This window comes from Perognathus longimembris, chromosome 1 (genome assembly GCF_023159225.1).
Source record: "Perognathus longimembris pacificus isolate PPM17 chromosome 1, ASM2315922v1, whole genome shotgun sequence".
Classification (NCBI taxonomy): domain Eukaryota; kingdom Metazoa; phylum Chordata; class Mammalia; order Rodentia; family Heteromyidae; genus Perognathus; species Perognathus longimembris.
In genome coordinates this window covers 159523203-159660593 of record NC_063161.1, presented here as the reverse complement: position 1 = coordinate 159660593, position 137391 = coordinate 159523203, and the positions used below count along the sequence as shown (strand labels likewise).

At 57.8% G+C, this 137391-nt stretch overlaps 4 protein-coding genes across 7 annotated transcripts; 2 read left to right on the top strand and 2 right to left on the bottom strand.

Annotated features, from left to right (window-relative positions):
* Positions 1-54664: 54664 nt before the first annotated feature.
* On the top strand, positions 54665-65032 carry Gbgt1 (globoside alpha-1,3-N-acetylgalactosaminyltransferase 1 (FORS blood group)). Its single transcript, XM_048348750.1, has 6 exons — positions 54665-54735; positions 55266-55331; positions 61695-61745; positions 61824-61859; positions 62741-62875; positions 64348-65032. Exons 1-6 carry the CDS (start codon positions 54665-54667, stop codon positions 65030-65032), a joined length of 1044 nt encoding a protein of 347 aa, XP_048204707.1.
* Positions 65033-68316: 3284 nt separating this feature from the next.
* Ralgds (ral guanine nucleotide dissociation stimulator) lies at positions 68317-110704 on the top strand. 3 transcript variants are annotated; one of them, XM_048345659.1, is made up of 18 exons: positions 68317-68419; positions 98156-98266; positions 99789-99982; positions 100500-100595; positions 101193-101398; positions 101604-101953; positions 102484-102699; positions 102966-103069; positions 103707-103791; positions 105382-105450; positions 105773-105859; positions 106182-106214; positions 106820-106941; positions 107177-107272; positions 107420-107621; positions 107756-107998; positions 108340-108454; positions 109836-110704. In XM_048345659.1, the coding sequence occupies exons 1-18, from the start codon at positions 68402-68404 to the stop codon at positions 110009-110011; spliced, it is 2523 nt and encodes an 840-aa protein (XP_048201616.1). In that variant the 5' UTR covers positions 68317-68401; the 3' UTR covers positions 110012-110704. The 3 variants fall into 3 exon arrangements, with proteins under 3 accessions (XP_048201616.1, XP_048201606.1, XP_048201597.1); XM_048345649.1 differs by lacking the exon at positions 68317-68419 and adding an exon at positions 90534-90726 and having other exon boundaries at positions 100536-100595; XM_048345640.1 differs by lacking the exon at positions 68317-68419 and adding an exon at positions 90534-90726.
* Positions 110705-112626: 1922 nt separating this feature from the next.
* Positions 112627-118474, bottom strand: Cel (carboxyl ester lipase). Its single transcript, XM_048345670.1, has 11 exons — positions 118409-118474; positions 117146-117296; positions 116936-117058; positions 116560-116757; positions 115976-116106; positions 115729-115836; positions 115477-115594; positions 114901-115087; positions 114529-114732; positions 113544-113741; positions 112627-113224 (listed from the first exon to the last, which is right to left on the bottom strand). Exons 1-11 carry the CDS (start codon positions 118472-118474, stop codon positions 112720-112722), a joined length of 1989 nt encoding a protein of 662 aa, XP_048201627.1. The 3' UTR covers positions 112627-112719.
* Positions 118475-120874: 2400 nt separating this feature from the next.
* On the bottom strand, positions 120875-137116 carry Gtf3c5 (general transcription factor IIIC subunit 5). 2 transcript variants are annotated; one of them, XM_048345630.1, is made up of 12 exons: positions 136763-137116; positions 134679-134898; positions 133091-133289; positions 127364-127559; positions 126177-126281; positions 125370-125484; positions 124670-124744; positions 124449-124546; positions 123442-123524; positions 122829-122971; positions 121989-122180; positions 120875-121546 (listed from the first exon to the last, which is right to left on the bottom strand). In XM_048345630.1, the coding sequence occupies exons 1-11, from the start codon at positions 136904-136906 to the stop codon at positions 122017-122019; spliced, it is 1542 nt and encodes a 513-aa protein (XP_048201587.1). In that variant the 5' UTR covers positions 136907-137116; the 3' UTR covers positions 120875-121546; positions 121989-122016. The 2 variants fall into 2 exon arrangements, with proteins under 2 accessions (XP_048201587.1, XP_048201579.1); XM_048345622.1 differs by having other exon boundaries at positions 120875-121535; positions 121991-122180.
* Positions 137117-137391: the final 275 nt, after the last annotated feature.

Sequence of the window (137391 nt, the reverse complement as noted above, 5' to 3'; positions counted from 1 at the left end):
CTGACAGGGCTGAGGTGGCGAGCTGCGCCCCGGGCTTCCCTGGGCGCTTTCCACAGATGTGTCACCCCAAAAGCCCAGGTTGGGGAGACCAGTGTAATGGCAGACAGGGGGTATGAGGGACATCGGGCCTTCGGCCACGACGCCAGGCGGAGGGCATTTATATGAACATGATACCTTAGGTGTCATGGTCAAGCAATAGCTTTCCTTTTATATTCATTTAGGCTCTACATGTATATATTACAACTATAATTTTGTATGTCTTTTCCTTCCCCTACGTGCCAGTTCACCCTTGCCTTGTTTCCTTCCTCCGTTTTCAAATTTATACTCAGGAGTAATCCTTGCAAGAACGTTTAAATTTGCACATAATACTTTTTCTCAACCAAATCAATTATTTTAAGTGAATGACTTTTTAACAAAATAAAGCTTAGGTGTCTTTTGTTTGTTTTTTTTAGACCTCAAACATAGAACTAATTGTGCCAATTCAACTTCTTGTGAAGACTCAGGAAGTAGCCATCTTGAACTGCTTTTCTATGCACCAGTAATTCATGAAAACATATGTGTGAGCAGACCCAAATATATGCATGTGCCTGTGCACATAAGGTCCTGGGCACAGGCAACAAATGAGACCAAGGCCATGTGCATACCAGGAACGGAAACAAGGCTGGAGTTGGTGGTGGGGCTGGTGTGGGAGTCCTGTGTTCAAGGCCCCCGTGACTGTCTTGTACCTGTGCAGACAGGGTCAACACTAACACCTAACTGGCTTCTGGGCAGCACTGATTAATCTGATCTTTAGAGGAGACGGCACCCACAAAGAAAGGAGGCAGGGCCTGGACACGGGGGCCATTCACACCTTTGCAGTGCCGGTTGTGATCAGCAGAGGGAAACCAGGCCTAATAGGAATATAATCCTTCCATACTTCCATCAACCCATCCATCCATCCTCCTATTTTCCCATCCATCCTTCCATATACCCATCCTTCCACTCACCAATCCACCTATCCATACACCTACCCATCTTCCATCTACCCCTCCACCTATTCTATCCATTCATCCTCCCATTGCCCCATCTACCCATCTATACACTCGCCCATCCTTCCATCCACCCATGCTTACATCCATCCATCCACCCACCTGCCGGGATAGATTTACCTCCCCTGGTGCGGAGATGCTCAGCTTACTCCCTTATCAGTGCTCCCCTTTTCACCCTCTCCCCTGGGCGCCCGACCCGCGGGCGGCCAAGGTGGAGCGAAGGGACACGGGCAAGCCTAAAGTTCACGTGGCCGAACGAGATGCCCTTTTCCTCCCTCCTTACCCACCAAGGAAGCCAGGCGCAGACGGATCTCAAAGACACTTCGGAGAGCAATCCGGTTTAATCGGGAGGGGCTTATAGTAATATAATGATGATGCCGAGGATTGAGCAGGAGCTGGCGATAGGCTGGCGAGCTTGTCCGTCCAAGAGCAGCTCCCGAGGACCTCCCTCATGGGCTAACGTCACTTCCCATAGTACCGCCCTCTGGGCAAAGCCCTCGAGAAAAGGGAGCACATGTGCTGGCTGGCGCAAGGTGGGGTGTGGTCTCAAAGCTACCCCTCCTGGTTCCAGACCCAGAAGGAGATAGGTGTGGCTCACTTCCACACTGCCCCAGGGCTGGGGGAAGGGCGGCGTCTCGGGAGCGCCCTCCTCGCCCTTCCCCCCTTAAGGCCAAGATGAATCCCCAACACCCACCCACCCAAAGCTCTGTTCACTCTAGGCCCTCCCTGTCCTCCTATCTCATCCTCCTACACTGAAAGGCTCCATCTGGCCATGCTAGAAACCTCTGAGAAAGTTCTGAGGGGGAACACCATCCAGGAAAGCCCCTGGCCCTGCCTGTCCTGTTCCACCTGCTAATGATGGAGACAGCCTGCCTGTCCTTAGGAGTACGTGTTCCTTACAGGCCTCAGAACCATCCTGCCTATGCAGAGACCGCTTCCTGCCTCTGCTCCCACTCCAGCCTCTCTGCCCTTGCATTCCTGCTGAGGAGTGGCTGCTGCCCCCTCCAGCTGTTAGGAAAGTGGTACAGAAGCCTCTGGGGAGGAAACATGCCCGTTCCTGCAGCGAAGAAGACCAGCCCACCGCCTCCCTTCACATTTGTCAGAAAAGATCTCAGGAAGCTGGAGCTCAGGATGAAAATCGTGCAAATGCCTCGTACACCCTGCCCCCCCCATGAAGGACAGCCCCCCCCGACCCCCCCCCCCCGTGAAGGACAACCCCCCCACCCCACCCCACGCCCATGAAGGACAGCCCTGAGTGTGGTAGCTGTATCAGCCTAAGCAGAGATAGAGAGGGGTCGACTTGTAAGTTCCCCTTCCTCCAAAACCAGCACCCCACTCCCTCCTTGAAGACTGGACTCTACCCCTGCCCCAAAAGAGCCCCTCCCCTGCCCCCAGACCACCTCCATCCCATGCACCCGCAGCTCCTCCAGAGCCCCCTGCCGTCTCCTTGGCCCTGGATGCTCCTTGGCGTATCTGACTTCAGAGGCTGCACCCTGACTGGCAGCACGGACGACTCCTCCAAATCCCGCCCGTGGCACCCTGCACACTGGGAGCGCAGGCCATGGACAGGAAGCACCGCCCTGCCCGTCCCCCCTCTGGCCCCACCCCCCACAGACACTCGCAGTCACACCCCCCCCCGGCACTCTTAGGAATCGGGGGGGAGGGGGTGCAGAGGAATATGTAAGCTCTTGGCTTCTTGTCCTCAGCTCAGATCCTTCCAGAGGATCCCTGAACGCTGCAGGCCACACCCTGGACTGGGCCCCGCGTGGTGTGCTTTGTCCTGCATTGGAATCGGGGTGCTCCAGAAGAGAAGAGAGGCGTGAGATGCAGCCTTGGAGGGGTGACAGGAGCCCGGAAAGTTGGGCCCACACCGAAGGCCCTGAGGCCCAGGTTTACCATTTGAAGATACAGTCACTGGGCAGGTAGTCGATGTTCCTGCTCATGTCTCCGTCTCCATCCTGAACCCACACACAGGTTATTCCTTGAACCTCGTGGACCCAGAGCCTCCCGTGGGGGCTGAGAACGCTTTCCATCCAATTCCTTTCGCCTAAGGAAAAGGAGCCAAACTGTCTTAGCTGGCACCGCAGCGGTGCCTGTGGATGCCCAGTACCTCTCGGAGAGGGGGTCTAACAGCCTACGAGGCCCGCAGGCTCCAAGCCTATGAGAACTGCAGTTTGCAGGATTCTTCCAAAAACATCTCTGGCTCTGGCCCCTCTCGCCCACGGTCACCTGCTCAGCTCAGTGCCGTATCTAATACCCTCACGTGCAGGCCTAGCAGACAGCCCTCCTCCAAAATCAACCCATCCAGGACCCCTGCCCAGGAAGAGACCCCAGGTCCAGCCTCTGGCTAGTGCAGCCCTTCTCTGCCAAGAGCCCAGGGAGCTCCCCACTCTCCGCACAACCCCAGGAAAGCCCAACGCAGCCCACCAAGGGACTGCACAGACAAGCCATCACCCGGGATTGTTGATGCTCTTTATTGAGAGAAAAGGGAGGAGGGTGAGGGCCGAGGGAGCCAGACGATGGAGAAAGCTGGACTTGGGAGGGGGCTAGCTCCAGAGCCTCCGGGCCAGAAGTTCAGGATGCTGCTGCTTCCAAGCCCAAGTGTAGTGACTGGAAGGGAAGGGGTGTCCGTGAGGCCAGGAAGGGAGAGGGGAAGGGGGCTGCAGAAGTAGAGAGGGGCTCTCAGGGGCTCCACCCATGAGATCACAGCACAGGCAGGACAAGCCTTCAGCCAGGCTGCCCACTAAGCTCCGCGTCCACGTGAGAAGAGGGACCGGTGACTTCAGCAAACAGAATGACGGGGACAAGACGGGGATGCATTTGGACCCTTGGTCTGCCGCTACGTGGGCAGGAAACCGCAGGCCAACTCTCCAACATCACACAAGAGACACAGGCATTCTGCAGAGAGTGTGTGTGTGTGTGTGTGTGTGTGTGTGTGTGTGTGTGCACGCGCACGCGCATGCTGGTCCTGGGGCTGGAACTCGGGGGCTGTCACTGAGCTTTTTTGCTCAAAGCTAGCACTCTACCATTTGAGCCACAGCTCCGCGTCTAGCTTTTGGGGTGCTTTATTGGAGATGAGCATCTCATGGTCTTTCCTGCCTAGGCTGGCTTTGAATGTTGGTCCTCGGCTCTCAGCCTCCAGCGTAGCTAGCATTACAGGCGTGAGCCACCAGTGCCTGGATGGCTGTCACCTTTCTTTAAAGCAGCCCAGGGAGGGGTGATTCTACACCTGCCAGGAGCCCCGCCTGATGATGGGGCACGGCTGTGAGTGACCGTGGAAAGGAAGCAGTCTTCATTGCAGAAAGCCAAGACCAGCTGTTCCCCTCAGCTAGGCTGCATACAGAGCCACGCGGGCTCCCTGCCTGCGGAGGACACTGAGGGGCCTGCTCAGAGCAGCCACAGACATGCGCAAGACTCTGGGTTTGTATCCGAGGAGGCCTGGGACCCAGCCCTGCCCACCGGCCTCCGGGGACCCGCCCTGGTGGGCGTCGTGGAGGACTAGCATCCATGGAGCTGGGCTGGGTGCCTCTCCCCCCAGGAGGAGGACTCCTGGCCCACTGTGGCTAATATGTTCAGGTAATTCGGGCCAAAGCTCCACGGTGATTTTAGGGACGAGTGCTTGGAGAGCGCAGTCATGCTACCCGACGTCGACGTGTGAAAACAGAGCTAGGAGAACTGAAGGATCGGTAGGGGTGAGATAGGGAAGAATGACAAGAAGAGGTGACATCAAGCAAGATGCACTGGGCTCATAAACCGACGCCGAAACACAGCTCCTCCAGACCACAACTCTTTAAAGACCATTTTTAAAAATAAATGTTGAAAGATGCCTTGTACTCAAAAGTGGCCCTATTGAGGGCTGGGATATAGCCTAGCGGCAAGAGTGCCTGCCTCGGATACACGAGGCCCTAGGTTCAATTCCCCAGCACCACATATACAGAAAACGGCCAGAAGCGGCGCTGTGGCTCAAGTGGCAGAGTGCTAGCCTTGAGCGGGAAGAAGCCAGGGACAGTGCTCAGGCCCTGAGTCCAAGGCCCAGGACTGGCAAAAAAAAAAAAAAAGTGGCCCTATTGAACTGAAACCCATTTGTGCAACTACTTAAAGATAATTTTTTTTTTAAAGAGAAGAAGAAAGGAAAAGAAAGCCATCAGAATGTAGAAGCCAGGCCGCTGCTGGACCTCGTTCTCTCCACCGTGAGCAATGAGTGGGTAGATTTCAACCTGCCCGGGAGGGAGCCACGGGAGGAGACCTGAGCTCCGCGCTCCTGGGGGAGGAAGGACTCCTTCCTGCAGAAGCAGCGCCCACACCCCCTGGGACAGGTGGGTTCCCCTGCCCAGGCAGAAGCAGGGCTGGGGGAACAGCCTTATCAACAGTGAACACGGCAATGTTGTCAGTGTCCCCTAAAACTGACCTTTATCCTAATCCCTTCCTGAAGAGCAGGCTTCTGTCAGAGAAAGAAAAACAGGATTCAGACCCCAGCAGTTCATTCAGGACCCCAACATTCACTCGGGACCCCAGCTCCTCCGTCACCAGCAACTCCCATGACCCTAAAGGAGCAGTCGGGATGCAAGGCAACCTGTTCCCATTCCATGATGAGGTGACCTTCCCTCCATGGGTCTGGGGTACACTCGCTGGGGGGCTCCTTCCTACCCATTTGCTTGAGGAGGAGGATGTTCTCTGTGTTGAGACCTCTGGCTCCTGCAACCCTCCTTAAATCCTTCAGGGCTTCCTGGCTGAGGTCAGGGTCTCTGCCTGCGGGTGAGGATGGAGGAGACAGGAGTGTGAGCCACAGGCTGGGGAGCTGCAGGCCTCTCACCCCGGCCTGGAGCACCGAGCAGCGCTGGGCTGGGCTGGGGGGGAGGCCTGGGCCCCCCCTGAGGGGCCTGGAGGCCTGGGGCTGGGAGGAGGGCCTGGCTGGGCAAGGACCACAGGGAGCCATGACAGTCCCGCCCTGTGTCCACGGCAGCTGAGCTGGGAGACGGGGGGCCTCTCCCTCCAGCACGCCTGCGCCTCCCCCAGGCAGGAGGGGTGGCCGGACGGATGCTGCCCTGGAGGAGCCAGCGCCTGTCCTGGGCTCGGGGCACCCCGCCTTCCCTCTGCCCCCTGCTCACACGGGCCTGGCCCCCGGGGATGCGGGAGGGCCCTGGGCCTTTCTGTGTGGCCTGGAAGGGCACTGACACCCAGCGGCTGCTCAGAGGTGGACTGTGCACGCAGCCCTCTCTTCCCATTCCTGCCTGGTCCCCTGGCAGGCACCCCTCAGGAAAGGAGCTCGGGGTTTGCTCTGGAGGCCTCTGCCCCTCCTGTCACAGGCGATGTCTGGGGGCCTCTAGATCCCGAGACTCACCCACAAGTTTAGCCGTTCGGATCTGACGCCCGTGCAGGTCAGTCACGTCATAGAGGATGTAGTGGTCCTCCACGCTGGACTTCATGATTTGCACCACATGCTTGCCACCATCTGCGGAGGACAGGGACACGGTCCTGAGTAAGGAGCAGATCCTGCAGTGGCATGGGTGTGTAAGATCACCCAGCACCCAGCACCCTGCATCCAGCACCCAGCACCCAGCACCCTGCATCCAGCACCCAGCTGGGGAAACTCCTCAGCATCCAGACCCTGACAGCCAGCCAGGGGTCTCCCCCCTCAGGTCCCCCCAGACCGATGTCCCAGGCCAGGGTGTCCCCACACACTGAGCCAGCGAGCCCCAGCCGGAAGCCAAGTGCTGCTGATCCTGCTCTGGGCTCAGCCACAGCCACTGGCAAAGCCCGTACACTCCAGCCTGAGCACAGCGTTTGGTGCCGAGTGCGCGGATCTTGAAGGCAAATTGACTAATGGGGCCGAGGGTGTGTGCAACACAGGCGCAGAATGGAGAGAGAGGTTCTCAGACGGAAAGGCCACCCTGAGTGGACACTGGCTGCCTCCCACTGGGACTGGGGAACAGCCATGACTGGCTTTGTGACTCACGGGCTGTGTATTTTCCGGGTACCTCGGTTTCCTCTAGGGTGCTGCTTATCTCCCTGCAGTAACCTGCAATCCTGGAAAACAGAAGGTCCGTGAGCAACTCTGTTCTTCTCAGGGCCTCTCTGGGAGTCCTAAGGAGGCGGGGCGGGGGCGGGGGGAGAGGAGGAGCAGCCTCCACCACATCTCAGGTCCCGGCAGCAGCCAGCCCTCCAGGTCTCCATCCATGTGCGAGCTCCGCTCCTTCCCAGGCCTCCCCCCGCCTGTCTGACCTCCCTCTGCTCTCTCCAGAGAACCCTCTAGGCTGCCTGGTTTGCACACTCATTTGTGGCTGTGAGCCGGCCCTCGAACCCTCACCCTGCCCAGACCCTCTCCCTGCTAGCTACTGGAGGTGAATGTCATGGACCAGCCCCAGTGGATTGTCACCTGTCACCGTGAGGAAGAGCTTAAATGACAGGCCTTGGTGGAGATGAGGTGGAGACCAAACTCCACGGCCATTCCCACAGTCAATGCAGCCTAAGGGCAGGATCTCAGGACCAAATCACAGACACGGCCAGGAGATGTGAACAGAGGCACACAGGAAACAACTGTGCTGGAGGGAGCCTTGGGGGGGAGGGGAGGAGGTGGAGGGGTCACACAGACGAGAGCCACACCGGGGGGAGGACCACAGAGGAACTTCAGAGGTGTCTGCTGCATTGCCTGACAAGCCTGCTGTCCTGTGTTTTGCACGCTCCGTAGGCCATTCCGCAAACCCCACCTGTGAGTCTCCCAAAGAGAAAATCGCTAGAAGGTCTGCCAAGTCCAGGGTTCAGGAGCCCAGTCTGAGAGCTCCGATCCGGTCTGAAAGTAAAACTCCTATCCCCAAAGGGCCTGGGTCGCCAAACAACTGTTCTCGCACCAGGTAGAAACGTGTGTGGCAGCCGACAAGCCCACAACATCTGCTCTAGGGCCCCTAAGAGCCCAGCACCCTTCTAAGGAAGGGGCCCCCGTGGCACAGTTGCCCCTAAACCTCCAGGTGTGGAGAGTCCCAGGAAGTGAAGCATTGTCCACCTGCCCCACCCAGCACCTGTTCCTCCCGGGCAGAGCAAGGAAAAGCCGAAGGGGCTCACGGGCCTCCTGGCCGGCAGACACTCACCTGAGAGTGAACGTGATTTTCAGGTCGCCCCCGTCCAAGACCTCGATGGTCATGGGGGTCACGGACACAGGCCCCAGCTCTCCTCCGGGAACCTCCGTGTCGGATGCCAAGGCCTTCAAATACCACGTCCCGGAGTCCTGGGGGTGGGAGGTGTCTGCCATGACTTGGGCAGACCCCCTGCAGAGGTTCCCTGCCCCCCCCCCCCGGATCTGCAGGACCAGACTGCACCCTGCCTCCTCCCTCTCCTCCCACAAGCGGCTCTTGAGTGTACTCTCTGCATTCCCGTAGGTCAGCCAGGACTGCAAGCTCCCTCCCTCCCGGCCAGGAGGTGGGGAGCCCCGCTGCCTACCACAGCTTCTTTGCACCCAAGCCCCCCTTCATCAGCCTCCCAGGCTCTGTCACACATGCCCTCGGCAGGGCTTCAGGGACTGCCCCTCAAAGAAGGGCCTCCTTGGATGCCTGGAAGGCTGAAGTTTCCACCCAAGCCATCTCAGTCTCCTTCCCACATACCCCCCCTCCCCCATCTGAAACTCACCTCCTGCTCCTCCTCCACCACAGTCGGGAGGCCATGAGCCTGCAGGGCCGCCACAAGGCCCAGGCCGAGGCTCAGGATCAGGGTCTTCATCTCTGGGGCTGCTCTCACCGCTGCCTCACAGCTCACTCGTGGGGCTGGGGGAGTCTGCGCCGGTCCCTCACTCGGCTGCCCTTTATACCGCTCGGCCCAGGGTCCCTGAGGAACTTTGGCACAGGGGACGGGCCCGTCCCTTCCCGACCATACACCACGGCCAGCTCTGCAGCGGAGCGGGTAAATGTCACTATTGTTGGAAGTCACTGAACGGCGCCGTTCCACCCCAAGGATGGCCAGGACAGGGCGGCTGTCCAGAGCAGCAGACCCAGAGCGAGCTGGCAGGGAGGCAGTGGAGGTGCGTGGCTTCCTGTGCGGGGGGCCCCCGAAGGCAGTTGCTACGGTGGTGAGCACCTTACGTGCACACTCGATGTGTACACTGTGAAGTGCGGTGAGGGGACAGAAGGCTCGGGGCTCAGTGACCTTCCTCTGTCCTTGCACGCGTCACTTAACCTGGGATTCATACTGGAAAAAAAAAGAGAGGCCCTGCGGTTTGCACCTGAAAACTCGTGCGTCCTAGGAGGTTGTGGGCCCTCCTCAGCAAGGTGCACAAAGCCCCAGCTCCACTCTCTGTGAGGCGATGGGTCAGACACGGGAAACACGCGCGTGGGCAATGGGAAACAAGTCCCAGCCAGGAAGACGCTGAGGCCACGCCCCTGAGACTGGCAGAGGCCAGGGTCCTCTCCTGGGGAAATGAGGACCCTGAACCCAGAAAAGAGGCCGAGAAACCTTCCCGATGCATCCCAGAGTGCGCAGTTCGTCAAGCTTCCTGCGGTGTAACGTTCAAACCCTGAACTTGACCAACCCGTCCACAACCGCTGGCTCTATCTGGGACACCTCAAAGTCGGCCTTGGAATAAGTGGCAAATGTCTTGCCTTGTGTCCATCTACCTTTGGAGGAGAGAGGATCGGAGAAGGGAGGGGAGGGGGCAATGGAGAGGGGAGAGGGGAGGAGAGCAGAAGAGAGGAGAGGAGACCCTGAAGATAGTGATGGAAAGAAAGCTCTGGCTTCCTGTAGCCCCAGAAGCATTGTGGGTGCTCCCTGGCCTCGGAAGCTCCTGGCAGCCAACCCCCGGGGACTTGGCGCCAGCTCCCAGCTGCACTTCCTCACTGGAGGGCCCAGTCAGCGAAGGCGTGTGACAGGGGACTGTTGGCTCTGCATGGGGGCTGGGCAGGGAGCGCTTCCTGTAGAGAGCCTATTCAGCCGAAGCCACCGTGCCGTGGCTACCACGGTTGGCATTCGTGGGAACAGTGCATGGCACAAGCGTCTGGAACAAGGACTTCCACAGTGAGAGATAAGCAGGGTTTATCTCTCGCATCTAAAGGTCAGTTGTGGGCTGGGAATACGGCCTAGTGGCAAGAGTGCTTGCCTCTTATACATGAAGCCCTGGGTTCGATTCCCCAGCACCACATATATAGAAAACGGCCAGAAGGGGCGCTGTGGCTCAGGTGGCAGAGTGCTAGCCTTGAGCAAAAAGAAGCCAGGGACCAGTGCTCAGGCCCTGAGTCCAAGGCCCAGGACTGGCCAAAAAAATAAATAAATAAAGGTCATTTGCTACAGCTGTAAAGACGTCTTATTGCCTACAAAGTCATCTCACCCCTCATGGCTCTGGTGGTATCTGTGGCCATTCTGACCCCCACATTTCCCACCCCCTCCCTGGCCAGCACTCCCTCCCCCACTCTCACGCACTCTAACTCCCACCGTCTGCAGTACAGACAGTTCCGTTCCGGCATCCAGCACCCTGCAGGCACAGTTTGCTGAATCAGCAAGCTGCGTACAAGGCGTCTATGGCCGGATCTGAGGTGCTGGTCCATCCTCCACTGTGTCTCACGGGACCTGAACACTTCCTGTCTCTAGATGGAAGTCCACAAGCTGGGCTCCTTGCCCTGGGGAAGGAGCTGAGATTACAAGTGGTCCAGGTAGCCTGGATACCAAGAGCCCTCCCTGGAGAGACCTGATGGCCTCTCAGGTGACAGTGAAGAATGGCAAGGCCCAGGGTCCCAACACATTCTAGATGCTTCCATAAAAATAACCCCACTGAGAGGAACCACGGGTGTTGGCAGTGGACACACAGCCGACTGACTTCCTATGGACTACTGGAGTGAGTTAACTCTGTTGTGAATTAGGGATTGATACTGTCAAGTATTGCCACCACCGTCGTGGTGGTGGGGGTAAGGGGACAATCCATACTCCGGCAGATTGGGTAGGAGAGTTTAAATCCGGGCTTTTCACACATACCTGGCTGCCCTAGTCCTGTTCTTAGGGTGCAATCTGCTAAGTAAATTGAGCGCTCAAGTGACCCTTTTCCCTGGAAAGCAACAGCTCCACCTACAGGTAACACCTGGGAATGCTGTCCACCTCTAATCACTGCCCAAAGGCTGACAGGGTGTGATGCCACTTGAAGTCTGAACGTCTGAGCAAAGCTGTGCAGACTTAGCTGGGTCCTTGGAGGAGCACAGCACTACGCAGAGAAGGGGCGACTTGCCCTAAGAGAAGGTAACCCCCTTGGCGGAAAGAGACCTTGAAAGGAACTCAGCCAATTCTAAGCAGATTTCTTTACAGCGTGAACTATTCAGTCTTGCTTGTTTGTTTTTTTTAAATTACAATATGTAAATATTACTTGTGTTAAGGCTCCAGCTGACTAAGACAAATGTGTGCATGAGCTTAAGAGTATAAATCACACCATGCAGGATTGCCACTCAACTGCGACTAAAAAGTAACCAGGAATGAGACAATTGGGTCTACTCTCTCCACTCTTATTCAATGTAGCACCTGGAATTTAGCCAGAGAAATAAGGCAAGAAAAGGAAACAAAAGGCTACACACAGTAAAGGAAGAACTTGAGTTATTCCTCATTGCAGACGAGGGAAGCCTATACTGACGCTGTATCAACTCATGCGGTGGCGAGCCCGGCTGCATTGGGATGGGGAGTTCAGGGCTGTTTATCATCTGGAGTCCCGGACCAAGTTGGGCCTCTCAGAAGACCACACAAGGTTCTGCTGGCGTGGGAAATCTCCCAAGGGCCTGCGCACTGCCTGCAGTCCTGACTCTCTCTCTCTCTCTCTCTCTCTCTCTCCAGTCCAGGCCTCGGCAGTGGCTTCCCACATGATCCTACCCAGGACCCAGATTCACCCAGAGCCAGCTGGGGTGGGATGGAGGTTCGTCCAATGCTCTCCCCATCCCCACCCCCAGCTGTCACGTGCTCCTACAGAACTGTCAGATACCACAGCCCTCGGGGCCCTTACCAGACCCATCTCCCCACCCTAGCAGACCTCTTCACAGACGTGCCACGCCCACAGTCATTGCTGTAGTGCTTTATTTGGAGTCAAGCAGGCTGGGTGGGTGTGGCAATGGCGGGGTGAGGAGTTGAAGAAGAAAGGGTGGTTGGTGGTCCGGGCGCCAGAGGCGGTGCAGGGAGCTCCCAGCGCTGCGTTGGTGGCGGGGCGGCTGAGAGGAGCAGACCCGAGTGGCTGTCGTGACAGGAAGAGGAGCAGAGGTAAGGGCCCCTCCTATGGGAGCCGTAGGGGTGTCCAGGCAGCGGGACAGGGTGCAGACGCTGGGTCGGGATGCTCCTAACCCATGCGTCTGTACCCTCCATGCCTACTGGGAAGCCATGAGCCCCAAAGCCACCCCTGTGCCTCTGTGACCAGCCCGGTCTCTGAAGAGCCCTGCTGCATATTTGGGGGGCAGGGGATTGGACCAAGCGGGGGGGGGGGCAGGGGAAACAGTAGTAAAACAAAGGACATCGGGATGTGGGGGTGATCTGGCTGTGACTTCCATCAGTCACTGGGTGACGGCGTTGATTCACTGATGTGCATGGCTCGCGCCTGGTCTCTTCCCCACCCCGCCCCCGCCCTGTTCCATGGCTGTCGCTCTTGAACTCAGCTTCAGATGACTTTCCCAGTAAAGAAGGGCCATTCTTCCATGACCAGCTGGAATCTCCAAATGAGTTATCGAGAGAGGCTATTGATCAAAGAAGGAAGTCCTCCGCGTGGGGCCCACGCCTGGGGTGGCCACTCCTGTCTGATTTGCCATGCCCTCTCCTCCCTGGGCGGTTGGGACCCTCAAACTCCAGAACCCAACTTGGCTCTTCCACCATGCTCCCAGTGGTCTCTTACCCTAGTTGTTCTCGGGGACACAGACATCTGCAGAAGCCAAGAAAAGCCAAGAGTGAGGAGTTGACCAAGAAAAGGCCCAAAGCCCCTCGTGTCTGAAGCTTATGCCCTTCAGCGGCCAAGAACAGAACGAGGCTGGGGATATGGCCTAGTGGCAAGGGTGCTTGCCTCCTATACATGAAGCCCTGGGTTCGATTCCCCAGCACCAAATATACAGAAAACGGCCAGAGGTGGCGCTGTGGCTCAAGGGGCAGAGTGCTAGCCTTGAGCAGAAGGAAGCCAGGGACAGTGCTCAGGCCCTGAGTCCAAGGCCCAGGACTGGAGAAAAAATAAACAAATAAAATTTTAAAAAAAGAACGGAACGAGGCGGGGCCCTGTTGGCCTGCATCTTCTCACAAAGACCCAGAGAGACATGTGGACAGACTCGTGGGGGACACGGGAGGATATGGGGGACTCGGGGAGGGTTGGGGACACGGAGGGACGCAGAGGGGACGCAAAGGAGAGGCGAGGCCAGCTCACCCTTCCTCTCCGGCGTGAAGATGTTCTGCGGCAGGAGCCCCTTGTGCTGTGTGAATCTCTCAAATTCCTTCATAGCCTCTGGGCTTGCCTCGAGGCTCCTTCCTGCGTGGGGGGGGGGGCAGGAGTGAGCGGAGGGGCAATGGCTGCTCTCTGCCGAGAGCCCACGATGCCTGGACGGGACAGGACGAGGGCCACCTAGTGGCAGGGGCTCTGCCCTACGGCAGCCAGAGGCTGAAGGAGAGGGGAGGCCTGGCAGTAGACAAGCAGCTCTGGGGTGGAAGCATCCCCACGCCACTGACTGACCCTCACAAGCTGGACTCATCCCGAGCAGACCTGCAGGGTCACGCGCTGACCCCAAAGGACTCCGAGCCTCCGGGGTGCTTGCCTGTGCCCTGAACCCACGACCTCTTGCCTGAGATGGCAGGAAGTGGCTCTTCCCAGCTTCAAGGGCTAAACACCCTCCTGGGCCATCGGGTCTCTTGGGGCCTGGGCTGCCCCTGTGCCTAGTAGTCTCTGACTAGAAGACCCTCTTTGGAGCCTGAACTGTCCCCAGGCAGCACACCGTGCCCAGCACCCAGAGGCAGGCCAGGGGGGCATCTTCGTGCCAAGCTGCAGCGAAGGCCCAGTCTACTGAAAGCCAGAACGGTGGTACAGGGGTCGGGGGCTCCGAGGGGCCCTCACCCAAGAGCTTTCCCATGCCAAATGCTTTCCCATGGCGCTGGCTTTCACAGTAAATGATGATGTGGTCCTTCATGGGCAGCTGCTCTACAAATATCAACTTGTGCGACTTTGCTGTAGATGAAAAAAAGAAAGTTCTTTAGCATATTCATTCCTGGAGCAGACACTGAAAATGACATTAAGGAATAGTCTAGAACATGGTGATGGGAAACCCAGCTAGGCTGAGCCCGGGCCTTTTGGTGACCTCTGTCACCGGGCAGGAAGTCGCTCCCACGGGTGCTGTGGAATCCATATGATGGAGGTCAAGGTGGGAGTCTGGTCCCAGGCCCCTACTCTACCCTGCTCGGCTTCCCAGGTCTTTAGACTTTCAACTACTGTGAAGGTCAATGACCCCGCCCACCCAGAGGGAGGAATTCCAAGTCCGTCTCTGCTGTGGACAGGCCTGTAACACCTGGTGGTAGCTGCTGTCAGGGCCACAGGCACCCAGGATGGGAGAGGATAGCCCCACCCCCGGAAGGTGGACAGGGCAGGGGCCCTCCCGTCCCCAAGAATCAGGCCAGGCCAGGCCAGACTCACGGTTTCTGTATTTGCCAGACTCTTCAGTTTTCTGCATCAGAATTTTCTTCTCATGGCACCGACCCCTAAACCTGAAAAGCAGGGGACCACGGCTCTCAGAAAGCCTACCCGGACCCTGCTCAGCCTACCTGGTGTCCCTAAAAATCCCATTATGTATATATATTTGTGTGTATGTATATTTATACATATATTTATCTGTATATGCATATATATTTGTTAAATGTTGTTATTTTATTTTTTACTTTATTTATATATTTAGTGTATGATTCAATATATTTTAATATATGTTAAAAAAAAAAATCCCATTCCACCCCCACCTGAGCTTTGAGGCACTCGGACACTTTGGTCAATACCCAAAACACGATGGAGGAGGGGAAAGAAATTGGGTGGAGGAGACCCAAAGGGCAGCACTCACTTGAAGGTGACCTTGGCCTCCAAGTCCCCCCCTTCCAAGGCCGTGATGGTCACGGGGAACACCACCCGGGGCCTTCTCTCCTCTGTCAGGTTCTTGGCCACCATGGCCTTCACATGCCAGGTCCCGGTGATCTGCAGGACACCGCCCCATGAGCCGGCACAGAGAGCCCAGGTTCCCCCCGCCCACCTCCCGACGCACAGCCTAAGGGATGAGACTCCCAGAGCCCAGGCCGCCGTCCCTAAGCTGGGGTGCCCCCACACCCCCGCACCCCAGTGCTCAGTGGAGCCCAGCACTCGAGGCTCCAGAACCCCCGGGGAGGCCCTGGGTATCTGTAGCCCAGATGCCTGTTCTCTCTCGGAGTGGCGGATGAGGGGTCCAAGCCCCAGTACCAGGTAAGTTCTCCATCCTGAAAGTCCTGCCCTGAAAGCTCTCAGGATCCGGGTATTCGTTCAGTAGACCCCTTCACCTGAACCTGCCCCCTGCGCCAGCCCTGCCCCGGGCATATGTCTGTGAACACCCCAGGCTGGATGAAACCTTCTGACACAGGTCAATGTCGGATGACCAGACATCACGCCCTTCTCCTGCCTCCATTCACCGCCCGCCCAAGCTCACGTCCAGCTCCTGTGGGGCAGAAAACAAAGGGTCCTCGGCCTGCAGGGCAGCCACCAGCCCGAGCAGCACGGCGGTCAGGAGCAGGGTCTTCATCTTGGGGCTCTGGGCTCACAGTCGAGGCAGGTCTCCTGTGCTGTCTGGACCAGGCTGCTCTGGCCTCTCACGAGATGCTTTTATGCCCCCCACGGCCGGTCACCTGTGCCCACTTGGCACTGACCACACCCCACCTGTCCTTCTGTCATGGCCAAATCTATGTCCATCATGGAGGCAGAGGGTGTTATTCTTGGAATCGGATGAATAGCGACTCAGTGCCACCTGGAGATGACCGATGTTAGCACCACACAAGGGAGCCGCTCACAGAGCAGCCACGGGTGGGACCCAGGTGCTGGCACCTGCGTCTGTGTTTTCAGAGGAGGGAGGACGGCCCTGGCTTCCTCACACGCCCCTCCAACCCACCCTCCGGCTGCCCGTGCCTGGTCCGGGACCTGTTCCCTGAGGAACTGTACTTCCCATCACATCACTGAGGAAGGGACTGAACTTGGGAACCACCGACGGCTCAGGTCCCTAGAGCCCAGCTCTACCAGAGCCCCGAGGTCTCGCCCAGCTCCCTGGAGCCCCCTGCCCTGTGCCCGTGGAGTCCCCTCGTTCCTCCCCACCCCTGCCTCACCCCGAGCTTCCTGGGAATGGGCATCGATCCGCACCTGTGGAAATGTCACCTGCTCAGGGCAGGCCCCAGGCCACACCTCGGAGCAACTTCCCTGCCCACCTGCGCCATTCTGCACCCGAGGCCAGCTGTGCTCCTTCAGAGCACTCCCAGACGCCACTGGCTCTGCTTTTCCAACCTGTGGCCGTCACTCATCTCCTCAGCCCCCCTTCATGTTCTCCAAGAGCAGAGGCTCGACTGCGTGGCCCGAAATTGTATCTAGACCACATGAAAAGCTCCTAGCACATGTTGGGGGTCATGAATATTCATCCACTGAAGGAAGAAGCCTCGTCGTTGCACTTCTGTGAACCAGTAGTGTTCCTACCCAACAAAGCCATTCAGACCCTGGCAATGTGAGTGTGACCCAGAAGACACGTGGAGATCCCCACACTGTCCCGGGACTCTGTTTCCTCCCTAGCCTCTGGCTCGGATTCACAGACAGGGGCCTCCGAGCCTGTGACGGACCCACGTTTGTGCAACTCTCCTGACTTCATGGTGCTAGAACCATCACCTCCCCAAGGCTTGCTCTCCCCCCTCAGCTTTGACTACCTCCATGCCCCAGAGTTGGCACAAAGGGCACAAGGAGGCCATACGCATTCACAGCTCATGGCTGTACTGCTCTGGGTGTCCATTTTGCTGCCCTCAGCCCCAGATCCCTTCCCTTAATGGTCCTCCCCAACCCTGAAATCCCTAGGCCCCAATGGCCTGCCCTGAGACCCGGGCTCTGGATCCAGGTACTGGAAGCCAACAATGGCATCTCTGTGCCTCTCTGGCCTGAGGGGACAGACTAGGTACTCCATGAACACAACTAACAAGCACTCCCCAGGATACCTGGGGTCTCCAGGAGGCACTGGCATCAGCCTAGTACTTGGCCCCATGCAGGGAAGGAGAGGAGCCAGAAACTGCCCCAGAGTGTGACAGGGCAGGGACCGTGCTCTTTGGCACCAGAGCTTGGCTTGGTGTCTCTACCTGGGGGAGGGATGTCTTGTCCTCTACCCCAGTGGACGCCCTGTACTTTACTTGCTTTGTGTGAATCATTGGTCTGAGCACCTTGTGACAATGGAGCATGTAATCCAAGGCTTGAGACCGACGGCAGAGGGCGCCACCAGGAATCCTGTGTGGTGCGATTGAACTTTCCAGCTGCTGCCCATTGCCCACAGCTCTGTCCCCGCAGGCTGGACTCTACCAAATTTGCAGGGCATAGGAGCTAAACCACGAGGTGCTGGGGTCCACAGGGGAGACATTCCTGGGACGTGGGAAGAAAGGAGGTAAGGTCAATCCATTGTAAAAATACCACTGGGAGATGGTCGTGTAACAAGAACAGGCACCTAACTATGCTCACAACTGTAATTGTAGCTAAATATCCATTCACGAGGATGCTTTCGACTGGGTAGGTTTTTCTTTTTAACTGTTATTTTTTAAAGGAGTTGAACAGAGGGGTTCCAATTTTCATAAATCAGGTTGTGAGTTCAGTGCCCCTTAAGCAATGTCACCCCTTCCTTTGCGTTCCCCCATTTATCCTCTTCCCATCCTTACCCATCAATTAGGTAGTCATTTGTTTGTTTGTTTTAGTTTTTTTGGTTTTTGCTGGCCCTAGGGCTTGAACTCAGGGCCTGGGCTCTGTCCTAGAGTGTCTTTTGCTCAAGGCTAGCACTTTATCACTTGAGCCACAGAGCCACCTCCAGCTTTTCTGAGTGCTGTATTTTATTGGAGATGAGAGTCTTGTGGCTGGCTTCAAACCGAGATCCTCAGATCTCAGCCTCCTGGATAGCTAAGATTATAGGTGTGAGCCTCTGACTCCTGGCAGTAGTTCATTTTTTTACATAGTGTTTGCTGAATACGATGTCAGGTGTTTACATTTTTAAAGACTTTTTAAAAATTTTTCTGTCTCTCTCTCCTATCTCTTCTCTGGCCTCTCCCCATTCCCCATGTGAAGGAATTCATGAACATCTTTACCCCTCCCAGCAAGCTCACTGCCATACTCCTCTCCTTACCTTACTGACCATGGCAGGGAAAGAACACTCAGGACAGCCAGGAATACAACTCCGGAGACCCAGGAAAACTAAGAGGACCGGAGGCCACCAACAGGCCTGAAGTCACCCATCAGCATGACAGAAGGAACCCATGTTCCCGGGCTTCCTAAACTGCCTTCCCCACCACCACACACAAGGACTCAAAAAAGTTATTATTGTTTGAGGGTAGTGGCTCACACCTGTAATCCTAGCTACTCAGCAGCTAAATATTGAGGCTAGCCTAGACAAAAAAGCTAATAAGCGAAGTATAGTGGGTTATTCCTGCGATCCCAGTTATGCAGGAGACATAGGTAGGAGGATTTGGGACAAAAAGTGAGAGCCCACTCTAAAAATAAAGCAAAAAAGAGCTGAAGACATGGTTCAGACTGGCTAGCAGTACTGCTTTTAAAGTTAAGATTTTTTGTGAGATGATGCAGTATGGGGCTTTAGAGAAATAAAACACATCTATTCGTGGGTTCAATGGTTTGGTTTTTCTTCCATTCTCCATAGGCCACATGTTAAAGAATGCAGCAGTTGGGGCTGGGAAGATGGCCTAGTATTAGATTGCTTGCCTACCATACAAGAATGCATCCGTGAAGGGGTCAAGGCAAATGCGCTGCTGTGTCAAAGTTGAGATTCTAGTAGCAGAGGACAAAATAAGCAAAGTACAGGAGAGGAGGGAGTTACAATGCTCAAAATAAGTTCTTGCCTCGTGCTCCAAGCACACCCCTCATTGCTAGCTATGTGATGATGGAGATGGACCCAGTAGGTACTTCCCTTTCCCATGTAGTATAGCATGAACCTAAGCCATGTTTTCAGAGGCTTAGGGCAAAGGGCCTTCCTTTCCAGTCCCAGGATGCTTCCAGCTCTTTTTTCCCATCCTCCTGCTGTGTGCCGGCCAACGTCACAAGTAGGGGACACTGTGGGCTCTGATGCGCATTGACCTCAGTGGCCCCGGCAGGTGGCTTCCTGTTGAGCTCAGCGACACCTCACTAGTGGGCTCTCAGCGAATCTTGGGGGCTTCCCAGCCCCAGCCCACTGTCCCTGGAAGGGAAGAGGGGTTCCTGCTTGTCTGGCCACCCTGCCTTCCCCCTCTGCTGTGCACACTGACCATGACAGCTCTTCCCCAGGCGACCCAGAGAACACCCTCCACCCCTGGGCTGCAAGCACACCTCAGCAGGTGGGGTCTCGTCCCTAGCCAGTCCTTCCTTAGCTGCTCTCCTGCAGCCCGGGGCTGATCTCCATCGTTCTCCTCACACTGGTGCTGGCAATTGTCCACCACACACACCCTCCTGGTTCCATCTAGTGTGCGGTCCTGTCTCCTGGCTGGACACTGAGGCCTATAATTATAAACTATTCTGAAAGGTCATAAGTGTGATGAGGAAAAGGCAAAGGGAACAAGGCGGACAGGGAAAGTGGAGACGAGATGGGTGTTTGAATTTTCAATGGAACGGCACACGTCACCTCCCCAAGGTGTCATTTGAACCCAGAGTTGAAGATAGTGAGGGAAATGAGCCATGAGAGTCAGGTGGGGGAGGAGTCGGCTGGGAGAGGGAGCCAGGACTGTGCCAGGAACAGACTGAAAACAAAATGAATAAAACAGGCCACTGGTGTTGGAATCTGGCCACAAAAAGGCACAGAACAGAGTGGAGTGGGTTTGTGAACCACCGGAAGGACCTGGCCTCTTCCTCTGAATGAAATATGGAAGTGCTGAGTGCCAGGGTCAGGATGCGATTTATTTCAAAGGGTAACTCCAATGGCTACGTCCATGGAGGGGGAGGGGGTAGCTACAATGGCTATGTCCGTGGAGGGGGAGGGGGTAACTCCAATGGCTACGTCCATGGAGGGGAAGGGGGTAACTCCAATGGCTATGTCCATGGAGGGGGAGAGGGTAACTCCAATGGCTACGTCCATGGAGGGGAAGGGGGTAACTCCAATGGCTATGTCCATGGAGGGGGAGGGGGTAACTCCAATGGCTACGTCCATGGAGGGGGAGGGGGTAACTCCAATGGCTACGTCCATGGAGGGGGAGGGGGGTAACTCCAATGGCTATGTCCATGGAGGGGGAGAGGGTAACTCCAATGGCTATGTCCATGGAGGGGAAGGGGGTAACTCCAATGGCTACGTCCATGGAGGGGGAGGGGGTAACTCCAATGGCTATGTCCATGGAGGGGGAGGGGGTAACTCCAATGGCTACGTCCATGGAGGGGGAGGGAGTAACTCCAATGGCTACGTCCATGGAGGGGGAGGGGGTAACTCCAATGGCTACGTCCATGGAGGGGGAGGGGGTAACTCCAATGGCTATGTCCATGGAGGGGGAGAGGGTAACTCCAATGGCTACATCCATGGAGGGGGAAGGGAGTAAATACACAAACCTAGAAACCAATTGGAAAAATATGCAATCGTTCAAACCAAAATACAGTGAGATATCATCTAACGTGGTATCAGGAGGGAGTGACAGGACACAGACTCACATATAGACCACAGTGAAAGGGAACTGGATGGGAACCTGTGAAATGTAGTTTTTTTTCAGTACTGGACTGTTAGGTTTTTTAAAGTAGGGAGCCGGTAAAGCACGCCACGTGGTATTCAGGCAGGAGATAAAGTTTATTACCAAACTGCTGGCCTGTGGCCAAGATAATCCATGGCCAGAGAGAAGGGAGAGAGAGAGAGAGCCCCCCACCCAGCCCTGCCTTATATCTAGGGCAGGGGCAAGGGGTGTGGCCAGGTGGATTAGGAGGTGACCTCAGGGAAAGGGGAGGTAACTGCCTCCAGGTCTGCAGGTCACCCAGGTAACTGGGTGGAGACTTAATGAGGTGGGGGCATCTGCATGGAGCCCTCAGGGAGAGGACCTTCCATGGACCACATTAGTGCAGTTGCAATCTCTCGGTGAGGAGAATGGATTGTCACCACAGCTCTAAGCCTACATGGAATTCCTGTGCTGTGGCAGAAAGGGGACACAAGAGGCCCAGGCAGCTTTGCTGTGTGGAAGAGAGAAAGGTGGCATTGAAGCCCTTAGCCACCACCAGAACGTGTGGACCAACTCCCAGACAAGACAGCCACGTGCACAGGAGGAGCCCCCTAATTCTGCAGAGGACCCCAGGAGCAGCCGGGGAATGCGAGGCGTTGGCAGAGGCTGCGGCCCCACGGGCCAAGGAAGACAGCCACAGACAAGGAACAACTTCAAGACCAGGGAGGAAGACAGCACCCAGCACCACAGAGGCCAGAATTCCTGGAAGCCAAGGCAACCGAGTGGGAAAAGATCAGAGCCCAATGAATGGCTCTGAGGCCACCAAACTGTAAAAGGAGGGTGCCGACCTGACCCACACGCAAAACTTGACTCAGAGTGGATCAGACCTGGGCGTGGGAGGCAAAAGTTAAGAACTCTTAGAGATGTGACGTGTCCGTCTTTGTGACCTTGGCTTTTTACCAGTGCTTGGCTTTATACTGAACACTCAGAGAAATAAGAAAGCAAAGAGTCTCCGTGTAGGCTGAAATGCCTGAGACATTCAGCCACATGCTGGTCTGTCTTCATCATCTGTAGAACTAGCCAGGCAGTGCAGAGCAGACAGCCTTAGCATGATACACCAACTAGGATGGGCTCGAACCCAAGGACCCTGCAAGGCCCCCCAGAAGATGGAAAACGTCAATTGCGTGGCCAAGTCAAGCCTTTATGTTCCGGAGGCTGACATAGGAGAGAAGGCCAGGAGCCACAGTGGACAGAGCTCGGGATGAGGCTAGTCACAGGGCAAAAGTGTCACTCCGTTGTGACAAAGCATGAGCTCCAGCCAGGCACTGGTGGCTCATGCCTATCACCCTAGCTACTCAGGAGCCTGAGATCTGAGGATTGTGACTGAAAGCTAACCCAGACAGGAAAATCCGTGAGACTCTCATCTCCGATGAGCCACTAGAAACCCAAAAGTAGAGCTGTGACTCAAAGTGATAGAGGGCTATCCTTGAGCAAAAAACACCCGGGCCCTGAGTTCAAGCTCCACAACTGACCAAAAAAAGCATGAGCTCCTCCTATGGCAGTGACCACAATCTCCCTGCTCAGGTGGGTTCAAATCCCAGGGTCCAGCCACTTCCTGCTTCGCCTGCAAATGCTGGTTCCTCCGAGGACTGGACCAGACCTTCTCCCAGCCCAGGCAGCAGTGAGTGCCACTCCTTCGTTAGTGTTGTACCAAGGAGCACTATAGTCCCTGAGTCCCGGAAAGCATGACCTCCACATTAGCCTCGCTGCTAGCTCCCACCTTGTTCCTGCTCTTGGGATCTGCATGCCTGTGATCTCATTTGTTTCCTGTGCACAGGTACACACACGCACAGGTACACACACACACACACACACACACACACACACACACACACACACACCTCTATGAGTAGAGGATCCAGGCCAGGGGGTTGGGGGAAAATGGCAGCTGCAGGTCCCAGGCAGCAGAGAGAAGAACCAGCAACTGGCCAGCTCCCCAAGAGGGGAGAGGAAGACTTAGAGTCACCATGAAGAGACTTAGGGTTGAGAATGGATGAGCTCAGAAACTACACTTGTCAGTAGAGGAAGTGGTGTTGCCTGGCCATTGGCCAAAACCCAGAGCCTGTTTAGGATCAGGTCAGTTTCAATTCCAAGATAGACACAACAAAGACGAAAGTCCCTACGCGCTCCTAGATTTTCCAACTCTAATCAACAGAATAAGGACCGTCTCCAACATTCCCTGACCCTGATTGGGGCTCCTATTAAAAGACTAAACAACCCTATTGCACTGTTAGTGGGGATGGAAACTAGTAAAACCCACTCTGGACAGCAATCCAGAGGTCTTCCCTACAGCACTGCCACACCACTCCTGGGCATCTACCTTGAACATCATGAGGCAGGATATGATAAAGGCACCTGTACATCCATGTTCACGGCCACACTGTTCACAATAGCCAAGCTATGGAAACAAGCCAGGTGCCCCATAGATGAGTGGGTGCAAAAAAATGTAGTACCTATTCACAATGGACTTTACACAGCCATTAGAAAGAATAAAATTGTGCATTTGCAGGGAAATGGATGGAACTAGAACAAATGTTAAGTGGGGGACAAATGGCATATGTTCTCTCTGAAATGTGGAAATTAGATCTAAAATACACTGGGATCTGATCAGTTATACAGGATCCAGACACTCACACACAGTGAGACCAAGAGAGGATATACTCCTAGGAGAAAAACACAAAAGCATAATGCCTACATGTTTCTGTATATTTGTATAAAATAATATATATGTATATATCGAAATGAACTCCAAGACATGGAAACAAGAGCTCCCTTTTTTTTTAAATTCTTTTAATTTTTGATGATTCTGTCTTCTTTTCCTTGTGTGAGTTACATTTGCCTGTATGTCTTTGGGAGGGTGGGAGGGAGGGTACAGAACTGAAAGGGGGAAAAAGTGCAGCAGTGGAGCTCACTGGACAGGATAAAAATGAACTATACGACTCCAGGTTAGAGACCGGAAGGAAGGACTGGGAGAGAGTGAGGGAAGAGAAGACACTATAAAAAGCAATACACTCATTACCTGAGTCCTGTAATTGTAATCCCTCTGTACATCACTTTTGAAATAGCAATAAAGTAAATTTTTTTTAAAGACCAAACAAACCTAGCCAGGCACAAGTGGTTCATGCCATCTCAGGAGGCTGAGATCTAAGGATCAGCCCAAGCAGAAAAGTCCATGAGAATCTTATTTCTAATTAATCACCGAAAAGCCAGAAGTGGAGTTGTGCAAATGGTAGAGTGCCAGCCTTGAGCCAAAAAAACTGAGAGACAGCACCCAAGTTCTGAATTGAAGCCCCCCAGTACCAGCAAGAAGAAAAGACCAAACTTATAAATCATGAGCATAGAGAAAGGGGGAGAAGTTCAAACCAATGGTGCCGAAAGCATTCGAAAAATAACAGCAGAAAATGTCTCAGATTTGAGAGGTGGTCATCCAGGTGCAGGCCTTTAGGACACTAAACAGACAAGACCAGAAAAGGTCATCTCCAAGTATCTTTCCTCCAAGATTGACTTGCTGCCTAAGATGCTTTCTGCCCTCTGGAAATGAGTAATGCATCAAGGGCTTGGAGCCTTGCCTGTCCACAGCTCTGCGCTCCGTATTATTCCCTGAACCTTCCCAGGTGAATACAGTAAACCTGCATTATTCACTAGTTTATTAGACATGATTATGACCAAGTACAGTAAAAAAAAAAAAAAAAAGAAAAAAACTAATCAGGAATTTTTTTTAATGAGAAATTTCCCCCAAAAAAATCACCTCATGAATACAGTATACAACTCAGTTGATGCAAAAACAAAAACAAAAACAAAAAAACCAACTCTGTCAACCCACATTGTCATCAGTTGTGTTTAAATTACTGTGTGATCTGCTGAGTGTTTCCCTTTTGAATGGTGCCCCCAAAAGGAAGACAAAAATTATAGAAATCTTCCTAAGCTCCTAAAAAAGTATTTAATGTACTTAAGTGGTACAGTGAAAATTCCAGCTTTGTTGAAAGGTAGCGTGTCTTTCGCGAAAGCTGGACAGTATTGTAGGAAAATCAAATCAAACATCTGCAGTACAGTACTGATCTCCGTGCATCCTGAGCAATCTCGGGTTTTCCTCTACAGTGGTCTTCTTGCAACCCTATACTTATGGGTACCAGGGGGTCTACTATATTACCTTAAGTTTTTGTTTCTACTATAGCCTTGTTGTTATGGTTTGGTTCTTTTATTTCTGTGTTCCCGAGACAAAGGCCTTCCCACTTCGTGTGAGGAAACCTTGCCCAATGCCCAGGGAACTTTATGAGGAAGGGTGAAGAGCAGCCATCTTCTTCTCAGCTGTGTCTGACATGGAACCAGTGACCATTTCCCTTTCACTCCCTTGGTGCTGCACTGAGATGGCCCCAGAACTCCAGGGACCAGAGCTTGTGGGTGCTTGCCATCAAACATGGATGCAATTGATTCTCCGTGGTTTCTAGAGATGGTGAGGATTCCACCTGCAAGTCCTATTTTACATGCACAGAGCTCATGCCTCACCCTCTCCAGGTAACGTCACTACCAATCACCAGGGACCAGACCACTGAAAATATCCTGAGACACCAGGCTCCAAAATGACCCTCACTAGCTGATCCTAGGCCTTCCTCCCTTGGACTGCCTTGCCCTCTCTGAGACCCTGAATACTATGACCTGTGAGTTCTTTAAAAGTCTTCCTTCCTGGGCTGGGAATATGGCCTAGTGGCAAGAGTGCTTGCCTCCTATACATGAAGCCCATGGTTCGATTCCCCAGCACCACATATATGGAAAAAGGCCAGAAGGGGCGCTGTGGCTCAGGTGGCAGAGTGCTAGTCTTGAGCGGGAAGAAGCCAGGGACGGTGCTCAGGCCCTGAGTCCAAGGCCCAGGACTGGCCAAAAAAAAAAAAAAAGTCTTCCTTCCTGAACATTATGAACATTTAATGATGCTTCTTTCCACACCTGATGAAGCAAAGCCTGTGGCCATTGGGCTGTAGTTACTAGGGAACACTGACCACCTCTAATGAAAGTTAGGAAGGGTTGGTTGGTTTTTTTTTCCATCACTGTGACAAATACCTGAGGGAAACAACTTTAGGAGCAAAGATTTATTCTGACTCATGGTTTCAGAGGCTTCGGTACAAGGAGATCTGGTTGCTTTGAACCAGAGCTGAGGCAGAAGATCAGAGGGTAAACTGTGGGGCAGAGACATCCACTCTCTTCATAACAGCCAGGGGGCCCTGAGGGTAACAGGAAGGGGCAAAGGCCAAACTACACACTTCAATGACATTGTGCACTGGTGACTCAATTCCTCCAACCAGCCTCCACCCTTAACAGTCCCATGATCGAGCAAGATTAGACTCAAAATTTGAATCCAACAAGAGATTAAATTGTTTATTAGGTCGGAACCCTTCAAAATCTGATCGTCTATGCAAATGCACTCACAGACACACCAGAGATGTGCTTTACTAATCTCCTCGGGGTCTCTCCCGGAAATCGCGTAGGGAGGTTTGGAAGGTGTGGGTGATGGCCTTGTTCCTGCCTGCTCAGAGAAGTTATACCCACAGATGCAGGGGGTAGGCAGGGTCCTCAGCTCTGAACTCCAGGGCATTCCCTGTAGGTCTTCCCTCCATGCATTAAGACTTAGGGGGCAACTTACAGGCACCTGCAGACCAAAAAATAGACAAGGGGTGTGGAGGGATATCAGTGCGGTCATTGCTGCACAGGGTAAAGACATCCAAAAGTACAAACCCCCAGTGAATGGAATCATAAAAAAAGGAGAAATAAGGAGGAAAATCTTCACATTACCAACATGGTTAGGGTGGACTATATCTGTTCTGGCCAGCCCTCTTTCGTCCACGAACTGCACAAACGCCTTCACAGCCTCTGCATCTTCCTCCAGGGTGTGACCTGCAGGCATGCCGAATAGAGTTGGGGTGGGAATGCAAGGGCCACCGTGCACGACGGATGTGGGCAGCAGTGCGTGAAGGACAATATCCCCCCACGTGAGACGCACAGCACGCCCAGGAGAGAGCACTGAGAAGATCCGGACAGCAGGGTGCAGTTCCCCCCCAGCCCTGACCTCCTGAGAAAGAGGTCAGCCCGTGGAAGCTATGTCTGCGTTATGTTTGAAACACAAGCCACCTGAGAGGATAGTCCTTTCTCACAGCTGGCCACTGCTGGTAGCTCCCCCCGCGAAGGCTTCACAGAAATGGGCTCCCAGTGGGGGAAAGCAGAGGATGGATGGGGAATTCCCTTCACAGGTACGACACCTCGTCGTGTTCCAGCCCTTCTGGGAAGGACAACATGAGACTGATTGAGCAGCTAGCCCTGAGATTGATGATTGAGACCTCCAGAATGACTAAACTCCACCTATCAGTGGCCCTTCCCAATTAATCAACCAGCTTCTCAGCTTCTCCGGAGCAGGGCCCAAGCTCCTGGCCTGAAACATCAAAGCTCATCCCACAAAGAGGGTCCCTGTGTGCCCCTGCTCCTCCAGGACCCTGGTCACCTCCTTGGCCATCGTCTCTCCATATGGGGACTTGGTTTTGAAGGCCTTACTCTCCATATGGAGATCTGATCTTGAAGGCCGTCTCCTCTCCATATAGAGACATGGTTTTGGAGGCCTTGCTCTCCATATGGAGGCCTGGTCTTCAAGGCCTTACTCTCCTGACTCACAATGTTTATGTTCCTCCCCTGAAAATCCTGCCAAAGAAACCCAGCACAGCATAGCCCTGGACTCTGTTTTGTGGGGACCTTTTCCCTACACCAGAACATGGTGGCCTACAGGAGCGAGAGGAAAGAGCTGAGATTTGAACTAAGAGAGGGAGGTGAAAGTGCTCTGTGGAGATGTAATGGATCTGGGCAGCATGGAGTGGTTCTGAGCTGCAGGATCGTGAACCGGAGGTGATGCCAGTCTCTAAGTATCGGATATTTCTGTCCGTGAATTCCTGGTCCAGTCCAAGTTCCCACACACTCACTCCTTGCACCATGTAGATACAGAATCTCCAAGAAAGCTGAGGACAGGGGTGGACAGAGAGAGGAGCAGCATCAGTAACTAGGGGCACACAGATGTAGAATGCTAGAAAAGAATGAGGACGGAAACCAATGAGGCTCCAGAGCGAGGAGGACCCTTGGAGCAGAGGCCCTGGAGAACTGTGGCCGAGACCAGAAGCGTGGGGAGAGCTGAGAGGCTGGGGACAGGAAAAGCGGCTCCGAAGGTAATGATGGTCACAGGCTGAAGCCCAGGTGTCCACCCGGGCCCTGCTGACTTTTGGGATCGTTTGCTTCCCATGGAGGCAACCTGTGCATCGCAGGGTCCCGACCAATGCCCCAGCCTCCACCCACTGGACGCCAGAATCTGCCAGTAAGACAACAGCACGTGTTGCTCACATGGTCCACATTACCCCACAGGTCTCCTGATCAACGCATGCCCACAGCAAGTGCGGCCTAAGAAGGAAAAGGAGGCGCCTACGGTAGGGGCAAGCGTGGAAATGGGCCTTATGGACTGGGATCGGTCACATGGGAGCTGAGGGTGAGAGAGGCCAGAACCTTCCAAGTTCCTCTCACACTAAGAGTCCAGGGATGGCTGGGCGTTAGAAACTGGAGGGAGCTGGGCAGGGACAGCATGCTGGAAGTTCCCGCTCAGCTCCCGCCGGCTCCGGCACTGGAACACACCCATGAGCATCATCATCTGGTGCCAGATGCCGTCCACGGTGTCCTTGAAGGAGGCAATGGCGTATTTCTTCCCTGGAAGGAAACTGATGTAGATCTTGTGTCTCCACCCTGCAGGCAACAGAAGCCATGTGAGCCCGGGCTCTGTGTCTGTGGCCTCTCTCCACTGAAGGAGAGAACTTGCGCTTGTGCGGCTACTTACAGGTGAGGAAGAGACCGGCCTCGGGATGCTCATCCAGGGGCAGCTTGTACTGAATGCATCCAATTGGTTTCCTGGAACACAGCAGCCCCCGTGGGTCTCTCCCGGGACACCCACGTGCTCCTGTCCCCTCCACCACACCAAGGGTCCCCACCGTGAGGTAAGCTGCCAAGGGCCTGCAGATGGCAGATCCATGCAGCTAGCCCGCGACCCTTAACTCTGCGGAGTCACTCAGGATCCTGGAGTCACTCAGGATCCAGCACCCAGCAGGGACAGAGGCCTAAGGTGTTTTCCTGGCACAGTGCTGAGACTGTAGAAGGGGTTGCTGTATTTCACGTGGCGTGAGAGGCTGGGATGCAGGAGCACCTTGGGGGTGAGGGTTGGGGCAAGATGACGCACCACAGGGCATGGAGAGAGCAGCCTGCGGGCAGGGGGACTTACATGATGTTCATCCTGAACTCCAACTTCCTGAGTTTGTTTATGGCGAACGTGAAGGGAGGCAGCGGGTGGGCTTTCCTCTTTTCAGGAATAGGCATGTTCCCTGCCCAGCGTACTATGAACCAATCTCCTAAAAGCTGGAGGGGAGAGATCATCTCTGAGCAGCGTGTCTTAGGGATGGAAGGATATCCAGGGGAGAGTGGTATTGTCCAACGGCTGGAGGGGCGGCCTGGGGAGGCTCCCCCCGCTGTTCCAGGCTGGATCCTGGCAGGTCTTGCTGCTCGGCCGCTCACTTACACCCTGCGTCATCCCGTGGACTCCAGAGACGGCTTTTCCTGCTCCTCCGGTGGGATTCTACTTAGGACTTTTATTTCTCAGTGAAAGGCTTGTGGGTAACCATCTACACCAAGCCACGGATTTTCTGAGAAGTTTTAACTTTTAGAAATCTGCGTTCTGTCCCTCAGCCCCTGGATCCCCTCCAGCCGTTGGACAATACCACTCTCCCCCGGATACCCTTCCATCCCTAAGACACACTGCCAACCCCCACCTACAGCCCCAAGTCTCAGGCCCGAGACTCTCAGGGCAGGGTCCTCATCCCAGAGACCCAGGCCCCACCCTCGGTCCTTCCCAGGGCTGTCAGTCACCTGCCAAGAGCGAGCTGGAATTAGCTTCAGCTCCTTAGTTTCCTCCGCGGAGAGCAGGCTCAGCACCCCGGACAGCAGAAGCAGCTGCAAGAGCTCCATGGTGGCGCTGTGCTCCGGCCTCCTCGCTGCCGCTGGGTTTTATCCCGGGCTAGGACCTCACGGTGCTCGTTTGCACAAAGGTACACAACACGCGCGCACACACACACACACACACACACTTCCTTGAAGGTAGGGGCGGATAGAGGATTTTGTTGAGATTGCAGTGAATGGCTGGTATTAACTTGTGAAATTAGCTTTCACAATGTCCTTTGCTGCGTTTTGAGGAAGTGTTGGCCAAGAGAGAATTTTATTATCAGAGTAGGAAGCGATCTGCCTCAGAATAGCCACAAGGGCTCCTTGTTCTCCTGCCTTCCCCCAGGCAGGACTGACTTCGGTGTGGCATGCTCTCTGGTGTTGTTGGCCTGTACCTAGGCCCAATTCCCACCAAAATCAAGGCTGCCACACCCCTCTTCCCCCACCTGCAAACTCCAAGCACAGCATGCAGTCCGTCACAAGATCTCCAAACACCTCTACCAGCAAGGCCCTCCCCCACCCCCTCCCTTCTCCACCCCCCCCCCCCCCCCCCCCCCCCGCAAGCGATGCCGCTTGCTTTCTCCTCCACAGCCCTGGCTCCTGTTCTGTCTTCCTACCTGTTCCCCATGAGAAACACAGAATGCTTGCTCCCTCTGCCTCCCACCCACCCCCACCAGCCTTGAACCCCACTTGAACTCCAGCCTGTCCTCATCTCCACATCCTTCCAGGGCGACTATTCCAGCCCTCACCCTAGGTTTTAGAAGCGCTCAGCAGACAGGCCGTTGACTGAAGGAATCCTACTGCTGTCTGCACGTGCTTGTGTGGTTGTATGCACGTGGTTTTTGCCTTGGCTAGCACATGTGTGTGCTTGTCTGTGAATGCTAGGGCCTCTGCATGTGGGTATGAGTGGTTCCATCCAGAATTTGTAATTCTCTCTCTCTCTCCCTTGTGTGCGTGCACGTGCACGCATGCACACACATGTTGATGTCTGTGTGTGTGTTTACTCCTGTAGGCATGTTTGTGCATGAATCTCTGTGTTGTGTATGTATGCGCCCATGCCTATTTGACTGCATACACATACAAATGCATGTGCTTATGTATGTGTGTAAGAGTGCGCATGTGCATGCCTAAATCTGTGTGTACATGCTTATATGTATGCACGGCTGTCAGCCATATAGTATGGGCAGCTTCCAGAATAATCTCTCTGCTGTGCAGCCTTTATGCTAAGGGGGGCGGAGGGGAGGACATAACTCCATATCCACCGCCCCCTGTTTTCCAGGCTCCAGAACTGCTGTGATCCCCTGCTTCTCCCGAACTGAGTCTGCATTCACCCTGTGGGGTCACAGAAGAGCTGAGGAGTCTCGTCCTCAGTTCTCCCTGCCCCGGAATGAGGCCAGCGGCTCCCCCCCCGCCCCCCCCGTGGCTCCTCAGACACTGGGAGAGAGGGAACCTCTGCTGTAAAGGACTTTACAGATGGGTATGCCAGCCCAACACTGCCCATGGAGTCCTTCACGGTCCCAGGGACAGGCAACACGGGGACCTGTGAAGTCATCTGACCCAGGTGTCTGCTGGGTTTCCTGACAAAGGATTGTAGGCTCCAACTGGGAAACCCTCTTTCCTTTCAGTTTTCTACAAATTCATTTTCCTTCAGGAAAAGCAGAATACTGGCTCCAAAGCTGCCCATGTCCTAGATCCAGAACCGTGGACATGTGAAGCGGCCTGGACAGAGGGAGATCAAGACTGCCGATGGAAGGAAGGACGCCACGGGCTCCTGCGGTGGAAGGAGATTGTCCCGTATTGTCCAGGTGGGGTCAGGACAGTCACCGGTTCTCCGAGTGGGAGAGGCAGGCAGGAGGGCCGAGTCAGAGCAGATGTGACCATGTTGGCACTGGAGGACAAGAACGCAGCCGGCCAACGCAGGCTGTGATGATGGAGAGAAGCTGGCGAGGAAGGCGGGCACCCCTGGATTCTGCAGAGACACGAGGACGCGGGCTTCCGGGGAGCCTCCAGGAAGAGCCGGCAGTGGGTTGGGACGGCGCAGCCAGATCTCTCTGTGTCCACGCTTGTTTGGATGGACAGTGGCTCACCAGCTTGTTTAGAAGGTCCCAGGGAACACCTTGTATGTCAAAGGCTAGTGGCAAGCACATGAGCTTTGGGGAACTGATTGCATCAAAAGGGTTCTCGTTTCATCAATGAATTAGTCCACTGACCGATTCATAAGTTCAAGGACACTTCTTAGAAGTGTTGGGAAGTAGGAGGTAGAGAGACTAGTTGGAGAAAGTAGGCCACAGGGGCCCTGGAAAGATAGATCTTTGTGAGTGTGTGCATCATGTGTGTGGATGTTTATCCATACCTTTTAATTGGAGAGCTGAGGCTTTTTGCTTTAAGAATTATTATCAAAAAGCGTATAGTAATTTCTTCCTTAATAATCTAATAGGAGGGGCTGGGGATATAGCCTAGTGGCAAGAGTGCCTGCCTCGGATACACGAGGCCCTAGGTTCGATTCCCCAGCACCACATATACAGAAAACGGCCAGAAGCGGCGCTGTGGCTCAAGTGGCAGAGTGCTGCTAGCCTTGAGTGGGAAGAAGCCAGGGACAGTGCTCAGGCCCTGAGTCCAAGGCCCAGGACTGGCCAAAAAAAAAAAATAATAATCTAATAGGATTGCCAGTTTCCTGGGTGAGTAACGTTTGGTTTTCTCTAATTCTCATTTGCTTATCAGTTCTTTTTATGACATATATTCTTTCCCAAGTCTTCTTGATTGTACATATCTTTACTTCTGTCCTGCATATAGTATTTCTTTATGTATCTTCAGCAATAGTGACTTAGTGGTCATAAATTGCTTTAGTTTATGCTTCTCATGGAAAGTATTTCTCCTTCAGTCTGGGAGGACAACTGTTCTGGAGATAGGAGTTTAAGAGGGCAGTTAGTCTTCCAGGGCTTGAAACACGTAACCCCACATTCTCCTGACCTTTAGGGTTTCCACTGAGAGGTCAACTGTGGCTCCAAAATATTTGCCTTTGCAAATAATTGGTCCTCCCTCCTTGCATCTTCCATTATTGTTGTTGTTATTTGCTCTTGGTATCTTAATATTACAAGGATAGGTCCTCTGGTCATGACTGTTTGTGGTTATAAATGCCTCCTGTGCTTGTATATCCATATATTTGCCTAGATTTAGAACAATGTCTGCTATGATTTCATTGAAGAGGTTTCCTATGCTTTTAGTCTGTGTCACACAAGAGTTATGGGGTCATGCAGGTTTTGTCCAGGAAATGTGTGCCAGCACTGGAATCCCTCCAGGCATTCCCTGAGGGAGGACTGTGCAAAGAGGTGAGGGTGAAATCTGAGCAGCAACAGAGAGGTTGCACAGGATGAGCAGCAGAGGATGTTGGGAATGCCAAGTTGGTGCAAAGTCTGACAAGGAAAGCTGCAGATATGAGTGGAGCCATGTGGGGCAAAAAGACTGAGCTTCGCCATTTTAGGAGCTAACACCACACCACCAGGTACCCAAGGTGCCCCCAGGAGGCTACAGGATGTGCTGCTTTCCCTTCTGAGTGTCAGCCTTGCTTTGCTCCCATCCTTCCTTCCCGTGCCCAATCCTCGGCTCTCCGTGTTTGTTTTGATTCTTTATTATGTAAGCTATCCATGTCCAGTATCTCATGTGGTTCTGTCTCATCTCATGGTTGTACTCTGATGCATGTAACTACACACTATGTTTAAAGGTCCTAAGCACATTGGGGAAATGGCAAATGGTCCGTGTTGAGCAGCAACTATGGGTACAAGGTGGGGACTGTATTATCGGTGAAAGAGCCTGAGTCAGCTGCAGCAGGTGACATGTAACAAAGATGATAAGCTAGTGTTGGAACTTTATACTGGACAAGAGTGACTAGAGCTTTGGGGGTGGAAAAAGATAGAATAAGACCAAGTCAAATGTGAAGACTTCAGCCCAGAAGAAGAGAGGATCTAGAACTGAACAAACAGATGTCTGGGTGCACACAGCAAAGGTGTTGGTTTAATGGATTTTTCCACTGTTGGTGGGCATTGTTGTAGAAGATGTTTTCCTTCTTGTGCACACACATCCCAGTTCTTCAGGGTTTTAGGCTAAAGTGTAGTCAGCTGAACCCTGGAGGAGGCTCGGTCTCCCCTGCGGCTGACATCACCATCTTGCAGAAACATCCTGGCTTTAGAGAATGTGTCTCCTGACAGGGCGGAAGGACGCCCAGGGCTTGAGCTGCCAGAAAAGAAACTAAACAAAACATGGAGGTATGGGGAAAGAAATTCATACCACATCAAACAGGAAATAGGCCAAGTTCTCCCTGTATTATATACAACCATAGGGGATTTTTTTTTTTTTGGTCAGTCATGGGGCTTGAACTCAGGGCCTGGGTGCTGTCCCTGAGCTCCCTCGCTTAAGGCTTGTGCTCTACCATTTTGAACCACAGCTCCACTTCCAATTTTCTGGTGGTTCATTGGAGATAAGAGTTTCACAGACTTTCCTGTCCCAGCTGGCTTTGAACCGTGATCCTCAGATCTCAGCCTCCAGAGTAGCTAGGATTAAAAGCGTGAGCCACTGCCACTCAGCTGGAGAAACACTTTTTTAAATGAATAATATGTCTTACATGCAATGCTGAGTAGAAATTGACTTAAAGATTAAGACAGCAAGGAAATAAAATGAGAAAACTGAGGGTTTAGATGGGGCTGGAAGGGATGGGGGAGAATGATGAAAAGGATATTATTGATCAAGATGTATACCCTGATATGTTGAATGATAACCCTTTTGTACCTCTACTTAAAAATAATAAGCATAGGGCTGGGGATATGGCCTAGTGGCAAGAGTGCTTGCCTCGTATACATGAGGCCCTGGGTTCGATTCCCCAGCACCACATATACAGAAAATGGCCAGAAGTGGCGCTGTGGCTCAAGTGGTAGAGTGCTAGCCTTGAGCAAGAAGAAGCCAGGGACAGTGCTCAGGCCCTGAGTCCAAGCCCCAGGACTGGCCAAAATAATAATAATAATAATAAGCATAATTTTAAAAAAATCACTTTTAGGGGCTGGGGATATAGCCTAGTGGCAAGAGTGCCTGCCTCGGATACACGAGGCCCTAGGTTCGATTCCCCAGCACCACATATGCAGAAAACAGCCAGAAGCGGCGCTGTGGCTCAAGTGGCAGAGTGCTAGCCTTGAGCGGGAAGAAGCCAGGGACAGTGCTCAGGCCCTGAGTCCAAGGCCCAGGACTGGCCAAAAAAACACTTTTAAAAGTGAAGGAAAAAAGAAGCAAGGGAGTTTGGTACAATATAAAGATAAGGATACCAAATCTACTTATTCCATGTTCCTTACCCATCAGATACAGCCAGGTCCAAATGAAATGCTTTTCAGCAAAAACAGCCTTTGCGATTCGGTGAAGTAACCTAGGCAACTGTTCTCATAGCCCACACCTGACAGCAAGGTGGGTGGGAAACTGATATTATCCTGTCCAGGTTGGTGACCTCCAAAATCAAGTAAGAGACCAGGCACTAGTGGCTCATGCTTATGCTTCTAGCTACCTAGAAAATAGAGATCTAGAGATTGCAGTTCAAAGCCAGCCAGGGCAGACAAATCCCAGAGACTCTGACTCCTAATTAACGAGCAAAAAGCCAGAAGTGGAGGTGTGGCTCAAGTGGTATAGCTCCAGCCATGAGTGAAAAAGCTAAGAACACAAGGCCCTGAGTTTAAGCCCCAGTACTGGCAAACACACACACACACACACACACACACACACACACACACACACACACACACACACACACACCACAAAGTCAACTAAGAACAAGTGCTGTGATTCTGCTCTGACAGATTGCCTAACATCTGACTTGATACTGAGGCCTGTCCAAAAGCATATTATGAGGTGAGGTTTTCCCCTCTTGGGCAATTCTCCCTTTGTCATTGAGCACCCCTTAAACTTGAAGGATCTGGGGTCTATTAGACATCATTCCTGTGGTCATCTGAAGTCCCCCCACATTTACCCATCAGTCAAAGGGACTCCTGCTGTATAAACATTTGGGCCCAGGCCGGGAATGTGGCCTAGTGGTAAAGTGCTCACCTCGTATACATGAAGCCCTGGGTTCGATTCCTCAGCACCACATATGTAGAAAAAAGCCAGAAGTGGTGCTGTGGCTCAAGTGGCAGAGTGCTAGCCTTGAGCATAAAGAAACCAGGGGCAGTTCCCAGGCCCTGAGTTCAAGCCCCAGGACTGGTAACAAAAACAAAACAAATAAACATTTGGGCCTAATGCCCTAAACTGATGTTTCATGACAAACTTATAAGGAACTGGAAACACCACAAGTGGACAAAGGCAAATAAACTTTGGACCCTTAATATGTCACCCATTACAATCGTGAGACAGGTTTTCTTCTGCCTCCTTCCTGTACTCTCTCAACAGGGAGGATTAGCAATCCTTGTGTAAACATTGATCGTGTGTGTGTGTGTGTGTGTGTGTGTGTGTGTGTGTGTGTGTGTTCTGGTCCTGGGGCTTGAACTCAAGCCCTAAGTGCTCTCCTTAAGCTTTTTTGCCTAAGGCTGGTGCTCTACCCCTTGAGTCATAGCTCCATTTCTGGCTTTTTGATGGTTAATGGGAGATCAGAGTCTCATGGAATTTTCTGCCTGGGCTGACTTCAAACCACAATCCTCAGATCTGAGCTTCCTGAGTAGCTAGGATTCTAAATGCGAGCTACCAGCACTCAGACCCATTGATCTTTGTTTTGTTTTGCTTCGTGTTGCCCAAGGCTGGAGCACAGGCTCATGGGGGCCAACGGAGGACAGCACGTGTTTCTTCAGCAACAGCAGCTCTGGTCCTTTGGTCCTATGGCAAGGCTCAGCTACCTAGCCGGGATATTTACACGAGGTAAAAATACCAATGGGACGAGACACTCAGGGGTTCCTGGTGAAGTTCACCACCTCCTAGTCTACAAACCTCAACACCAGAATCCTTGCGTGCAGGAATGGTTCCATCCAAGACCATATCCATGGAAAATGGACAATTAGCAAACTTCAGCCCACTCAGCCAATCAGTAGCAAGCAGCCGCTCCTTGGGTTCAAGGAGCGAGGATCTCATCTCCTTGGCCACCACTGCTTCCCTTAAGCTTGAGCTGCAGACCCCTTTACCTTAGCTAACGTGTTTACTCTATGTCATATTTGGCATGGTCTCTTCTTCTATCGTGTCTATGCCACAAGACCCTGTCTATTATTTCTGACCATGAAGAAAAGAACAGGTAGAGAAGGTTTCCAGGTGAGAGGGGGAACTTGCTGCGTAGACTTAGACAAATGCTATATAATTCCTATTATATTCTAAGAACATTCTGGAGAGCAGAGTGCCTGGAGATGATGCTATGGGGAAGACTGGCCAAAAAAGAAGACATCAAAAGGGGTCCAGCTGGGCGCTGGTGGCTCAGGCCCCTAATCCTAGCTACTCAGGAGGCTGAGATCTGAGGATCATGATTCAAAGCCAGCTGGGGCAGGAAAGGCCATGAGACTCTCATCTCCAATGAACCACCAGAAACCCAGAAGTGGAGCTGTGGCTCAAGTGGCAGAGCGCTAGCCTTGAGCAAAAGAGCTCAGGGACAGCGCCCAGGCCCTGGGTTCAAGCCCCATGACCAACAGGAAAAGAAGGGCGTGGCCAGACGTAGGTCATCATAAAGATGAGGAGATGCAGGAGGACTCTGACAGAGACCGTGACTGGCGTGTTTTTAAGGGTTGCTCCAGTGGCTGCATTGAGGACAGACAGGTTGTGGGGGTTGGGGACAAACACAGAAGAAGAAGAAAAACTGGTGGAAAGATTCTCTAATTGTCCAGGCCAGGATGAGGGCGCCATGGCTTCTAGAGTAGACACACGGCATGCAGTTACCTGCCCTGTGTGGGTGGACAAGGGAGATGGGCCGGCGCTCACACCTGCTTTTACACACGAGGGCACCACAACACAAACACACCCCTCTCAGGGGCTTCCCAGAGACTCCACCCCACCACACAGTGCCCGGCCTCCAGGCCTTCCGTTAAAGCCTTCACGACCTCACAACTCTCGTGTGCTGGACAACCAGCACGGCACGGGTGACAGGAAGGCCCACCCCCAGCTGGAGCACAGGCCAGCCGCCTGATTCCACGGCTGTACCGGTCCCCCCTGTGTGAATGAACCCGGGAACACACTTCCCCAAGCGTCCTGTGCAGACACAGTGCAACGGCGTTCTTTCCTCAGAGCAAATGAGTCCCCATCTCTCCACCCATGATCCTGTCGTGCGTGGGTCTGAACGGGGTCTGCGATGCCGTCAACGTACGTAAAGTGAGAAATGTGGAAGATGCCTGGGATGCCAACGCCCTCGTTTCACAAAGGGAAAGCATGTTGGCACGCATGGAAGCACGCATCAGGAAAGCCAAGGTCACGGTGGGCTGCGTGTCCTCTAATGCAGCTCCATGAACTCACACCTGAACCTCTCTCCGCGGCTGGTCCCCATGCACCAGGGGAACTTCTGGGAGCCCAGCTTTACACCCACTCACACCAGCCCACCCTAAGCCTGCCCCCAGCCTGTCCCCACATACCCAGCTTGCTCTGGTGCTGACCACGGGGGCCCTGGGTGCTGCGACATGTGATTGGCATAGGGTCCTATGAGGAGGATGAAGTTTCTTCTTTCCTGATCATCGTGATCACACCTGAGCACCTTCCCGAACCCAACCAAAACAAAACCCCATCCCATAAGACCTGTGAGACACACATGGCCAGGGAATAGTGACCAAGTTTATTGAAAGCCAAGGGTTGAGGGGATGGAGGTGAGGGAGGCTTTTCTCCCTCGCCACCTGCAGTTCTCCAGACGGCCAGGGTCCCAGCTCCTTGCCCCGCGACCATCTCCGTAGCACTCCCTCTGTCCACAAAGGACTTCATTCCACTGTGCAGGCCTCTGTGGACCCAGAAAGAGACACGAACAGGATAGGATTTCAAATGAGCTATGAGATGTGAAGACAGAGAGAGATAAAGGGACTCTTCCTGGGGTCGCCACTTACACGCTGGGTGATGGGAACCATCGCACGAAAGGAGTAGAAACAGAGAAAAGCCTGTTGTCATTACCTGAGCTGGGAGGACGGAAGAACTTGGTTGTTTTTGGAAACTTGGTTGCTATAAATGCCTTGAAAACCGTCATAACCTCTGTGGTTGCATCTGGGACTCGACCTGCAGGCCGGACAGTATGGAAAGTGAGTGGGAGGCAGGCAGAGTCCACCGTTCCACAGTGGGGAGGGGGGAGGAGAGGAGGTTCACCCTAGGCTGGTGGGGAGGGGGCCTTCCCAGGGCCTCCAGACACTGAATATCTGGAGGCTGCTATCCTAGGAGATAGGAGATAGGACAATGGGACTTCCACAGCCCAAACCACCTAAAAAGAAGCCCAATCCAATGGGAGCCATTAGGAGGAAATAATTTTTGTGTCTGGTTTGGGCCAGGAACCACCTGAGCCAATGGGAGGGTGTCCCTTAACTGAAGGATCCACAGGAAATGACTCCCACCTGCCTTGGCCAAGGAGAACAGAGGCCAGAGGTAGAATTCCCCGCACAAGTACTTCCTGGAATTAGGGACACCCTGCCTTGACCTGTCCTGGTCCTTCTTAGATTTGATCTAGGAGAAGGAAGTGAGAAGTGACACGGTAACCCCTAGGGGAATCTGGGCAACACCAGGGGCCTCTGAGACTCGCTGTCTTTAAACTAAGTCTGGGCCCAGCGGAGAAGGAGCAGGTGCTTCTGTCTGTTCCCTGGCTTGGCCCAAGCCCCACATAGACATCCCTTAGACCTTGTGGGACCAGAGCTTCGCAGGGTGTTGAGGAAAGAGTTGCCCAAGACAGGGGAGCAGTGGGAGGTGGGGACTGCTGGACAAGGATGAGGGCGGCAGCCAGATAGCCACCAGTGGGGAAGGACCCTTGGAGAAGCAACACTGGAGAACCCTGGCAGGGACCAGATGTCACACGTGACAGGGAGCAGTCCGGTGTCACTGGGAACTACTGGCCTTCGGGAAGGAGTATTCTGTTGAAGCTTGTGTGCACCACAGGGTGTGGACCAATGCTCCAACATCCAAACCGTGGTGCCAGCACCCTGCCCCTGCTACCATGATAACAGTACATCCCTGAGGCAGATGGCTGCTTAGAGCCTGGGCCCACCAATGGTTGACTGAGGCGGAAAATGAAAAGCCACATCTGGGTTGGACAGCAGTGGGCATGGGCTTCAGGGACTGGGCTGAATAGAAGAGAACTCAAAAGCTTACAAATCCCTTCCCCACTGAGAACCAGTGAGTTCCAGGATTGGATCCTCCCCTTCTCAGTGGAGGGCACTGGGGAAGGCAGTGTGCTCAGTCTCCTTAGTTATAAGCAGTGCCCCAGGAGTCCAGGCCAGAGCTCAGAAAGAACAGTCGCTGGGAGCCGGTGACTCGTGCCAGTACTCCTAGCTCCTCAGGAGGCTGAGATTTGAGGATCACGGTTCACAGCTAACCCCGGAGGAAAGTCTGTGAGATTCTTAACCCCAGTGAACCACCAGACAGCCAGAAGTGGAGCTGTGGCTCAAATGGTAGAGTGCTAGCCTGGAGCACAAAAGCTCAGGAACAGCACCCAGGCCCTGAGTTCAATCCCCATGGCCAATAACAACAGGAAAACAAAACAAAACCGTAACATACCTATTAATATCATCATGTGGTAGAACTTATAGTTCATGTAGCCTCTCAAGTAGAGAGTAACGTATTTGTCATCTGGGAAGAAGTAAATTTGAACCGTGTGTTTCCACCCTGCAAGCAACACAAACTACGTAACCATCAGGTCCGTTCACACAGACGCTAGAGGAAGAAAGAGCCACAATCAATGCTTACATGTATAGTAGGTGCCAGGCTCGGTGCCTACATCCAGGGGCAGCTTGAACTGAACACATCCTGTAGGTTTTCTGGAAAATGATCCAAGTACGGTGCTCCCACCAACCTCTCCAATCTGTGCCTGGCCTCATTCAAGAGCTGTTCAGAGTTAGGTCAGAGCCCCTTCCTCTCTCCCCCCCACTCCCCTGATGTGTGAAATATCTGCAGACAGCACAGGCTCTTCAACTCTGGGCACATTTCCCCTAAATACACACCCTCAGACTCCCGTGTCCCTGGAGCCTGGGCTGCCAAGAGTTGCTAGAAAAGTTCTCAGCAGGTCTCTGTTGCAGACACAGAAAGGCCCCAGGGCAGCAGGCTGGTCAGGAGACAGTGCCTACTGGCACACGGGTACCATGCCAACAAGACCCAGGCAGGACCGCCTGCCCGGTCCGTCTCTGTAACAGTTGGCCAACAGCTGAGGACTTGGCTTGCCACACAACTCTACGTAGTACCAGGAGGGGAAAATGTGAGCAAATGCAAGGGCTGATGAGCAGCGCTCACTCCATGTTCAAGATACCCTGACAGCCCACCTACCTAGTCAGTGCATCTCCCACGCAGGAAGCCACGTTGTGGCCTCCATCAGCAAGGGCTTCTCTCGGGATGACAGTATCCTAGACCTTCCTCACTCCCTCCGGAGCGTGTTACCGACCCTCAAACCCAGAGCAAGCCCTAGAGGACCCCCAGGTTTTGTCTCTACAGAGAGTTGAGCAGGACACCCCACTCCTGGTTTCTCCAGGAGTGAGTAGCATTGCACAGAAGGTAACTGGAGCCCCTCCCACCCCTCCCCCCCCACCAGCCGTGGACAGCAGTCCCGTCATCACGCAAGTGGCCAAGCACAGGGCTGAGACCATAGAAAATGTCCCTCCATTTCCCACGTGTGTGGGGGATTCAGCTTGGCCTTGAAGGGGGAAGGGCGATGAGAGCGATCCCAAGACGCTGCCCTTCCCCCAGCCCTGGGGCCGTGTGGAAGGGAGCCACTCCCACCTTCCGGCTTCAACCGGAAGAGAAGCAAAGCAGCCCCCGCCTCTCGGCTCAGCCACGTGTGTAATGGCGGAGACCCTGGTCCTTGGGGGGCTGTGGTCTCCGCCCATAGAGGAAGTTCCGTGACATCACCTGATGGACAGTCCATTAGCCAATCGTTAATAGCCCCTTTCCTCATCATCTCTGCTGGTATAAACTGTTATCCCCTCCCTTGAATAAGCCAGAACATCCTTTGAGAGTTCTCCGGGACACCCACGCGCCCGTGTCTCCCTCGACGGGTCTTGCGACCACGGGAAGCCAACTGAGGCTCCCCGTGGACTCCGCTCCCGCAGTTAATTCCCTACTGGCCAGAGGGATGTGAGAGAGCGGCAGAGGACCACACGCGGCAGAGGCAGAGAAGCCCAGGACCCCCACGTGGATGGGGGGTAGAGCGAAGCCCGGCACACGTGGAGTAACAAGCTGCCATGGGAGTTCACGCGGGAGGCGGGGGCCGGAGCGTGGAGGACGGGAAGCCAGGAGCAGAAGGGAGGCAGCCCGGGGATGCGGTACTCACGGCATGTTCATCCGGAACTCCAGCTTATTGAAATTGTTTATGACAAACGAGACCGGCGGCACCATGCGGTTCCACTTCCACGGGGGGGTGGGCATGTGTCCTCCCCACTGAAGCACGTACCATGTTCCTAAAAGCTAGAGCGGGAAGCCGTCCCTGAGCAGCTGAGGGGCCGAGATGAGGGCAGAGGCGGGAGCCAGGCGGGGTCAGGGCCCCGAGGCAGGCCGCAAGCGCCGAGAGCATGAGCCGGTGGCAGCGGGAGGAACCACAGGGCACCCCGGAAGTCAAGATGGAGGGCATTCCGGAGCTGAACTTGTCCCTAGGGAGAGCCGCATGCCGGGACCCGGGTCTTGACCCGGGGACTGGTTTGGGACCAAGCTACTTTAGCTACCGGGACAAGGATCTCAAAGATAAGGGAAGATGCCAGCAGGTACCTGTGTGCATTCGTGACAGGGCCAGGTGGTGCCTACGCATCTCTAGAGACCTTAAATCTTCTCCTGATACATGCTACAACTTTTAAAAGTTGAAACTGCTGACCAGGTGCTGGTGGCTCATGCTTGTAACCTTAGCTACTCAGGAGGCTGAGATTTGAGGATTGCAGTTCAAAGCCAGCCTGGGCAGAACATTCCAAGAGACTCTTCGCTCTGATTAACCAGCTGAAATCCACAAGTTGCGGTATGGCTCAAGTGGGAAAGCACTTGAATGAAAAAGCCACGCCAAAGTGTGAGGCTCTAAGTTCAAGCTCCAGTATCAACACAGAAAATTAGGTAAATGGAACAAAGTTAAAGCTTTGAAGCCATGTTTTTAAGTAGCTATGCACTCAGTCTTTCATTGGAAAAAAAAAATGAAATTCTGAACAGAATTCTGTCTGGTCAACATAAAGAAGCTTCTTTAGAGCCTGAAGAGAGAGGAAGGAAGGCTCTGGGTACCACGGACAGCAGACCTCAGCCAGGTGAACCTGAGGAGAGCAGGCTCGGCAGCCCCCCTCTAGGCCCCGGCAGCTCAGCTACCCCTCCTCTGCAGACACAAGCGATAGCAAAGCTCAAGCCACCTGCGGCTCCAGTCCACAGACCTGACACTCGAACCCGGTCCACGGTCCCAACCTGGAAAACCCCAGCAGTCCTCCCCTTAGCCCTTCCCAGAGCTCTCACCTCCTGAGAGCTGGCGGGAGTCAGCGGCAGCGTGTCGGCTTGCACCGCAGAGAGCAGGCTCAGCCCTGTGATGAACAGAAGCAGCTGCATGGTCAGGCCAGCCCGTGTCAGCTCTACGCTCCTGGCCTTTCTGCCACAGCACCTGCTGCTATTTATCCTGCTGTGTGGCCTTAGACGCAGGACCCCACCCTCCTTCACCTGGCACAGATGCCTCCCCGCTCTGAGTTCATAGTTTTGCTTGGATGGTTGTGAATGGATGGTGCTAATTGGTTTAATTAGCCATCATGAGCACCTTTGAGTCTTTCTGAGAAGGCCTGTCCAGTGGAAAAGGTTATCAGAAACAGGAGAGACCCAAAGAGGAATTGGGAGCCAGGAGAATCAACACAGGATGTTTATGTTCCCTCCCTTCCTCCCTTCCAGGAGCCAGGAGCATCCTTGGTCCAGAGGAACACCTGCAGTCCTTTGGCCATATCCACAGTCCTGGTCCTACCCTAAGCAAAGTCCCCATGTCTCCATCTTCCTTCCATCAAATCTTCAAACTGCAAGCAGTGTTCAAGCCCTCTCCAACCACTTCCTCCAGGGCCCATTGGTGCCCGCAGTCTTGTCGCCCTGCAAGTTGAGTTGCTGTCCGGTCTTCCCTCACCCTGGCCCCTAGGTGCCATCTGCAAGAGCCATAGCGTGGCTGTCAGTACTTTGAGTCCTACACCACACCGCCTGCCAGGCCCCCCAAATGCAGCCTCCTGTGGGTGCCATCCTTTCCCTGACCCCAGGCTCCAGATCTCTTGAAAGGACTGAATGACATGAACATAAGCATAAGTAGTGGCCCAGGGTGTAGGAGGGCAGGAAGTGAATGGGGCTTTGAGATCTCATGCAGGATCCGGGATGATGCTTTGAATCTTGGCTCTATCAGTATCAATATTTTGATATCATCCCGAAGTTTTGGAAGACATCAAAGAAGGTGAAGCGTACCTATAATCACTCTGGGTTGGGCTGGGGATATGGCCTAGTGGCAAGAGCACTTGCCTCGCATACATGAAGCCCTGGGTTCGGTTCCCCAGCACCACATATACAGAAAACGGCCACAAGTGGCGCTGTGGCTCAAGTGGCAGAGTGCTAGCCTTGAGCAAAAGGAAGCCAGGGACAGTGCTCAGGCCCTGAGTTCAAGGCCCAGGACTGGCAAAAAAAAAAAAAAATCACTCTGGGTTATTTCTTCTAGGTGTAAATCTAACTTATCTTAAAATGGAAAGTTTTTAATCTAAAGGTCACAATGAACATGAATATGTTCTTTTAAAATGTATGTGGCCCAGGGCACTGGTGGCTCACATCTGTGATCCTCGCTAGCTACTCAGGAGGTTGAAATCTGAGGTTTGTGATTCAAAATCAGCCTGGGCAGAAAAGTTGGTGAGACTTTTATCTCCAATAAACTACCCAAAAAGTGGAACTGTGGCTCAAGTGGTAGAGTGCTAGTCTTGAGCACAAAAGCTCAGGGACAGTGTCCAGGCCCTGAGTTCAAGCCCCAGGACCAGGAAAACAAAAAACGTATGTGGCTACAGGATTGGGTTGATGTAGATATGTAAATATACATACACAACACATTTATAATGGAGGAGAGGATGAGAAGGGGGGAAAGAGAATGTGAGAGAGTGAACGATACCGATAACATTGCATCTGTAAATGGAGGCAGCAAAAACAAACTCACTGAAAGCTGTTGAATTATGGTGGGAGAAGGGGTTGGAGGAAAGGAGCATACATAGATGAAGGAGCCGGTCTGATGAAGGTAGGACATATGCATGTTTTCTCACAGGTGTGCACTCTAGAGCTAAAAGATGCACAGATACGTAAGTAGATAGAGCATCCTATGTACATGTGTGTATACATCACTCTGATTAAAATGCAACATAGGCATGCACGTGTGAAATACCACGAGGAAACAAGCCCTTTGGAACCTGCACTCTCACGTAAATAAACGTTAGGAAAGTTAACTATCTCCTGCCAGTGGGAACGGCAAATACAGAAGACAAACAGAGAGGGTGACGTAGGTGAACACTACCAAAACGCTTTCATGTGCATGTAATCTAAAAACTGGACGTGGACTCTTACTGAGGTTGGCTTTGGAGTAGAAAAAAAGGCTGAGTGACACTGATGAAGGGCTGCATTGGAGCACAGATGACCTTGTCAAAATCATGAGTGCGACTAATTGATGCTTACCCAAAAATAAGGAAAAAGTACTAAATTTTATTTTCAAATACTGTTCGCTTTTTTTTTAATTGTCAAACTCATGTACAGAGAGGTTACAGTTTCATATGTTAGGCATTGGATACATTTCTTGTACTGTTTGTTACCTTACTGTTGGCTTTTTATTAAAAAAACTGTACTCAAACCCAGGTGCTGGTGGCTCATGCCTGTAATCCTAGCTACTCAGAAGATTAAGATCTGAGGATCACAATTTGAAGCCAGCCTGGGCAGGAAAGTCTGTGAGACTCTTATCTCCAATAACCACTAGAAAAATGGAAGTGGCGCTGTAGCTCAAAGTGGTAGAGTGCTAGTCTTGAGCACTAAAGCACCCAGACCTGACCTGAGTTCAATCCCCATAACTTATTTAAAAAAAAAAAACTATTATGTGCTGGGAATATGGCCTAGTGGCAAGAGCGCTTGCCTCATATACATGAGGCCCTGGGTTCGATTCTTCAGCACCACATATATAGAAAATGGCCAGAAATGGTGCTGTGGCTCAAGTGGCAGAGTGCTAGCCTTGAGCAAAAAGAAGCCAGGGACAGTGCTCAGGCCCTGAGTTCAAGGCCCAGGACTGGCAAAAAAAAACCAACAACACTATTATGTAACAGTAATAAACTGAAATAAATCTATTCACAGGTTCACTGGTATCTGCATGTTTGCTATAGGCCAATATCCTTTTAGACATAGGAATGCACCAACAAAGAAAAAAGCAAACGCACTCTTCTTCTGGAGCTCGAGATCTAGGGTATGAGACAAAGGCCAACAAAATGGATGAATGAGTTCTGGTGCCAGTGACCAATGTTATGCCTCCAACTCCAGACACACCCTTCATTGCCGGCTCAGTGATCATGGACTTAGGCTCAATAGACATTTCACTTTGGGACCAGGCACCATGCTAAGTCTACTTAGTAGCCACTGAGTAAAGATCTTTTGTGTCAGGACTCTTCCATTTCTTCCTTTGTCATCCTCTTGCTGTATGCCTTCAGGCGCATGGTGAGGGATGTTGGCTTACCTGGACCTCAGCAGACCCTAACAGATGGATTTCTATCAAGCTTCGATGGCACTAGTGAATCCACTAGTGGATCCTCAGGGAATCTTAGAGGCTTCCTAGACCAGCCTACCTGTCCCACGGAGGAAAGTAAGGCTTCTTATTTGCCTAGGAATTGGTCTTTCCCTACCTGCTACCTTCCATGCCAATCATGAGCATCTATGGCCCCAGACAAATGATCAATGTCACTTCATCCCTGGGCTGCAACTTCATCTCTTTTCACCAGGCCTGAATTAATCATTGTACAGGAAACTTCCCCATCCGCACAAAAAGATTTGTTTCCCTAACTGCTCTCCTACAACCACTGTTCTTTATAGCTCTCTTTATACCAGAATTGTTAACTGTTCATTACATAAACCTCTGCCTCCTCATTGAATATGAATTCTTATAATTAGATGTTCTTTCAAAAGGCGGTAAGTGCCACGAGGAAAAGGGAAATGGAGGAGAGTGATTATGGGGTTTGAGACATGTTTTAGATGGAATGGCCCAGGTAAGCCTCGCCAAGTTGACATTGGAACACAGAACTGAATCCAGTGGAGGAAATGATACGGGCATCAGTCAGTTGGAAGAGGAGTCTAGGCGAAAGGAACACACCCGGCAGATGTGGAGGATGGTGAGGCTGTGCCCGCCAGGTGCGAGGAACATTCAAGAAGGCAGATGAGCTGGACTAGATGCTACCGAAGTAGAAAGGCAGATACAAGATCGGAGAGAGCAAGTGTGGATGGCCATGGACGCGGGGAGGGATTTCCCTGAGAGAGATAAATCCCGAACCTTGAGGGCTGTGGAAGGGTCAGGATTGTGAGTTAGGCTTTTACAGGGTCATTGAGGACATTGAGGGTGGGGAGACTAAAGAAGCAGAAAAACCAGCTGGAGAGACCCTGCAATAGCGTGGCCAGGAAGCGTGTGCGATGGTGCCTTCCTGAATAACAGACAGGGCATGGCGCATAGAGGCAACACAGAGAAAGGAAAATCAATCCTAACCAGAAATGATCCTTACACAGGACAGCTGCAATCCCCAGGCAAGTGGAGCAGATGAAGTCAGCTGTATCAGCCGGGGGGGGGGGGGGGGGGGGGGGGGGGGGGGCAGGGCGGAGAGTCCCTGGCAGGGAAGGAACTCAACAAGACAATAACCTTGCGGAGTGGGGTGGATGAAGTCAGGGGCGACACAGGCAGGACCAGAATGTGTAAGACAAACAGCAAAACGGGACATCACCAGGTGTACAAAGAGACCCAGAAACAAGCAGCAGGCCCCATGAGCAGCCAGCGAAATGCCAAGTCACCAGAGTGTGGAAGACAACCCCAGAGCAGGAAACATCCCACTACCTGTAAGAAAAACAGCACCCAGAAACACAGAGGCAGGAAACGTGGGAGAAGTCAAGACAACGGATGAACGGGGATAAGAACAAGTGACTCTGGAACCATTGATACGCCTTTGAAAGGACGGACTGGACCTCATCCGTGTGCGAAAACTTCCTCAGTGTTTGGAATTCCATCCATCTCACTATCATCTAAAGACTTCACTTTGGAGAGACATACTGCTTTTTTTTCCACGTGATTTGTGTTCTGTGTTAGGATTTATATCTCTGAGGCCAAGCCTCTGGTGGGAGTTTTAATCTCCTACTTTGGGTAGGAGTCTCCACGGTGCTTAGGTGGGACTGGGTAGTCACTGTGTGTTTTCTCAGCACTAGAACAGGTGGATAACACAGGGGCCAGACAGCCCTCTACACTCGGGGGAGGAAGCTGAGCGGCAGCTCACCCCCAAGCTGCAGCAATCCCGGAAGCCCAGGCCCCCCACTGCCCAGCACTTGGAGGAACAAAGGACTACATTTCATCTTTTGTTTTGGTGTGGGCTTTTCTGTTTGTTTGTTCGTTTTCCCATTTTGACAGTACTTGGACTTTGAACTCAGAGTCCTGAAGTTTCTGGGCATGCACTCTACCTCTAACCATTGTTATTGTTGTTGTTTTCGTTTACTATCTCTGACTCTGTACAAAAACCAATTCAAAATGGATCAAGGACCTTAAGGTAAGACCTAAAACCTTGCTATACCACTGGGAAATATAGGGAAAACTCTCGAAGATACAGGCAGAGGAAACTGTTTTCTGAATAGGACTGCCATTGCTCAGGAAATAAAAGCAAGAGTTGGAATAGGATTGCCTCAAACGAAAGACCTGTACAGTAAAGGAAGCGATTACCAAAGTGAACTGCTGCTGCTAAGGCCCCTGCTACTCAGGGATTACACGCACTCCTCAGAGGCCAAGACTGTGACCGGCCACAAACAGTGGGTCTCTGGCGTCATCCATCCAAACAACAGTGTGCATCCCAGTCGGGTGCTGAAGCCCCTGGGTTCCTGGTGGGGGCGCTCGAGAGACAAGCTGGAGGTGGCCCAACCCATCACTGAGGAGAGAGAATTCAGGAGAAAAATGACAACTTCGCCTCCGAGTACTTGTTGGGGGTCACTCTCTACTGACCCCCCTGGGGAAACCTCAGAAATCAAAATGACTGTCTCAAGGAGATCTGGAGCCAGCCCACAAGCGAAGCTGCAGACCTGTTAATCCTTCCCAACGCCATTCCTACTCCCGGTGGCTCAGCGCATGACTCGGTCAGGAGCACAGAGGGACCGCCCTCCTGCACCTGTCCGCCGCTTCCCTCTATCTGGAGTGCACTGGGAGCAGGGAGGACTTCAGATTAGGACAATCTCATCCGGAAGTCCAACCAAACCAAGAACAGCCCAGCCTAGTCTTTGTTAAGTGGAGGTCGGACAGGTCCCAATCCACTGACGATGAAGGACACCCGAGATGAGAAACCCATCCCACAGTCTCTGCCGCTCCAACCGGGCTGAGCCTGTCACCGGAAGGAAGCCCCACCGCACACAGAACTTCAGGGCACGCCTCACACGCGTCCTCTCCACACAAAACACACGAGTATGAGCTAGAGGTGTCCGCGTTTGCAGATTGCTTTCATCTCTTTTATTCCTTCTCGGATGCTATACTTCAGTACATAAATGTATAAATGTAACTGATTTCACCAAGCTTGGAAGAGCCTTGTATTCTGTAAACCTTGTGCTAGAATATTCTAAAGAAACAAAAATGAATGTCAAACCACAAAGAAAGGAAGACTCAAGCTGTAAAATATAGGGGCTGGGAATATGGCCTAGTGGTAAAAGTGCTCACCTCGTATACATAAAGCCATGGGTTTGACTCCTCCACATCACATATATAGAAAAAGCCGGAAGTGGCGCTGTGGCTCAAGTGGTAGAGTGCTAGCCTTGAGCAAAAAGAAGGCAAGGGCAGTGCTCAGACCCTGAGTTCAAGCCCCAGGACTGGCAAAAAAAAAAAAAAAAGCAAGTTGTAAAATATAAAGTGAAAGTGAGAAAGATACTAGTTTTATAGAAAGAAAATGATTATAGGAGAACATGGTGTATCATTGCACACCTGGGCTTAGCCTGCCACCTAGTATCCAAACAGCAGAAGTAACTACATGCTCAAGGTGGGGGCAGGGGAGGGAAGAGACCCTGGCAAAGTTACAAGTGTGTGCAAGGAGATGTTTACTCTGTCCTCTTGACTTGTGTGGGTTCTTCTGGTCTCAGCACACACTGCCTGACCTTGGGAAGGGTGGCTTGTTTGAAACAAGTCCGACAGGCAGAAAAATCACAATGGTGCTGGCTGCAAGATGGAACTACTCTGGCCAGGATTCAGAGAACTCGTTTCACTATGCCTGGGCACGTGTGTCATTGCTGTCCTCCTCCAGAGGACAAGGCCCTACAGGGCAAGATTAGGTAACCAAGGCTTTGTCAAGACATCTGCTTGTCTTCCACGATGCTGGCTCTTGCTATAAACAGAAGTTCTCTAAGGAAAGTGAGGACCACACCGAGAACCACAGGGCCCAAGTGCACCTTCCTTGTGACCCACCAACTCTGCCTGCTGCTGCCTGGGAGTACAGCTCCTGGGCTCACCCCAGGGTCGGCTGAGTTTTCTGAGCATGATGTCAGAGCAATGTTGGGTGACACCGGAGATGGATTGTGAAGGTCAAGTGCATGCCTGGGAACCCAAGGACTGGAATTGGAGCCAGTGGGTACCAAAGAGGTTTTGGCAGTCTCCTAGAAGTTCCTTCCATGAACCCAAGCCTCAGCTCCCCAGGGTTGCCAGTGGGGAAGCAGAGCATGGCTTTGTCCTTCAAGGATGGCCAACCCCTCCTTGTGGAATCAAGGGCTGGGTATCCCCGGATATTCATTTGACAGATAAAAAGCTGGGGGTCAGGAGGGGACCAACGACAGAGAGTGCTGGGCGCCCAGCTGTGTGGCAGTCAAGCATCTGCTACCCTAACGAATACCTGAGATGGCCAAAGGAATAAAGAAGAAAGTTTTATTTGGGGGGTCACACATGCTACTTGGGTTCCTAGTGAAGTGGATCCATTGTCTGAGGGGCTGTGGCTCATCCACCTTGTAGCCAGGGTGCAAAAGAGTGACACACAGAGGGAGGAACTGGTTCCACAATCTTTCAAGGACGTGTACACAAGGATCAGGGCAAGTCCAAATGCTCCTCCCGCACCGCCCTCCCCCTCCCCCTCCCCCCAGTTCCTGGGGGGGGGTATACTTTTAAGTCACGGCATGGGGTGGGGGTGGGGACTCTTCTGATATCCTCCCCTGTGGCTGGGTGGATGGGGAGCAGTCAGGCTGGACCAGGAGAGGGCTGGAGCGGAGCCCAGGCCCACAGATAGCCCTGTCTTGTCTCAATAAAGAATAAAGTGACCAGGGAGATGCCAGCATCCCCAAGGCCAGACCCAGGGACTCGGCAAGCTTAAACCAGGTCAGGAACATGGCCCCCACCGTCGTTCCGGGGGACCCCAGGAGCCAGTGTGTGCACCTGCAAACAGAAGCAGTCCTGTTCAGAAGCCCCCCCCACGCCTATACCAGGAACATGCAGACCCGGAAAATACATCCAGCCACACAGGAACCTGTGGTCCTCAAGGGACCACAAGGCACTTGGAGGCTGTGTCCAGACACGACCCCACGCCACAGTCCTGCTGGATGGGCGGCTTCAGGCTGCTGCTTTATGGCTCTGAGCAAACCCACAACCACTCAGACCACATTGTGGCTGATTGGGGGGCGGGGGGAGGGGAGGGTCAGAGACAGAGACAGAGAGAAAGTGTGTATGTATGTGAGTCACAGACAGAGACATGTGTGTATCAGATTTGAACTCAGGGCCTCCACCTCTCATTTGGCTTTTTCACCCAAGGCTGGTTGGTGCTCCACCACTGGAGTCCCAGCTCCACTCGCATCTCTTTGCTGGTTCAGGGGAGCTAAGGCCTCCCGGGCTGCCCTGTCAAGCAGGGAGAGCCACCAGCGCCTGGGGAAGCACGTTTGGCCGGTCTCCCCTCCCACCGCCCGGTTACTGCTCCCTCCCTTACTTACCCTCGGAACGCCCCGTGTTCTATTTTTAAGTCCGAGACTGGGATTCGAACTCGGTACCTGCCGCCGCTTTCACTCATTGGCCAACTGAGGCACGCCGCCTCCAGCCCCGCTCCTCCTCTCACGGCCCCCGCCTTGTCCCTTTCTCTGCCCTCCACCCGGGGCTTGGCTGCCCTCGGGGGAGATGTCAGAGGGGGCTCCGGGGCCCACGCCTCCCCACCGGCCAGGGAGGGCGGCCAGGGGCGGCCTGGGGGCTGCTGCCCGGGGTCCCCGTCGGGGGCCTCGAGCCAGGGCGCACCCGTCCCGACAATCCCAGAGCCCGGCGTCCGGGGGCCGCAGTCCGTGGGACCTTCCCCGCCGAAGTCGGCCCCGATCCCGGACCCGCGCTTCCGGGCCCGCCGCGGTCGCCGGCAGAGCCGCGGGGAGGGGCGGGGGGAGGGGCAGGGCGGAGGCGGGCGGTGCCCTCGGGGGGCGGGACGGGGCGCTAGCACGAGGGCAGGGCCCGGGTCCCGGGGGCGGGGCGGAGGGGAGGTAGGCGGGGCCCGAGGGGGGGCGGGACGGAGCCTGAGCAAGGGGGAGGGGCCTGGGCGGGGGGGGCGGCGACCGGAGGGGAGGTGGGCGGGGGTCCGAGAGCGGGGGCGGGGCGTATGGGGAGGTGGGCGTGTCCAGCGGGGCGGGGCGTGACGCGAGCACGGGGGCGGGGCCCAGGAGGGGGGCTAGATGGGAGGTGGGCGGGGCCGAGCGGGGCGGCCCGGAGGGGTGGTGGGCGGGGCCTCTCGGGGAGTGACGCAATCACGAGGGCGGGGCCCGGGCGCGCGGGGCGAGGCCCCGGGCGATGGGGCGGGGCCCGGGCGCCGGGGGCGGGGCCCGGGCGCGGGGGGCGGGGCGCTGGGGGGCGGGGCCACCGCCGCTCAGGTGCTATGTGGACCGGGCGATTCGCTTGTGAGGGGACGCGAGCGGGGCGGGGCTGCCTACCTGTGGTGGGCGTGGCGCTCGTAAGGAGCTGGGTGTACGTGTCCTTCTCCCCCCTTCCCTCACCCTAGCACATGGGGCGGGCCGGATGGGGGACGGGGGAGAAGGGGGAAGGGCAGTGGGCGGGGCAAATGTTGTGGCGTGGCTATTTCCTGCGGTGGGCGGAGCGCGCTCCTCTACCCCCACGCCCTGTGGTGGGCGGGACCTGGCGCGTGGGGGCGGGGCTTGCTGGGCGGGGGGCGGGGCCTGGGAGCCTGGTTGGCGGGCAGGGGTGGTGGGCGTGGCGAGGCCCGGCGGAGTAGGGTGGGCGTGGACTGCGCGGGGCCGGGGCTCCTCCGGACGCCCCCGCCGGCTTTCTGGCACACCCTGCCCTCCCCGGCGCTCAGGCCACAGTCCGCCGACCTCGGTCCACCGTCCGCAGGCTCCGTCCCGCGCGGTCCGAGGCACGCAGCGCGTGCACCCGGGTGCTCGCAGAAGCCCAGCTCGTCCCCGTGCCCAGTTTCGGGGCTAGGGTACGTCCCTCTGTCCTGGCGCTGGCCCGGCAGCCCTGCTTCCCCCGGCCCCATCCCCGCGCAGGCCGCCGAGCGCGGGAGGAGCCCGCAGCCCACACTGGCGGGAGGGCGGAAAGGGAGGTGCGCGCCCCTGCCCAGGCCCTGGGATCGGCACCCCAGGCCGGGTCTGGCCTGAGCCCTGCCGCGGGGGAACAGCCCTAGGCCGAAGCTTAGCTGGTCCGGAAGTTTAGGAGAGGGTTTGAAGGACACTGGGTACTGGTGGGGAAACTGAGGCCCCCAGAAGGGCCAGGGGGAGCGGGCTTGCCAGGAAGTGAGCCGAGCGTGACTTCCCGGAGTCCCGACCTGGAATCTCCTCCTGACTTCAGGGCTTCCCGTGGCCGGGCCTCGCCGAGCGCTCCAAGCCGTCCCGGAGCGCCGTCCTCGCCCGCAGCGGGTCCCCTCCTACACCCCTTTAGCCCGGAGAACCCCGGGCTCGGGCGGGGATGCCCGGCTCAAGGTCATCCAGCCTGTGATTTGCTGTAGCGTCTTCACCTTGAAGAAGCTGGGCGGCCCTCGGCGCAGGAGCTGGGGGCTGGGAGTGTCCCGGCCCTGCGGGATGGGCTGCGCTAGCTTCCTGTGGTGCTCCAGTAGATGGCTCTGGAGGATCCTGAGCCCGGCCCCAGCTTCCGTGGTCCCTGGCAAGGTCGTCCTGCTTCCTAGACCAGGGCCCAGGCAGGGGCCTGCTGCTTCCTAAAGCCAGTCATTAGTACCCGTCCCGAGGGACTGCACCTGAGCCGCTGCCACCTGTCAGCCTCCCAAAGCTGAGCCTGGGATTCGCTGGAGGGGTGGGCAGCCGGGGGAGAGGGTCCACTGTAAGTAAGGAACTTCCTCTGCAGGAGTCCTCTGGACCTGGGAGAGCCTGGCTCAGAGCAGACAGGGGCAGAGCCCCACAGCACTGGCAGGGAAAGCCTGATTGGCAAAGACTCAAGGGCTCTGCGCTGGCACCAGGGGCTGCCACAGCGCCCAGCGATGGCCCACCGGCGGCTAGCCCTGGTCCTGGGGTTATGTCTACCCACCAGCCTAAGCCTCTGGGCCCTGTGGTGAGTTGCACCTTGTAGCCCTCTGCCCCTGCCCACCCTCCCTATGTCAACCCCCGAAACCTGGATTCCCTTGAAGGTTTCCACGTCCCATCAATCTCAGCTGACTCATCAGCTTCCACTCCCCTCCCCAGCCAGACTAACTGTGGCTTCCAAATTTTGCCTCATACTGACCTTTGACTAATATCCTCCGCCTAAACTCTCCTTCAACCTGTGAGGATCCCTATTCCGACACACTCTCTCTCTCCCTCCCCCCTCTCTCTCTCTCACACACAGCTTTGGGGCTATACCTCACTCCACTGTTTAGGTAAGGCTCAGCATCAAGAACATACATGCCCCAGGAGTGAATAAGTGGATGAGCCGGTATCTGCATATGGGGCACTGTGCCATGTTAAAAAAATAGATCCTAGAATGGCAGGGACTCCCCTCCCCCCCAACACCATGCACTATGGGGGGGGGGGGTCTTCCGCTATGTGCCAGCTGGGTGTCAGCTCTTGGGCAGAGCAGAGCCAACAGGTGTTTTTCCTTTCCAGGGTGTATGTGGAGAACTGGATGCCGGTTTCTTATATACCCTACTACCTCCCCTGCCCAGAGATCTTGTAAGTATGGGGCTAGGGTGGGGGGCATGTGTGGGCTGCTCACATTTGGAGAAGCGGGGGAGCTTTGAAGGCCACATTGTGTGTTCTGTGTCCACAGCTTATGATTTTGGTTTTGTTTGGGAAGTGTTCGTATTTGGGGTGGGGATGGAGGAGCATGTCAGTACTGGGGCTTGAACTTGGGGCCTGGGGCTGTCCCTTAGCTTTTTCACTCAAGGCTGGTGCTCTACCACCTGAGCCACAGCTCCACTTCCAGGTTTGGTTTTGTTTACTGCTTAATTGGAGATAAGAGTCCCTTGGACTTTCCTTGGAACCATGATCCTCATCTTCAGCTACCTGAGGAGAGCTAGGATTACAGGTATGAGCCGCGGGCACCCAGCCTTCAGCTTGTGGTTTTGAGCAATATCATAATGTTTAGTTAATTTATAGGCTGCCACAGATGCAGGGTGAAGTTGCTCTTTCAGTCTTTGAGCATCCTTGCTACTGCATGCATGGATCGGCCCCAGACGTGTTGCATGGCTCTGAGTCTCATCTGAGTCCTACATACTGCATCTCTAAGATGGGATGGTAAATGTGCCTTCCCCAGCCCACTGAGATGGAGTGCGATCATGCCTACAAACAGTTGGCATGGTTCTTAGAAGGTGGTCACTAAACAGGGCTTTTAGAACTAGACCTTAACTCAGGGCTTAGGCTTGCTCGGCAGTCGCTCTACTGCTTGAGTCATGGAGGCCCCGCTCCCTTTCATCAGATGGGCAGAGTCTTGCAATTTTGCCCAGCCTGTCTCTGACCCAAGCTGCCCACGTCCACCTCCCGCTTCTGCTGAGATTACAGGTGTGAGCTACCGCAGCCAACTTTCTGCCCAATGTTGTACCCTATGTGGTACCCTATATGGACTGACTAACACTTGGCGAAATAAAGCCTTCCCCACTTTGTGGATTTAAAAATTTTTTTTTGACAGCTGAGTGAAAAAATGGGCTGGGACAGCTTCAAAGGGCATCTGGTTCCATGGTCTTTTCTTTTTTATGACAGCTACAGGAAAATTAAACTTCTGGATTACGAGCTACTCATTAACAACCAAGTATGTTGTATTGTTATATATTATACACGTATAATGTCATGACTCTTAGACACATTTGTGTGCACCCAGACCTGATGAGCTTCTTTGCGGTTTGCGTTTAGAACTGCCCCGTCTTTTCTTTTGGCCTGTGGAGGCAATTGAGTTTTGGTTCTCTTAGAACTCCATGCTGACTCTCCTCAAGGCCATGTACTGTCCCCCTACCCCAGGCAGAGAAGTTTGCTAGGTTTTTAGCCCAATCCAAACTGTCCTTCCTCCTTGTCAAGGAGTTAGGCTCACATTCTAAGTATAATTGATTACCAAGGGGGCTAGTCCCTCAATTGTTTTTCAAAGGTGTACAGTTTTCTCCATTGCAATGGGATCAGGGCTGGGCAAAGAGTGGCTAGCAGACACAGCTGGAGGAGGTGGAATGCTCTCACTCAAAAGGGAGCCTCAGGGCTAGGAATATGGCCTAGTGGCCAGAGTGCTTGTCTCCTATACATGAAGCCTTTGGTTCGATCCCCCAGTACCACATGTGCAGAAAGTGGCCAGAAGTGGCGCTGTGGCTCAAGTGGCAGAGTGCTAGCCTTAAGCAAAAAGAAGCCAGGGACAGTGCTCAGGCCCTGAGTCCAAGGCCCAGAACGGGCAGGAAAAAAAAAAAAAAAGCCAGATGTTGCATTCAAAAGGGAGCCTCTAACTACTTCCGCTGATACATACTGCTCCTTCTAACAAACAGCACTCTTGGCTGCTTTTTTTTTTTTCCTTGTCCTGGGGCGTGAATTCAAACCTTGGCTGCTGACCCTGAGCCTCTTTGTGCTCAAGGCTCACTCTAGCCCTTGAGCCACAGCATCACTTCCAGCTTTTTGAGTAGTTTTATCAGAGATAAGAGTCTCACAGGGACTTTTCTGCCCAGGCTGGCTTCAAACCAAGATCCTCAGATCTCAGCCTCCTGAGTAGCTAGGATGACAGGCGTGAGCCACTGGCTCCCGGCAACACTTGGTAATTAACTCCTTCGGCACGAAATTCACATTCCTCACGTGGCTTCTAGTCACAAGTAGCACAGGTAATAGTTACAATTGAAGTAGAACAACAATTTCAAGAAATATATATCAGTACCCCCAAAATATCAATATTCAAACAGAAGTTCTTTAGTTTTGTTATGCCCAAGTCGCGAGAAGACCACCAAGAGCCAGATGTTCCGAAGTGCAAAAGCAAGGTTTTATTCAGGCGAGCTGCAGGTCCGGCCGCGTCCTACACTCCGACGCAGCGGAGGTTAGGAGGAAGGCCCCCAGCTGAGATTTCACAGAGCTTATAAAGGCAAAAAACCAAAGTTACGGCAATCAGGTATTCAAGCAAGATTAGGATACAGGTACAAATCTGATTGGCTCAGGGCTCGAGGCATTCGGGGCGGTTAGAGTTAAGCAGGGAGTATCCTGACCGCCTGGGCCCTAATAAGCTTGTCCTGCTAGCTGGGATAATTGGTGGCCTCATAGTTTAAACAGACAACAAAACGGGGGCTGCCTGAAAATGGGGTTTACTTTAACTCTTCAGTTTGACAGGAAAGACTTTTTCCTCACACCATGATGACAGTTTTTCTGCATTAAAATGAGGGGGTTTTAGCATGTTCACATACACACCCACTTGTGCACAAAAGTTTGTTGTTGTTGTTTTGTTTTGTTTTTTGCCAGTCCTGGGGCTTGAACTCAGGGCCTGGGCACTGTCCCTGAGCTTCTTTTGCTCAAGGCTAGCACTCTGCCACTTGAGCCACAGCGCCACTTCCAGAGCTTTTTCTGTTTATGTGGTACTGAGGAATTGAACCCAGGGCTTCATGCATGTTAGGCTGAGCACTCTTATCACTAAGCCACATTCCCAGCCTATGCACAAAAGTTTTAAGACACACTTAGGTTTTAAAAGTGAAAGCTGGCCCTAAGTTTTCTGGAGACAATTTGGCCCATTGCATGATAGAACCACACAATCAATGCTAGGTAAACAGGCAACACCAAACAAAACACAAGACAAGGGGCTGGGAATATGGCCTAGTGGCAAGATTGCTTGCCTCATATACATGAAGCCCTGGGTTTGATTCCTCAGCACCACATATATAGAAAGTGGCCAGAAGTGGCCCTGTGGCTCAAGTGGTAGAGTGCTAGCCTTGAGCAAAAAGAAGCCAGGGACAGTGCTCAGGCCCTGAGTCCCAGCCCCAGGACTGGCAAAAAAAAAAAAAAAAAAAAAAAAAACCTCAAGACACAAAATTTTTGCCAACAACAAACAGAATTTAATGGAATCTCCATGCCTAAACAAACCTTGATGAACAAGAACAGAAAACCTTTAAAACCATTTTGGTAATAAATTCATTAGCCTACAAATGGACCTTTGAATACCGAGGCGGGTACAGGAGTAAGTCTGGTGGAAGAGTAGGGGTCATATGAAATCCCACCACGTGGTCTCCTCCTAGATGGGTATGTGTCTCCAGGGCCTGCGAAGAGAATTGGGGGACCTGCCCAAGCCAGAATTTTGTTTGGGGTATGCTATCTAACTGCTCCCATTATGGGATTTGGGGGTGAGAAGAAAGGACCAGACCATTCAAGTAAGAGAGGGAAAGTGAGCTCAGCGTGCTTGCTGGCCAGCCGAGTCCGGCCGGGTCCGTGTAGGAGCCAGATCACAGGCCTCTGTTTTGGAATTGTAGGGCAGCAGCCAAGAACTGGTATCTGACTTAAAAGGAAGTCTCTCTTTTTACTCTGACCATTCTTCATCCTGATAAAGGTTAAAGGTGTTGAAGGCCACATTAAATAGCTTTTGTTAGAAAGTTTGGTTAGCTTGTTGCTATGACTACATTTACAAGACAATGTTACTTTATTTTTGGAGGCTTACAGCCACCCCACCTAGTTTCAGCTATGCAGGTCTGGCCCTGCACTGGGGCAAAGGTGGCCGAGGGTGTGTGCTTATTGAGGACGAGACAGTTTCAACTGAGAGAATCTGGGCCGCAGAGAGGAAGAATGGAGTGACCAGAGCAAGGAAGGAAAAAAGCTTCGCCTTAAGGAACTTCTGACCACTTGTCATTCCATTGGAGAACTTATATCTTGCAATATTGTGTGGTCAGAAGTGCTGTATTCAGGCCACTGGTTGCAATTATCCAATTGGTACTGAGGCCAAGTTTCTAAGCGGCTTTTTAAATTTTGTGATTGTCCAATTGATACTGAAGCCAAATTTTTATGCAAAAGCTGATAAGTTTCTTTTGATTTCAGATCTGGTTTCAATCTCAGAATGGCTAGCCTTCCAGAGGGGAACCTAGAGGGGGTCCCCGGGACCTAGCCTGCATCATTCTTGAGGGCACAAGCCAAAGGGCGGTTGGCTGGAATGGACAGCTGTGACCCCATGTCCTTACAAGCCAAACCCTTGGGTGGTATCGAGGAAAGGAGAGAGCCAAGGACTCATATTAACCCACCCCCTCTGCTGAGCAGATCGCACCCCTAAAAACCCGATCAGTCAGAGGCAGCCCAGAGACCTAGAAAAAAATGGAAGTTTCACTCTCGAGGGCACTTTGAGTGGGAAACCAGAATCCTCACCTCTCAACGCCAAGAGCGGGGTGGTGAGTATCGGCAATCTAGCAGCAAAGGATCTGTTGTCTGGAGGTCATGAGAGGGGGCGGGGGGGGGAGGGAGAGAGATGGGGAAAACAGTGACTTAACAGCAGAGCTTAGCAGTACAGTCATTGAAGACCTCAGCCGGCAGTGGAAGCCTGCCCGGCAGGGTGGAGGCTTCCAGTGGCCCTCAGGCTGCAGTTTAGTGGCAGGGTGGGGGGATGGATGGGGGCTCTCGCACCCCTGTTGGAAGGCTTGAGGGACTGCCTGGCTCCTTGAAAGTGACTGGGAAGGAAAAAGAGGGGAGATGGAGAGACAGAGAGGTTCAGCACCGCCCTACAAAGATGAGAGTCCTCCTGGGAACACTGTTCCTGGTCAGGGAACCATCTGTTAGGACACTGAGTGACCAGTGTTAGGAAAGACCCAGCAGAGGAAAGGAGAGAAAGAGGAGAGAGGAAAGGCCTCAGCAGGCCAGAGCAGGTTATAATCCTGGCTGCAGAGGGACTCTGTGCCATGGAGCAGGGTCAGAGAACCAAAGAGCGGGCAGTGTGAGGGGTTTTAGGTTTTTATATCTTCTAGAGTGAGACTCTGGAACTTCTTTGTCCTGTCCTGTTGGGGATTTATGAGGCAGTCCCATGTGGGGTGTTATGGTAGGGGTATCATCCTGATGCTGGCAGTCAAATGAGGCTCAGATACGGTCAGGTGGGAGGTTTTCCTGGGAACCAGGAGAGGAACCGCCCCCCCCCCCAGGGGAGGGTGGTCAGTGAGTCATGGGAGCAACATGGAGTTATGAGAGCAAACAGATTCCCATCACGCTTACCTCCAATTAACCACCAAAAAGCCAGAAGGTGGAGCTGTGACTCAAGTGGTAGAACACCAGCTTTGAGTGAAAAGCTAAGAGACAGCACCCAGGCCTTGATTCAAACCCTATTACTGGCACATACCACATATCAAAAATAAAAAATAAAAATCATCAGGGCTAGGAATGTGGCTTAGTGGTGGTAGAGTGCTTGCCTAGCGTGCATGAAGCCCTGGGTTTGATTCCTCAGTGCCACATAAACATAAAAGGCTGGATGTGGTGCTGTGGCTCAAATGGTAGAGTGCTAGCCTTGAGCAAAAAAAGCTCAGCGACAGTGCCCAGACCCTGAACTCAAGCCCCAAGACTGGCAGGAAAAAAAACACAAAATCCTCACTGGAGAATGAGCTTCGGTGCTGGGGCGGGCGGGCCAGGCAGGTCCCAGCTCCCAGGGCAGGCTGGGACTTGTGGGCAGGAGCTGACACGGCAGGCCACGCCTGGGATTTCCTTTATCTCGAGGAACCACCAGTTCTGTGCATAAGGCCCTGAAACTAACAAGATGGGATCCATCCAGGTTCCCCAAAGAAATCTCCCTTACATAGAATCAACCCATACAGATGTGTCATCTATGCCAAGGTGATGGGCGCCACTGGCAGTCAACATTCGGCTCACTCGGAGTCTCGGTTCCCAGGCTTTTGTGGCTGCTTAGCCCTGCCCAGGGCCTATGGAGAGACGTGGCTGAAGAAGCCTGAGCTTTGGGGCCAGTCCTGCAGGGTTGCACCTCAGACTGCAAGACACCTGCTGTCTTGCTGACCCAGTGGGAGAACCCAGCAGATCCCAGAAAGTGGGCAGAGCTATAGGAGGGGCTAGGGGGAGTCTGTTGGAACCCTTTTCTTCCTGCCCCAAACTAACAGCTCTCACTTGCCTCCACACCAGCAACTTGAAGCTCCCGTACAGAGGGGCAGAGCCATCCCAGCCAGTGGCAGGGTAAGAAGATGGGTGTTCCCCTCCAAGGTCCCCGGGGTTGGGAGTGTCCTCCCTCACACTGGCCCTTGTTCTTTGCAGGTTGGCGTACCCTCAACCCAGGCTTCTAGAGCAGAGGTCAGTATCCGAGACCTGGCAGGGGAGGGGAGGGGCCAACAGCTCTGATTTATTTGTAAGATTGTAGAGATCCAATGTCAGGGCCTGGGCTTCAGCTGTGTAGCTAGCTGTGTGACCACAGGATCTTAGTACCACCTACCTTGTAGGAGGCTGGAGGAGCAGATGAAATGGTACACTGGTGCATGGCTGTAATCTCAGCACTTGGGAGGCAGGGGCAGAGGCTACAAAGTGAGATCCTGTTAAGGAAAGGAAGAAGGGAGGGACAGAAGGAGGTACAGGGGAGGGGAGGAAGAAAGAAGGAAGGGATGGAAGGAGGGGAGGGAAGAAAGAAGGAAGGGAGGGAAGGAGGGGAGGAAGAAAGAAGGAAGGAGGAAAGGAAGAAAGAAGGAGGAAAGGAACAAAGGAAAGGAGGGAGGGAGAACGGGGAGGGAAGTGGGAGGGACGGAAAGAGGAAAGGAATGAAGTAAAGGAGTGAAGGAAGGGAGAGAGAGAGGGAAAGAAGAAAGGGAGGGAGAGAGGAAGGAAGGAAAGGGGAGGGAGGAAGGGAGGGAGGGGCAGAAGAAGGGAAGGAAGGGAGGAGGGAGGAAGGGTCTTGTGACCATGCTTGAGTAGGCATTGTCACCCTCACAGGCTCTGGCCTGCCAGGGAACACCAGGCCCCCTAGACATACATGAATGTGCCACACCAACTCCCAGTGGTAGCTGTTATCTCCACTTTCCACACAGGGAAACTGAGGCCCAGTGCCCCAGGGACCAGGTTGACCCAAGTCACACAGTGTGACATGAGAGGCAGGGCCAGGACGGGGGGGCTTCGGGCGGGCGGTAGGGCGCCCTCCGCTTCTGCACCCCCTCCCACCCACCCACCCCCACCCCGCCCGCTAGGCCCGCAGAGCTGCTGACGCTGACACCCTGGTTGGCACCCATCGTCTCCGAAGGCACCTTCAGCCCGGAGCTGCTGCGGCACCTGTACCAGCCGCTGAACCTGACCGTCGGGGTCGCCGTGTTTGCCGTGGGGAAGTGAGTGGGGGGCGGGCGAGGCGGGAGCGAGGCAGGGTCTCCTGGGGCGGCTGGGGCCGGCAGTCCCTAGGCGGTGGGGCCCTGCGCCCAGGCCCAGCTGGGCGCCAAGCAGAGTGTGGCGGGGAAGGTCACCACCTCAGTGTGTGCACACGCGCATGTGCCGGCACAGATCCTGGAGCTTCAACTCCGGGGCTGGGCACTGTCCCTTAGCGGCTGGTGCTCTACCGCTTGAGCCACTGCTCCATTTCCAGCGTTTTGCTGGTTAATTGGAGATAAGAGTCCCATGGATTTCTCCTGCCTGGACTGGCTTCGAACAACGAGCCTTAGATCTCAGCTTCCTGCGTGGCTGGGATTCCAGGCACCAGCTACAAGCTCTCAGCTGGGCTTTCCTTTAGGTCCACCTGGGACCCCAATTTGGCCTACGCACTGAGGTCAAGGGTTAGGTGACCCCAGCCTTGGACAGAGCCATGCCATCCTCTTCTCTGTGTCCTCTACAACTGTACCCACCTTCCGTTCATTCTGCCCCCGCTTGATTCAGCAGGCAAGGTTATGGGCAGATTAGGAAGATGGAAGATCGTGAGAATCCCTAAAACTATTGCTTGGCACTCAGCAAAGCTCAATAAAAGCTGGTGTTACTTAGGACTGCCAGAATCACCATGAAGGCCCGGAGCGGGGAGTTCGAGACTCTAATCCTAACCACTCAGGAGGCCGAGAGCTAGGCGACCACAGCTCATAGCTAGTCGGGGCATGAACGTCTGCAAGACTCTTGATGTCCAAAGTAACCAGAAAAAGGAAAAACAGGGCTCGAGATGTGGCTCAAGTGGTAGAGTGACCACTGAGCAAGCAAGCCAAGCAAATACAAGACCCCGGGTTCAAATCCCAATAGAAGCAAAAAAATAAGTAAAGGATAAGTAAGGATCTTGCCACCATCCTAAGGGGCCAGTTCAGGTTGGATATCCCTGATTTAAAATACTTGGTACGGGGCTGGGGATATGGCCTAGTGGCAAGAGTGCTTGCCTCGTATACATGAGGCCCTGGGTTCGATTCCCCAGCACCACATATACAGAAAATGGCCAGAAGTGGCGCTGTGGCTCAAGTGGCAGAGTGCTAGCCTTGAGCAAAAAGAAGCCAGGGACAGTGCTCAGGCCCTGAGTCCAAGGCCCCAGGACTGACCAAAAAAAAAAAAAAAAAAAAAAACCAAACAATAAAATACTTGGTACCAGACAGGGTTCCAGGGCTTTGGGGCTGTGGGAAACTTGCATAGATTGTACCGTGGAAGGACCCCCCCCCCCCAATGCAAAAGCCTGAATTAAGTCACTGTGGGAATTTGACAGCTGATCTGATGAGAGCCCCGAGGTTAGACCTGGGTGACTGCTTCAGGTGGGGAGCTGGGGGCGGGGAGGGGGGGGTGTCTGCCCATGGCAGGCAGGGCTGGGCTGACCCACGGTGTTGACGGGACCGCCGGTCCACAGGTACACGCAGTTTGTCCAGCCCTTTCTGGAATCGGCTGAGGAGTTCTTCATGCGTGGTTTCCGGGTGCACTACTACATCTTCACCAACAGCCCCACCGCCATCCCCGGCGTCCGGCTGGGCCCCGGACGCCGCCTCAGCCTGCTTCCCACCCAGGGCCACCCCCACTGGGAGGAGGTCTCCCTGCGCCGCATGGAGACCATCAGTAAGCACGTCGCCCAGAGGGCGCACCGGGAGGTGGACTACCTCTTCTGCCTCAGTGTGGACATGACTTTCCAGAACCCCTGGGGCCCGGAGACCCTGGGGGACATGGTAGCTGCCATCCACCCGGGCTACTTCTCTGTACCCCGCCAGCGGTTCCCATACGAGCGCAGGCAAGCTTCTACTGCCTTCGTAGCAGACGAGGAGGGGGACTTCTATTATGGCGGGGCAGTCTTCGGCGGACGAGTGGCCAACGTGTATGAGTTCACCAGGGGCTGCCACATGGCTATCATGGCAGACAAAGCCAACGGCATCATGGCGGTGTGGCAGGAAGAGAGCCACCTGAACCGCCGCTTCATCTCGCACAAACCTTCTAAGGTGCTGTCCCCTGAGTACCTGTGGGATGACAGGAAGCCCCAGCCACCCAGCCTGAAGCTGATCCGTTTCTCCTCACTCCACAAGGAGACTAGTGTGCTGAGGGACTAACTGCGGCCCTGCCTACCTCAGTCTATGAAAATCCAACCGGAAAATGGGTGTGCAGGAGTGGCAGTGCTTTGTGACCAGGGCCCGTGCAGGGGAGATGGGCCTTCAGAGGGGCAGACCCTGGAGTGTCCACTGCCCTCAAAGTGCCGAAGATCCCACTGCATTCCCACTTTTTGCATAAAGTTTGCTTGAAGTTGTTCTCTGAAGTTTTTGACACGTGGAAAGCACTCTGGACCTTTTCTCTGGCTACCCAAATCGTGGATACTAGCTCTTCACTCAGGACCCCAGAACAAGCTGTGAAAGTTTTTCTACCCTTACCCCATGGTGACCTGACTGGCTACCTCCTTTCTAACCAAGTTAGGCCTTGTTTCAATAAAGGTGATGCGTGCTAGGCCCTAACCAGCTTTGTGCCTGTCCACCTTGACTGCTGCCAGTCAGACTACCTTTCAAACACAATCAGCTAGGGGAGGAAGGACAGTCATTCCAGCAGAGCAGAGCTACAGGTGTCTGCAGCCTCATGTAGGAATTGATCCTGGTTCTCTGGCAAACCCAGGTGAAACAGGAGCCTGCAGACAGATGTGGAGCCAGCCAGAGAGTTTTTTGGCAGTGGTCCAGGCCAGGATTAGAGGGTCTGCCAGGACTCAGACTCAGAGGCAGAGATGGGGTGCTCCCCTGAAGGCAACAGCGTCTTGCATGAGAGGAAGACGACCCAGGGCAAGCTGGAGGTACTCTGTAGCCAGGCAGGTAGACCAGGCCAGCCTGACCTCCGCCCTGGCAAGCCTACGGGTCAGCCGTGAGCCCACTACTTCCTACAACCGACATCTTAGCTGGTAAGCAGGGCTAGATCACAAGAGAGGGCAGGCAAAGTCACTAACGTCAGCACACGCCCTTGGCCGGAGGAAACTAGAACGGCTTCCTGGGCAGAGAAATGAGAAAGGACCCTGGCTCCTTCCCCTGGTAGGGAGCACCTGCCTGGGGCTGAGGACACAAGAGTTATGGGCAAGGCCGGGCTGTGTTGAAGAAGCAGCAGGCCCTCCTTCCAGGAGCCTTTTTGTTGTTTTGGGGTTTTTTTGGGGGTTTTTTTTTAGCAGGAGGTGCTCCTGGCTGGAGAGAACAGGAAGCCTCTGGAGAAGGAGCCCTGAACCCTGAGAACTAGGGATCTTGCCCAGAACTCACTGCCTGCCGGCTACCTCTCCTAGCCCAGCTGTGGGCAGGCACAGTGACCAGCTCTCCTCTACCCCAGACTATGGCCCCCACACACAGCTGACCGACAAGCCCAGAAGGCTATTTCTAGAAGGGGTGAGGGCCTGGTTTATGATGTAGAAGTTTGACTCCTCAGAGGAGAAGACCAAACTTAAGCTCCTGTCTGGCAGAATCAGGTTAGAGCTTTCTATGAAGACAGCCACCAAAATGGCCAGGGCAGATCAAGCTTTTCACATTGCAGAGATACCTCCCGAAGAAACATAATATTACAAAGTTATAAATGTTTGCATACCCCCCCCCCCACACACACACCTTAGACCTTAAACTTCCCTAATCACAAATTACATTCAAAACCATTGCTGGGCCTATAGCACCTGGCCAGCAGACCCCTTCCCACAGTGCTGGTGAGTCAGGCCTGCTCAGCACACCAGGCCAACTCCCTGGGGGTTGCTCCTGACATCACAGCCTCCTGGAAACCGGCCTTGCTTGATTTGCTCCAGTATACTTTCCCACACCCGCCCCCCCACCCCCAGCTCCCATGGCCTCATCTACAATACAATGTTGCCTCCTCCCCAGGCAGTGAAGCCCAATAGGTGACTGGTTCCCCCGTGGCCATGGCCATCAGGGTTTCCCCTGGCACCCAGGTACCCGTGAGTCCTTGCCGAAATGACTGAATGGCAACAGATGTCAACTCTTCCAACTCTGGGCGCTGGGGTCCCGCCCCTCCCCCAGTCTTCACCAACACCTCACTACACGCCTGCAATTAGAGAGCCCTGTGGAATCTGATCCAGCTTTGCTCCCCATACGTACTCCACCTCCATCCTCTCCTGAGCCTTCCTCACCCCAGAGCCACCCTGCCAGCCCTAGCTGCCTCAGGATCCCAGGGAGTGCCTCTCCAAGAGGGACTCTCAGTAGGTCCAAAGACCACCTCCTCCGCTTCCATGCAGAGCACAGCCTTGGGGTTCACTGGCCTGAGTCCAAACCCACAGCGGGTGGGGGGGGGCGGGGGGGGGAGGGGTGGGGGGGGCCACCACAGCTGCAACAGGCAGGCTCCTGGATGGCTTCCCCGAGTCTCCATTTCCCCAGGTGACAGTGGGTCCATGATTGAGCATGAGAGGGCATTGCATTGCGAGCCCAGCAAAGCAGGGAGAGAGTGTCCACAGGACTGCGCCCAGCAGGGGTCCTGGCCCATAAGTGAATGATGGGGAAGAGAGATGATGTTCAGTGCACAGGCCCAGACCTCTGACTGTCAGATGTGTGCTGGAAAAGAGGGTGACCCCTAGTCCCCCTCCCCCCCGGGGGGCACAGCCGGTGTGGCCTTCCAGGCCAGTGCCCCTGCTCCCTCCCTGTGAGGCTTCATTCCCAAGTCCCCGGTGACCCACCCCTTCACACCTGCTCTGGCCCAGCTGCAGGGTCCCCTTCTTCCCAGGCTTCCCCCCCCCCCCCCGCACTCCTCACGGGGCTAGGGCGAGGCGTGGGGACCTCAGATTGCCCTGGCCCCGGCCCTCCGCCCAGCTGGGTCCTGCCGGCCGCACTGGGGTGCCACCCGACGACCCGGTGCTGTCCACGTCCGCGCAGGTCAGTCAGCGTCTCCACCCGGCCAAGGCGGCGGTGCCCCGAGGTGCTCCAGGGGTGGGGTGGGGAGCCGCGCGCGCACGCGGGGGCGCGCGGAGGGCGGGGGGGGGGGCGGGGGTCCCGTGCGCGCGCCGCCCGCGGTCCCGCGCAGGCCTCGCGCACGCGCACGCGCGCGCCCGGCCGCGAGCTCCAACCCCGCCTCCCCGCGCGGGGTCGCGCCCGGCCTCGGGGGTGGGGGGGGAGGGCGCGCGCGCACGCGGCGAGGCCCGCCCACGCACCTGCGGCGGCGCCGGGGCGTGGCCACGCTGTCCCCGCCCACCCGGCCCGCGCCCCGGGAGCCCGGGCGGAACCGAGCGGCGGGGCCAGCCAGAGCGGCCGGCGGCGCGGCGCGGCGCGGCGCGGACAATGGGAGGAGCGGCGCGGGCGGCGGCGGCGGCGGCGGCCGCGGAGCCCCGGGCCCGGCGGGGACCCCGCGCGGCCGCGCCATGAGCCCCGCCGCCGAGCGCGCCCCTGCGCCGCCGCGGGCCGAGGCGGGCGGCCTCTGGGAGTCCCGGGCCCCGCCCTGGGGCCGGCGATGAGCTGCCGAGGCCGAGGATGATGGTAGATTGCCAGGTGAGTCCGCGCCGGGCCCGCGGCCTCGGGGGCGGGGGGAGCCCCGCACCCGGCCCGCCCGGGGAGGGAGCCCGCGCCGCGGCCACGCAGAGCGCGCTGACGCAGTTCCGCGCCCCACCGCCCTGGCACGACCGGGAAACTGAGGCTAGGGGAGAGGCCGGGGCTGGCGTCCCGCGGGTGGGCAGGGTTCGACCCGCCCGCGGCGTTTGCGCTGGGAAGGAGAGGCCCTGGGGGTTCCCTGCCCGACCCCCGCCCCCGCGTGCGGGGCCCTCTCCGCGGGCGTCCGCGCGCCGCGCACACACCCACTCACGCACACGACTCGGGAGGTATGCGAAAGGCGGGACCGCGGCGGTGACTGGGGGAGCGGGGAGAAGTCCGACTCTGCTCCGCCTTGTGGGGTGGGGGGGGGAGGCGTCCAGTCACCTAGCAACCTGCCCGGGGGGGCGGGGGCCTTGCCCCGAAGGGAGAGCCCCGCCAGGCTGGTGGGCAGACGGTGCGGGGACCGTATCAGGAGTCCCCAGGGTCAGCCTGGCCTAGGCCACGCCTGGAAGAGGACAGGCGGGGTGTGGGGGGGGGGGGGCGGGTCTGGCGTCCACAGCTCTGGGCACCGGAGCTAAGGCACCAGATCCTAAGGCACTAAGAATCAGCATCCTTCCTTCACGTGCCAGGGTCTCCAAGGACAGAATGCCTCCCTTTGCTCCTCTACAAATTGGGGTGCTCGGCTTTGCGGCCTCCAGGGGTCCCAGAGGCATGCCCTTGGCTCCCTGTCAATGACTTACTGCCCACCAAGGCCTTAGGAAAATGCTTTCTTCTTTCTCCCTGGAGGACTTTGTAGGCAAGAGCAGTCTGGGGGACAGGATCTGCCTGGGTCATGCAGAGGGTTTTAGAGCCATGGAGCAGCGCTCCTCCGGGGTTCAAGGATGAGACCTTCCTTTGGGGGAAGGAACGGGTCCTTTCTCTGCAAGTGAGGCCCTGGCCGGGTGGCCTTTTAAGTGAACGGAATGTCCTAAAGCCCGCAGAGGGGAGAAGGGAGAGGAAACCAAGCAACGCTTCCTTCCTTCCGAGGTCTTCCTCGTTACTTCTGGAACCTGTGGGTCCGGCTCCTTTACCCCTTTGGGGCCGGGGAGAGTAGCTACCATGACAACATCCAAACAAAGGTGTATGTTTTGTTTTCTGGGTTTCTTGCCTGGGACTGCAGTGCTGTTGATGGCCACTGGGGGAAGCAGTGCTCCTGTGGCCATTAGAACAAGTGGAGTCCCCCGGGGCCCTGAGACACCCCCCCACCCCAGGTGGTCATCCTCGGTGTGTCCTTCTCCCCATCCAATCAGACTTCCCATCATACGCATTCCCCTGCGAGTTCAGAGGAGGGGAACCCCCCACACACACCTTACCTCACTCAGCTCCAGGGTGTGACTGTGGAAGTGACCGCTGCCAGTGGACCCTTGCCCCCCCAGGGTGTTCCCAGATGGAGATTCACAGAGGCGCTAATTCTCCCCTGGTGTATGATGCCATCCCCCTGCCCCAGCTGACTGCCACAGACATCGATGAGGTCACTGTTTTTGTGGTGTGGGGCACATTTCAAGGCCTGCTCAGACAAGGTCTCTGCCCCCAGGCCTCTCAGGAGTCTGACGCTGTGGCCTCCACTGACATTCCCCTGGGAAGCTCATTCTGGGTTTATCAGGACGCTCTAGTTTGGGCCTCCATTTCCCTCTGGCTGTTGGGTCCTTTGCCATGTGGGCGTCTCATGACATAAGAATCTCCTTCCCCCAGAGGGGAGTCCACGATGAGTGGGGGAACGCACAAGAGAAAAAAACCAGTTAGAGAGCAGGTCAGTTTTCTGTGTACCTTTGTAGTGAGCTCATGTCCCTTTTGATGAATTTTATAGGTTAGAAGCCAGTCACTAAATCCAGTCCCCCTTAGGCCGTAAGGAGTGGATTACTCAGAGACTTGTGTCCCAGGAGGGAGGGGTCACTGGGAGCCATTGTGGGAACCACGAGCCACGTGGGCTGAGATAGAGACTTGGGGATGGGGGATGAGCTGGTGCATGACAACACCTGACTTGGCTGACTTTTCTACTGCTTGTGGTGCAGACCAGGAAATGAGATCAGGAGAGGAAATGACTATCCCCAGAGCACACCAGAGCCAGGCCTGTTTTGAGTTGTATTCTACGCCACGTCCCACCCCCCTCTCAGTTTTTGCATGAGCCACAGGTGACCTGGGGTTATCTCTCAGGCACCACATATACCATGTGTTGAAGCAGACACTAGAATGTGCACTTGGGAGACTGGGCAGGATCTAAGAGGTACAATGACCAGTTTAGGTCACAGAACTGGTCAGAGAGAGGAGGTTTCAAGCTGAGAGTAGGAAAATCAAATACACAGTGGCCTGACCACCCGGAGGCTCGTCCTTGGGCAGCCCCGCAACCTCTCCCACAATCCCTGCTCCTTTCACTGCTCTCCCTTGACTGTGCTGATACTGGGGCTTGAACTCAGAGCCGTAGTGCTCTCTATCAGCTTTTACACTCAAAACTGCACACTATTTTTTTTTTTTTTTGGCCAGTCCTGGGGCTTGGACTCAGGGCCTGAGCACTGTCCCTGGCTTCTTTTTTGCTCAAGGCTAGCACTCTGCCACTTGAGCCACAGCACCGCTTCTGGCCGTTTTCTGTATATGTGGTGCTGGGGAATTGAACCTAGGGCCATGTGTATCCGAGGCAGGCACTCTTGCCACTAGGCTATATCCCCAGCCCCACTTCTGGCTTTTTGCTGGTTAATTGGAGGTAAAAACTTCAAGGGTTTGCTTATTCTCAGACTGGCTTTGAACCACAGTCCTCAGAGATCAACCTCATGTTAATAGGTGCAAGCCACCCATTCCTAGCATCCCTTGATTTTTTTAAGCATGTTTGAATATGGACAAAGTAGCAAAGGAGAGAATCTATCCATTCATTCAGTTGGAGGACATTTCTGGGGCCAAGGCCATGCCAGAGGGAGGCAGTAAAGGAGAGCTCTGGAAGGTTGTTGGGAACGGGTATGTATTGGCCAACTGGGGAATGTGTGGACACAGATCTGGAAAGAGGGGTCCTCTGGGCAGCTTGATTTGAGGAGGGGTACGTGATGGTGACCTGAAGTACGACAGCCTGATGTCTGTTGTCCGTGTATCCTCTGGCTGCTGTAATAACATGCTCTGTCCTGAGTGACCACACACCATAAGATCTGAGAGTGTCAGCAGGGCAGTGATCTCTAGAAGACCCTAGGAAATGACCCCTCTGCTCCCTGCAGCTGTGGTGATTGCTGGCAATCCTTAGTTGTACATCCTCATAAACACAGCATTCCTGGCTTTACCCCTGTCTTTACATGGCTGCCTGTGTGTGTCTGCATCCAGTTTTCCCCTGATTACAAGGCCACCCAGTTACCCAAAACCCCAAGCACCTGGTGTCCGTGAGGCAGATCCGTCCCAATACCACAGTTACAGGCTGAATATCCGAGAAGACTATTTCCATATGCTATCACCATCGTGGGTGGCAGGGACACAGTTTAACCTGGAACAGTGGTGTTGGGACGGATCTGCTGCACGTACACCAGGTACCTGGCGGGCTGGGGGATATAAAACAGAACATAGATAGCATCCAGCTAGGATGAGAACCTGGCCTGCTCCCTGGGCTTGGCGGCTCCAGCGGCAGCACCAGTAGGTGGCGCTGTGACCCCCTGGTGCAATCAATCGCCCAGCACCAGCACTGAGCTGCCTCAGACAAAGGTCTTACCTGGTTGGGCTGGAGATGCCGCTGACTATAAACAGGTCCAGAGCACATTCGTTTCCAGGGTGACACACACTGAAGGAAATCAAACCAGGCAGGGGCCTCAGGGTGGTAGTGGGTGCGGGGGTGGGGAAGACCAGCAGGGATAGCGCCCGTCAGAAGTTTGCATTCCCTTCCATTCCTTCCTCTCCAGGGGCCCCTGGGGTCAGATTACTCCTGAGGTTTCCTGCCCGCTCTCCTGTTGCTGCAGCCCCAGGGCACAGGTCTGGAGGCCCCACAGAAGGCAGCTGTCAATAGCGGGTGAACTGCCTGTGAGGGCATGAATGGGAGAGTCCTTTCCACAGAGAGTGTCCCCAAGGGGGTAGCACACCTGATAGGACTCGGGACCTTTCTCATTGCCACCTCCCTCCACCCCTGCCCTTCCAAGCCTCTTTGGGCCTGGCTACCACTCGGCCTCTGGTGCCTGGTGGTTGAGAGTAGCTCACCGGTTGAGTCAGGTTCGCGGACGGCTCTGCACACCGGGCTTGTGTGGCCCCCACCGCACCCCTGTTGAGGAGCAAGGCACAGGAGGAAGACAGGAGCAGAGGTGTCGCGCGGGCAGCAGGTCTGACGGAGATGTGGGTGGGGAGGGAGCCTCGGGACCTCTGCTCTGCTGCGGCCCTGGGGCCCCACACCAGGGAGGCGCTGTGTTCTGCAGTTGCTCCGGACCACGCATGTCCCTCACCATGTCCATCCGTGGGCCCGGCCGTGTCCCACGGCATCTCTACGAGACAGGGACTCTGGTACCTGGCCCTGGGAGGGGAAGAGGCTCCCATGCAAGGTAGTGGCAAGTCCCATGCACTCCTTACCATTGGCAGACTAGTCCAGGAGGGGCCAGGCCCTAGGGCTGGGGCCACATTCCTTCTGATTATAGTGGGTTTCCAAATAGGGCTGGGCAGGCGGAGCTGGGCGGGGCTAACGCACCCCCCACGCCCTCCTCCACCACCACCACCCTGCCCATCCCCAAGGTAGTTAGCTGTGGGACTGAGACATAAACAAACCCTAGGAGCCCTTCCGTCCTCTTCCTGCTGTAATGAAGGCCTCCAACTCTGAGCTCCGATGCTCTTGGGTTTTGAGCCTCATAGTCTTGTCTTTGCCGGGTATGGTGGTGAACACCTCTAACCCCCGCCCCCCCGCTTGGGGAGCTTAGGCAGAAGAATTGAGAGTTTGAGGCCAGCCTGGCTACATAGTGAGACCCTAGCTCAAAAAATAATAATAAATAAATGAAAAGGAGCTTTCTCTTAGGGCCTAGGCTGGTTGGGCCCCGCTGGGGGTGGGGTGAGGTTAGCTTATGGACCCTCAATGTACCTCTCAGGGCAGGGCCCCCCACACACAGCCAAACCAGACTGAAAGAGTAGAGAGGAAAGGGTATGGGAAGTGCTGTGGCATTCCCCCTAAAAACGACAAGCCTGCGAGGGAAGGAGGGTTCCCATGGCAACCTGGAACAGTTGCTTGGCAACTGCAGGTCCCCAAAATACTTGCCTGCAGGCAGGCTTGGGCTCTGGGCTTTCCCATGGCCTGAGGGTGGCCCTTAGTTCTGAATTTGCTCCAGGGCTTCTCATGGTTGATTCCTCTCCTCCCCCGCCCCCCTCAGGAAAGCCCAGCACCCCCAGGATTGTTCCTGAGGGAAACCCCAGTCCACTCTGCGTTGCCCCACCCTGTCAGCCTGGAATAAGGCCAGTCCCCTAGCAACCAAAGCCATTTCCTGGATACCTGAGTGACAGTTGACAGTCACCCAATGTCAGAGAACTCAAGAGTTAGTCTTAGAGATGTGGCTTGGTGCCAGCCAGGCAGGGAGAGGGAAGCGTGGTGCTTACAAACACCTTGCAGCCACTGACTGGCTCCCTGGCCCCTGGCAAGGTGGCACAGAGGTATGCCAAGCATGTAGGGCCCCTGGAATTGGGGGCTTGTGTTCTGGGCCTGTGTTCTGAGACCTACTAGCCAAGTGACCCTGGCAGGAGCTTCTTTCTCCTTAGCTCAGTTTCCCCATTTGTGGCCCATCCACACCTCTGCCCCTGGGTTCCCCATCCATGCTGGGGTCTGGCTGGTCTGTTGTTTGGGGCCCTCGTGGCTTGCAGGTCTTTCTCTGGTGAGGCCCCTGATCTCGGGTGCAGCAGCTACAGAGCAGAGCACCTGGGCTGCAACCCCAGCTCAGGGCTTCATATTGGGTGTCCTGGAATAAGCACTGAACCCCTCTGGTCCCTGCTGTGTTCCCCCTTCCTCCCCACAAAGCACCTGGCCAGTCCGTGTTGTCCTGAGGATGGAGGATCTGACCCTGTAGACCCTCAGCGCTGGCTCAGTTTGTGGGTCCTGGCCCTGCACACTGCTGAGAGCTGAAGAAGATGGGGGCGGGGGGCTGGGGAGGGCACAGTGGAGTCCACCACCACAGGAAAGGACCAGAAAGCAGAGGGGGAGACTGAGACGGGGCCGGCAGGGCCAGTAGGCAGGGTGGATGTCAGAGGCGAGAAGGTAACCGTCTCTGGGCATGGCAGTGAGGGGTGTAGGAAATGTTTCTTGGTGCTCTGAGGAGTCAAGTCTCCAGAAATCTGACCTTGACCATTCTCACGTCGAGACCTTGGGTGACCTTGAACTGTATAGCCCTTGCTGGGCTCCCACCTCTGGAGTTGGGGGAGAGGGGCTGGTGCAGTGTCCTGGTGCCTGGTCCCTGTGTTCCCCTTAGGGACCGTGGTGAGGCTCAAACGGAGGCCTTGGCCAGCGGGCAGAGGGGCACAGAGGCCTGACTGGCCCCGGCCGCGGCAAGCTACCTGGAGCTGCCTGTATTTCCGCGGAATGTCCCCAGCTCAGCGGTCCCAGGAGGACGCAGCGGGGCAGGAAGCAGCCTGAGAGCGTAGCCCCCATCCTCTACCGCCCACCAGTGACACCCCGACACACAGACCCCAGGACCGCACTGACTCACCCCACCACCCTCCTTCCTGCCTTCTGGGCTGAGTCCAGACTTGGGCTCCAGCTATGGTGAGGAAAGAGATGGAGCAAAGACCCCTAACCAGTGACCCGTCCAGAGTCCAGGAACTTTCCCTCCTCTTCCCCTCCGCCCCTCTCTCCCCACTCCAGGCTCCAGCTTGACCCCAGATACCTCCCCCTGGGGGCGGGGGAGGTGATGCCTTTTTCCTATAAACATGGAGATTGCGCTGGAGAAGTGGGAGGGGGGTGTTGGAGCCCTTGGGGGCTCCATTCCTAAGGTGCTCCTGCTCCACCCTTGCAGACGAGCCAGGCCCTGATAGTCTCAATCTTCTGTCCTCTGCCCCAAGGGAACCGCAGCCCTGGGGGAGGCGGCTGGGGAGGTGAGTCTGGAATTGGTTGGGGGTGGGCCAGGCTTGTACCCGGTAGGTTCCTTATTTCTGAGCCTTGGGAGCTCCAACAGGACACCGGCTGGCCCTCCCCGGTGCCAGAGAATGTCCGTCCGGCCCCCTGTGTCCAAAGCCCATGGCCGCATGGCCCTTGGGGACCGGGACACACGTTCAGCCCAGAGTTGATTCCACAGGTTTTTCCAGAAGAACCCAGATGAGTTGAGAAAATGTCCCAGGCTATTTCAGGAGTCCCACCTGGGTCCCCCGCTTCTCTGAAGCCAGGTTCAGGTCCCAGACTTTACAGCTGGCTCAGCTTCGGGGTTCGGGGTGAGGCAGCTCATCTGGCCCGAAGCCCTGAGCAGTCAGAGAGGTCACCGAGCCAGGTGGTGTCCTGTGGGGAAGGCTGAGCTGGCAGTGCCTGCCGGGGCCCAGGCCCCTGGCCCCTGGCTTTAGATACTTCAGATTCTTTGGGTTTCCAAGAGGAGTTTCCTTCCCAGCTTTTGGGCTCAGGAAGCCCCTGCAGGAGCCTGTCCCCCCGCCCCCGCCTTCTTAGCATCTCTGTTCTAGCTACTAGGTGCAAGCACTGGGGAGAGTGCTGTCTGATCACACCCCCTCCTTGTCGGACAGATGCACGGGGGAGAGGCCTGGGGCCTGTAAGAGTCAGGCTGCACCTCCTGTCTCATGACAGCTGTTGGGTAGTGTGTGTGTGTGTGTGTGTGTGTGTGTGTGTGTGTGTCTGTCTGTCTGTCTGTCTGTCTGTCTGTCTGTCTGTGTTGGGACTTTGAGGTGCCCATGCCCACATTTGTGTGTGACTACTTGCTCTGGTGGATGGCGTGCTGGTGGCGTGCAGTCCTGGGCCGAGCAAGCTCACGTGGGAAGGGAGCGCGCTCACGTGGGAAGGGAGCGCGCTCACGTAGGGCAGCTTACTTTGCCCGAGCCTTGAACATGAGGATCCTAGTGCTCCCAGCGGGCGCCTGTCAAGTTTTCTCCTCTGTGAGTGGGTTGATAACCGTGCCTGACTCAGGGTTGTGGTGCCGGGAAATGCTGGTCACAGTGCCTGGCAGGCAGTCCCTTTACTATCAGAAAGTGGCACGGGGCAGCAGCTCCCGAGGGCCCAGACAGGTGTGGGCGCCCGCTGTCCTCTTACCCGGCATCCCGGGTCGGACAGGCGGAGGCAGAACGGAGCAGAGGCCTGCGTTTTGCCTTCGGGGGAGAAACCAAGGAAGGAGCGAAGTCCAGGGGTTGGCAGAGGGACAGCAGGTGGCAGGAGGCTGGGACAAAGCAGGGCCATTCAGCTCTGGGGCCCTGGAAACCCGAGGCCCTGCCCCTCCCCTCCCACCCCCCACCTGGAGGAACTTCCTTGCTGGAAAAGAACTGTGGGAAAGAGGGCAGCGGGCACGGCCCCGACGCCTCCCTCCTGGCAGCCCGCTGGAGCCCTGAGCCCTCTCCAGAGGCCAGGCACCTCGGCGGTCCCCTTCTCAAAGGGCAGCCCGGCTTCCCAGGCCCAGGCCACCGACTGACTGGTGGCAGCCCCGGGCACGCAGTGTTCCTGGCACAGCAGGCGGCCTCCTGCGCCACAACGGCCCGTTTGTCCTCGTTTTCCTGGGTGACCGGGGCCTGCCAGGCACAGGGGCCTGTCTGTGGGCTCAGCCTCCCCAGGCCTTGGCTACGCTTCCGGGAGGGGCTTCTCTGCCCAAGCCATGCCCCACCAGGTCAGCCTCTCCTTACCCAGTGAGCAGGAATTACTCCTGGCCAGGAACGTAAGAGCGGGAGACTCCCCGTGACGAACCTGAGCTGAGCTGGCAGCTAGGGCAGGCTGGCCTCTGGGAACCCCGAGGCTCCTACTTCTAAGAAAAGAGACTTCTGCTCTCAGAAAGCCTGGCCGCCTGCTCCAGCCTCCCCGGCCCGGCCGGCCTTCCTCCGGCCTCAGTGCTCAGCCTCACCCTCAGGAAGGCCCTGGGATGGGAGCTGGGAGGGTAGAGACCCTGCTCCCTCCGGCTTCTCTCCCGCCTCACCACCTCCTCCGGGCAGAATTCCTCATCCTCTCCCCAAGCTCCAGGAGCCATCTGGGCCATCAGGTCTGCCTGTCCATGCAGGTATTCATTGAGAGCTCGCGGGGATCCATTCACCAGGGGCCAGAGCCCTTGCGCCCAAGGAGCTCCCGTCCAGCCCCATACCCCGTCCAGTTTAAAGGGGGGCAGGGATGTGAGTTGGAGCACCGGTCCCCGCCCCCCCCCCCCCGCCCTGGTCTGGCATGTATGCCGGGGAAGGGTTCTAAAAGCTCACTTGCGGCCGGGTGCCATTCTGGGCACTCGGTACAGATGAGCAAATAGCTCTTCCCAAGCTCACCTGGCCTGTTTATTCTACAGCAATTCACCTTCCGACATGGGTTTCGAGTTACAGGAGGTATAGCTACGAGGACCATGGCCTAAGCCTGGCTCCTGGCAAAAATTCAAGACCCTATTCAAAGAATAAGTAAAGCAAAACAGAGCTAGGGGGTGTGGCTCAAGTGGTAGAGCACCTGAGGTCCTGAGTTCAATCCTCTGTAGCGCAGAATTGAGAAAAAGCAAAGCAGAGAATGTGTGTTTCTTTTCCTTCCTGTGCCTCAGGTCAGAGGTGGCCTCGCCAGTCTTGTTCCCTGTCGTGTCTCAGCCCTTGGTAGTGCCAGGCACCGAGTAAGTGCTCAGGAAACTCCTGCCAGCAGGCCGGGTGATCAGAACTGGGGCTCTGGGCCCCGGGGCCTTCAGACGGTGTGGACTTCAAGTTGTTACCCTTTCTCAAATTAACAGGGACAGCCGCAGCCCTGGTTCCTGGCCACTGGGGGTGCGAGGCTACTGGGGTTGCCATATTTTGAACATGGGGTACCTACCAGGCCCTGTCCTGAGTGTGTCCAGCGCACCCTATCTGAAGTGGGGAGTGGCCCCACTAGTGAGCCAGGACCAGGGCTCAAGAGCCACCTGCCCAGCCTTCCTCCGCTTCCCCTAGCCAGTGTGTGACGGACTGGGGTCTGGATTCCTTCCTGCCCAATGCCTAGTGCTCTGCTGCAACTCTAATCCTTCCAGTTGGGTAGGGGGCACCTTGGGGGAGGGGCTCCTTGAGAGGCAGGCTTGGGGTGTAGGGGGAGGGGCTGCCCTGTCTGGCCTGGAAACCTGTAGAAGGTGGGGCAGGACCCGGGTCTGGGATCCAGGGCTGAGAGGAAGAGGGGAACCAGGGAGGCCTATAGCAAGTACCGTCCTCCCAAGGGCCCAGGCCTGAGCAGGTGACCCTGTGCCGTACCCCCTCAGAGGTCCCCCAGGCCCACTCCCATCTCAGGAGCCCCTGAGACAGTGCCCTACCCATAGAGGGGCGTTCAGGAGGACGAAGCCACCTCCCTGGGCCCTTTGTGGAAACCAGGGATGTCAGGAATGCCAGCGCAGAACCAGCCGAGACTCGAACTGTTGGCTTTGCTGAGTGAGTGGCTATGGGCGAGTTTGGGGCCGTGTCCTTGCTTCTGTCCCCAGCCCCTCCGCCTCTCACATCACCGTGAGGATCTGCCGTCCACACGGTCATGACTCCAGGTTAGGGGTGGTGGTGAACAGAGCCCCAAGCCTGAGCCTCCCAGCGACAAGTTGTCACCCGGCCCTGCGTCCGTCAGTGCTGCCAGGCACAGCCCTCCTTGTAAAAGCAAGCAGCCCTCCCTGCCGGCCAGGCGCTCCTTGGCCTATGCGTGGCCTGGGCACTGGCATGTTTTCTGGTCGTTTTCTGACTGCAGCCATGTGGTTTGCCCTCTCTGTGCCTTGATGTTCTCAGCTTTACCATGGAGGTGTGACTGTGGCTTCATCCAGCTGCCAGATGACTGTAGGAACATGGTTTGTCCTTACCTAAGAGATGCTAGAGGCAGAGCCTGGCTGGGCCCGGGAGGGGAGTGGGCGGGGCAGGAGCTTCAGGAGCTGTTCTGCCTCCAGGGTGGCTAACTGTGGGTGATCGTTGCCTTTGGGCTGTGGGGTGCAGATGTTGAAGTGTTCTGATCCCCGAGCTTCTCAGCTCTTCGTGAAAGCTAGGGGGTAGGGGAAGGTGACAAGAAGTTGCTGCTGGCAACCCCAGAGCCAAAGGAGATCCAAAGCCAGGCCTGCCCCTGCCTCCAGCCCCCTGCCCCTGGCCTGAGGCTGCCGGCTGTGCGGGGCCGGCCCCCAGCAGAACCAGCCTGCCCCGAGTTAGGTGAGCCGATGACAGGGCTGCCTTCCCAGAAATGACGGGGAGCGCTAGGCCCAGGCAAAAAACCCATCTCAGGTCAGCAGGCAACAGGAAAGAGGAGCACAGCAGCCCAGGCTCAGCTTCCTGGACAGGATGTTGTGTAGATAAACCCCTCAGAGGAGTCACCACTGGGCCGGCTGAGTCATGGCTCCTAGCGACAGGCCACTCGTGTTTATAAACAATGGGTTCGCACCCAGCCAGGGCCTGCTGGCACCTGTGAGGAGCCAAGAGACCACTCAGACGCAGCCTCCCCCTTCCCCTAGCGGCCGCTGCCTGGGCCGCGGGGGCCAGCGTAGGCCACCCGCCTTCGGGTGCCCAAGCCAGAATGCGGGTCAGGTGCATTGTCCAGGGCCACCTGGCACTGCGGGCAAAGCATCCTGGGATGTCACGGGAGGTGTGGAGGGAGTGCCGCCCGAGCCTCGCCGGAGCCCACCGGGGAGGGAGGGGGATGAGCCCAGCTCTGCAGACAGCCCAGAGCCCTGCTTGGTTCCAGGCAGTGACAGTGATGCGGTAGGTCATGTGGTGACCAGGAGTGGCCGGGAACAAAGGCTTGCTCTCCCCCACGCTGGCAGGCTGGGGGCTGGGCGGGGATGGACCACGTGGACAGGAGGAGGGGCGGTGCCGGCCGGCCTCCCTCCCTCCCTCCCTCCCTCCCCTGGCTCCGCCTCCTGGGGCTCCCACATTGCTGAGCAGCAGCTGGTCCTGGGGCTGGGATGGACCTGGCTGTGAGTCAGGCTTCGGCCTTCCAGCCCTTCCCAGCTGGTGTCCTGGGGTAGCCCTGCCCCGCCCCGCCCCGCCCTGCCGGGAAAGGAGTAGCTCCGGGACCTGGCCTTACAGCCAGGCTAGACGCCAGGGCCGGAAGGGGAGGTGTGGGGCACCGGCCGAGGAAGCTGGGTTCGAGTGGGGTATTGATTAGAACAAGAAGCTCAGCTCCCGGGAGGTGCGCGAGCGGCCGGTGCCCCCCGTCCGCGGCATTGCACGCAGCAGCCCGAGGGCATCTCCCCTCCGGGAGCCACAGCCCCCAGCTGTCTTGTTGTTGGTCTAGTCTGAGTCCAGTTTTGGTGAGGAGCCTCCTGCCTCTGCCTCTGGAGGAGCTGAGATTGCAGGCGTGTGCCATCTGTCTTGCCCAGGCCTGGGAACCGCACACGCGCTGAGCTCCTCCGAAGCCTGTCTTCCCCATGAGCCCGCGGCGGCTTCCGCAGCCTCCGCTCTGGGCCCAGAAGTCACGCTTTGCAGACAGAGAGACCCGAAGGGCCTCACTGCTGCTAGACCTGTGCCGGCCATGCGCACCCGCCCCAAAGCCAGGCAGCGGGCCGGGCGGGGGCCAGAGCCCAGGCCCCAGGGAGTCAAGGAGTGCTGAGCTGGGTGGCCGGCCTGCTGGAGCTCAGCCTCTGGAAAGAGAGGACCCACTAGAACCTGGCACTCCTGCCACTCCCCTCCCAGGGACAAGGCTGCCCTGAAACGCCCCTTTCTTTGTCTTTGCGTTTACATCCACATACATTCGTGGATTTTGACTGGGTCCACACTCAGCGGCTGTCTGGACTTTGTTCTCCTCAGTGGAGACGGCAAACCTCACCAGCATCCGTGTATCGTGTGCTGGGTATTGGGGTGGTGAGCTCAGATCATGGGTGCACAGCCCCCGCCACCTGCTTGTCAGATCCTCCAGTGCTCTTCTACCAGTCTCACAGGTGAGGAAACCAAGGCCCTCGGGATGCTAAGTCACCGGCCCAGGGTCCCGGAGTCTTTGGAGGACTCAGTCCGTGGATTTGAACCCCATGCTGGCTGGCTCACAGGCCGGTGGGCCTTGCTGTTTTCCTAAGATCAAGGTTGAATGTCCGTGTGTGAGAGGAAGGGTGGGAGGGCCGGAGCGGAGCAGCCGTGATCCCCGTGCTGCTGGAAACAGGAGGAGGAGCGGGCTTTAAACAGGAGACACCGTGCCAGAGCTGAGATTGGAGCAGGGGCCTGGGTTAGACGGAGTCGGAGGCCACCATTCTCTCCCGAGTGAGTAGAACCAGAACAGGCAAAGCAATTTCGGTGACAGAGAGGTGACACTCTGGCTGTGCACTGGTGGCTCATGCCTGCCATTCCAGCTGCTCAGAGGCTGAAGTATGAGGGTCACAGTGCTAGGCTAGCCTGGGTGGAAAACTCCCCGATTCTCTGGTTAATCACCCGAAAGTCAGAAGTGGAGCTGTCGCTTGAGTGGTAGAGCACCAGCCTTGAGCCAAAAGCTAAGGGACAGCACGCATGCCCTGAGTTCAAGCACCAGCACTGGGGCTTTTCCACACACACACACACACGTGTGTGTGCACACAACGCGTCCTGGTTGCACAGTGGGGTGGGAGACGAGGGCAGAAAGTGACTACTATAGCACTCACCTAGCACGTACTCTCTGGCTCAGTTTCTCTGTTGCCTGTCTAGTCTATACCCCCCACCACCACCCCCCCAGATTGCTCTTCCACACCCTGTAGAATCTCCCCACCCTGGAGGCGGCCTCAAGATAGCTCCTTCCAGGAAAGGAGCCCACTGGGTTGCAGCAAACTGCATTCCCACCTTCTCCCCACTCCTACCTCCATCACAGATCAGGAAACTGAGGCCCAAGGAAGAAGGGGGTCCTGCAAGTCCCTCGGGGAGGCCGCACCAAGCCAGGACAGGAACCAGGTCTTGCCCCCAGGCCCTAAGCTGCCTGCTTGGCCAGCCCCCCAGCCCCCCACAAGGCCACCAGAAGAGGATGTGAAATGCTCCGTGGAGCAGGGCGGGGGTGCTGGTGGGACTTGGTGAGGGTGGGATTCGAGGTCTGAGCCACCTCTGCAAGTGCCCCAGGGCCGGATGCCTCTCTTGGGAGGACCCGGCACCCCTGCCCCCTCCTTCCTGCTCTGGTGGTCCTGTGTACCTAGCCCGGTGCCTGCCCCTCGAAGCCCAGCCCAGCCTCCCAGTCCTGCCCCCTTTACGCTGGGATTTCTGGGCTTTGGGGTCAGGTCTCTGAAGGCAGAAACCTCTAGGCACCAGTGAGCCCTGCAGACACGAGGCCTGGCTTCTGTCCCCGAGAGCTTAGGCCCCTGCTTTCCTGGTGTCACACGAGTGTGTCGAACTCAGCCCGGGGCCTTCATCGTTTCAGCAAAATAAGAAAATGTGTCCACTTCCCTGGTGCTGTTTTCTGAGCTTAGACCACTCCCCGTCCTTCCACAGTGTCTTTTCTGGGTTGTTTTTTTTTTTTGGGGGGGGGGGTCGTTGGTAGTGGGGCTTGGACTCTGGGCCTGGGTGCTCAGGTCCCTGAGCTCTTCAGCTCGAGGCTAGCCCTCTACCACTTTAAGCCACAGTGCCACTTCTGGTTTCCCGGTGTTTAATTGGAGATCAGAGTCTCGGGGACTTTCCCGCCTGGTCTGGCTTTGAACTGTGATCCTCAGATCTCAGCCTCCTGAGTAGCTAGGACTGCAGGCGTGAGCCACAGTGCCTGGCTCCACAGTGTCTTTTCTGGCGAGTTGGTAATATGTGGTGGTATGTTCTCTACTTGGTGATGTTCCCAGCAGCAACTCTAGGTTGGTCCTCGATTTAAACTGAAGCCCAGTTCCTGGGTGCCAGGGATGGAGGCCCTCTTTAGAGTCAGTGGCCAGGGAAGGCTTCCAGAATGAGTAAGCCAGGCGGGCCTGCGTCCTCCGCAGCCCAGGCTGGGCGCACACCCAGCAGGTGACTGGGCCTTGTTGAGCCCTCTCTGGACCCGGGTCACTGGCACCTGGACAGCCTTCTGGCTCTAAGACAGGGGCCTGGGGTGTTGGGAGGCGATTGCTGGGCCCCCCCCCCAGAGGAACAGATTGGGGTTGGGGCCACCGTGCCAGCGGGGACAGGGCTCCTCTCGTCCTGGGCTGCCCCACCGCTCGGTACGGGCGGGAATTCCTAGCCTGGCCGTCACAGCAGCAGGTATGACAGCCATGTGCTGACGCCAGGCCTAGGCACTTAGGTGCTCCTCTCCACCGGGGCAGGCAGGGGACAGGCACACTGGCCAGAGACCGGCCAAGGAACCCACTCCCCCCACCGGGCTCCTGCCCTGCCATGGCCCGGGACGCAGGCTGGGCCCCTGCCAGATCCGCCATGCCCAGGGGGAGGAACGGCTCCGTGTTCTTGGCCTGTGTCTCCTTGGTGACTGCCCGGCGCTGGGCCACTGATCGCCGCGCCCACCGTGCCAGTCTCCGCACCCCGCCGCCGCCGCCGCCACCTTGGCCGGCCCCCCTGCTGTCACCAGCCGCTGAGGTGAGTCCGCCCGGGAGAGGTTGCTGGGGTCCCAGCCCGAGCCCGGGGCTCCCAGCCATCCTTCCTCGTCAGTCAGAACTGGTTGAAGGAGTTTGGTGAGAAGCCGTGGGGAGCCTCCGTCTCCATCCCCGTCCCTAGGCCGGGACCTGCCCAGGCCTTGCCTGGCAGAGCCACGCGCTGTACGGCGCGTCTTGGGTCACCAAGGGCTTCCGTGCCTGTCCTGCCCTGTCCTGTCCTCCACTCTCGACTCTCGGAGGGCCTTTGTCATCCCCATTTTTCTGATGGAGGAGTTGAGGCTCAGAAATGGGCTGGGTAGCAACCAGGCACCAGTAGTTCGCTCTTGTAATCCTGGCTACTCAGGAGGCTGGGATCTGAGGATGGTGGTTCAAAGCCGGCCTGGGCAGGAAAGTTTGTGAGACTCCTATCTCCAATAAACCGCCAGAAAAGTCAGACGTGGAACTGTGGTTCAAGTAACAGAGTGCTAGCCTCGAGTAAGAAATGCTCAGAGACAGCACCCAGGCATTTAGTTCAAGCCCCAGGACTGGCAAAAAAAAAAAAGGCGGGGGGGGGGCCAGATATCACTGCCCTCTAACCCCAGAGGAGAGGACAGGTTTGGGCTGTGCCTGTTGGTCCCTCGAAGCCATTGTGTCTTCTGGGCCGCTCTGAGCAGGCGTCTGCCTCGTCTCTCCTGCCGGGCCCCGCCGCCTCCCCGTGTCCTCTGCACCCTGCCCCTTGGGGTGGCGGGCCCCAGGGTCGGCAGTGACCTTTCAGGCATGTTTGTGAGCGAGGAGACGTTTGTGGGAGCCGCCTCCGTGCTTGCTTTGCGGACAGCGTTTCTCATGGCAGCGCCTCTGCCTCCTCCAGGGTTGTGATCTCAGCTCCCACTTGCAGCCGCCCCCCTACCTCTCCCCGCCCCCCCCCCCAGCTCCCGTCTGATCTAGAACTGCCAGGTTCTGGCCTGGCCATGCTCCATGCCCAGGGCTTCTGTGTATCTAGTTCTGGCTGCTCCTGGACAGTAACGCCCTATGAGATCAGAGATTGGGGGTAACAGTGACGTCACATCCCTCCACCCACCTGGGGCTTGGGGGGGGGAGCCTCAGTTCCCTCCTCCTGGCTCTGAGCCCCGCCCCTAGTAAGGCAAGTGGAAGCTCCGAGGGCCAGGCCGGTGCCCGCGTGGGCCGCCCTCCCCACCCAGGGCCCCACGTCACCTCCCGCCAAGAGGTGTGCTCACCCGCCCACACGGGCCACCCAGCACCCAGGCAGGCCTGGAATGGTGCTGTCCCTGTCGGGAAATAACAGGGGGGCTGGCCGGGCCACACCCTCCCCGTGTTTCCCCTGGGCTCTGAATGTGCAACAACAGACAGACGGACAGGGTGATCGTCTTCTCCCTGCTCCCAGCACGGTCGCTGTGCTGGGTGTTCGGAGACCAGGTCCCCCGTCATCCTGCTCAGCCCGCAGAGTGCTGGGATGACAGGCCCGCGCCATCACACCCCGCAAGACCCAACCGGTTTCCCACCAGCACCCAGCCTGCCTCTCAGATGATGGCCGCTGTCCTCACTTAGCCTCGTCCCAGCCCCGGTTTAGAGGGGTGACGGGCAAGGCCTGTGGCAGCCCAGCATCGCCATCGGCCTTGTTTCAGCCCTGAGACACCCCCGGAGGGGGTGGAGGGTGGCAAGCCCACCAGACAGAGGGACAACATGAACAAAGACCTAGAGAGGGACCGGCCCGGCCGGGGCTCTGAGAGCGCAGCGGAGCTGGGGGAGGCCTGTGGAGTGTGGTAGGGGGACCCCTGGGGGCTGAGGCGGTCAGGACCCGCCTGGCTGCCTTGTGTCTAGGGGACCAGCCCGGTGTGAGGACGGAGGAGACCACAGTGGCCTGAGCACGCCTTTCCCGTACATCAGGCCGCTCCGTGGGACCGGCCAGCCTGGGGCAAACGCAGAGCACGTGCCCAGGCTTAAGCGGCCGCCCGCAGGAGCCGCTTCCCACCTGGCCTCCTGTCACGCGTGGGACACGGTCCCAGTCGGATCGGGACATCTGAAGGCACAGGAGAAACCGGAAATACAGATTTTCATATGAAGTCACCCGACCTTTTGCTGTTGGCTCAAAAATCTCAAAACACTTTGCGGTCCAAACACAACACACGTGTGAGATACGTTTGGCCTGGTTCTCATCCCGGGCTGCCAGCTCAGTCTGCTGAGGTTTTTTTTCTTCCAGGAACAACCATGCTGTGGAAGGTCTGCACCATGGTGGTGGTCTTGGGGGTGCTAACACTGGCGCCCACAAAGGGGAGGGTGAGCCCTAGCCTTGGGCTTCGGGTCTGTCCAAGACCACAGCCCTCAGCCCCCTCTGACAGCGTGGACCTCGGGACTCGGTTTCCCAGCTGCCCACTGCCTTAGCCGCCTCAGGGTCTGCAGTTCCTGTGGCTCTCCCTCTGGCTGCCCAGAGCCTCGGGGATGGTAGTGAGCGGCCTTACTGCCCTCCCTCCCCTGCCGGCCCCCAGAAACCCGTCGACACACATCCCAGGTGTACCTGCGCCTTTAGCCCACGGACTGACTGTGGTAGCACTGTCACGCCTGACCCGATGTCCGCCGTCACCAGGGATCCAGTAGTGACCACGTACATTCCCCCTCTCCCAGCCCCCACAGGCACGGTCTCTGCAGCTCCAGTTAGCTGAAGCCAACCATGACAAGAAAATTCTAGAAATTAAAAAGGGGGTTTTTTTTTGGGGGGGGGAGAGAGGGGGGAGTTGCTTTTATTTGGGTTTAAAGACCAGAGTCTTACTCTGCTACGGGTTGGTTTCTAACTCATAGTCCCTCCTGCCCGTCCCCCAAGTGCTGGGATTCCAGGCGTGAACCACCACACTCAGCTAGAACCTGCCGAGTTTTAAGTGGCAGGCTGCTCTGAGATCTCTGCCCACCGGGATGTGCAGTGATCTCCTTGTGCAGGGTGTCCACGCAACCGCCATCAGCCACAGAGCCGGCGGGCACGGGGGCGGGGGGGAGGGGGGAGTCTGGCTGGTCCTGAGGTACCTGAGTATACCGCTGTAGTGTGACCCTCAGTTCTAGTGCTGGAGCTCAGTGCCCAGAGGAGGAGGAGGTGCTGTAACCCCAGTTGTCTCTTCCTTATTTCCTTACCAGTCGCTTTCTTCAGCTCACAGTCTAGAGCCCTCAGAGCATCTGACTGGTGCCTCTTCTTCGGTATATAGGTTTCCCTTCATTTTTTTTTTTTTTTGCCCCTGAGGTGTATTTGTCCAAAAAAATAAAAAAGAGGGGGTGGTGTTTGACTTCTAGCCTGAACGTCTGTGAGTGGGTTGTATGCTGGTAATGTGTCTTTTTTCCCCCCAGTCCTGGGGCTTGGACTCAGGGCCTGGGCACTGTCACTGAGCTTCTTTTGCTCAAGGCTAGCACTCTGCCACTAGAGTCACAGCGCCACTTCTGGTATTTTCCTGTGTATGTGGTGCTGCAGAATGGAACCCAGGGCTCATGCATGCTTGGTGAGCACTCTGCCACATTCCCAGCCCTGCTGGTGTATCTTTTTTTTTTTTTTTGGCCAGTCCTGGGCCTTGGACTCAGGGCCTGAGCACTGTCCCTGGCTTCTTCCCGCTCAAGGCTAGCACTCTGCCACTTGAGCCACAGCGCCGCTTCTGGCCGTTTTCTGTATATGTGGTGCTGGGGAATCGAACCTAGGGCCTCGTGTATCCGAGGCAGGCACTCTTGCCACTAGGCTATATCCCCAGCCCCCTGCTGGTGTATCTTAACAGGTCCCCCTGCCCCTGTGATTGCCCCCAAATGGCTACCTGGAAAGGCCTACTCGCTCGGTGGAGGCCGGGGTTTTGACGGGTGTATACAAGGGTGTGGTGATGTGTTCTTCTGTCAGGTGGTCTGCACTGCCCTGTCCTCTCTTTTGGGGTGACTCTGCCCTGTAAGGAGGCGGGATGAACTTGAGGAGAGGGTCTTGCATACAGAGGCATCCAGGGCATGGCAGCTCCTGTCCCTATGGGTGCCAGTACTGGGGTACCGAGCCCCGCGCTGTGCAGTGACTTTCTGTGGTGTCTCAGCTGAGGTTACTTGCCTAGGGGAGAGGAACACAGAGCAAGAAATGGACGTAACTCAGCTTCCTTGGAAGCCAGGGCTACCCTGTCTGTTTGTGTGTATCTCATACACGTGTGCATGATGTCTGTGTGTCTGTCTGTCTCTACACGTGTGTGAGTGTGCGTGCTCAGCCAGGGGCATGAGCAGTCTCCCCAAGAGGGAGACAAGGCATTATCCAAGATGGTGACAAAAGGCATCATAGCTTACACCTGCAATCCTAGCTACTCAAGGGCTAAGATTTGATTGATGGTCATGGTTCAAGGCCTGCCCAGGTAGGAAAGTCGATGAGCCTCTTATCTCCAACTAACCAGAAAAAAAAAAAACTGCAAGTGGAGTTGTGGCTCAAGCGGTAGAGTGCTAGCCTTGAGTGAAAGCTGAGGCAGAGTCCAGGTCCCGAGTTCAAGTCCCAGACCTGGCCTGTGCATGCACGCGCATGCGCACAAACACACACGAGTAGACTGGGCTGGGAATGTGGCTTAGTGGCAGAGTGCTTGCCTAGCATGCATGAAGCTCAAGTCACTTCCTCAGTACCACATAACCAGAAAAGGCCGGAAGTGGCGCTGTGGTTCAAATGATAGAGTGCTAGCCTTGAGAAAAGAAGCTTGGAGACATTGCCCAGGCCGAGTTCAGGCCCCAGGAATTCCTTCCCCCTCCCCCCCCCAATAAAAAAGAAAGAGTGGACTATTGAGAGGGACTGGCTAGGTAGCACCTCCCCGCTGAGGTCCACGATGTGCCGGGAGGGGGACCTGACAGGGCAGCTGCAGCGGCTGGCTGCACCCCCCTCCTCACCCTGCACCCTGAGGTTGGAGGGGTGATGACCCCTTGTGTCCCTTGTTCCAGGAGCAACCCTAGGGAGCTGCCCTAAGAGGAAGGGGGGGGGGCAGGTGACAGGTGCAGGATCCTGAACTCCTTCGAAGCTCAGCCTGGGCCCCGAAGCGGGTGTGGGGGAGAAGCCCAGAGCCCCAGGGCCAGGGCCAGACCACCCCTCTCTCTGGGGAGCCACTCACCCGCCAACCCCTGGAGGCTGTGCTAGGAGGCTTCTCTATCTCAAACCACCAGGCTTGCTATCTCTTAAACAAAACAGCTTTTACTACACTGCCGGATTACAAAGGTATTTTAAGGAAATTAGGAGATTCAGGGGAAATTAAGAGTGTTCAGCCCCACCTATAACAGGGGCTTGTCACAAGGTAGCAAGCACGAGCTTGTGGAATGTGTGATCTGGCCCTGCCCTCTCTTACAGGTAGGGAAAACAAGCCTGGTGATGTGGATGGTCCTCCTGACGCTGGTGGGGGTTTCAACAGGGGCTGGGGTGCAGAAGGCTCCTATTGGTCCACTGTACAACCATCCCTCTTTTGGGGGGGGAGGGGACTCAGGGCCTGGGCACTGTCCTTGAGCTTCTTCTGCTCAAGACTAACACTCTACCGCTTGAGCCACTGCACCACTTCTGGCTTTTTCTGTGGTGCTGAGGAATCAATCCCAGGGCTTCATGCATGCTAGGCAAACACCCTACCACTAAGCCACATTCCCAGCCCGTGTACACCCATCCTTAACCCCCCCCCCCCACCCTACTGCTGGGCTTGTGCTTCTCTTCCTCTGACATTGCGGGAAGGAGTAGCTGAGGCTTCCGGGCCCTGCACCCCACTCTGCCCTCGACAGCCTCATTCTCTGACCACTACCCTGAGTCATGATTTGCCCAGGGCACCAGTGTTCCAGCTGAGCAGGCCTGTGGCCAGGTACTGTGCTACCATTTGTAGTTCTTGGTCCCTCCCTCCTTGAATAGTTCAGTTCCCAACCCTAGTGACTCTCAGCTCTGGGCCCCCCCACCACCCCCAGATCCTTGGCCACCTTTCTCCCTGGACCTTCTGGGGTGGCTGTAAGGCCAGGGTGGGAAGTTTCGGGCACCCTCCTCCTTCCAGACACCTGGCAGGCCACCTGCTGCCGTGTGTACTCCTGTCCCCCTCCCAGTGCTCGGGTCTAAGCTCATGGCCCAGGTGACCCGCTGCCATCCTCCCCGGTACTCTTTTAGCAAGTTCTCTTCATCACCCTTGTTTTCCAGACGAAGAAACTGAGTCAGCGCAGTTAAGCAACTTGTGGACGGCCGGGCCTAGGGAGCGGCTTAGCTGGAATTCCGGGCAGGTGGGCCTGACCTCAGCAGGGACACCCACACCCACACCACGACACACGCGCCGCCGCACGGGCTTCCGCGGCGCCCCGGGCGTCGCGCCTGCGCGGCCCCGCCCCCTCCGCGCGCGGCCCCGCCCCCCGCGCGGCCCCGCCCGGCCTTGGCCCCGCCCCCGGCCTGACCTCAGCGGGGCCGGGGCCGGGCCGCGGGCGCTGAGCGCAGGCAGCGCCGAGCCGCGCGGGCTGCCCCGCCGCCCCGCGCCCCGCGCCCCGCGCGCCCGCCCGGGGTCCTGCGGTCGCCGGCCGGCCGGCCGCCCGCGCTGCCGCGAGCCGTCCATGGTGCAGCGCATGTGGGCCGAGGCGGCCGGGCCCGCGGGCGGCGCCGAGCCGCTGTTCCCGGGCTCGCGGCGGAGCCGCAGCGTGTGGGACGCCGTGCGCCTGGAGCTGGGCGTCCCCGACAGCTGCCCGGTGGTGCTGCACAGCTTCACGCAGCTCGACCCCGACCTGCCGCGCCTGGAGGTGGGTGTCCGGCGGCCGGGAGGCGGGGGTGCTTCCGAGGCCGCACGGGGCCCGGCCGCCGTCACGCCGGGCCCGAGCTGGGTGGGTGTGCGGGGGGGGGGGGGGGCCCGGCCCCGGTGTGGCCCAGCCGCAGCCCCGGTGGCCTCTCCCGCCGTGCTGTCACTGCGTACGTCCGCGGACTCCCCGGCCTTCTGTCACTCGGGGCCGTCGAGGCCCGCCCCACGCCCCGGCTGCACAGTCCCGGGGCCCCCCGGAGGCGATGGGCACCTCTGGGCAGGGGCGGACCCGGGAGCCGTCCAGGCTGCGCGGGGAGGGCGGGCAAGAGGGGAGGCCGCGGGAAGGGCCTCCCTGGCCCAGGTTGGTTCATTCACCCCGAATTTGTCAGGATCTGGAGAGGGACCTATCGTACTCCTGCGGCGGGGGACGGGGGGGGGGGGGGGGAGGGTCCGGCATCTGATGCTGTGCAGCAGGGCCAGTGGACTCCAGGCGCGGCCCCCGGCCGAGCCCTCCTAGGTAGGGCTTGGATGAAGCCTGGGAGGGGGGCTCGGGCAGAGCCTCCTGAGCTTGGCAGGTGCCTGCGCCAGGCTTGTTCCAGACCCGGGTCCACCCAGCACTCTGCTTCTCCCAGCAGCTGGAGCGGGGACCCCTGGGAGTGGGGGTGGGAGGCCTACCACCAGGCCTGCACTCATCTGGCTTTCATTATGTCTGGCAGCGCCTGGGGCTTTGTGTGCTGGGGAAGGGTCTGGCCTGAGTGCTTGCTGGGGCCAGGCAGGTTCTGGCCCAGGTGGGGCTGGCTGCTCCTCTGAGCTTCTGTCCATCTTCATCCCTGTGGATCCCTGGGAGGGAGGGAGGGAGGGAGCAAGGGAGCGGAAGCAGCAGAGCTGAGTTCCAGCAGACCCAGGCAGCTTGCTGTTAGTACTCTGCTCTCTCGCCTGGGCCTCAGCACCGAGATGCAGACTTGGCCACTGTTTAGAAATCTGAGGGGAAGCTTCTGGCTAGGGCAGGAAAGCCAGGGTCCTGGCAGGAGAGCAGCCACTGCCGGAAACCAAACACAATGACCATTTAGCATTGGCCTGGGGGAGGCCGGAGGGAAGTCCCTGTCTCTTCTGCCAACCCCCCCCCCCCAAATCCTGGGGCTGATTTCCTGGTGGCCAGAGCAGGTCAGCATGAGGTCCCTGTCCTCTGGAAATCACCAGACATCTCAGCATCCACCACTTCCCACCAGGCCTCCCCTGGTCTTTTCCTTTCTGGGGGACCAGATGTCCTCACAAAACTGGGCTTCCACCTGTCATCTCAGTTCTCAGTCAAGCCACCACTGACCCAGCTTGACCGGCTCTATCCTGGGCTTTCTAGAGGTCACCAGGCCTTGCCTGTAGGAAGGCCACGGCCTCAGCCACACGAGATGACTCTGCCTGCTTGAACACATGGAGGAGGCTGGCACCACCACCTCCTCCACCTGGCTTAGACCAACCAGCAAAGCAGGTGCCAAGCCCACTTTTTAGGAGACTGCCGGACGGACAGATGCCGTCCCTCGCCTAGGAGAACGTGCAGACAGGACTGTGTTCCTTGCGGGGTACCTGCTGCCCGCGAGAGCTGGCGGGGGGTCTGCGGGGCGAGGTGAGAGGGCCCCAGTGGTGGGGAGGTGGGGGACGGCAGACTCAGCCCAGAGGCCCTGTCAGGTAGGAAGGTTTATTTGTAGTCCGGGCAGGTGAAAGTGTTTGGGGCCAGGGCACCCTGAACCCTGAGGACAGCTTCCTGGAGGAAGCGTGGCCCACTGGAGCCGCAGGTTTAACCCAGTAGCTAATGGGAGGAAGGGCTGTGGGAGGCCCTGTGCTAGGGTAATTTGCATGCATTATGGCCCGTGGGGGTCAAGACTATTAATAGTCCATCCGACAGATGAAACAACTAATTAGGTTGTGCCAAGTCAACAAGCTGGCCAGCGAGCAGAGGCGGGTCTCTGGGTAGGCCTGAGGGCTGCGTGGGTGGGAAGAAGTGAGGGGCTTCTACCCCCGCTCCTGTCTGGTCTCTTGAGCTTAACCCCAGGGTTCTGTTGTACCGTGGGCATGGGAGGAACACCCAGGGCACGGCCTGAGGGTGGGGAGAGACTTTCCAGGATAATCTAGGAGAGCTTCCCAGCTGACCTGGGTCTTGGAGCTTCCCTCCTGGCCTGTCAGGCTCGGAGAGGACTGCCCCTGGGTCCCTCCTGCCCCTGGGTCCCTCCTGCCCCTGGGTCCCTCCTGCCCCTGCCATGCTTTGCTTTTGTGGGGAAGGAGAGCTAGGCAGCTGCTACCAGGTCTTTTTCCTTCCCCACACTGGGCACGCTCCGGCATGATGGTCATTTTCCCAGGAGTCTCCGGCAGCCCTGCCACAGGAGTAAGCGGCAGGACACAGCTCCAGGAGCCACCGAACTGCACTCGGGCAGGCCCGGGGTCTGAGCCTCAGTCAGGAGGTTGGACAGTTTCCAGACCCTGTCTGTTGCCAGGGAGAAGGGACCAGGTGCTTTTATCATTGGCTGTAGGTAGGCCAGCTCTGGAGGAACCAGTGGGGGCAGTTTCAGGCAGACACGCCCAGGTGGGTTTCACAGTGCAGACCACTGTGTTGGGGCCACCCTACCCCCAAGGTTGGGCTGGAGGTGAGGGGTTGTGGGGGAGGACTTGGACTGCACTCGTGGCCTCTGGGCCCTGGGTGCGGTGCAGTGCGGTGCTGTGCTGGCAGTTTACTCCCTCTTTGATGCCTTTGCAACCTGTCCTGGAGTCACACCTCAGGGTATCATCTTGTCCTCCTGAACCAGGAGGCAAAGCCCAAGCTCGAGTCCTGTGTTCTCCTGCCCTCTGAGCCTCAGTTTCCTCATCTGTACAGCGGATGTGATGACAGCTTGCTCTCTTGAGTTTCTGGTGTGGACTCAGTGGGACAGGCAGCCTGGCGCAGTGTCAGAGCTGACAGGAGGTAGTGGCCACCATTAGGTTTGCTCACCAGGTGGCGGGCAATGGCCCAAGCCTTCCCAGGGCCCGTGTCCTGGCTTCCAGGGACACGTTGCCTGGCCCATCAGCATGACAGTTCCCAGCCTGGCCCTTGTTCCTCCTCTACAACTTTATAATAAGGGGCTGGGCCCTGCCTTGAGGTTGGCTTAGAAGCAACTGCCAGACCTGGGTGTGACCCTGCAGGCCAGGGCTCAGATCCCTGCCCCGCCTTTCATTTTCTGCCTCCTTACTGAGATGCCTCCCTGCGTGCCTGTCTGTTCATCTGCCGGGTGTGGGGTTAAGAGCAAGTGTGCCAGGGGCCTGGCACCAGGGCGTGTGCACATGCACTGGACACTAGTTGGTCTGGACCTTCACCAGCCCCAGCTTGTGCCCTGTTGGGGCTCGCCACCCTCCTCAGCTCCCACTGGCCACACCCCCGTCCTAGGCCCTGGTGTGCTAGTGTTGCCTGACAGCAGCTGGGTGTAGTTTGACAGGAGGATGGGGTGGGCCAGGCGGCACCTGCCCGGACTGAGGCATGCTCTTCCTCCTCGGAAGTCCCGCTGTGGACAGGAGCTGAGCCCAGGCTGGCAGGGAGGGCTTCTATAGGGATGTAGGTCAGCCCGTGTGGAGGCTCTGCACAGGCTGTAGACTTGGCTTGAAATCCGATTGCCAGGGCAATCAGGCCTTGCGCAGTCTCCAGCCGAGGCCACCTCTGGGCCGCAGTACTGTGAGCCGGGGCCAGACCTGTGGCTCAGCCTCACGGGGCTGACCCCGTTCCCATGCAGGGTCCTGAATGGCATTGTGCTTGGTACTTTCACTCGTCTCCTCAGCTGGGCTCATGGTCCAAGAGCTGAGCCCGGACCTGGGCTTGCAGGCTGCTGCTGGGTTCTTATCTCACCCTGGACACTCTGCTCAGCTACCTCTACTGGGGCTCAGTCTCCACCTTCGTAAAATGGGAAGGTGCTCGGCCACTGTGGACCCAAACAGCTGGGATCGCCATGTTCTAGCTGAACAGTCTAGCAGCCGCAGACCTTTCGGGGTTTGGGGGGTAGGCGGCCTTTCTCTAGGTTCCGAGTCTCAGGCGGGCTTCAGGTGGACCCTCCTTGGTAGCCTATAGCACGCTCACCTGGGGGCAGCGCCCTCTCTGTCTCTGTGCTCTCTTGAGAGCACTGCTGCTGTCCTTCAGGCCAGCTCACTGGGCTGAGCCGGATCAGGCTCGGAGAGGTGTCCCTGAAGAGGGTACCCACAGAAAGGTTTAGAGGTCCCCGCCCCCTCCCCCCCCCAAGCCGAGTGTCTGCATGTGCAGAGAGAGACTTGATCCAGGCCTCTACCCTCTCCTCCCTCCGCCTTTGCCCTCCGTCGTGCCTCCTAGCCAGTGTGCGGCTGGGACGCGAAGTCAGGGATCCTGCTTGTGGCTTCCACAGGGGCAAGGAGGGGTGACGAGGAAGGGAGAGACACTGCCTCAGCATGTACAGGCAGGAACACACAACCACCCACCCCAGTCCCGTTTCCTCTTCCCCTGCTGGGGGCTCCAGGTTGCGGCCCAAGAGGCAGTGACACGTGAGGGTCCCCGCTCCCCGGGGGCACCTCAGGCCTAACCCACTGACCCAGGCATGTTTGGAGTGACAGCTGCCCCGCCCCGCCGGGTCCCTGGACCCTGGGGACGTTGTCTGTGCTGAGGATAGAAGGAGAGGACCCGTCCAACCCCGCGGGGCCTTCCCCGAGCGCTCAGAGCAGCTGCCTGGACGCCGGCCCGCGAGGAGGGCGCGCTCCGCGCATCAGCTGTTTACTAGGCTACTCCCTTCCTCCCCCTCGGACTTCCCCGGCCTGCCCGAACATCCCGGGGGCCTGGCATGCCCACGTGGGCTGTCTGCTCGTCTAAGAGGGTGGCCCGGGGTGGGGCGGCCTTGGGTTGCTTGGTCCCTGCCCCCCCCCCCGCTCCCTGCAGGGTGTCCTGGCACAGAGCCTCACTCAGCTAGCTGCTCTCCTTCTTGATCCCCGTTTGGGGGTGTCAGAGCAGAGAATAGATCCACTCCACAACTTCAGTCCCGGGACTGGAGCAGCGTGCTAGCGCCCTTGGCCGCATCTCGGCGGAGTAGCCAGGGTGCGCGGTGCGCGGTGCCTGTGCCCAGCCTCCTTCCCGCTTGCTGCTCCCCGTGGGAAGGAGCCAGGGAGGACGGGGTCCCTCCCCGCAGGCGTGAGCCGCTCTCCCTGTGTGTCTGCCACCGGGACGCCAGTCCCCCAAGGCAGGCATGTGTGGCGCTCAGCACCCACCCCCACCCCCACCGGCTGGCAGAAGGGGCCCCTCTGGGGCAGGCACGGGGATCACATGACACCGCACAGGGCCCGGGCCAGCTGCTGGGCTGTCAGCCGAGGCCCACAGCTCGCTGAGGAACTGCCATGTAGCCCTGCTTGGGAACCAGTCGCCCGGCCCCAGCGCCTCTGTGGGGCGGCCTGGCGGGAAGCGGGCACCACCGACGGGACCCCGCTGTGAGCTGGCGCTGGGTGCCCCAGGGCCCGCCGTCCAGCACCCTGTGGGTCCTGCCTGAGACCCCGACACTGGCGGCCACAACTTGAGTGCTCAGATGCTCTCAGCCTGTTCAGATATGGCTAAAATAGCGATCGGTAAGGGCGACCAACCAGCCTTGACCTCTGACGACCTCGCGGCACAGTGGTGTGGTGGGGAGCCTGCACTCAGATACCTGTCTCCTCAAAGGCCGTTTTCTAGATGTGGGGAGGAAGTGACCGCTGTCTGCTTTGCTTCATCTGGAGAGAAGCCCCCCCCCCCCGGCCACCAAGGGGCTGGACTTTGCGGGCCAAGGATGTGTGGGGTGCAGGGTGTGGGGTGTGCCTGCCCCTTCCCTGCTGACTCGCAAGAAGCAGGCATGGCGGAGGGTCACGAGCCCGGTGTGATGTCCACAGCTTCCCCATTGGCACAAAGACCAGAGTGGGCGTGTGGCCTCCGCTCCGGAAGTGGACTCGCGGAAGATGGCTCCCGGGTCTCTCAGAGCTCTGTGAGGGTGGGCGGGAAGCAGAGGCCGGGATCCAGATATTGCACACTGGGCTCAAGGCCAGGCCCTAAAGAAGCATCTTCACTCAGGCCCAGGTTACCTCAGCACTTAGACCTGCGTCTGCTGGGCCCCATGCCTCCCAGAGGCACAGTGGCCCGCGGTCAGCTGACAGGAGATTGAAGTGCTTGCCCTGAGCCAGGCTATACCACCCAGGCAAACTCCCAGATGACAGCCCACGGGGTTCTCTGTACCCAGATGGCACGGGTGGGAGGGGCTGAAAGGCCTGGGTGGCAGAGGGTAATCCTAGTAACTCAGGCCGAGATCTGAGGATCGTGGTCAAAGCCAGCCCAGGCAGGAAAGTCCATAAAACTCTTGTCCGATTAACCAACATAAAGAAATGGATCTATGATTCAAGTGGTAGAGCACTAGCCTTGAGCAAGAGAGCTAAAGATTAACTGTAGCCCCTTTGCACAACACCTTGTCAATAAAGTTGCCCTAGTACTGACTCAAACTCCTGAGTAGCAACAGTGTAAGTGGCTTTTGCTAGCCCTAAGGATGCTGCCTCCAAAGCAGCCTGCTCAGTTGGGAAAACCTCTGGTTCTCTTAAAAAAAAAAAACATCCAAAGAAAGGGTCTTGCCCCCGCACCGCGTGGTGGGGGGAGTAACCAGGTGACGCCTTCCTGTCCCAGCCAAGGCCCCGTGGAACCCCGGCGCGGCCTCCATTCACATCTGCCCGCCCCACGTGAGCAACAGCAAGCCGGGAACCCCTCTGTTGCCCAAGCAGGCACGAGGGCCTGAATGAGCAAAAGGGGAAGGAAGTGGCTTCCAATGCAGCCGTCAGGGACACCCCACACCTGCCCCAGACCCGTGAGGCCAGCCCCAGGGCTGGCCCCAGAGGAACCACTGCTGCTGGGTCAGCTGGGCCCCCCCCCCCCCAGGATGGACGGACACAGAGAGATGAGGGTGGAGATGGCTCTGGGCCTGGAGTCTTGGGGAGATATCTGTCTTTTCTTAGGCCAGAGGGATGTGTCGGCCTTGGAATGTCAGAGCCATTTTGCCCAAGGCAGCTTGCCCTTGGGTCATTCGTCGTCTCTCAGCCTCCACCTACCCTGCCATAAATAAGTGAATAACAGTACCTGGCTTGGGTGATGTGAAGGGCGGGCCAGGCCTGGGCAGGAGCAGGTTGTTGGATCGTCAGATCTCAGATGGGGGGGGAGGGGGGGTTGTTGCTTCACCCTGGGGCATCACCAGCAGAGTGGGAACGAGCATGCATGGGCTTCTGCCCAGATACCATCACCCCCCCCCCCCCTGCTGGAAGCCGGTGCAGCCCCTGTCTTCCTCCCCTGGTGGGGGAAGGGGAGACAAACAGTTGCACAGGGTCTGACCCCCCCCCCACCCCGTGACAGCGGCCAGGCAGACCCTGATGTCCTGGCCCGCCACCGGGCACTGTCTTTGCAGAGTTCCACGCAGGAGATCGGGGAGGAGCTGATCAACGGGGTCATCTACTCCATTTCTCTGCGCAAGGTTCAGCTGCACCACGGGGCCACCAAGGGCCAGCGCTGGCTTGGGGTGAGCGTGGGCCCCGGGAAGGGCGGTGTGTGAGCCCAGGCCTGAGGGCCCCGGTCTGATCACAGAGGTCTGGGTGGGGGCAGCAGCATCCCCGCTCCCGCATCCAGCCCCATACCCGGCCACGTGTGGAGACCTTGCCCGCGTCCCCACCCACACGGGAGAGGAGTTCCTTTCCAGTTTGCATTCCTCGTTTCACGCTAGGCTGCCAATGTCTCCACGCTTTACTACAAGTTTGGGGGGCTTAACTCCTGTGCCTAGCGCCCCATGTGGCCCTCAGCCTGATGACCCTGCCTGCCACACCTCCCAGCCGCGGTCGCCATCTGTCATAAGGCTGTCCTTTGCTCAGCATGAATGGAAGGTTCTGGCTATTATATCATTGCAACTTTTTTTTTTGTTTTGCCAGTCCTGGGGTTTGGACTCAGGGCCTGGGCACTGCCCCTGGCTTCTTTTTTGCTCACAGCTAGCATTTGTTGTTGTTTTTTTGTTTTGTTTTGTTTTGTTTTGGCCAGTCCTGGGCCTTGGACTCAGGGCCTGAGCACTGTCCCTGGCTTCTTCCCGCTCAAGGCTAGCACTCCGCCACTTGAGCCACAGCACTGCTTCTGGCCGTTTTTCTGTATATGTGGTGCTGGGGAATCGAACCTAGGGCCTCGTGTATCTGAGGCAGGCACTCTTGCCACTAGGCTATCTCCCCAGCCCCCACACAGCTAGCATTTGAGTACCACTTGAGCCACAGCGCCACTTCTGGCTTTTTCTATCTATGTGGTGCTGAGGATAATCGAACCCAGGGCTTCATGTATACAAGGCGAGCACTCAACCACTAGGCCACACTCCCAGCCCCTCTTTGCAGCGTTTTATCTCCCAGAACCCGCCCCAGGGCCCCTGATATTCCAGAAGGGAGTCTGGTGTCCCACCTCCAGCCCACCGCTGTCAGGCTGCAGGTAGTTTTCTGTGCTCAGCACAGCATGCTGAGGACGTCCTGTGTGTTCTGAAACCACCTCCACCCCCACTACACCTCTGCCTTCCCACTCTAGCTGGGTGCTGTCGGGACTTCCTCCATAGCGGCCTTAGTTATCTGAGACATTGTCATTACTCAGCAGCTAAACTGTGTGTGTGTGTGTGTGTGTGTGTGAGTGTGAGTGTGAGTGACTCATGGCCTTGGGCTTCCATAGATTCCTTGCCCAGCCGGCACTCTTACCACTTGAGCCATGCCTCTATTTCAGCTTTTAGTTGATTGGGGAGTGGGGTCGTCTTGAGGACTTTTCTGCTGCCCAGGCTGACTTCAAACCACGATCCTCGGAGCTCAGCCTCCTGAGTAGCTAGGATTACAGGTGTGAGCCGCCGCCAGCACCTGGGCTTAGATCCTACTTTGAAAGCAGAGACCTCCCCCCTCCCGGAGATACTTAGGACTTGTGGCCAAACCTTGGCCGCAGCCACTGACAGCTTGGAAGCTGGTCTGACGCCATGCGCTCCTGGAGGCCCGTGGTGCTGCCGCTGACGGCCCCCCCCTCCCTGTTGGCCCCAGTATGAGAATGAGTCCGCCCTGAACCTCTACGAGACCTGCAAAGTGCGCACCGTGAAGGCCGGCACGCTGGAGAAGCTGGTGGAGCACCTGGTGCCCGCCTTCCAGGGCAGCGACCTTTCCTACGTCACCATCTTCCTGTGCACCTACAGGGCCTTCACCACCACCCAGCAGGTGCTGGATCTGTTGTTCAAAAGGTGAGCACCGCCTCTGAGCCCAGGGCCCCTACTCCGGGGTAAGTGGGGTGCTCTGAAGACCACCCTCAGACGGAGCCCTCGATGGGCTCATCCCAGCGTGGCCCTGATGATGGGGGGTGGGGGGCTGCCCGGGGCTGCGGCTGCCCCGCCCCCTCTGCCTCCAGCCTTCCTTTCATAGCAGAGGCCTTGCGTAGAGCAGTTTCCCCATTTGTAAGGAAGAATCCAAATTCTATCTCGGGGGGAGGGGGCTGACATGTAGCTAGACCGGGCTCCCCAGGAGTGGAGCGGGGCCTACTGAGGTCTCTAAGAAGGCGCTGATTGGGCTCAGTCAATGTACACGTCGATAGAAAGGCCCTCCTATGTGAGGGCCTGACTCCAGGCACTGAGCATAGTCCAGTGAGAAGAGCAGAAAATCCTGGCTGTCCTGACCCTGGGGTGGGGGGAGCCGGTGACCCAAGACGTCACGAGGGCTCCAGGCCACTGGGGATCAGCTAGTGACCCGAGACATCATGAGCAGGTTCAGTAGATGTGATGCCCTCACGGACTCCTCTAGATATGGCTGCATCCTCCCCTACTCCAGTGAGGACGGTGGACCGCAGGACCAACTCAGAACGTGAGTGGGCTTTGGTCAACAGGAAGGGCACCTGTCCCCAGAGGGCTGGGATTGGGAAACCCCCTAACCCCACACCACTCGTGATTCCCCCCTCACCCCCAGAAGCTGGGGCTCTCCCTAAAAACATGAGATGTGAGTGCTGGGGGGGTTGGGAGGGGGGAGACACGGGTACGGAGGAGGACGGGGCTGGGGTCCAGCGGTAACTACCCCTGGGAGATGCCCACCATACTTCCCAGCCAGGCTGGCTTGCCTTCATCAGGGGCCACAGACAAGGTGTTGGCGCCTTGCCTCTAGGTATGGGGTCCTCAGAGAGCTCAGGCCAGGCCGAGAACCGGGTGGTGGTGGGAAGATAGCCCACACGTGACGTGCCTCACGGGAATGAGGTGCCACCCGGACCCTGGGTGTACCAGGCAGCACAGCAGGTCTTGTCTGAGTTAGCCTGCCGTCACCCGGAGAGCCAAAAGGGCTCGGGTTATGGCGTGCCTGTCTCTGAGCAGACAGTGACAGTCACTGAAGCCCGGCTTCCGCGGGGCGATGAGGGGAGACGCGAGAGGTACTGCCAGGCCTCTGACTCTGCCGCCCACCCTCTGCCTCCAGGGCCATCTCCTCCATCCTGGGCACGTGGCTGGACCAGTACTCGGAGGACTTCTGCCAGCCTCCACACTTTCCCTGCCTCAAGCAGCTGGTGGCCTACGTGCAGCTCAACATGCCCGGCTCAGACCTGGAGCGCCGCGCCCACCTGCTCCTGGCCCAGCTGGAGGACCTGGGGGCCAGTGAGCCCGAGCCCGAGGGGGTGGAGCCTGGTACGGGAGTTGGGAGCATGTTGGGGTTTGGTGCCGGTCCCCCCAGGAAGCGTCTCGGACAAGCCTGGAAATCCACAGAGGGGGATGGCCGTCTGACAAGACGTCCTGTTGATAGGGCTAGGCCTTTGCGGTCAGGAGGGCCTTCTCTGCCTTCGGGAAGACTCCGAGCCGGGCAGTAATGTGTGGCTCGCCTCTCCTCCCGCAGCTCTGTCGCCAGCCCCAGTGCTAGCTCTGAAGCCAAGTCCAGAGCTAGAGCCAGCTCCAGCACCGGCTCTGGCACCCCGCCCAGTGACACCACAAGCATCAGGTCCCGAGTTAGAGCCAGAGTCAGCTCTAGAGGCTGCTGTGGAGCGAGAGTCGGCGTCATTACCTGCTGCAGAGCTGGAGCCCGCCCCCTCACAGACTCCAGAGCCCGAACCTGACCCGGCGTCAGGCCCAGCCGGAGAACCTTCCTGCCCTTCCCCTGTGGCCGCGGAGAACGGGCTGAGCGAGAAGCCTCATCTGCTGGCGTTCCCTCCCGACCTGGTGGCGGAGCAGTTCACGCTGATGGACGCGGTGAGGGGCCGGGCAGGGCAGGGCAGGGTGGCGGCGGGCTTCCTGCAGACTCTGCTGCCCTGTCCTACGGTTCCGTCCCCTCAACCCGATCCCTAAAGCATAGCCGAGATGCACACCCTTCCCCGTGGCTGTGGAGGTTCAAGGATTGAGGCAGAGGTGCAGGCTCAGTGCTGCTTGGGCCCCTGATGAGAACCTGCTGCGTGCCCAGGCCAGACACGGGACCGGGCCCTCGTCCTGGGGCAGGCGCTGCGCGGGGGAACCAGGAGACGGACACGAGGAGGCCGGCCAGGGCCGGAAGGGGCCGCGAGGACCGGGAAGAGTCAGGGGAAGCACTGCCGTCCCTTCCCACCTTTCCCTCGGGTGCCGGGCGCGCTGCGTGGCCCGCACAGTGACCCGGAGACCCCCACGGGCTCCAGTGCCCCCCTCTGCACGCTCAGCCCCGTGCCCTCGTGCGGGCACACTTCCGGGCCTGGGTCGGGGCACCGTGTGGTATGTGACTGGGCCCGGTGACCCTCACGCTTTTCCCCCAGGAGCTGTTCAAGAAGGTGGTACCCTACCACTGCCTAGGCTCCATCTGGTCCCAGAGGGACAAGAAAGGCAAGGAGCACTTGGCGCCTACCATCCGGGCCACCGTCGCCCAGTTCAACAACGTGGCCAACTGCGTCATCACCACCTGCCTCGGGGAGCACAGCATGAAGGCCTCGGACAGGGCCCGCGTGGTGGAGCACTGGATCGAGGTGGCCAGGGTATGCCACTCTCCCGCCACCCTCCCCCGCCCAGGGGGGTGGGCGGTGGGCGGAGCCTGCTGTCTGGCCCGTCATCACCACTTGATGACTCTCTACCCTTGACGTGACCCGAGACCCTGTTCTCTGTCCCCTGGGGGTCCTGGTGAGACCCGCTCCGCGTGAGCTTCCTTCCCGAAAACCCAGCTCATCGGTGGGGGGGGGACGGCATCTGGGTGCGGGGGAGCCCGGGGCAGGCAGGGGGCTGCTCACACACTCTTCCTCCCCAGGAGTGCCGAGTTCTGAAGAACTTCTCTTCCCTCTACGCCATCCTCTCGGCTCTGCAGAGCAACGCCATCCACCGCCTGAAGAGGACCTGGGAAGAGGTCTCCAGGTGTGTGCCCCTTGCGGGTACCCAAGGGCTGGCATCACTCCCAGTGAGATCCGGGGCCCCCGCCTTCCAGCAGAGGGCGGCTGGGTGGGGAGACTCACGCTGCACCGGCCCTGCGTGGTCAGTCCTTGACAAGGCTCAGCTTTCCTTTCTGCCGGAAAGGAAAAGCCACAAACCTTTGTCCAGTTGCAGTCAAGCCAAAGCTACAGAGTGGAAGTGGGGTGGCACCCCATTGTTCCAGGAGGAAGAATCCTTCCCACGCCCGTGAGCCCTTAGAGCTCCGTGGAACCGTTTGCAAACCCCTTGTCCAGTTTGAGGTCTTGATGCTAAAAGAAAACGGAGCTGGGTGCTGGTGGCTCGTGTGTGAACCCTAGCTACTCGGGAAGCTGAGTTTGGAGGATCGTGCTTCAAAGTTAGCCTTGGCAAGCGAGTCTATAAAACCTTTTGTGTATCCATTTAACTAGCGAAAAGCTGGAAATGGGTATGGTCCAAGTAGTAGAGCACCCGCCTTGAGCATAAAAGCCAAGTGAGAGTGCAAGGCCTTGAGTTCAAGCCCCAGTATCAGCATAAACGCAAAGAAAAAAGTCTTCCTCCCTCCTCCTCTGCCTTCCCGACTGTCACGGTCTGTGCCCCTCTGCAGGGAAAGCTTCCGCGTGTTCCAGAAGCTGTCGGAGATTTTCTCAGACGAGAACAACTACTCCCTCAGCAGAGAGCTGCTGATCAAGGTAGGAGCGGTGGCGGCACCCGATGCGGGGCAGGGCACAAGGGGACCTCACAGTTCCTTCCTGCAAGGGTTTTTCACAAATTGTTGGCCTGGGGCTGGGGAGATGGCCTAGTGGCAAGAGTGCTTGCCTCGAATACATGAAGCCCCGGGTTCGATTCCCCAGCACCGCATATATAGAAAATGACCAGAGGTGGCGCTGTGGCTCAAGTGGCAGAGTGCTAGCCTTGAGCAAAAAGAAGCCAGGGACAGTGCTCAGGCCCTGAGTTCAAGGCCCAGGACTGGCCAAAAAAAAAGAATTTGGCCTCTCTCTTGGGGATGAAGGGACGAGAGGAGTGGGTTAGGCCATTGCGCAGGTTGGGCACGTGGAGTCCTAGGAGTTCCGGGGTGATGGGATGTGGTGGGGGGAGCACAGGGTGGTCCGGGGCAGCAGAGGAGCCTCGAGACTGGGGGTTCCCGCGCTGTGCAGTGATCAGCATCAGCCAGAATGTCGGGGAGGCTGAAGCAGACGGGGCTGCCTCCCCCACACCTGACCGGCACTCCCCGGGAAGCCGGACCTGGCCACCATCGATCGGGTGCGCGTCCCGGGGGAGCGGTCTCGGTGTCTCGGGGGTGTTAGGAGCTAGCCCGCCATGGGTTCTGCCAGTCTCGAGTCCAAACCTCGCACCTCCACGTGCACGCGGAGGCGCCATGCGGCTCCCAGCCCTTCACGGGACCCGATGCCGCGCGTGCTCAGACCGCAGGAGAGCGCCCAGCACCGCCGCAGCGCCCACGGCCCGGGGGCTTGAAAACTGTGAGGGGATGGAAGACTCCTGGGCGTCTCTACTGACTCCCTGGGCTGCTTGCTCGCAAGGAGCAGCGGAACGCACAGCCGCTCCACGGGGCACACCGCCCTGCACGAGTGAGCCCTGGGAACCTCCCGTCCCAGCTGCACAGAGGTGGCGATTGCTGCAGCGGCCATGAGCAGGGGCTGGAGAGAGAGGGGAAGACCGCCAGCGGTCTGGATCCCGACCCTACCCAGCTGAGCAGAGCCAGGATTTGGGGGTCGGGAAGGAGTCTGAAAGTCCATGGCGCTCTCCCTCTGTGCTCGGCTCCTTTGAGGACCCTGACACACAGAAGCTAGCTACCTGGACTCTCAGAGGCTCGGGGCCCCTTCCCGGGCTGACCTTCAGGGAGGGCATGGGACAGGCCACCGGCCTCTCTGGAGCTCAGTTTTCTCCTCTCACTTATGGAAGGATGCAGAGCTCCCGGGGCTGACCTCCCAGCTGGGCCGAAAGGAATGGATGTGGCAGAGGTCTGAGGAGGCCCTGCCCCCCCCCCCGCCAGTCAGGACAGCAGCATGGGTGGCAGGCAGGCAGGAGACCCCGGCTTCCCCCAGCCCCGAGAGGCACAGCTTGCAGATGAGGACGCAGGTAGAGGGAGCCCAGGCCCCCAGGCGAGATCCCACAGCGAGCGCTGGAGCAGAGCCTCCCCTAGAGTTGGCCCGCATCTGGCACCAACCACCAGGGATCTTCAGGCCTAAGGTTGGGGCATTAGAGGGATGAGGGGCGAAAGGATGAGGCCTCCCTAACCATCTCTCAATCAACCCTGGCAGGAGGGGACTTCCAAGTTTGCCACCCTGGAGATGAACCCTAGGCGAGGCCAGAGGCGGCCGAAGGAGATGGTGAGAGAGGAGACGAGGCCCCCCAGTCCTTGCCACCTTCTGCCCCCCCCCACTGCCTGAGATGCCCATTACATGTGGGCTGGGGCCCCGACCACTCCGTGCTCTGGTCATCTCGGAGGGAGGGGCTTTACCCACACACCCAGGGCCCAGCGGAGCCCGTGGGCTGGGGGGGGCGGGGGGACATGACTAAGTCAGTCTCAGGGGTCCTTGATGTAGGTAGGAGGGGCTCTGGTCAGGTGGCCCTCGGTTCCCCGGGCGACTCCCAGTGGAAGGTCCCCAGGGGGCCGGGCGGCCTTGCTTATCGCCAACCCCCACGCCACAGGGTGTCATCCAGGGCACCGTCCCCTACCTCGGCACGTTCCTCACTGACCTGGTGATGCTGGACACGGCCATGAAGGACTACCTATACGTAAGCGGCCTGGGGCAGGGCCTGGGGCTGGGGGTCCCCCGGGCTGAGATCTGGGAGGAGAAAGCCCCTTGATGGCCCCTGAGCCAGCACTCGGGAGAGCCCGGGGCACCCGTGCACCAAACACCACCGCTGATGCCCACAGAGGGACGGGTGGTGTCTGTGGGCAGCCCCTCCGGGGTCGGGCAGCCCACCACACAGGCAGAGCCTCTGCCTCCCACTGTTGGGCCCCGAGCCCACCCAGGTGTGCGCACCCCCCCCTGCCGGGAGCCCCCGGTACTGCAGCCTCGCTGCTTCCTAAACCACATTGCTGTCTGCTTTCCAGGGGAGACTGATCAACTTCGAGAAGAGGAGGAAGGTGAGCAGCGGCTGCCCTGGCGGCGGGGGGCGGGGAGGGGCGGGCAGGGCTCTCCATCCTGTCACCTTCCCCTAACTTGAAGGGACATGCGGTACAGAGAACGGGGGCCTCCGGCAGCCAGGCGGGGGTCTGAGGTGGGCTCTCGGACAGCTTTGTGTGTGTTTGTATGTGTGTCTGTGTGTGTGTCGGTGTGGCTGTGGCTGTGTGTGTCTGTGGCTCTGTGTGTCTGTGGCTGTGTCTGTGTGTGTCTGTGTCTGTGTGGCTCTGTGTGTGTGGCTGTGTGTGTCTGTGTGTGTCTGTGTGGCTCTGTGTGTGTGTGTGCATGTGTCTGTGTGTCTGCGTGTGTGTCTGCGTGTGTCTGTGTGTGTGTCTGCGTGTGTCTGTGTGTGCGTGTGTCTGTGTCTGCGTGTGTGTCTGTGTCTGCGTGTGTGCGTGTGTCTGTGTCTGCGTGTGTGTGTCTGTGTGTGTCTGTGTGGCTGTGTGGCTCTGTGTGTGTGTCTGTGTGTCTGTGTGTCTGTGTGTGTGTGTCTGTGTGTCTGTGTGGGTCCGGCTGTGAGGGGAAGGGGAGCAAAGCCCCATCACCGTCCGGCCCTCTCCCTAAACAGGAATTCGAAGTGATCGCCCAGATCAAGCTCCTGCAGTCGGCCTGCAACAATTACAGCATTGTGCCGGAGGAGCACTTCAGGGCCTGGTTTGAGGCCATGGAGCGGCTCAGCGAGGCTGAGAGGTGAGACTGGAAGGCACCGGGGCAGCGGGGTGGGGGCGGGGGGGCTGTGCCCCGGGGGTGGGGGGCAGTGGACAGGTGCCCGGGCCCTTCTGAGAGACTGAGGGCTGGGTCAGTAGGAACTGTGGGCTGGTGCCAGCTGGGGGCTCAGGCCGAGGCCTCCGGGAGGGAGCCGGAGAGCGTGGCGCCTGGTTGCCTCACACACACACACACGCGCGTGCACGCACACCCCTCTTAGCTACAACCTGTCGTGTGAGCTGGAACCCCCCTCAGAGTCAGCCAGCAACACCCTGAAGACCAGGAAGAGCACGGCCATTGTCAAGCGCTGGAGCGAGTGAGTGCCCGGCGGGGGCGGGCTGGGGCTGCGGGGACACTGCCCGCGCCAGGGCCCAGGGGCCCGGCTTCACCCTCGGCGATGGGAGAGCGCACCGGGGCCTGGCCGCTCGGGGAGCCCCCAGTGAGCCGGCCCCCCTCTGTTCAGCCGCCAGGCCCCCAGCACCGAGCTCAGCCCCAGCGGCAGCTCGCACTCCAAGTCCTGCGACCAGCTCAGGTGCGGCCCCTACCTCAGCAGCGGGGACATGGCCGACGCGCTCAGCGTGCACTCGGCCGGCTCCTCCAGCTCCGACGTGGAGGAGATCAACATGAGCTTCGTCCCAGAGTCCCCTGACGGCCAGGAGAAGAAGGTGACTGCTCCCCCCCCCCGCCCCCTCCCCCCACCCCGGCTCCACCAGGAGGCCCAGCTGCTGAGCTCGGCCTCGGGGAGCCCCTGCAGACGCCCGCCGGGCCGGGGCTTCTGCTGACATGGCTGCCTCCGCAGTTCTGGGAGTCGGCTTCCCAGTCCTCCCCAGAAACCTCGGGGATCAGCTCCGCCTCCAGCAGCACGTCGTCCTCGTCGGCCTCCACCACGCCCGTGGCCGCCACCCGCACCCACAAGCGCTCCGTGTCGGGGGTCAGCGGCTACAGCTCCTCGCTGCCCCTGTACAACCAGCAGGTGGGCGACTGCTGCATCATCAGGGTGAGCCTGGACGTGGACAACGGCAACATGTACAAGAGCATCCTGGTGAGCTGGGCGGCCGGCGCCCCCTGGCGGCCTCCACCCGCCCGCGCGCCCGCCCGCCCTCCCAAACCACCAGGGGACCCGGAGCGGGGTGCCCGGCCCCCACCGTGGGGCGCGGGCCAGGGGGAGGGGCCGGCGCTGCCCGGGGCCGGTTTGAGCTGTGACCTTCTTGCGGGCGGGCGGGCAGGTGGCAGGCCGTCCCAGGAGAGGGGCGGGGTACTGTCCGCGCTCCGTGGAGGCCGTGCCGGGGAACCGGAGAAAGTGAGGCTGCGTCGGGCCTGTGCTCCGGCCCCCGGTGCCACCCCAGGGCTCGTCCCTGATGTCCTGCTCCCTGCCCCGGCCAGGTGACCAGCCAAGATAAGGCCCCCACTGTCATCCGCAAGGCCATGGACAAGCACCACCTGGACGAGGAGGACCCCGAGGAGTACGAGCTGGTGCAGGTCATCTCCGAGGACCGAAGTGAGTCACAGCCCCAGACTCGGGGAGCGTGGCTGCCGTCAGGGTGGCTGCCTCAGCAGGGGCTGGTTCTCCCCGCCCTGGCCTGGGTGAGGAACACGGTGCGGAGAGGGCACTGGTGCATCGTGGAGAGCGAGGCCAGACAGCCGCTGGGCATGGATGCTCAGAAAGAAGGGCGCCCGCGTGACCTGGGGCTTCACAGGTTACAGCCCAGGAACATGGAGGGAACCCAGTCAGGGTTCTGAGGACAGAACCAGGACCAGCCCCTAGCCAGGCAGCCTGGACTGGTGACCTGGAAGCTCAAATCCTCTGCCCCATGGCCAGGAGAGATAAGAGTATTCGGAGTGCGCGGGCCCTGAACATCCACGCGCAGTAGCGGCGCCCCGCTGTCTCCAGCCATCCGATTGCACCATGCGGTCCTTTGCCTAGATGATCCGCGTTGGCACCACCTGCCTGTCATCAAGCCTTTGCTGGCTTCCCGCACCCTCCCCTGGAGTCGGCGGCACGGCCTCCCTTCTTCCCGGAAAGGAAGTCGAGGCCTGGGAGGCTGATGCGCGCAAATGAGAACGCAGCACGTGGGCAGGAGTTGGGTGCAGTGTAGACTCGGTTGTCAGGAGACTCTCGGGCAGAGGAGACGGAGGAGGCCGCAGAGGCCGCAGGGGAGGCGAGTCCTGCCGAGCGCACGGGCTCCCTGGGTCGGAGGCCCCTGGGATGCGTGCTGCGCAGGGGGCGGAGTCCAGGCCCGCCCCCCGTGCTCCGTGGGGTCCTCCTTGTTCTCAGTAGGACGGTGGAGTCCCCTGGGATGCGTGCTGCGCAGGGGGCAGAGTCCAGGCCCGCCCCCCGTGCTCCGTGGGGTCCTCCTTGTTCTCAGTAGGATGGTGGAGGCCCCTGGGATGCGTGCTGCGCAGGGGGCGGAGTCCAGGCCCGCCCCCCCCCCGCCCCCGTGCTCCGTGGGGTCCTCCTTGTTCTCAGTAGGACGGTGGAGGCCCCTGGGATGCGTGCTGCGCAGGGGGCGGAGTCCAGGCCCGCCCCCCGTGCTCCGTGGGGTCCTCCTTGTTCTCAGTAGGACGGGGCTCCCAGGAGCTGCTGTGCGTTCTGGGAAGCCGGCAGTGCCCGGTACTGATCGAGGCCGCGGGGAGGGCAGGAGGGGCTCCCTGCGCCCCCTCCGGGCAGAGCTGGCACCACCCGAGCCCCACGTTCTTTCCTGAGCACCGGGGTGGGTTCCGGGCAGGGCTCCCAGGCCCTCGGTGTCCCTGGCGCTGGACTGCAGGGGTGGCCGCGTCCTGCCTCGCCCCTGCTCGGGTCTGCGGGGGCTTCTCAGGTGGCGGGTGTGGCCCAGGCCCTGGCAGTTCTGCTGACGCGCTCTCTGCCCCTCTCCCACCAGAGCTGAAGATCCCTGAAAACGCCAATGTGTTCTACGCCATGAACTCCACTGCCAACTATGACTTCGTGCTGAGGAAGCGGACCTTCAGCAAGGGGGTGAAGGTCAAGCACGGAGCCAGCTCCACCCTCCCGCGCGTCAAGCAGAAGGGACTCAAGATTGCCAAGGGCATCTTCTAAGGACGTCTCCCTGGGTGGGACTGGCCGGGGGCCGAGGACTTAGGGACCCGAGTGGCCCAGGCCACGCAGGCGCGTTGCCGCCAGCCCAGGCCACCCCCAGACTCCAGTGTCAACCCAAACCTCTCCCGCCGGGATTGACACCTGCCGCGCGGCAGGCCGACCTGGCCCCCGGGGAGACCACCCGCTGCCTTAGGTGCCTTCTCTCTGGAACCAGAGGACCAGCTGACCTTGGCCAAGGAGCGCCGCCCAGGGCACGGTGCCCGGCCCGCCCCCCGGCGCTGCCCTCCGAGTTCTGCCCGACGCCTGCCCAGGCGCAATCACTGCCACCCGCGCCCCCAGGCGCCTCTCGCCCGGCAGCACCGGGCACTGCGGTTCTCTCCTGCTCGCGGGGGGCCCCCCCGGCCCGTGCGCTTGGTGGGGGTCCCCGCCCCTCCTCCTGCCGCTCTAGCCTTTCTCAGGCTGCACCAAAGATTCCACCTTCAGGGCCAGCCCAGAGTGCCCGAGTGTTGCCCACCACGAACCCCAGCCCGGCCCTGGAGCTGAGAGGCAAGGCCACGCGCAGACCTCACGCCCCGCCCCGCCCCGCCCCGCCGGCGCGGACAGGCCCGCGGGCCACCGGGCTCAGGCCGCCGCACGGGCCATCTGCCACCGCGCCCTGGGCGCACGCGACCGCGCGAGTCAGGGGCTTGAGGTAGCGGGGGTTTGGGGGGTGGGAGGGAAGGACGTCTGGACATTTGTATAAAAAGAAAAGAAAAAAGATGTTTACTGATTGGGGTGGGGCAATATTTATTTGTTGTAAATAGAAAATGTTAGACTTGAATATTATATTAAAATCTTGTTTCTACTATAACCTGGTCGTTGTGGTTTCCTTGTTATGTTCTGGTGCGTTGATGATGAGACAGAGACTCACATTTCAGGTTGAGATGCTAACTATTGCAAGCCAGGCACCGGGGGCTCACACCTGTAACCCTAGCTCCTCGGGAGGCTGAGAGCTGAAGAGCGCTGTTGGAAGCCAGCAGGGCGAAAAGTCCCTGTGAGAGTCTCATGTCTAATTAAACCACCAGGAAACTGGGAATGGTGCTGTGGCTCAAAGTGGTAGAGCACTTGTCTTGAGCAAAAATAATCAGGGACAGTGCCAAGTTTTAAGCCCCACTATAGACGCCCCCAAAATTATATAATTACATATATGTATATATATGTGTGTGTGTGTGTATATGTATGTATATATGTGTGTGTGTGTGTGTATATATATATATATACTGTTCAATTAAAAGACCTAGCATGGCAGAACAGATCTTAAAAAGCACGAACTACTTATGCTGTATTCAAGGAGACTTGTTTTGAGTACGACATAAAAAGATGGAAAAAAGGAAAACTATTCAAGGAAAAACAGCATGTTTGAATAATGACTACCTTATCGGGCAGATATATTTTGTATCAAAAAGGTAGCAAGAGATGTGGAAGTCATTGTATCTTGGCAAAAAGCTCCAGTTCATCATAACGATACATCAGTTGCAAATGTATCATGTTCAGATATATAAACACCTCAAAATATACGAAGTGCCAGGTGCCGGCGGCTCAGGCCTGTGATCCTAGCTCCCCGGGAGGCTGAGAGCCGAGGGTCGCAGCTAGAAGGACCAGGCGGACGACCAGATGACTTGAACACACTACAAACGAGTCAGACTAGGCCGCCATGTGCAGGACACCCAAGTCGGCCACAACAGAGCATGTGTGCTTCTCGTGTGCTCACAGAACACTCTCCAGGGCTGCCCACGTGGTAGGCCACAAATGAGCCCAATATAGTTTAAGACTGACATAATACAGAGTATTTTTTCCAATGACAGTGGAATGAAACCAGAAATCCACAACAGAAAGCAAGCTGAAATACTTTAAATACTCTTATCTCCAATTAGTCACCAAAAAGCCAGAAGCGGATGTGTGACTCAAGTGGTCGAGAGCCAGCCTTGAGAGAAAACGCTAAGGGACAACAGGCAGGCCCCAAGTTCAAGCCCCAGGACACACACACACACACATACACACACACACACACACAACTTGCAAGAAGCTTTTCCTGATTCTAGACAGTTAGCTGCCTTTCCACAGGTCTGGAGGATGAGAAACACTTGGTTCTGGGTGTGCTGGACCACAGGTTAGACTTGTGCAGGTTTCAAATTCATACTGCGGAATTTAGCACGGAGAGAGAAATGGCAAACAGATCGGACCTACGGGAGAAAAGCATTGCCTAGGACGGAGAACTTTGCCTTCCTCCTCCGGGGGCCTCGGCCAAGGCTTTCCCTTAGCTGAAACCCTCCGGATCCTTGCCTGAAGCCCCAGAATTCCTTTCCCTGCTGGTTTTGCGCTAAGGAGCCCCGTGGCCTCTGCGGGGTGCGCGTGGCCTCTCCAGGTGGGCCCCCGGGGATACTGGCTCGGGGCGGACTCTCTGGATGCTCATCGCACACTCGACGTCTCTGAATCACTGAGGATGTCCAAGAGCACACTGGCCAAGGAGATGGGCTGGCTGGGGGGAGGGGTGGGGGGAGGGCGTTTGTGTCTGGTAAGGACCGCCCGTCCCTCCTTCCTTCGGCCTGGATCTCAGAAGCAGAGACACACTGGGCGGAGAGACCTGAGGTTTTATTCAGAAGGAGCTCAGGAGAGGAGGCGGGCGGGGTCCACCCTTAGGGCCTCTTGGAGCCAGGACTCATGAGACCCTAGAAGCCAATGGCAACAGGCATTGGAGCTCCTTCAGGGTCGTCAGCCGGGGGCACGGGAGCGGCCTGGGAGTCATCCGCCGGGGGCACCGGGGAGGCCTGGGGGTCGTCCACCGCCGGGGGCACCGGGGAGGCCTGGGAGTCATCCGCCGGGGGCACCGGGGAGGCCTGGGGGTCGTCCACCGCCGGGGGCACCGGGGAGGCCTGGGGGTCGTCCACCGCCGGGGGCACCGGGGAGGCCTGGGGGTCGTCCGCCGGGGGCACCGGGGAGGCCTGGGGGTCGTCCACCGCCGGGGGCACCGGGGAGGCCTGGGGGTCGTCCACCGCCGGGGGCACTGTGGGCAGTTCACTGTAGGTCACAGCCCAGTACTGCACATACTTCCTCCTCAGGTGCGCCTTCATGGACTGGCTGTTCATCTTCTTGGTGATCTCCAGGTAGTTACCGTCCTCCATGGTGTAGGGGTACCAGTGTGTGGGCACAGGCGAGTGGCCCATGTTGGGGTCCCTGAAGAAGAGGAAGAAGCTAGGTAGGATCTGAGAACTGCTGGGTGGACAGGGGGCTCTGGGCCCAAATGCCTGATTTGCCCCTGGAGCTGACCCTGCCTATGTCCCAACCCTGCTGGGCATGTGTATACTGGGTATGCAATTCAGGTCCTCACGTACCAACAGGGACATCAAGGCTGGGGGAGAGGGGGTTTAGTGACTTGTCTAAAGTTCTCTCAGCAAGTGAGGAAATAGGGCTGGATCTCAGGCCGACAGAGCCACGGTTGGAGGCGGTTCTCCAGTCTGCCGCCCTGGGCCCTGAGTTCAACCCCACGCCTTACCCGCTTTTGGCAAAGTTGGTCCAGTAAGCAATCATGGCCTTGGAGATGGTCCTGTCTTGGGCACGGTAACCCAGGGGCGTGGCGAAGGGCTTGCCAAACACATACTGCAGGTCATCGGCGTGGTCAGCCCCCATCCATTTGGGATAGATGGGCATCCGAGAGGGGTGGGAAAACAGGTAGGAGTAGGTCCGGCCACTCCTGAGGGGGAAGAGAGCCCAGGTTGGCAGGGTGCTTGCTGGGGGCTCCCCAGCCCAAGGATGAGCCCCAAAGGGGGCAGGAGGCCGTGGGAGCCCCCCAAGACTTACAAGGAAAGTGGGGTTCTTATACCCAGAGCTGGGACAGCTGCAGACTGAACTCATGGCCTGTACCCCACCTCTACAAAAAGTATGGAGGTCGCTTCCTCCTGAAATGCAATAGCAAAGATTTCTTTTCCTCTCTGTGGGAATTCACATTTTTCATTTGATGGACCAAGATCCTTGCCCTTATCCATTTCTCTTGTCTTTTTTTTTTTTTTTTTTTGGTACCAGTACTGGAATTTGAACTCAGGGCCTTGCAACTCTTTTTTTTTTTGGCCAGTCCTGGGGCTTGGACTCAGGGCCTGAGCACTGTCCCTGGCTTCTTTTTGCTCAAGGCTAGCACTCTGCCACTTGAGCCACAGCGCCCCTTCTGGCCATTTTCTGTATGTGTGGTGCTGGGGAATCGAACCCAGGGCCTCATGTATATGAGGCAGGCACTCTTGCCACTAGGCCATACCCCCAGCCTGCCTTGCAACTCTTGCTTGGCTTTTTCACTCCAGCTGGCACTCCGCCACTGAGCCATGCCTCCACTCCCAGCGTTTTGCCGGTTGAGCTGCGATCCTCCGAGCTCAGCCCCCTGAGCAGCTAGGATTACAGTCGTGAGCCGCCAGTGCCCCGCTTCCCTTGCTGACCCGGCTGCTGGGTGAGCTCAGAGACCTCCCAGGGGGCCATGCGTCCCACATCCTCACTTGGCATTCATTTTGTGCTGGGCCAGAGCCAACTCCGTGGGAACCAGGAAGAGGACGTCGGTCTCCAAGTCCACCACCGTCTTCTTTTTAGTGGCCTGGGATGGGTCCTGGGCCCAGGGCTCAGTGTAGATGTCAAAGGTGGCACTGGCGCCTCGGTGCCCCTTGGTGAGGGTGAGTCCGCTGACCATCCTGTAGAAATCCTCCCTGCGGGGACCAAGCCAGCGTGGGACTCAGCCCTAGCGCGGACGTCCCCGCACGGGGCCCTCCTTGTTCCCCTTCCCTCGCCCAAGGCCTGCAGCCTCCACGCCAGGCTTCCAAGGCCAGTCCCTGCCCAGTTGTCCACACATCCCCGTCCTGGGCCCCCCCACTCACTCCGTGATGTCCTTGTTGGACTTGTCAATGGCTGGCATGTCGATGGTGGCAAAGAGGTGCCCGTCCATGTTGTTGGTGCCTGCTAAGTAATCAATGTCGGCGGCGTTGCCGTACAGGTTGATGGGGTCATCGGGGATGAAGTCTCCGTCGACGACAGGGACGAAGCCCAGGTAATGCACCATGGGGTCTGGGTGGGAGACAGCAGAGTTCCTTCCAGTGTCCGCCTGGCCCTGCCCCTGGGCTCTTGCATCTGGACGTGATCTCCTTCTCTGATCTGGGCCAGGGCTCCCCAGCCCCAGCCCCAGGCACCTTTAGGACTGGGTGCCCTGCGTTGGGATGGAGGCCGTGCAGGGCTGGGTGTTGAGCCAGCACGCCGGGGCCTCCATCTCCTAGGTGCCAGGGGTCCTTAGCACTGAGACCTGCCAGCAGGTGGCAGCAGCCAGCCAAGCACATGGGCCAGTTAGGGACAGGGCCAGACCTCAGGCCTGGTACCTTCTTCTCGTCTCTGGGCACTGCCTGGCAGAGGACACCCCCACCCCCACCCCACCCCCCCCCCAGCCCTGGACACCCGCTCACACTCCAGGCCTGCCAGTGGCATCTTGTAGGCCATTGTCAGGGCGCGAGGGTCGGTGACCTTGAGACACCTGGCCAGCCTGCCGGTGTCATCTGTGGGGCAGCCCACCTTCTGCGCGATCTGGGGAGGGAGGGAGGGAGGGGGGTGCGAGGTAGACAGCCGGTGAGGCCAGTGACCAGGCAACGGCAGGATCCGGGACAGAGACGGACACGAGGGGGGTCCCCACCAGGACCTCCAACCAGGCCCCCCCTCACCTTTTCTGCCCAGAAGAGCGGGTTGTGCTGGACGGCCCAGGGGCTCAGCGCCACGCCGCTCTGGCTAATGGCTCTCCGGATGAGGCCCTTGTTGTAGGGGGAGAGCGTCTGCAACACCCAGAAGTCCTCTCACCGGGATGACACCCAACCTGTCCCCTCCAGTCCCCACTCTCCTCCCTCTGGTCTCTCCAGCCTCATCACGGTCCCCCTCCCCCTCCCGCCCCCCTCCAAGGGCGCCGCCTGAGACCTGCAGAGACACACTGGCGCCTCCAGCGGATTCCCCAAAGATGGTGATGTTATCGGGGTCCCCTCCAAAGGCTGCGATGTTCCTCTTCACCCAGGCAATAGCCATGTGCTGGTCGCGGAGGCCGTAGTTCCCTGTGGGCAGGGGAGGGGCTGAGCCTTCAGCGGGAGGATGGGGGAGATGGGGGGCCCAGAGTCTGCCCCCCCCGAGGTGCAGTGGGGGTTCCGGGTCCCACTGAGGCGCGGGGAAAGCTCGGGACGGCCGGTGAAGGGTCTCTAGGAGGCGGCTGGGGTGGTGAACTATGAGAGGGGTACACACGGAGAAGGGGAGCAGGACCTCTGTCTGCCATGTGGCTCTGTACCCACTGGGCTCCCCAGCCCTGGGCCTCTCTCCGCGTCTGTCTGTCTTTCTATGTCTGTCTGCCTCAGCCCTGCCTCGCGGCTGCGATGGGGGCTCTGGGCCGCCTGCCCGTGGGGCTGTCAGAGCCGGACTGTCCTCTGCTGGCTCTGAGCGGGTGGGGTCCCGCCCGCTCCCCGCCCCCCGCCCCCCGCCCCCCGCCCCCCCGCAGCCCAAGGCGCCCGGCCCACCTGGCAGGTTGGCGTCCCCCGTGCTGAGGAAGCCCAGGGGGCCGACGCGGTAGTTCAAGGTGACCACAATGACGTTGCCCCGTGTGGCAATCTCCTCCCCGTCATACAAGTAGTTACTGAGGAAGTTGGCCCCGTGGCCGGACCCCATGAGGAAGGCACCCCCGTAAATCCAGATCATCACGGGCAGATTGTGGGAGACTGCGAGGGAAAGCAGGCGGGTGACCCCCCGGGTGCCCCAAAGCTGGGGTCAGCGGTGGGAGCGCCCTCTCCCCTCCTCAGGGATGACTGCGGCCTCGAAGCCCGCCCCCCCCGCCAATCCCAGGGCAAGGCCCTAAGCTCCGCCTAGGGGGTCCCTTCCAGGAGTGGGGAGCCAGACCTTGCTTCCTGCCCTGGGGGACCCAGATGTTGAGGTAGAGGCAGTCTTCGCTCCCGTAGGTGTTGTCCTGGGTGATGGTAGCCTGCAGGCATCGCTTCCTGAAGTCTTTGGCCTTCAGGGTTCCTGTGGTAGCAGGAGGGCTGGTGTGAGGAGGGTCCCCCCCATTCCCCCCCCTGCAATCCAGGGCTGGCTCTGTGCCCGACCCTCTACCTTGCCAGCCGGGGTGGCGCTGGGGGTTCTCCAGGGTCCTGGCGGTGGCATAGGGAATGCCCTTGAAGATGTCCACAGATTCGCCGCCCAAGAGGCTGAGCTTCTTATTGACGCCTTCCACGAAACCGCCTTCCGTGTACACGGTCCCCAGCTGGGAGAGAGCCGCAGAGCTGGGTGGGGTCAGCCCCGGCGGGCTCCGGGTTCCCAGACGCGGCCTCACTGTCCCAGACCGGGAGCCCTGCAGCCCTCCAAAGCCCGGGCAGGCCGACGGGGCCCTGCCTCTCTGGGAGAGGGGGAACTGGGGGGGAAGCACCCAGAAGGAGCCCTGTTGGCTGCCCGGCACCCCCGCCCAGGCGCCTGAGCTTCCCAGGCCCCTGGGAGAGGCAGAGGGCCAGGTGGGCACCAGAGGGACTGGGGAGCAGTCTCTGGAAGTGTCTGCCAGGTTGTGGCTGCCCCAGGGCTTCAACGGGGGGACCCCAGGTGTGGACACTCTGGCCAGAGTGGCAGTGCCCTTCGGCACCCAAAAGAACTCTTCCTAGAAGGAACTCTCCATGGCAGTGCCCAGGGCCAGCACCCCAACTTCCAGGTTCAAGGGGGCAGCTCTCAAGGATGGGAGGGGCCTGGAGGAGGGGCTCCAGGACCTGGGAAGGGCAGCGCACGAGGTGTCGAACAGGCACAAAACATGACCTTTCTGTGGCTCTGGGGGCAAAGGGCAGGCTACAGGGGCAGCCTCCTGGCCAGCAGTCTAGGGGAGCCCTTTCTGGGGGAACCCCAGGGTGGTTCACTCTCTTGGGGGAGCAGGGAGTGGAGGCTGCTCAGGAGACACATTCCCGGTTTGGACTAGACGGGGTCCGGGATTCCTACTTGGGAACAGGAAGTGGACACGCTGCACACTGTGACTCTGGCTTGCCCCAGGCCTCTACTTTCCAGTCCGGAAGATGGGGGGCTCAGTGAGATATTGTCAGGACAGCGGCCGGACTTGGCATGGAAACTTCAAGAGGCCCCGAGTTCAGATCCATCGTGAACTTTTTAAAAAAAAGTACACCGATGTTCCAGGCACCACATGGAACGGGCCTGTCGCCAGCGTGGCTCTGTTTACCTGCCATGCCACGTCGGCCGTGCGGGCTCTGCCTCCGTGCAGGGCTCGGGGTTCTCTTGCTCCGGCTGACCCGCCTGTGCTCGCCCCGCTAGGCCCGGTCCCCGGTTCCCCGTGGGGACTGACGGGCCCCGGCCCGGCCTCGGGCAGGACGCCCGCTTGCTTACCTTCGCAGCGCCGGCCGCCGCCAAGCAGCAGGCGAGGCCCAGGACGGCCAGCTCCAGGTGCCCCATGCCGGCGTCTGCCTCGGGGTGGCCTCCTCCAGCCCCGGCTATTTATCGGGCCGGAGTCAAGAGTTGGCTCCCGCACACGCACACGCGCACGCGCACGCGCAGGCACAGGCACAGGTGCAGGCTGGCCCCCCATTCCCAAGGCAGGCTGCCTCCGGGCATCCGGGTTGGTGCCCAGAGTGCACCTGTGCAGGTGCAGCCGACCTGGGAACAGAGTCAGATGGCACAGGGGCGGGGAGGGCTGCCAGCGCCTTTGGCCGGCCTGCCCCCTACCTCATCTGGAGGGGTGCATCTGGGTCAGAGGTGACTGCGTTTCACAGCAGCTCTCAGCTGGGCATCTGAGCCTACAAACTGGGCCGGGGATGTGCAGGACTCCTGGAAGGGGGGGTACGTGGCGGACACGACGTGGCTCTAGGCAGGGAGAAGGGGGCCTGAGACAGGACGTGATCGGACAGAGCCAGAGCCCCCCCTCCCCTCCCCCCCACAGCCTCTTCTGTCCAGGGATCTGCGCCACCAGCTCTGATCACCATACCCACTTCTGCCCCTGGCGCTCTAGCCGGCTCTCTGAAAGGTCCCCGCACCTCCAGTGCATCCATGCTGAGGTGCTGACCGGCCAGTGTGCAGGGATAAGGGCCGGCCACAGTGGGGGGACAGGGTGCGCGGGCGAGAGACCTGGGACAGCAAGGACGAGCAGGAAATGCACAGTTAACTGGGCCTTGTACCACGGAGCTGAATTCCAAGAACCAGTGCCAAAGGAAATCATTCTGAATGGGGGGAGGGGGGGTGCAGGGTTTTTGTTCAAGAATATTCCATGCAGCGAGGAAATACGGGGAAGAGCAGCACCACGCAACACCATAAGGAAGCAACTGGCCGAATACAGAACGAGGGCTCTGTAGAACAAACATCCTTTTGTCTCACTCTGCTTTCAGCTGCTGTTACGGGATTCCTGTAAAGGCTTTTTACCTCTCGGTTCTGAGGCCCAAGAGCACGGTGCTGCATACCTAGCATCCAGGGGTCCTTGGGCCGCTTCACCTCCTGGTGGAAGGCAAGAGAGACTTGCCTCGAGCAAGAGACTTGTCTGATTCTTGTCCCAAAAGTAAAATGCCATTTTTGCAATAATCAGAGGAAACGTGAACACTAAAATATCCCTGGGTACTCTGTGAAGGATTGGGTCAGTCAGCTTTATGTGCTAACTTGGCTGCACAACAGTCTATGTGGTCAGACTTATTCTGGATGTTTCTGTGCAGGTGATTTTTGGATGACATTGATACTGAAGTCAGTAGACATAGATAACAGCGGCTTCTCCCCCACGCGGCGGTTCTTGCCTGGTCAGCCGCAGGACTGCACAGAACTGAGAAGATGTGGCAAGAACACTGCTCGTGGGCTGAGGCTCTTCCACGCGTCTTCAGCCTACTCCACCGGCAGACTTTGCACCAGCGCCCCACAACTGTGGGCCAACTGTTTGAAAAATCTGTGCGCACACACACAGACCTAATAGCTTGCTTCCTTGGAAATTAACTAGTGCTACAGTCACAAGAGTGTTATGGAGTTCACATCAACAATTTTTTCCCCTCAGTCCTGGGGCTTGAACTCAGGGCCTGGACTCTGTCCCTGAACTTCTCTGTGCTCAAGGCTAGCACTCTACCACCTGAGCCACAGCCCCACTTCCTGTATTTTCTGTTTATGTGGTGCTGAGGAATCAAACCCAGGGCTTCATGCATGCAAGGCAAGCACTCTTCTGCTAAGCCACATTCCCAGCCCAAGAAATGTTTTTTTTTTATCCTAGCTACTCACAAAAAGCTGAGATCTGAGGATGGTGGTTCAAAACCAGCCCAGGCAGAAAAGTCCCCATGAGATTCTTATCTCCAATTAACTACTCAAAATAACACAAGTGGAGCTATGGCTCAAAATGGTAGTGCTAACATTGAGCAAAACTTGCTCAGGGAGGGCTGGGGATATGGCCTAGTGGCAAGAGTGCTTGTCTCGTATACATGAAGCCCTGGGTTCAATTCCCCAGCACCACATATGTAGAAAACAGCCAGAAGAGGTGCTGTGGCTCAAGTGGCAGAGTGCTAGCCTTGAGCAAAGAAGACAGGGACAGTGCTCAGGCCCTGAGTCCAAGGCCCATGACTGGCTCCCCTCTGCCCACCCCCAAAAATTGCTCAGGGATAAGCACCCAGCCGAGTTCAAGGCCCACAAGTGAAGAAAAAGAAAAAAGGATAAAGTTCTATTTCAGGCAAGGAAGTGTGGATTTCCTTAAAACAATTCAGCAAAACAAGCACAAATGGAGAATGACACGAAATCCTGAGGATGGGGAACGAACTTTGCATTTGGCAAATCTCAAACCCTGAAGTCAGGTGATGGGTAAATGGGCCCCACGGAGCATCCAGCACTTGGGAGATGTTTCAAAATAAACCACTTTTATTGTATAAGAGAACAGCCATACTTTTGGAATTTGAGTAGACTTCAATAAAGCCCTTCCAGTCAGCTCTAAGGCAGCGTGGGCGTGGCCTGGGCTGTGGGGAGCAGGGCCTGGGGGGCGGGAGGAGGGGGGGCGGCTACCCCAGCACCCGCCTCAGATTTGCCCAGGGACCAGGAAGGCCCTGGAAGATGGGGCGTCAGGAGTGGGAGTGGCCACGGCTGAGACATCCCCAGAGCAGGGCCAGGGGCTCCAGAGGGAGGTCTCACCAAGAGGGGGACTGGGGGGGGGGGGGGGCGGGGCGCTGCTTCTCCCGCCGCCTCTGCGGTGAGCCTTCTCTGCAGGCCAGGGAGCTGCAGCTCTGGCCGGGCTGCCCGTCAGGCCGCCAGTCTTGCCTTGGGGGAGGGCTTTCCAGGAACCGATCCGCAGGCTGGGGTGGGCTTGAGGCATCTGGCTTTGGAGACGGTGTGACTTGAGCTGCCCCGTGGGCACGGCGGGAAGCTTCCAGGGCGCTCTCCGGGGAGGTGGGCCTGGTTCCTCCCGGAAGCTGCAGGCCATAGGTCTGTCTGCTTCGGGGAACTTCTGCAGAGCTGCGCCGCTGGGAATGGCCTCCTCGTCTCTCCCGCCAGGGGCGGGGCACGGGAACTACAGCACAGGAGTAAAGGGACCATGGGGTGCGAGAAAACCCCACGGCACGAGGAGCCTCCCAGGGGGCCCCACGCCGTGCGGAGACCCACACACTCCGTGGGAACGCCGGCTTGGTGGGGCAGTTCCAGTGGGGCGGCTTTTACCAAAGCTACCCCAGACAGATGGGATTTGGAGCGAAGGGCAGACTCAGTGCCCACAGTCCTGGGCCTCGAGAAGCGTGTCACTCCCGGGACAAGAGCATGCTGAGCCGCGCCCCCCACTGCTCGGACCCCACGTGTGGGTTGGGTATGGGTGCGTGTAGCCAAGGACACCCCAACCACCCCTAGAGCGGAGGGCGACCACAGCCGCCGCCGCCGCAGCCCGCTTATCACTTGTGCGGTAGCAGTGGGAACCTGCCTGCCCCGGCTCCCTCGTTGGGGGGGGGGGAGGGAGAGGGGGAACACCAGTCTCACCGGCCAGCCTGGGGCCCAGGGCTTTGTCACACGTAGTCCAGAATCTCTGTCTCCATCTCATTCTCACTTCCGTCCGAGGGCTTGAAATCTTCCTCCTCTTCCTCTTCCTCCTCCTCCTCCTCCTCTTCCCCAGATTCGAACATCAGCTGCTCTTTTGCAGGGTCAGCCTTGTCCGGGCTGGAGAAGAGAGCTGGCCAGGAGGAAACAAGGTCACGAGGGTCCCAGCGCAGGCTTCCTGGATGGCACCAAACAGGCCGTGGGGCTCCTGGAGGACCGTCTACCATGACAGTACCTGGGCCCCAGAACGAGGGCAGCTGCTGTGGGCATCAGGGGACGGGGTGGGGGGGTGGGGGAGAGAACACCCTAACAGGCACCTCTTCAACTCTCTGAGAGAAACCACGGGCAGCCTCAGGACGCGATGGCCAGGCATGGTGTTTACACCTCTAATCCCAGCACTTGGGAACCAGAGGCAAGAGAATCTACACACTACAAGACACTCTGGATCCTGTCTTAAACCCCAAACCAAAAGGCTCTGTCCTGGCCAGCGGCCCGGCCACCCTCTGATCGAACCTCAGGAGGGCCTCCTGCAAGGCCCCTTGCTCCCCTGAGCCCTCCCAGACCCTCAGCCCAGGAGGGCTCGCCCCACTCCCTGGCTGGCCAGGACCTGGGGAATGCAGAGTGATAGGCCACGGTGCCCCCTGCCCGCCCCCCGCCCCCCTGGTGGAAGGAGGTGAGGCAGAGCTAGCCCACCTGTGCTGGAAGAGCAGGGCTGGCTGCCCCGGGCTGTACCCCCGCCCCTCTGCCTCGTCCTACCCCACCCCGCGGCCCCAGCCCTCACCAGGCCTCTTGGAGCGGATGGTCTGCCGGATCATGAGGGACATGGTGTCCCTCAGCTCGTCGGTGGTCTTGGGGAGGCACCAGCCGTCCCGCTCGGTGCACGCGGTCTCCTCCCCGTCATTGCGGTGGATGATCTTCTGCAACCTGTGGGCAAGAGAGGCTGCGTGCCACAGGCCCGGGGCGGGAGCCGCTGCGGGGAGGGGGAGGGAGCTGAGGCGGCAGGGGCCCGGGCTGCCTCCAGCAGAGGTGGCTGTGCCGAGAAACGTGGCACGGGCTGAGGCCCGGGCAGGGCTGCGTGCGCCCCGTGGGGGCCCCTGGCGTGCATGGCCTCTGGACCCCCCAGTCTGCACACAGCTGGATATGGCCCGGGCACATCTGCCTGGCAAGTGTGGCTTTCCCCCCACCCCACCCACTGCCGGGGCCCCACCCCCTCCCTTTCAAATGCCATTAAGAACAGGCCGGCTCTGTTGGACCCCGGGGGGGCAGGGGGGGGGGCAGTGGTCCAGCAGGGCCGCAGGCTTCGCTTCACGAGGCTGTTCCTGCGCTCTGTATTTCCACGTACAGCCCAGTCCCACCCCCAGCCCCTCCGCGGCCAGGGCCCCTCAAGTACGCACCCCTCCACATTCAAGTCGCACAGCTGGTAGAACATCTGGCGGTAGGGGGGCAAGGCGCCCTCCCGGAAGATATAGATCGACTCCTGGGGGAGGGGGAGCGGGGTGGTTAGCACAGCCCGGGGCCACACTGCAGGCTTCCCGGGGGTCTCCACGAGGCTGGCTGGCCACCAAGACCAGGGTGGGCCGCCAGGCAGAGGCTGGGCAGCAGATGTGAAGCAGCCCACATGGCAGCCAGGCCCTCAGGAGCCCACCCCCACCCCCCCCACCCCCACCCCCCAGCCCAGCTGCAGCACGGAGCTGGCCCCGCCCGTGCTGGGCTCGGCCTCCCGTGCCATCCTCCACGGCTGGCCTCATTCCTTGCCTGCTGCTCCTCATGGACCGCCCTGGACCCCTGCGTGCTGCAGAGGGGAAGGCGGAGGAGCAAGAGTGCCCCCCTTCCCCGGCTCCGGGACGGGGACGGCCCTTGGGGTAAGGACTGGTGCAGGCTGACAGTCACCCCGAGCCGGAGCCTGGGAAACCTGGGGCGCAAGGACGGCGCTGGGGGCAGGCGCGTCCCGTGGCTCGTGCCTGCTGCCCTCACCGCAGGGCTGCAGCTCGGCCAGAGGAGCAGCGTGGGTGGTTCGGGGCGCGCCCACTAGCTCCCGTTGGGTGGTGGTACTGGGAGGGCCCTGGTCTTGCCCACGCCCGACCACTGGGCCCCAGACCGTCTGGTCTAGGTCAGTGTCCGGGTGTGCTCCCGATTCCGCCGTTCCTGCAGCGGTTCCAGGCCTCGGGGGGCCCGGCTCCCCAGGGGCCACACACACACAGCTGCTGAGCCTGATCGCCGCCTCCCCCAGACGCCCACAATTCTCACGGCCCCACACGGTTGGGTTGTGTTTGTGGAGGGTCCCAGGGTGGCTCTGGGCGGACAAAGCCGTCCCAAAGCCCGGCCCCTATGTCCACAGAGGGGACGCCTCCTCCCCCCCCCCCCCGCCCCGTGCCCTCCCCACCCTGCTCCAGACACCCACCTTGAGCTTATACTTGTTGGAGGTCAGTTTCCGTGGGCCGGACGCCCCCGACGGGCCCAGGCCCTGCTTCAGGTCATGCATGGTGACGAGCTGGCTGGCTGCATGGGAGCGAAGCAGAGCCGGCGGCCTCAGAGCGGGGAAGCCGGCCCACCCGCCCTCCCGCACCCGCTGGCTCTGCTGCCGGGCCCCCGGCCGCGCCTCCCGCCCCGCCGCCCACTTACGCGTCTTCTTGACGGTGATGGGCAGGCTGTAGTTGTAGGTGCTGCGCTTCGCCTTGACAGGCATCTCGCTGCCGCCTGTAGTCAGGAGAGAGCGTGCTGGAGGGGGCAGCCCGGAGCTTACCTTAAGGCGGGGGGTGGGGGGGGTGGGGGGGCCGGCTCCCGGGCCCCGCAAGGCTGGCGTGGAACAGGACAGCCATGTAAGCTTCCCGCATGTTCCTCGCTGGCTTCCGAGCCCCTGCCGGTGATGATCATGAAACACGGCCCACAAATGGCAACGCAACTGTCCGAATGGCCCTTGACAGATGAAAGGTTCCTGACTCTGGTCTACAGGCAAAACCTGGTTCCGGGTCCATCTCCTGACAAAGGACCCCACCTGCCACACTGGAGGGAGGAGCACTGCCCACCTGCCACGCCAAAGGAGCACTGCCCACATGGGCTGGGGGAGGGAGGAGCACTGCCCACATGGGCTGGGCACAGGGCCGCGGGGCCTGGCTGCCAGCCCGGCTTATTCGCGCTTAGCAGGTCCAGGCCCACAGGCCACTGACTGTGGCTCAGAAGCGGTGCTGCTGGGCGAGGCCTGGGCCCCCCCGTTTCCAAGCTACCGCGCCCCCCTTATCCTTAGTATAACAGAATGCTGGGAAGTCTGAACAGAAAGGTGGGAAGGGACAAAGACAAAGAAAGCAAAGCTTTTGGTTTTTACCGTATTTCATTCCACAACGGATTCGGAAGTCGAGGACTTGATAAATCTTGGCCTCCGAGTGCTTGCGGGGGTCGTAGCCAAACCGGATCCACAGGCTTCTCCAGGGGCCCGTTATCTGCGGATGGGAAAGGGGCGCGTGTGCGGGGCCTGACCTCCGCACGGGGCGGCGAAGCCCGAGAGCGGGGGACAGGGCTCGGGCACTTTGGACAGCCAGCTGGCCTTTCCGGGCCTTGCTGCCCACAAGAGGGAGGTGACGATCAGGAGCCCGTACCACCGTGCCAGGAGGGAGGTCGCCTGTCCGGGAAGAGCGTTTCTGAAGGACTAAGGGGACGGGGGAGGTGGCTTTCCAGAGTCCAATCGGACAGAGGGGACACGCGTCTCACATCCCACCCACCATCCCGTTCCCTTCTCTGAGGGCTCCCCTGATGCTGATGGGCGGGACCCCTTTCCTCCACTAACAACGCAGGGGGAACTGGGGTGTGAGGTACTGTCACACGAGGGGCCGGGGCTCCGCAGCGCGCGCGCGGCTGGGCCTCTGGTGGTTCTGCCACGTGTTGCTCACGGCGGGGGGGGGGGGGGCGGCAGGATGGGGGTGCCATGCTGCTCAGTGCCGTCCTGGTCCTTGGCAAGGTCTCACCACAGGCCACTCTGTACCACGCTGTTCCCATGAGCGAGGCACAACACCACCAGGAGGAGGGGCGGGCACGCGGGCCGTGGGAAACGGGGCACTTGGAGCCGGCTTTGCGGGCCCTCAGGGCTCTCGGCGGGGCGCCGAGGGAGGCCGCCCGCCGCCCGCCCGCCACTCACCATGTAGTAGGCCAGGAAGGGAAGCAGGATCTTGAGCTTGTCCGGGTGGACGCTGATGTTGGCCTTGACCGCATTGCGCGACCAGATGGGACGAATGGCGAACAGCTGGGCGAGGTCAAGGGCAGAGGCTGAGATGGGCTCCAGCAGCGCTCCCCCCCCGCCCCCCCCACACCTCCCCAGCGTGTCCAGTGCCCCACGGAGGTGGTGGAGGCAGGGGCTCAACGAGCAGCTCCGGCTTCTGGAACGTGCCACACTTCCCTGCCTCCCCTCCCCTTCCCTCCCCGCCACCCCCTGCCACGCAGGGGCGTAGACTGCGTCTTTCATGTGCCAAGCGAAAGTGGGGGACTCGGGCATCCTGAGGTGACCGCAAGGTCACAGCCCACAGTGCCCCAGAGCAGGGCCGACAGGGGCCTGGAACCCCCGAGTGCCCAATCTGGAAGACAGGTGCCTCGGTCGGGACAGGGTGAAAGTGAAGGGGCCCTGGGGGCGGGGGGGGGGGGCAGAGGCAAGGACCATCGTGGCCACAGGCCAGCGGGCCGGGGCTCCCAGGGCTGAGGGGGTGAACTTATTGTGTCTGTCCCACTTCCCAGCGACCACCGTAAATTCTACGACGCGTGTCTTCACAAGCACACCCCACCTCTCCCCGGGGCCGGGTGTGAAGCTGGCCACGGTCAGCGGGTGCACCCCAAGGAGACCTTGCAGTGAGGCCCGCGGGCCCAAGGACGAGACACCCCGACACCAAGCTCCCAGCGGTGAGGTCGCTGCCCAGCAACGCACCCACTTCCAGAGTTCTAAGAAGAATTTTCAACCCTAGGAATGCCTGGCGGAGGCCGGGCATGCGGCTTCGTGGCAGAGCGCTCGCCTCGCATGCGTGAAGCCCTGGGTTCGATTCCTCAGCACCATATACACAGAAAAAGCCAGAAGTGGCGCTCAGGGACAGAGCTGAGGCACTGAGTGTAAGCCCCAGGACCGGCAAAAAAAAAAAACAACCACCCAAGAACGGCTGGCTGATACTAACGTGGTATCAGAGGCACCTGGAGGTGGAAAATTCCTGTGTGCCAATGAAGGAGATTTCACAGAGCGCGCGGAGCCGAGCGCGCAGCGAGCTGGGAAGGAGGCAGCTGCGTAAACACGGGGGCAAAGCACCGCAGGACGGCCCAGCGCGGCGGGCCCGGCCGGAGCCTCACCTTCCTCAGCTCCTCCTCCACCTTCTGGTCTATGGGGTTGGTGCAGGCCCTCTTCCACGTGTTCACCGCCGCCTCCAGGGGCTGCACAGGCACCTCGGCTTCCTCGAAGTTGACGAAGATGGCATTGTGGGGGCGCCGGGCCCGGCTCAGGCCGATGAGGTTCTCCCCCGAGATGGTGGGGTTGTTGTAGCCTTCCCTGGGGGGCACAGAGAGACGCGGAGAGGCCCCTCTGAGGAACAGGCCAGGGCAGCACGCGGGGGAGGCCGGCTGGGCGCCTTCGGCCTGGAAATCCAGGGAGGCCACGACCCCAGTGCTGCCTGGCGAAGGACCCCAACTCTCAGGCTGCCCACTGAGGACAGAGAGGGGGCTGTCACGGCCAGTGGTGGCCTGGAGGGGCTCTGGACGAGGCCCAAGGCCCCAGAGACCAGAGTGCAGGAAAGAGCACCTCAAGCTAGCAGCCTTCCCGCTGCAATGCCATCGAACCCGGCCTGGCATCACCCCGCCTACATACATGTCCACGGGCTGGAAACAGTGACATCAGTTACGGCTGTTAACGCAGGGACAAGCTACGCCTACCGACGCTGCTTCTCTATGACTCACTTATTTAACTTCCAGAGCAATCTTACAAGGAAGGACTACCTGAGGAAGTAACTAGAGCCACAGGAATCAGAAAGCTCGCCTCAAGAGCATGTGACACAAGACCCCCAGGGGACACAAACCAAAGGAGCCCGGCCTCCACCAGGCCTTAGTTACCTGGCCTGCACCTAGCAGAACATGGCTCTGGCTCAGAAGCACCTTGACAACCAAGACCACTGAACAAACGGTACCATCAAAGCTCAGAGGTGAACAGCGAGCGTTCCACCGGCCCACGGCCCAGGGCATCCGGTGTAAGAGGGACGGCACGGGGACGGGAGCTGGGCGGCGATGTGTCATGGAGGCTTGCGCGGGGGAGTCTGTGGACCCCTCTAGTGGGGATGCTGGTAAAGGGGTAGGATGTGTGCCTCATAGGCAAAGCCCTGCACCTTGATGTTAGTTTTCTGTGAACACTAGAAGTCTTAAAGCACACAGGTACACACACCAAGAATTCTAGCCAGACAATTCACAATAGCTAAAATATGGAAACAACCCAGATGCCCCTCCACAGACGAATGGATCCAAAAAATATGGTACTTATACACAATGGAATACTACATAGCGATTAGGAATGGTGAAATACTGTTATTCGCAGGGAAATGGTCAGAACTCGAACAAATAATGTTGAGTGAGACAAGCCTAGAACACAGAAAACAAAGGGGCATGATCTCCCTGATATATGACTGTTAACAAAGGGAGACGGAGAGACAGTAGAGACCAAGTCTGTGAATACTGTATATGTTCTTGATACATTGTATATTGTATATATGTCAACCTGACCTAGACAAGGAATAGAAAAACAGGTCGTAAGATATCATAAAAAATGTACACACTGCCCTACTATGTAACTGCACCCTCTTTGCACAACACCTTGTAAAAAAATTTATGTCCAATTAATAAAAAAAAAAGAATTCTAGCCAGGTACTGGTGGCTCACACCTGTCATCCTAGCTACTCAGGAGGCTGAGATCTAAGGGTCATGGTTCAAAGCCAGCCTAGGCCGACAAATTTAAGAGATTCCTATCTCCAACTACCCAGCAAAAAGACACAAGTGGAGTGTGGTTCAAGTGATGAGTGCCAGCCTTGAACAAAAAGAGCTAGTGCAAGGCATTCAGATCAAGCCCCGGTACTGACACACACACACATACACACAAATTCTAGAACACACAGAGGGGGGTGTCTCCTGACATACTTGGAGCCAGTGCCCCAGAGCCCCTGAGGCCGGCACGCAGCTGCCTGTGCTTCCTCCATACCCACCCACCTAAGACGCCATTTCCAGTGGATCAAGCAGCGTCCTGCGCCCTGCAATGTCATTTAGGTGGTTTTTGCCTTTTAAATTATCACGCTCCCCCAGCCTCCTCAGTAATGGGGATGGATTGTTAGGGGCACACGGCAGCGGCCTGGCTGGATTTTGCCGTGTGTTCACCTCATCTGCACACTGGGGAGGAAGCTGAAACCACGGATTGGTCTGTGCTTTTCCTCCCTGACAGGTACAGCTTCATCTTGCTCTGAGATTTCCCCCCCGAAGACCCTGATACCGCAGGGAGCCGGGGTGGTTGGGGGGAGAGGAGGCCTTTCTGTAGAAGGGATGGCTGGTCTTCATGGTCGCTGGGGTCTGTGTCACCATGACCCGTGTTCACAGAGGGCTCAGTTCCTCAGACCCAGAGCGGGGCCCGTGAGGGGGAGGTCAGGCCCGGTTCCCCATGAGGGCCAGCAGCGCACCAAGGTCAACAGAGGCCCAGGGAAAAGGGACAGGCTCTTTCTGTGTGCCAGAAACGGATAAACACACAAGGCAGGAAGGAGCAGAGGCCGGGGGCCCCGGGGCAGCTGGCCTTCCTCCCTGGCTCGCCCCGGGCTTGGGAACCGCTCCTGCTGGCCCCACCAAGCGGAGCCGGGGCTCCGTGCTGCCTGCCATCCACCGCCAGGCCGCAGAGCAGACCGGCGCCTCCGTCTTCGATGGATGCATGTTTGTTTCTGACTATCAGGGTAAATTGTTTGTGGAGGGGAAACCCAAACACCCCCCACATCCCAGAGGTGTTGAAACATCTTTCTTTTGAGACGATTTTTGTATTATTTGCTTTTCCCTAAGAAGGACAATTTACCCGCCTGATCGGAAAAAAAATAGTTGGGGCGGGAGCGGGGTAGGTGACAGACTGAGCAGACCCGAGGGGCATCGACCAAAGGCGAGGCGTGGCGCGGGCTGGCCGGCTCCCCGGGAACCTGAAGGAGCCCCGGCACGGAGCGAGCCGGGGTTTAGAGACACACGCTTCATGCTCTTGGGGCGGGCTAGGCTTCAGGGGTGAGGGTGAAGGGAAGAGTCAAGACAAGAAGGCAAGGGGCACCTGAGAGTTTATTCCCACTCCATTCTCAACCTGCCAGGACTGTTGCACTTTCTACTTACGTATTTGTTTTGAGATAGTCTGGCTGGCCCTGAACTCGCTCCAGGCTGGCATGACAGGCGAGTGATACCACACCTCACGCTCAGAATCTTCCTAAGAGCAGGTAACAATATGCCTCTAAGGCTTCCGGTCTGCGCCAAGCCGTGGGTACAAATGCTGTCCTTGAGTGTCCGCCTGCCTCACACCCAAACCCCTCAGCCCACCCTCCGGGTTTCTCTGTTAAGGCACCCGCCCCTCAGCCTGTGTCTACCTCAGCCCCCTGGCCCCCCGCCCAGAACGCAGCCTTGCTGCCCTGTGGTCTCAGACTTCAGCCTTCAAAAAAGTGCCCTGGGCCACGAGAGGTTTGGGGGTCAGGACCCAAGGATGGAAAGGTTTTCATGAAGAAAGGGAAAGTGCCCGCCCTTCCAGACCGCAATCATCCTGGGCCGTCCTTCTGACTGCTGAGGTGTCTACCAGCACAGCACAATTTATGTGTTTATTATTATAAATATATACATTACTATTACACATATAGGCATATACACACACACAGATTGGTGCTGGTCCTGAGACTTGAACTCGGAACCTGGTCACTGCTCTTGGCCTTTTTTGCTCAAGGCTAGTGCTCTACCACCTGAGCAACAGCTCTACTTCCAGCTTGGCTTGGCTTTTGCTTTTGGTGTTTAATTGGAGATAAAGAGTCTCGTGGACTTGTCTGTCCTGGTTGGCCTTAAGCCGGGATGCTCAGGCGTGAGACTCCTGAGCAGCTAGGATTACAGGCGTGAGCCCCTGGTGCCTGGCACGGCACAGTCTATTTCTTACGCCTCCCAGTGCACTCTGGCACCTGCTGGCTTCCGTGTGAGGCTCCTGGATCGGCACCACACCGGCCCAGCCAGCCCCTTTTGCGGAAGGCTGCTCAAAACTCCCTGGGGAAGAGTGCCTTAGGGGAACACCACCCCCCCCCCCCCCACGGGCCCGTTTACAAACTGTCCTTTTAGTTGTTTAATCTCATCTCCAAAAGCTTCCGTCCCAATACGGGCCCACCAATACGGGCAGAGAGCCCTTCTCAAGCCAGGCTTTGTTCCGGGCACCGCCGTTGCAGCAGAGAACAAAACAGGCCAAATTTTTGCCTTTGGGGACCTTACAATGCGAAACATTTTAAAATGCCATTTGGGGCTGGGAATATGGCCTAGTGGCCAAAGTGCTTGCCTTGTATACATGAAGCCCTGGGTTCGATTCCCCAGCACCACATATACAGAAAACGGCCAGAAGTGGCACTGTGGCTCAAGTGGCAGAGTGCTAGCCTTGAGCAAAAAGAAGCCAGGGACAGTGCTCAGGCCCTGAGTCCAAGGCCCAGGACTGGAAAAATAAAGAAATTAATTAATTAATAAAATGCTGTCTTTATGTGCGTTTTTTTTTTTTAAAGAAGGCACGCCAAAGTAAGGACAGCGTAGCAGTAAGGCTTGCAGGCCCGAGGAGTGGGGGGACTGGGGATCGACACCTGGCACGTGGCCTGGCGCCCCTGAGTGGTCCCGGCTCCCCGTTTGTGAGAGGGGGAGAGCCACGAGGAGGCTGGACGGAGCGCAAGCTCGGCATCGCCACGCCGCCGGTGAGCGTTCCCCGTCGCACGCCGGGAAACTTCCACCCTGGTTCTCCTTCTCTCGTTTCTATGCTGCTCAGCCGTGGCTCTTCCACGTAAGCAAGCTCACTCCTGTACGTCAGTGTGTGGCTGGCCTCCAGGAGAAAGCCAGCCTCTGACAGCGCCCAGGCTGGCCTGTGCGGCCCCCCGGGGGGCTACGTGAAAAGCCCGTTTCCTGTGACTAGCACGTGGCTTGACTAGGGGCACGGCGAGCTATGCATTCAGTCCATCAAGCTTTCACAGCCCCCCGTGCAAGAAAAGCAAATCGGTGCTTCAAGGGGATTGGTGCGCATCCCCAGAAGCCCACGATCTAGAGGAGACAGGCGGTGGCCGAGTTCACCGTGAGCAAGACCCAAGGAGAGGCAGGGGAGACTGGGGGACGGCTCTGGTGAGTGGGGACTGGTCAGCGTCGGAAGCAGCCTCCAGGCAGATGGGCAGACCAGGAGGCAGCCCACAGGGGGGCCACACTGGGGCTGAGCGTGGCGAAGGGAGGCAGCAGAGAAAGACAGACTGCAAGGACGGCTATGAGATCTCTGCCTGCGACTGCCACGGCGAGGCCGTGGGACGGGCGGAGGTGGGGCGGTCACACTGCCGGTGACCACGAGGCCCAACAACCCATCAACAACAGCCCATCAACAACAAGCAGGCACGGAGCAAGGGAGACCTCCAAGTTCTGTGTGCCCAAGGGTTGTGGGGTCAGAGCCAATCTGGCGATTACCAGGCCCTCGCTTACGAAGGGCTCCTTCTGCACTGAGGACATGTGCTTTTTTTTTTTTTTTTGGCCAGTCCTGGGTCTTGGACTCAGGGCCTGAGCACTGTCCCTGGCTTCTTTTTGCTCAAGGCTAGCACTCTGCCACTTGAGCCACAGCGCCCCTTCTGGCCGTTTTCTGTATATGTGGTGCTGAGGAATGGAACCCAGGGCCTCATGTATACGAGGCAAGCACTCTTGCCACTAGCCCATATCCCCAGCCCAGGACATGCGCTTTTGAAATTCAAACCAACACCTCAGCTGAGCAACACCGTCACCCCCGTTTGGGGATGGGGAAGCTGAGGCCTCCTGCCGAGGAGGCGTTCTTACCGGTGCTGTGTCTCCGGGCGGTAGAAATAGTCCACGGGGGTGTCTAGCCGGGAGAAGATGGGCGGGGGGATGTAGAGCGGTACTTCCTGCTGGAAGAAAGCCTCCTTCTCGGGCTTGAGCAGGAGCACCTTGTTGTACATGGACACGTGCTTGTGGCCCTCTTCCGTATGCGCAGCCAAGAACTGGAAGTCAGACATTCCTGGAAAGAGAAGTGGACAGATGACACCTCCACAGGGCACCCGCCCGGGAACAGGCAGCTGCCGCCCGGCTCGGAGCCAGCTGTGCAGCGATGGGGGGCGGGGGCAGGGGAGCTACAGGACAGCTAGGGTGAAGTTCAAGGCAGCCTGTGTACAGCCACTTGGGGCCTGGCTACACGAAGCCTGAGATGCCACACCGAGCAGCAGGGAACTTCCATACGCAATCTTTGATGACCCACTGGTCAGACCCGCTGCTCCAGAACGGACAGCCCTCGCTGGTAGTGCACCACAGACAAGGACGACTGGCACCAAGGCCTGGCCAGGGGTAGGGCCGGTTCTCATCACCACCCTCCCCTCCCCTCTCTCCAGTCTCCTTTTCTGGTCTCAATTCTTAGTCTCTTCTAATTGCCTTAAAACAGCAGCTGTAACTGTGGGCACATCTAAGTCTAGATGGTAATTTTTCTCCCCAGTCCTGGGGCTTGAACGCAGAGCCTGAGCACTGTCGTTGAGCTTCTTTTTGCTCAAGGCTAGCACTCTACCACTTGAGTCACAGCGTCACTTCCCGCTTTTTCTGTGTATGTGGTGCTGAGGAATCGAACCCAGGGTTTCATGCATGCTAGGCAGGCACTCTACCGCCAGGTCGCCTTCCCAGCCCCTCTAGTTGGTCATGTGCCTGGGCCTCCGCTGTGCCTGGGGAACAACACTGTCTCAAGGGCATACTCAGGGACTGACCAGCCAAGCTACCTGCCCAAAGACACACGGGGGCCAGGCAGGCCAAATTCCAAAGTCTATGCTGTTTTCCACCCTGCCTCTCAGCCTGTCATCCTATGTCCTCCCTGACGTTCCCTGTAAGTAGCAAACGTGACTGTAAGCCGACCCCGCAGAAGGCAGCCAGTTCCAAGGAGCATGAGGGGAGTCGGGCCGTGAGCTGGAAAGACTCAAGAGGAGGCTTAATCTCCAGTGAAGACAAAGGGAAGCGGGACATAGCTGTACACTTCTCTAATCGCTGATGGGAGGGTCACTTAAGCTGAGGAGTTTAGGCTAGTCTGGACTACACAGCCAGATCCATCTTAAAACAAACACAAAACCAAATAAAGCAAAATAAACCAAAAGATTGGGAGGGTTCGAAAACCTAGGAGAAACGAACTGCCCACCGGTGTGATCTGCCCCCCACAGTGGCTTTCCTTAAAGCTGACAGTGCCCTCACAGAGCCCACGGGACAGGGCCACTTCCAGCACGGAGCTTATGCTCTGTGGTCCCCACAGCCCTGACCTGGGCACATCCTAGCCACTTCCCTGGTAACAAAGGAGTGTGTGTGTCTGTCTGTCTGTCTGTCTACAGCAGGCCTTCAAATAACCCCACACCCCCCATCCCCCAAGGCTTCTCAGTACCCTGAAATTTGTAAATGGTAGAGACGATGCCGAGGATCTCCATGTTGAAGGAAACTCGGGGGCGAGCCTCAGCCCCCGGCTCCCCTCGGGGCCGTCTCGTCCTTTTCTTGATCCGCAGCAACAAGCTGCTGGTACTGAAGCGGTTGGCGCACACTGGGTGGCAGTATGGGTCCTTGGGCCGGAAGTACAGCTCCAGCCTTTTGGTAGGGTCTGTGTAGATCTGCAGCAAGACCACAGAAGACGGGAAGAGCGGTGAGCAGCTCACATCCAACAGGGTGGGGAGGTCCTCCCTCCACAAAGCCCTTCCGTAGCCCATTCTGAGCTTTTCCTTTGTGTCTGTATGGAGTCTTGAACTCAGGACCTCCCTCTCTCACTTGGATTTTTGACTCAAGGCTGGCACTCTTCCTACCATTTGAGCCATGTCTCCATTTCCAGCGTTTTGCTGATTCATTGGAGGTAGGGGTCTCATAGACTTTTCCTGTGTGGGCTGGCTTGGAACTGCGACCCTGAGGTCTCAGCCTCCTGAGCTAGGATTACAGACAGGAGCCACCGGCACCCAGCCATTCTGAGTTCTTTATTGTCCCTAAAGACTCATTTCTTAAATCCAGTCTCTCCATAAAATGAGGACAAAATCCGGACAAATAGTCTCCTTCACAGGTTTATCATGAAATAAAATACTTTTAATATTCACGACTGGACAGGAAGTAACATTTATTAGCTCTCTATATAAAGCAGACTTTCAAATAAAAATGAATATTTTCCTTTGAAAGCAATTATCTTACGAAAACTAAGTGTAACAGGTATATCAGATGGGTGTGAAGGATGATTAAAAATTAAAATAGTTTCCCAGTACTAACTTGAAAATAATTTCTTGTAAGTGGCATATAAATTTTTTTCATCAAAAGTAATATTTCAGGGCTGGGGATATAGCCTAGTGGCAAGAGTGCCTGCCTCGGATACACGAGGCCCTAGGTTCAATTCCCCAGCACCACATATACAGAAAACGGCCAGAAGCGGCGCTGTGGCTCAAGTGGCAGAGTGCTAGCCTTGAGCGGGAAGAAGCCAGGGACGGTGCTTCGGCCCTGAGTCCAAGGCCCAGGACTGGCCAAAAAAAAACCCAAAAAAAAAAAAAAAAAAAAAAGTAATATTTCATCTTATAGTTTGCGGAAGGTAGGGAGGTGTCACGAAATTGCTGAGGAAAAAGTAAATTTTCTCTCTCTGATATCATGATAACCCTCAGCTAACCTGGATACCCTTGGAATGCTGGTTCTGCCTAACTAACAACAATCTAGCAAACATTCAGCAGTGACCATGGCAGAAAGCATATCTGACTGACGGATTTTGTTGGTCTTGGGTCTTGAACTCAAGGCATGGGTGCTGTCCCTGAGCTCTTTTGCTCAAAACTAGGGCTCTACCACTTTGAGCCACAGTGCCATTTTCAGTTTTCTGGTGGTTCATTGGAGGTAAGAGTCTCACCAGGGCTTTTCAGCCCAGGCTGGCTTCCAACTGTGATCCTCAGATCTCAGCCTCCTGAGTAGTTAGAATTACAGGCGTGAGCCACCTGCACCCAGCTAGCATATCTGATTTAAAATGCACTGTGACTCACGCCTGTAATCCTGTCTATTGAGGAGGCTGAGATCTGAGGATCACAGTTCGAAACCAGCCGGGGCAGGAAAAGTCCATGAAACTCACATCCAATTGACCACCAGAAAACCAAAAAGGGAGCTGTGGCTCTGGCCTTGAGCGGAAAGAGCTCAGGGGCAGATGGCAGGCCCCGGGTTCAAGCCCCACAGCACACAAAACACTTAAGAGTGTCTGGCAACCTTTAACCCCGAGGGGAGCGACCCCCCTTCCCACCCGGTCCTGCCCACTCATCTCCTCCCTTACCCCGGCTCCCCGGGAACGCAAAGCCCCGCCCCCCGGCCGCGCGGGACCGCCCACCCCCGTCACCAGAGCAACCGCGGCCCTGACCCCCCCCCCGGCCGCCAGCCCCGCCCCCCGCTCTCGGCTCCTCCCCCGTCCGCCAGCCCCGCCCCCGCGCTCGGCCCCGCCCCCGCCGCCCCGCAGGACCCCCCGCTCCTTACCCGGGAGACGCCCTCCTCCCCGCCCAGCGTGCGCAGCATCTTCCCCACGTCGCGCACCACGCCCGGGTACTCCACGCACACCAGCCGCCGCCGCTGCAGCTCCACCGGCACCGCGGCCCGCGGCGCCGCCTCGTCCGCCGCCATCCCTCCCAACTTGGCGGGGCCCGCCACAGTCCGTCCCTCAGAGCACTCCCGGGGCCTCCTCTCAGAGGTTCCGCCAAGGAACCGTTCCGGACCCCCTGGTTTCCGCTAGACGCGAAGCCTCCGGGGACCAGGCGCCCGGGGGTGGGGGAGGCCGCGCGGCCTGCAGCGGGCGAACGACGCCGCGTTCTCGACTTGGCGTTTGAAATGGAGAGGGCTGCACAAAGGGCCGGGGCCCGGGCTGCGCACTCCCTCCGCGCGAGACCCTCGCCAATGAGGAGCCAGGAGGGGGCCAGGTTCCCAGGTAGCAGCCAATACGAAGCCAGAATTGGGGAAAGCCCGCCTAGCTTCCGGTGAGTCCGCCCAATGAGGGTTTGAGGGCGGGGCAGTGTCCGACTTCCGGCCCGCCTCCCAGCGGCGGGGAAGGGCTTTCCCGGTGCGTTGTCCTCGAGGGTCTAGCCTCATTTCTGCGGGGTTCTAAGCTGCGG

Excerpts from the sequence above, each read along its gene's own strand:
- Cel (XM_048345670.1), bottom strand. The coding sequence starts at position 118,474 with ATGGGGCACCTGGAGCTGGCCGTCCTGGGCCTCGCCTGCTGCTTGGCG. Across the intron at positions 117,059-117,145 it reads GCGCCACCCCGGCTGGCAAG|GAACCCTGAAGGCCAAAGAC; the intron begins GTAGAGGGTCGG and ends CTGCTACCACAG. Across the intron at positions 115,595-115,728 it reads CGCTCTTCTGGGCAGAAAAG|ATCGCGCAGAAGGTGGGCTG; the intron begins GTGAGGGGGGGC and ends CTCCCTCCCCAG.
- Gtf3c5 (XM_048345630.1), bottom strand. The coding sequence starts at position 136,906 with ATGGCGGCGGACGAGGCGGCGCCGCGGGCCGCGGTGCCGGTGGAGCTG. Across the intron at positions 124,745-125,369 it reads CCGTTGTGGAATGAAATACG|GCGGCAGCGAGATGCCTGTC; the intron begins GTAAAAACCAAA and ends TCCTGACTACAG. Across the intron at positions 124,547-124,669 it reads CATCACCGTCAAGAAGACGC|CCAGCCAGCTCGTCACCATG; the intron begins GTAAGTGGGCGG and ends GCTCCCATGCAG.
- Ralgds (XM_048345640.1), top strand. The coding sequence starts at position 90,544 with ATGGTGCAGCGCATGTGGGCCGAGGCGGCCGGGCCCGCGGGCGGCGCC. Across the intron at positions 90,727-98,155 it reads CCGACCTGCCGCGCCTGGAG|AGTTCCACGCAGGAGATCGG; the intron begins GTGGGTGTCCGG and ends CTGTCTTTGCAG. Across the intron at positions 107,622-107,755 it reads CTGACGGCCAGGAGAAGAAG|TTCTGGGAGTCGGCTTCCCA; the intron begins GTGACTGCTCCC and ends CTGCCTCCGCAG.
- Gbgt1 (XM_048348750.1), top strand. The coding sequence starts at position 54,665 with ATGGCCCACCGGCGGCTAGCCCTGGTCCTGGGGTTATGTCTACCCACC. Across the intron at positions 61,746-61,823 it reads CCATCCCAGCCAGTGGCAGG|GTTGGCGTACCCTCAACCCA; the intron begins GTAAGAAGATGG and ends TGTTCTTTGCAG. Across the intron at positions 62,876-64,347 it reads GCCGTGTTTGCCGTGGGGAA|GTACACGCAGTTTGTCCAGC; the intron begins GTGAGTGGGGGG and ends GCCGGTCCACAG.